Here is a 121,896-nt window from a genome sequence, read left to right as displayed (position 1 = left end):
GGAAGGTTTAAACGATGTTCCTTTGGTTTTGGCAGCAGATTGCGTATCAAATGGTGAGGTGAGGTGGAATGGGGTTAAACATCGCGTCCAAGATTATTGCACTTATATAGCGACGTGCATGCACGTGTGTGTGTGGCTGCTTGTACTAGTCCGGACTGATGCCGATTTATTGTGCTAGCAAACAGAGATACCATGCCGCAGTTTAACATGAATACCTTGGAAGATCAATGCCTTGGAACATTTTTGCAATACCACAGGCATGAAGGTAAACTTGAAGAAAACCAAAGTTATGGTATTCAGAAATGGCGGACCCCTTAGACATTATGAAAAATGGAAATTTAATAGTGTATATATTGAAACCGTGTCGTTTTATAGATATTTGGGTATTGTGTTCACGCCCAAACTTGTTTGGACTAAGGCACTAAATACTCTTGCTGCACAGAGTAACAAGGCCATTATGACATTATATAGATATCAAAAGAAAGTTGGTAATATACCCTGTCAAGATTTATTTAAGATATTTGATGCTATGATTGTGCCTATTGTCTGTTACGGGGCAGAAATATGGGGCATCTCATATTGTAAAATTATTGAAGATGTACAGAACAAAATGTGTAAATGGTTTCTAAATACAGGTAAAACAACAAACAATGCAATGGTTTTAGGAGAGTGCGGAAGAGCCCCTCTCCAACTTGTGTATACCACAAGGGCCATCAAGTATTGGTGCAGGCTATACTGCGTTTGGACGAGCGCAGACTGCCTCGCCAATGTTATTTAATGCTCAAATCACTGGACCATTCTGGTCGCACCACATGGGCTACTCACATTAAGAATATTTTGTTTAAATTAGGTTTTGGATATGTTGGCAATGTGAAGTTATTTATTCATCTTTTTAAGCAAAGACTATTTGATAACCTTCAACAATCATGGTGTAGTTCTATCAATAGTATATCTGATACCTTTTATTATAAACATTTTAAATCCCTGTTGAATGTAGAAAAATATCTTACACTCCCCATACCAGTATATCTGAGAATATGTATGACTCGTTTCAGATGTAGCAAGTTTAACCTTGCAATTGACTTGGGGAGATAGACAAATGTCCCATACACTGAACGATTATGTAAATATTGTATAGAAAATGGTATATCTTTTATTGAAGATGAATTTCATGTTTTACTTGTATGTGAGCGTTATTCAGCCCTAAGAAATATGTATCTTAAACAGTATATCAAGTTTCAAACTGTAACATCTTTTACTGAAATTATTTCATCAGAAAACTTTGATGTTGTATATAACACATGTTTATATCTATATAAAGTCCAACGGCTAAGAGAAACTTAAATCGACTACTTCCTTGGCATGCATAGTTCATGCAATCAACCATTGTCTGTATTATGGGCCTATGACCTTCTTACTGAATAAACTGTCTGTCTGTCTGTCTGTCTGTCTGTTTAACATGAATACCCCACTCAGACACAGTATACTGACTCTGAGCCGACCAATCCTTGTTTTAGCCCCTTAATGCCGACCGCCAGACAGGGTAAGTACCATCTTTTAACGTCTTTTGGTATGACGCGGCCTAGGATCAAACCTCGCACCTTTCTCTCTCCGGGCGGACGCTCTACCGCTAGACCACGGAGGCGATCACGTATCATTCCATCAATTATTATTTAAAACGTTAACGGTTACTGTTCGTTTGGATAGGGGCTAGTAATTCCATCTTTGTAATTTGTTTTAATCATTCAATGATTGAGATTCTCGGCAATTATTTATTAACTTATGCTATTTATATTTTATTTTTTAATGGTGGTTTAATCTCCTGTCAGTTAGTAAAATATATAAAAAATACGAAAGTATATGTGTGACCTAATACATACTACCTGTGCAGGTAATCTGTTAATGGCTAAACAACTGAATGTGATCCGTGAAGATCCGGGGTAGAAAAGGTCTTCAGCAACCCATGCTTACCGTAAAAGGCGACTAACCGGTGGTCAGGCTCGCTGGCTTGGTTGATGCCTGTCGTCGTATCCCGATTGCGTGGATCGATGATCATGATGTCAATCAGTGGATTGTCTGGTCCACACTCGATTATTTACAGACCGCCGTCATATAGCTGGAATATTGCTGAGTGCGGCGTTAAACAACAAACAGACACAATGCAGTCTAACACTCTTATGCCAGGCAGTCATAGACTCACATATGTGTGTGTAATTCACACTGAATGGTTATTTGTCCAGATCTGTTGTCAAGGCGTAGTTAACTTTTTTTCGACAAGGAGGGCAAATATTAGCACAAGTATCACTTGTCCCCAACTTGTATTTTCATGATTCAATTAAAACCGGCAACCGCCAGGTGCAATATTTTGATAACGTTTGGTATGACGCGGCCAGGGATTCGAACAACCAACCACCCGTTCTCCGGGGAGACTTGTACTGAAAACTCAATAATGATTTGAAATTCAAAACATTAACCCCTGTTGAAGCTGCTTCGAGTGCCAACATGGCAGATCCATTCTTGGAGATACTGCAGAAATAATGGTAAAAACGGCTAGAATTCTATTCACGTATTCGTCCTTTGGTGTGTGTGTGTGTTTTGTGCGTGCGTGCGTGCGTGTGTTTGTGCGTGCGTGCGTGTGTGTGTGTGTGTGTGTGTTTGATGACGACCACCACGAAATCACCACAGGCTTCGATGAAAAGTGTCTATAATACAAGGATGTTCAAGTAGTTGTTCAGGGTCGGATATATCCGCTGACATCTTGGAATACAAGCAGCATATACAGGACGTAGAAATAACACAAGGAAAGTTATGTTCACTTTTTATTTTGTTAGAAAATATATTATTTGCAAACTATTAAAAAGACAATTGCATTAATACTTAAAGTGATCACATTCTATATATACCCTGCAAGACCTTGCACGTCCGCCCCCATAGCATACACCAACACAATAGGTTCAGTCATTGTTTAAAACTATGAATACCATAGAGATCAGTGAAACTATGACAGTCATTTTATACATTTTAATGTCGAAACCATCTTGCTAATTGCAAGACGCCATTAAAACACTTTTCTGAGGACTCCAGGCACACAGATATGTGGTGATAAGAAATGTACATGTGCATGTACTTTATAGTGAGGATTGTTGCTTCAGAAAGGCAAGACATAAGATCGTACACCAGATATATCAATAGTTAAAAAAAATACGGTACCCAAGTTCTCTATGCAAATGGGACTCGTGAAACAAAAACCTTGTGTGCGTGACTAACAAATTCGCACCTGATCATACAAGAATGTAATTGTTAGTTGAAATTAAGATACTTTCAACAAGCCATAGAAGAATTCGTGTTTTGTGATGTGGAAAATAAATGCCATAAAGCCTTGTGTTTGTAAATTCATGTTTTGAACAATCTGTATATTTGTCCGAAGTGAGTGAATTGGGTTTAACGCCGCTTTTAACAGTATTCCAGTTATATCGCGGCGTCCAATCGGGTGACATTTTGTTCAACATCTTAACATTGGTGGGCATCCACAAGTGTTCAATGGAACATATTTGGAACCTATTCGAACTCTCATAAATGACATTGTTTGCTTTTTTGATTGATAATTTCATATTATCACTATTTCATAATAAACCAAAATAAAACCAATATAATATACAACTTGTTACTTGACAATTAAAACTCATTATTCACTCTTTAACAAGGTAACATCATCTCATGAAGCGTTGGTATGTAGTGACCGTATCGTCGTCTCATCTAACAACGAATTCAAGGCAATCGTGAATCAGATCCGACGCTTCTTCCAAGGGAGGCAACTCTACAAGCCCATGTTGTCCATCTCGCGGGACATTTGGCATACAATGCATGGCCCGCAGCAAGCAACGGCGACGCAATCTTTACAGATTGAACCCTGGAAAAAGAGAATGTGGCTTAGATTTTAAATACTTTTATTTGAATATGTATTGGATTCATCTATTTTGGGTTTAAACCCAGCGGCGCATCCGGGATTTTGAAAAAAGGGTGCACTCAGTTCCCGAGGGTACAGTTAACATGAAAGTGTCCGATAAAGGGATCCACCAGTGGCCCCCCTGGTGTAGTGGATAGAGCGCCTGCCCGGAGAGCGGAAGGTTTGAGGTTCGATTCCCAATCCACCACTTACCACTTTACCGCACTGAAGAAGTTAACGCGCGAAACTTTATAACCCGGTCGAACCAACACGACAAGCGAATCCTGGCACGGCCAAGGGACACAAATCACCACTGCATCATGAGGGATTATCGTTGCTACTTACCGTTATCCCACCCATGGTTCTGACTTTGGTTCTCATGGCAACGAGAGATCCCTGCACACAGAACGGCATCATGCAGCATTCATCCATTCTCTCTGCTAGGCGGCACAACATGCACGGCAGACAGCACCATGTGCAGATACCTGGACAGCAGCAACATGGATACAAACAGTAGTAAATAATCTTATTGGATAGAAACAAGATCTACTTGACTAGGTGACATGTCTTCAGTCGAGCAGAACTGCTTACCCAGTGTACAATACCGGTATTGTTTGCTCCAACTATTATCTCCCAAAAGGGGAACCTTAATATCTGGCATTTTGTCAACACGCATACCTTCAGTTCGTGCAGTATATATAATCAGTGTTCGAATTACCTGCCTGCTTGACCGTCCGAGACGGGTTGATTTCAACTCGGGCTGCCAGATTTTCAAATCCCCCTGCCCGACGGTCGGGTTATATTTCATATGTAAAAATACTCTAAATATTTCCGGATGATAAGCATTATTTACATGATGTATTCTAGGATATTAAATACAAATCTCACCTAAAAAGTGTTTGCTATTTCTTTTCTTGCATTACTTCATGTTCAATGAATTCGATTTAAAGTTTTAATTGAATTATCCTGAGAAACATGATTATAGTGGGCAGGCAGGTTTTGGTCAGGGCTGGCAAGTATTTCAGCTAGCCAGTCCTGTGGTCTGGCTTAAATTTTCATACCTAGAGTTTCATACCCTGATAATATATAGTATTACATATTCTCATGAAAACAAGGTAAGAGAGACAAACAGCTCACATTACGGGGATCTATGTATGACGTTTAACAATCACGAAAACCATTGTAAACCGCTTTTAAAAAATAAAAAATAAAAAAAGAATGCCATGATCCTTAAATGCGACGATCTCAAGTCATGTAACCTTCACCGCCTTCGCTTTAAACAACAGAATTAGAATAACTTAATACTCAATGATAGGAATTCCCACGGCTATAACGAACATGTATGTTTTCAGTCGGACATTCGCTATGTCAAGAAACCGGTTCGGAACTCTCAGTTGAGCGTAGAAAGAAACGTACACTTTTTGTTCTCTTTTCTTCAAAATTAATCATAATATGGTTCCGTCCTATCTGACATATATTCTACCAAAACCCTTGCTGCCAAAATCCAAATAGTCTCTGAATCTCTGAAAATATCAGTGTTTCTCTCGCAAGACTAAAACATACGAATGAGTCTACCTATTAACTGCCCGATTGTGGAACGCTATTCCGTTTTCAGGTCGAAATTCTACAATTTCTTGTTTAATTTTTTTCAGAGACCATATATGGTCTCTGTTTTTTTGTGCTTCTTTTGGGTGAAAATGTTTAAATGATAAACATGTTTTGAGTGACGTCAGCGATTTTTTTCCGAGGCACGTGTATGAGGTGCACTCACATAAGTTCGCCTAAAGCATTAGAAAGGTGTTTGACCACCTAGGTGACTTACACGAGCCACAGTCCGAGGCGCAGCCGAACATGCCTGTTGACCAGTCTCGGTGACCTTCCGGTCTGACCAGTAGGTTGGGGTTTCCGGTGGGCTGAGTGACGACCGCCATTGTTGTGGACGCGAGGAGAGGGATGAACGTCTACTGGAACTAAACATGAGATGCTTGAAGGTGTTTCTGATTTTTTGAAAAAACAGCTATTTGTCATTGTCTTGAGTTGTGTAAAAGAAACAGAAATGAAACATAATGTGGTTGCATAAACGAATTTTTTCCCCATCCCATATAGAACGTGATCTTTTTTAACCTCCTGAAAGTTGTTTTTTTCAGAACCGCCGTTATATTGCTGGAATATTGCTAAAGCGGCGTAAAACCATACTCACTCACTTCTTTTCAGAAAAAGTGAGCACACAATTGTCATTTCACGAAGTGACTAAATTATAACAAATAAACATATGTATCATTGTAGTAGAAAATCTCTGAAATATCATAATAATATATTCAAAATACTTTAGACAGATGAAGCAATCGATACCCTGATACCCCACCCACCCCACCCCTTCTGGTGCTGGGATTTAAAAGAATGCTGCGAATCTGAAAGAAACTATTACCCGTGTGTCAGGATTTAGTAAAGACGTAGCTGATAGGACAATGCTTGTTAAACAAACGTAAACATTAAAACTAACAATAACGATTGGTGTACCCCTTCCTTGGATACAAATGATATATGTTCGAATAACATCATGAGTTTGGAATAGGTGATCATGTTGAATTCAACTCAAATATATGTTTTTTTTCAAACATTTGAAACACAACATTACATGTCCGTTACATGTCCATTACATGTCCGTATGTTCATTAAACAAAGGTATTCTCCGTCACTTTAAAATGTGAATCGCCCTTACTTGGTTAAGTCCACACATGAACACTCACCTCAGTAGTGCTGTCACAGAGACGCCGATACTGTCTGTAGGGGAATATACAGGTATAGCTACTTATGATATGTAAATATCCTCACGAGAAACAATTTCGAAATAAAATGACGTCATTGTTATTCACAGAGCCATCCGCAATGTTTTCCTTTTCCTCAGATAAGGTTGCTAGGCAGGACCATGTATTATGTTTGAAAACCCACTAACGGTAAACATGGAGTAGGCCTACACGTGACGTGTACAATCACGCGTTCGTTAAGACAGGGATTGCTCGTCTGGGGGCAGGGGGGTCACTAGGTGATCATACCGGGTTTGTTTTGTAACTGATGCATGAGTTACACACATTTACACGAGTTGATTTTGGACATAAAAGACGTGTGTTTGAATAGTCTACCTAATTTGATCAAGTGTTGATTTACCAGTACTCATAATGTGGGGTGAAGACCAGTCCAGTTGGGGTAGTAGAGCCCCATTACGTCTTGAAATGAACGTGTGTATCTGGAGGTGAGGTGAGGTGAAATGGGGTTTAACGTCGCGTCCAAGATTATTGCACTTTGTAGCGACGTGCATGCACGTGTGTTTGTGTGTCTGCTTGTACTAGCCCGGACACAGACACAGTATACTGACTCCGAGCCGATCTGTCCTTGTTTTAGCCCCTTAATGCCGAGTGCCAGACAGGGTAAAAACAAGTACCATCTTTTAACGTCTTTTGGTATGACGCGGCCGGGGATCGAACCTCGGACCTTCCGCTCTTCGGGCGGACGCTCTAGCACTAGACCACGGAGGCGGTCTTGTGTATCCGGAAGGTGTATATTCATATACCCATCGCGTAACTAGGTAGCACGTTTCTAGATAAAACCCATCCCATAGAGTGCAATGTATGAGTTACTGCACTCAACAATCAGTTTAACATCAGTAGTTTGTTTGTTTGTTTGTTGTTTAACGCCGTACTCAGCAATATTCCAGTTATATGACGTCGGTCTGTAAATAATCGAGTCTGGACTGCACAATCCAGTGATTGGCATCATATGCGTCGATCTACGCAATTTGGATACGATGACATAAATCAACCAAGTCAGCGAGCCTGACCACCCGATCCCGCTAGTCGCCTCTTACGACAAGCGTAGTCGACTTTTACGGCAAGCATTGGTTGCTGAAGACCTATTCCACCCCGGATCTTCACGGGTCTAACATCAGTAGTACTCAGTCCAGATGTTGTAATTATTACAAAGAAAGTGATACATTGTCTCTGTGTAATTGCGATAACCACTGCACTATGAAGTGCATAATCATGTATATAATCAAATATGAGTTCCGGAACTTGACGTAGACTGCTATTAAGTGTGCGCGTGTGCGTGCGTGCGTGCGTGCGTGCGTGCGTGCGTGCGTGCGTGCGTGCGTGTGTCGTTTAGCGCTTCACTTAGCAGTTTTACAGTTATATGATAATGGTCTGTCAATCTCCTACACGGCATATCCAGATAACGTACACACACAGGATATATCTCTATAGACCTATCCCTCTCCGAAAATACGTTAGTGGGGCTGTGGGTATGTGAAGGTAATATGTAAGAGACCGTTGTTTAACGCACTGCTGTAATCAATATTCAAGCTACATATTACAGCGGTCTGTGGATAATCAAGTCTGGATACGACGATTCCCGCCACCAGGATACGCGTACAACGCCATCAACCACGGCACGGCACCTTGTCTGACAACTCGATACATTTCTGTCGCCTCTCACAAGCTAGGTTGCTAGGAGCTTTTATTGAGTAAAAGATGAGTGAATTGTTATGTACAAACGAGTACAGCATCACATTGCGATTTATTGTAACTTTATTTATTGTTTTTTTTACAATATTGAATACCACAGGTATGGTAGCTCACCTTTATTTAAAGGTAAACTGAATAAATTAGTTTGGTTTTACGCTTCTTTAGCAATAGTCCAGTTATTCCGCCGTGACTCAAAACTATTCTGCGAGCATTTTGACCAATTGGGGATCGAACCCCAGATGTTTCCCCCACTGGAGTTATTGCTCAGTGGAGGGGCGGTCGGGTAGCCTAGTGGTCAACGCGTTCGCTCGTCACGCCGAAGACCCGGGTTCGATTCCCGACATGGGTACAATGTGTGAAGCCCTTTTCTGGTGTCCCCCGCCGTGATATTGCTGGAATATTGCTAAAAGCGGCGTAAAACCATACTCATTCACTCACTCACTCACTCACTCACTCACTATTGCTCAGCTGTCGCTACAAGGAAATTGTACCACTGTGCTTTGCAGATCATTGTTACGCAAGCGTCCTTGCGCCTAGTTTATAAAAGTTCAGGGCAAACTATACTTTATTACACGACACATGAGGATAGAGCAAACTTCATTTGCTAAATATAAAAACACTAGTCGATAGAAGTATTAATCTCAACGGCCAGCCTAAGATTTTTAAAAATTCACCGACCCGTGTCGATATATATGATACCAAAAGACTCTCGAGTGAGATGCTCTATTTAACAACTGATTTTTTCAAACTGTACTCGGGTCGGTCGGGTAGCCAAGTAGTTAAAGCGTTCGCTCGTCACGCCGAAGACGCGGGTTCGATTCCCGACATGGGTACAATGTGTGAAGCCCATTTCTGGTGTCCCCCGCCGTGATATTAATATTGTTAAAAGCGGCGCAAAACCATACTCATTCACTCAAACTGTACTCGGGAACGAGACAAGTTGAATATGCCCTAATTTGAGATAAGCATGACATTCCGCCTGACGCAGGAATATCCTCTTAAAATAAGCCATACCAAATCGTCTAAGGAAAGATGACCGATGTGAAGGGTTACGGCAAGGGTGCTGGGAACGAGGTCAGCCCGCCCACCCTGTAGCGCACCAAGCAGCACACCGACGTATCACTGCTTAAACAAATACAAGCAGATCACGGATGTTGGTGGGGTTGGGTAGGGGGACACGCGAGGACAATGGTGGCGTCACTGACAAGATAACATTGCTTCAAAGTTCTTAATCGTGAAGAGAAACAGGAAGCAAAGACAACAGGGACCAGGAAGGTATCAAACCCACAAGGGCCAAGTCTGCAGAGCAGCGTGCAATCTCAGTTTGTTTTGTGCATAAATATAGCTCCCTGTTTGTACATCCTATTCAAAACTGAAGAAAATAAAGTATCGATTTCATGAGTGAGTTGTGTTTTACGCCGCTTTTAACAGTATCCCAGTTATATCGCGGCGTGTCAGCTTAATGTGGGAGGAAAGCCCGAAGTGATGCAGGTGTCAGATGTTTACCACCTCGGTATGGTGCTGACAAACCTAGAACGCAATCGGGGCGAACCGGGATTCGAACCCACAATCATAGGTTTCTGGCGTGCCCAAGGGACGCAGCTCTGTACAGCGAATCGCGGCGCCTTAGACGACTGGACCACCCGTGCCCCCTCGATTTCAGAAACGGTTATGTGTGTCTCACGACGTGATTGGTGTATAGGTTACAGGTCAGCAGGAAGTAAGCGTCACAAGAATGGGGCGTTGGTTGGGGATGAGAGGTGAGGGGTAGGGGTATGATTACACCGGTAACATTAGATTTGAGCTGACAAAACTGATTAGTAAGACAACCGGACTAAAACATAACGTACCCATTGTTAATCTCATTACAACCGGGTTGGTGGCGTGACCAGTAATCGTATTTAAGATTCACCTCAACAATGACGTGAACAGATGAGTGAGTGAGTGAGTGTGGTTTTACGCCGCTTTTAGCAATATTTCAGTTATATCACGGTGGGGGATACCAGAAATGGGCTTCACACGTTGTACCCATGCTGGAATCGAAGCCGGGCCATCGGCGTGTCGAGCGAACGCTTTAACTACTAGGCTACCCAACCGCCCCGTGAACAGGTGACAATAAATGCATTTGTTACGAACATATCCTTCCACTTGTTAAATCTGAAGCACCTGACAGTGACTTGACGGCCGGAATGAAGCATCATGGGCATATGCATAACGATGCTTTCAGCAGTAGTGGGGACACAGGTTGCCCAACCGGCGTCACAATGCGCTGTGCAGAGTTGCGTCCCTTAGGCGACCTAGGTGGTTTAGAATCCCGGTTCGCCCTCGTTATGATGTTTGGGTTCTTAGTACTCTACACGTGCTCGAGTAAGCTGTAAACTTTCCTCCGACATGGAAAACTGAGACATTAAACCCAATTCACTCACTCACACTCACCCCGTGAAGATCCAGGGTAGAATAGGTCTTCAGCAACCCATGCTTGACGTAAAAGGCGATCATGCTTGTCGTACGAGGGACTAAAGGGGTCGGGTGATCAGGCCTGCTGACTTGGTTGATGCATGTCATCGTATCCCAGTTGTAGTTTAGGCGCATTAGGAATACAGACGGTCTATATAACAATTAGACACTACTTCAAACGAGTAACGTAACTATTAACTCCTGACATCGCTCACTAAATGTACCAAAATGTCCCTTCCGTACCAAGTGTCATTTCTATGAATTTCCAAGCGAAAAGGCCCATTTAGCGAGGTGCAAAGTTTGCAATGAACACTTAGATCATACGACAAATTTAATGCCGAGATCATATGACGGAATGAACGCTGAGATCATACGACAAATTGAACGCTGAGATCATTTGACGGACTGAACACTGAGATCCTACGACAAATTTAATGCTTAGATCATATGACGGAATGAACACTGAGATCATACGACAAACTGAACGCTGAGATCATATGACGGAATGAACACTGAGATCATATGACAAATTGAACGCTGAGATCATTTGACGGACTGAACACTGAGATCATACGACAAATTGAACGCTTGGATCATATGACGGAACGATTGCTGCGTGGGATCATGATAAATGACCGGTGAGACACCTATATAAGCAAACACGTCATTAAATCTCGCAATGTGCATGCCATTTTAACGGACAGAATAGCAATTCTACATTTCGGGCGTGTTCCTGAAATGGGAAGTATTATGTTGTTATCATCTGGACCCTGGTATGTAGTTTGGCTGTTTACCAGAGATTTACTGGCTATAGTGACTGTAACCACCAACACAGCCAAGAACCACCCAGGCCACACATAGGTCAGTAGAAACGTACATAGCAGGGCATACTAACTGTTATCTGTTATCAGAACAAACAACCTTATAAATACCGGGTAGTTGTTTGGTAGCATGGAGGTCCCCGGGAAAGGTCAACGCCTTTTAACATGCGGTGTCGAAACTATTTGATCAATAGACATTTCAGCAGTCACAGCAAGATTAGGGGCGGGGTCGTCTTCCGGCCTGCACCCATCACTCCTAATGATCAGTCTCACTTTAGACCTGACACAACGAATATGATACTGTTTTGGACTAACGCTTAGTCTCTGAAAATATACAATGTTGATCCAAACAAACAACTCCATATAAATTGTAAAGGAGCCCCAGAGGGAATCTGAACCTGTGAAAAAACCTACATTTGCTATATGTAGGGCAACAGCTTTATAGTATAGTAGATTTAGAGGAACCATGTGGGAATCGATAGTCTTAGTGTATTCACACCCGTATCTCAGGCACATGAGTCAAATACTTAGGGTGTTCGCACAAGTATCTCAGTCACATGAGTCAAATACTTAGGGTGTTCGCACAAGTATCTCAGTCACATGAGTCAAATACTTAGGGTGTTTGCACCAGTATGTCAATCACATGAGTCAAATACTTAGGGTGTTCGCACCAGTATCTCAGGCACATGAGTCAAATACTTAGGGTGTTCGCACAAGTATGTCAATCACATGAGTCGAATACTTAGGGTGTTCGCACCAGTATCTAAATCACATGAGTCAAATACTTAGGGTGTTCGCACCAGTATCTCAGGCACATGAGTAAAATACTTAGGGTGTTCGCACAAGTATCTCAGTCACATGAGTCAAATACTTAGGGTGTTTGCACAAGTATCTCAGGCACACGAGTCAAATACTTAGGGTGTTCGCACCAGTATGTCAATCACATGAGTCAAATACTTAGGGTGTTCGCACCAGTATGTCAAACACATGAGTCAAGGTCTTAGTGTATTCACTTTCGTATCTGTCAAATGCGTCAAGGTCTTAGTGTATTCACATTCGTATCTTTCAAATGCGTCAGGGTATTAGGGTATTCACATCCGTATCTGTCAAATGCGTCAAGGTCTTAGTGTATTCACATCCATATCTGTCAAATGCGTCAAGGGCTTAGTGTATTCACATCCGTATCTGTCAAATGCGTCAGGGTATTAGGATATTCACATCCGTATCTGTCAAATGCGTCAAGGTCTTAGTGTATTCACATCCGTATCCGTCAAATGCGTCAGGGTATTAGGGTATTCACATCCGTATCTGTCAAATGCGTCAGGGTATTAGGATATTCACATCCGTATCTGTCAAATGCGTCAAGGTCTTAGTGTATTCACATTCGTATCTGTCAAATGCGTCAGGGTATTAGGGTATTCACATCCGTATCTGTCAAATGCGCCAAGGTCTCAGTGTATTCACATCCATATCTGTGAAATGCGTCAAGGGCTTAGTGTATTCTCATTCGTATCTGTCAAATGCGTCAAGGGCTTAGTGTATTCACATCCGTATCTGTCAAATGCGTCAAGGGCTTATAATTAGTGTATTCACTTTCGTATCTGTCCAGCGCGCCAAGGTCTTAGGGTAATCACATCCGTATCTGTCAAATGCGGTAAAGTGTTTGGACATTCAAACTCCGTCTGTCACATGGTTCACAGTGTTATAGGGTTCACCCGCCCAAGTTGACGTCTTTCGGGATTTAAACACCCTTCTGTAGTTTGTACAATCAGTTCATTGTACAAGACATCACTGGGGTCATGATGAAAACGCCAATAACAGTAAAACCCTCGTTTACTGGATGTCGTATATGTCGAGTTTTTCATAGTTCTAGACAAGCGAAGTGTGCTGACGAGGATTCTGATGGGACCACCAACTCATCCTCATTAACGGTATGTCGAATTTGAGTTTACTTATAAAAAACTACCCCACTCTCTATGGCGGACTATAAATAATGGAACCTGAACCCGACATGGTAGTGTTTGATTGATTCACGCCATTGGTATCCAATGACGTCATCAACCTAATTCGCGAGCTTAACCAACAGACCCACAAAGGAAATGCGACATGACACATCAAAAAAAAGTACGGAAATAAAGCACAACTATGAACCAACTCGCTCCATGGCATTAACTCTTCATCTTCTAAAAGACTGAACTCAAAGGAGATCCCAGGCACAACACAGATATCCCCAATAACTCACTCACATGACGCGTGTGGTTACGCCGTGTGACCTGGCTCGATGTCATCGCGCCAACCAGCGCGGATCGCTGCTCATTATGTTAACCACTAGTTTGTTTCGCGGGACTTGATTATTTACGGACCGCTGTGATATATACTTCAAATAGCGGCTTCAAACAACGGCCCCTGACCTATTCTCTTCTTTCAGATATCAAAGCTGCATTGACGTATTTTCTGAGTGGGGTAAGCCTTCAGACATTGGCCCTGCGTCGTGTGTGAACGTTACCCAGCTATGCAGCGGAGGAGACTCGTAGACAGGGGTTGTTGGAGAGTAGGACTATCTTGGTATCTTGGAAATGAAGCCAGTTAAACATTCTTTTTGGACAAACAAACAACTGTTACAGACTGAAGAACACATAACTTTGTATAAATAACAGATGTTAACACAAAATTCCAATTAAAGACGTTATGTTAACTTAATATTAGCTGAATTATTTAGAGGTTAATACAACTTACCACTTTCCTGTATTATCAGTGTCTTGCTTTTATGAAGCGAAACTTTTGTATCTTTTTGCTTGATTACAAAAGCAGGCAAAAGTGTTTCTCTAAATGTGCATTTGATTAGTAAAAAGCACTTAAGTTACATATACTACTCAAATAAAGTTAAGGATCGCCCGATTCTTACATATTACTATAGTTAATCTGTCATGGCATGGCAGATTGACGTTAGTAATATGAAAGGATTTGGGTGGTCCTTAACGTTTCTTGAGAAGTTTATTATTGCATTTAAACTCAACTATTATCAATGTCTTACCTGTAAGAAGTGAAGAAAATGACATTTATCACATGATTAACAAACATTCAGGCATGTGTTACTCTTGGTATGCAAAGTCAGCGCGCTGATGCTTCCGACAGCGCTTGCGCATACATGCAGTAAGAAATTATGCTTCCTCCTAGCCACAGGGTTGACACGGAGGAGTCGCTGTGTCGCTGCAGGGAACCCTACATGTGGTATTATGTCAGTATTACAAAGACTAAAAATCGTCATGTGAGGTCCATAAAATCATTTCTTGTTTTGCATGCGCGATATTCATTAATAAACGTCATCACAGACCATATATTTGATGGTCTCTGGCGTCACCGCTTGACTTTCTTTATTTAAATACACTTTGATCAAACGGATTAGTCTAAGTCTGTAACGTATCGTTTACATTTTTGTTACATGAAACATTGTTATGAACACACGTCGGAAAATGCTTAGCATCGCTTCCTATATATGTACATGTTATATCATTTTAAAACAACCGAAAAAATATTGTTTTTATATTTTATATTTCATCAGCACAGTGCAAATGTTCTGGTTTCTGGAAATCTAGAAATAAAGGAGAGCAGTGAGACCGCCTCATCTGTTTCATATTTAGATCCTTGCATAAAGATTCAGAGTGACACAACACTCTCCACAAGACTGTATGACAAGACTTCAACGTTCCAATAGTCCTCTTTCCCTTTCTGCCGTTTCCTGCGGGTCCAGCCCTTGGGGTCTATATTTCACAACTTTTGAGGTACAATCCAGCAAGCCTCTTTCTACCAAGATTTCAAAGAGCGTCATACGACTCTTGATCAACCATCTGTTTGATCAAGGTTACAACATTCAAGGCCTCAGTAAAGTTTTCAAAAGATTTATGGGAGACACGTGGAGGACATTTCCAAATTTTAGTGACAAGAATGATGTCACTATTCCCTATTTTGACTTGTACCATATGTTCCCATGTTTTTTTTCAGGTGAATGATTGACATGCCTTTGCATGTGTTTGTGACGAGTATCACCGGTGGGACAGGATACGCTCACATTTTCGCGAACACCTGGTATCATCACTCTTTTATAGTGATTCATAAAAAAAACATGTTCATGATATCGTACAATCGAACAATCGACTCTGCTTTCGGCAGAGATTACTTTTGAATGTGGAAAGGGCTTTGTCGCTTCTGTTTAGCAGGGGGCACGGGTGGCCCAGTCGTCTAAGGCGCCGCGATTCGCTGTGCAGAGTTGCGTCCCTTGGGCACGCCAGAAACCCATGATTGTGGGTTCGAATCCCGGTTCGCCCCGATTATGTTTCTAGGTTTGTCAGCACTCTACCCGTGCTCGTGGGTTTCACCGAAGTGGTAAACGTCTGAGACCTGCATCATTTCAGGTTTTCCACCCACATCAAGCTGACACGCCGCGATATAACTGGAAGAATGTTAAAAGCGGCGTTAAACCCAACTCAATCAATCATTCTGTTTAGCATATTATGCAATGAATGTACTATTATATTTTATTTATTGTCACTAGGGGCGTAGCGAAGGTCAATACGGGAAACACAATGGAGACTGCTGTCGGTTATAATTATTTTAGAACGTCAAGCTTGATTACCGCTCCAGATACACAGACAGGGAGCTCTGTGTATAGTTATATTTGTTTACGCTGCAGGTGGTAACGTTGTTTACGTAACTCGTTGCGCAGTATTTCTACAAACTCTACCTCAAGTCAATCAATACACTGTAAAAAATGCGTTTATATTGGAAAGACATACAAGACGTTCAGATGAACACTACCAAAACACAACATCCCCATGATCTCAACATGTTTCGAATTTGTAAACGTTTGAATTCAAAGAATTTAAGATTTTGAACCTGTTTTAGCGTTTAAACATGTTTAAATCATGAATTGCCATACCCGTGAAGATTCGGGTCTTCAGCAACCCATGCTTGTCGTAAGAGGCGACTAACGGGATCGAGTGGTCAGGCGCGTGACTTGGTTCATGCATGCCATCGTATCCCAAATGCGTAGATCGATGCTCATGATAACAAAGACTGGACTGTGCGGTCCAGCCTCGATTATTTACAGACCGCCGTCATATAGCTGGAATATTGCTGAGTGCGACGTTAAACAAAGAAACAAACAAAGAAACAAACAGAGTGAATTGCCAGGAAGCAGAAGCTGACAATGAAAGTACAGTAAACTACGGTTATAACGAACTCAAAGGGACTACTAATCTTAGTTTGTTATAACCGTAGTTCGTTATAAGCATATATACTGCATAACTACAGCAAATAGTCGGGACCAAAAAATAAGTTCGTTATATCCGTCAGTTCGTTATAAGCGTGTTCGTTATAACCGAGGTTTACTGTATATCTGATTACGACGTGAGACCCTTAACATTTTTAGCCTCTGCCCATCCTACAGTAAAGGCTGGGCGGAAGGGAAAATAATAGTGAGACAGGCTTTAGGTTTCACTGAGTGTGTAAAGTTAAAGTCGATATCATTGTGGCATCACTATATAGAATACAGGATATCCTTGACTAGATCTACGAATGCAAAACAAAGGTAAAAGTTTAACACCTAGAAATATGACCACTTACACTAGAAACAAATAGGGATGTGTTGTTGCTTGGTGATGGCTACCCCACCGCCCTTCATTCAGAGAGGAGTGAGTGAGTGATTTGGGTTAGCGCAGCTAATAGTATTCCAGTTATATCACGGCGTGTCAGCTTAATGTGGGAGGAAAGCCCGAAGTGATGCAGGTCTCAGACGTTTACCTGGGTGAAACCAACGAGCACAGTACTGACGAACCTAGAAACATAATTGGGGCGAACTGGGATTCGAAACCACAATCGTAGGGTTCTAGCGTGCCCAAGGGACGCAACTCTGCACAGCGAATCGCGCCTTAGACGACGGGGCCACCCGTGCCCCCAATTCAGTGTGAGTGAGTGTGTACGCCGCATATTCAAACTATTCCAGCAATATCACCGCGGGGGACACCAGAAATGGGCTTCACACATTGTACCAATGTCGGGAATCGAACCCGTGTCTTCGGCGTGACGAGCGAACGCTTTGAGCACTACAACACACACACACACACACACACACACACATTCAGAGAGGAAAGTAAAACAAAAGTGTGAAGTGTGTTTATCTGCAGAAGAATATGTAAACAATATGATATTTACATGATTTAGAATAACACGTAAAATTCAAGCGTCGATCTGTGCATGGGTAATCCAAAGAAACCAAGTACATGTATTGCGAAACATCAATACCAGTTAATCGATAACGATGTCATGGCAGTCTGCACGAGGATACCATTAGCCATGTTTGTTTATGAAGTGGGCAAACAGACACGAGAACAGGTTATGGAAATCACAAAGATATAAATATCTTGATTCAGCGACACTTTGGTCTTCTTCGATAAAATCATTCTGGGAAGGAAGCCATTTCTAGGTAAATCGTGTGACGTCGTACTTCATCGATTAGACATAAGTCGATAACACTCTTTAGAACAGGAAGAATCGTTTTCGTCACTATGGTTTTATAACAGCGCTCTGCATATCCCCAAGTACACATATATTTCGATGCATTTCAATGCTTCCCATGAACTGTTTATGCTATTGTTTGTTCGAATCTGAAGTCGAGACATCGAAAGCGCAAGTTAAAAATATGGCAGATATAGCTAAAATGGTGTTCCTATTGTTTGTATGCGGGATTGTGAGCATGTCCGCATAGGACCTGACTAAATATATAATTGTAATTGTCCCATAAACATCACAGCTAAAACCCTGACACGGCAAACGCCTACACACAAGCGTTCGAAGTTAAGACTAAAAGAACCTATCATGTCCTTTTTTAGAGAAATTATAGATGAAGGGGGTTTCAGAAAATTTAAAACAATAGCTGAATACATCACCCCCTCTTAATTTACAAAGATCTATATGATCAACATGGCAAAAACTGATGTATCAATATGCATTGTTTGTGTAACGCCGCACTCCAGCTATATGACGGAAATTTGGAAATCGTCTTGGCCAGACAACCCAGCGATTGGTTTCATGAGCATCGATCTACGCAACTGGAATACGATGACATGCATCAACCAAATCAGCGAGCCTGACAACCTTATCCTGTTAGCCGCCTCTTACGACAAGCATAGTCGCATGTTACGACAAGCATGGGTTGCTGCAGACATATTCTAGCCCGGGTGTTGACGGGTGTAACATGTATTGTACACACTTGATTGGCAAAGATTCACATCCGTGACACATTTTTTCACAATGAGAAATTGAAAACAAAAGTTTTGAAAGAAATAGTTCCATACAACAATGACGAACATCTGGTTGGGTTAACCAATCCACCATCATGCTATGTTGTGAATTGATACTCTCACGGTTATCTGAGATAGATCCGGTTGAAATGATTTAACTATCACAACTTGGACTTGGACAATTTCTTCGAATAATCGACCATAAAGGAGGGTACCTATGTGTTGTCATATTTACTGCACCCCTGTGCTTTGTTGTAAGAAGTACGGTACATGAGTGTTATAGATAATAGCTATAATGTTACTAGAAATATAATAAACAATTTGTGATTGCAGTGAATAATGATGTCCTTCAATAAACGTATCCACTGCTGTGTATAAATATTTGAATAATTGAAATATCTTTAAAGAAAAAATAAAATGTCTCCGATTAACCTTCATAATTTTGAAAGATTACCCTAAACCGCCCTACGTGACCGTAATGTGGACGCATACAGAATTTGCCACCTGAAATGACCGAGTTATCAGTAAGTTACCTTGGCAACATAATTGTATGCACGTGAGAGTGATAATAAATGAAATGTTAAAAAGAGAGATTCACTTCATCACTTTCAGAATCAAATACCGGTAGACCTCCAGTGTATATTTAACCAAGCCGTGACCACAGGCATCAGTAAGTATTACGTTTTAATTAAACTTTGATATACGGGTGTCTCACCTTGACAGAGTATAATCCTTGTATTCACCGCTCCGAGAAGCCTGTTGGTTGCAGTGCGCTCAACTAAATGGGAAGCACGTTTAATGACGCCGAATCACGTGACTATAGTGTCCCAGGTGATACACACTGTGGGCGCTGATAGTCGACATGGTTTTGATAGATGATGGTTGCAGTAGTTGTGTCGGGGGTATTTGGGACTTAATGATCATATGCTCCCCTCATTATTATGAACCATATATATATACAAAAATCGATAGTGTATATAAACCTGAATTTAATGTAGGGAGATGAGTCAGTAATTGAGTTGCCCTTAACGACACTTTATCAGGGCGTGACAGCTTATTTTAGGAGGGTCTGATACAGATCTTAGATCTTTTGGCCACTTTCGTGCAACCCACACACCAAGCAGGTATACCCGGTACTTGGCATGTTTATTAGTAAAGGGAGTTATCTCCTCTCGTTCAAATTACTGTTTTGTTTGGTTGCGCTTGTTCGGCGTCTGTGTGCCAATACAGTTGATATATAACAATGAGTTATCTCTTGTCCTGTTGAATCACAACTAAACCAGTTCTAGTAACCCAACCTGACGTGATAGCAGCGTTGGCAGCGGTGGGAGCCAATATAACGATCCGGGACGCAACACTACACAGAGCATTGCGGTGAACTGGTTGCATTGTGTGCTCTGCTCGTTGTTAAAAGTCGTAGTCGGTAGTTTATAACATGTGTTATGTTCGTTGTTATCTATGATACATATGTACACTGTATAGTTAATCGTGTAGAACTGGATGTACTGCAGTGAGATGTGTTATGTTCGTTGTTATCTATGATAAATATGTACACTGTATAGTTAATCATGTAGAACTGGATGTACTGCAGTGAGATGTGTTATGTTCGTTGTTATCTATGATACATATGTACACTGTATAGTTAATCATGTAGAACTGGATGTACTGCAGTGAGATGTGTTATGTTCGCTGTTATCTATGATACATATGTACACTGTATAGTTAATCGTGTAGAACTGGATGTACTGCATTGAGATGTTTTATGTTCGCTGTTATCTATGATACATATGTACACTGTATAGTTAATCGTGTAGAACTGGATGTACTGCAGTGAGATGTGTTATGTTCGCTGTTATCTATGATACATATGTACACTGTATAGTTAATCGTGTAGAACTGGATGTACTGCAGTGAGATGTGTTATGTTCGTTGTTATCTATGATACATATGTACACTGTTAAGTTAATCGTGTAGAACTGGATGTACTGCAGGGAGATGTGTTATGTTCGCTGTTATCTATGATACATATGTACACTGTATAGTTAATCGTGTAGAACTGGATGTGCTACAGGGAGATGTGTTATGTTCGCTGTTATCTATGATACATATGTACACTGTATAGTTAATCGTGTAGAACTGGATGTGCTACAGGGAGATGTGTTATGTTCGCTGTTATCTATGATACATATGTACACTGTATAGTTAATCGTGTAGAACTGGATGTACTGCAGTGAGATGTGTTATGTTCGCTGTTATCTATGATACATATGTACACTGTATAGTTAATCGTGTAGAACTGGATGTACTGCAGTGAGATGTGTTATGTTCGCTGTTATCTATGATACATATGTACACTGTATAGTTAATCGTGTAGAACTGGATGTACTGCAGTGAGATGTGTTATGTTTGCTGTTATCTATGATACATATGTACACTGTATAGTTAATCGTGTAGAACTGGATGTACTGCAGGGAGATGTGTTATGTTCGCTGTTATCTATGATACATATGTAGACTGTATAGTTAATCGTGTAGAACTGGATGTACTGCAGTGAGATGTGTTATGTTCGCTGTTATCTATGATACATATGTACACTGTATAGTTAATCGTGTAGAACTGGATGTACTACAGTGAGATGTGTTATGTTCGCTGTTATCTATGATACATATGTACACTGTATAGTTAATCGTGTAGAACTGGATGTACTGTAGGGAGATGTGTTATGTTCGCTGTTATCTATGATACATATGTACACTGTATAGTTAATCGTGTAGAACTGGATGTATTGCAGTGAGATGTGTTATGTTCGCTGTTATCTATGATACATATGTACACTGTATAGTTAATCGTGTAGAACTGGATGTGCTACAGTGAGATGTGTTATGTTCGTTGTTATCTATGATACACATGTACACTGCATAGTTAATCATGTAGAACTGGATGTACTGCAGGGAGATGTGTTATGTTCGCTGTTATCTATGATACATATGTACACTGTATAGTTAATCGTGTAGAACTGGATGTACTACAGTGAGATGTGTTATGTTCGCTGTTATCTATGATACATATGTACACTGTATAGTTAATCGTGTAGAACTGGATGTACTGCAGTGAGATGTGTTATGTTCGTTGTTATCTATGATACATATGTACACTGTATAGTTAATCGTGTAGAACTGGATGTACTGCAGTGAGATGTGTTATGTTCGCTGTTATCTATGATACATATGTACACTGTATAGTTAATCGTGTAGAACTGGATGTACTGCAGTGATATGTGTTATGTTCGTTGTTATCTATGATACATATGTACACTGTATAGTTAATCATGTAGAACTGTAAGTACTACAGGGAGATGTGTTATGTTCGTTCTTATCTATGATACATATGTACACTGTATAGTTAATCATGTAGAACTGGATGTACTGCAGTGAGATGTGTTATGTTCGCTGTTATCTATGATACATGTACAGTGTATAGTTAATCATGTAGAACTGGATGTACTGCAGTGGGATGTGTTATGTTCGCTGTTATCTATGATACATATGTACACTGTATAGTTAATCGTGTAGAACTGGATGTACTACAGTGAGATGTGTTATGTTCGCTGTTATCTATGATACATATGTACACTGTATAGTTAATCGTGTAGAACTGGATGTACTGCAGTGAGATGTGTTATGTTCGCTGTTATCTATGATACATATGTACACTGTATAGTTAATCGTGTAGAACTGGATGTACTACAGTGAGATGTGTTATGTTCGCTGTTATCTATGATACATATGTACACTGTATAGTTAATCGTGTAGAACTGGATGTACTGCAGTGAGATGTGTTATGTTCGCTGCTATCTATGATACATATGTACACTGTATAGTTAATCGTGTAGAACTGGATGTACTGCAGTGAGATGTGTTATGTTCGTTGTTATCTATGATACATATACAGTATATAGTCGATAGTTGCTCTCCCATTCATATATTAAATCATCTTCGAATGGCAAGACAATGGTCTAAGGATGTGGTCGCAAAGATATATCAGTTTTATAAACTACTGACATCTTATGACAATGGTAAAATGAATTGGGCGTCCAATGTCAGATATTAATTATTTTCATGTGGTTTTATTCATTTGTGTGGATTTCCCAAGATGTGGGAGACACAAATTTGTTCTTGTGCTCTTGTAAACAAAGGTCACAGCTATTTATAGTCCAAACTGACATTACAGTATATCTTCTTCGCGTTTCCTGGGCCATTACAGTGATATTAAGTCTGCCGTAGAACCAGAAAAAATATACGTATGTTAGATGATAAATCGTTACACAATTTCAATGTAAAGTTTTGACGTAGATATGAAAAAAAGAGGAATTGGAATGAGTATCCGTAAAAATGTTAATTTGGGGAGATAGAGGATGAATATAATGTCTTATAGAATGTGATAAGTAAGGACATCTTAGAGAAAAGTATATTCCGAAGTTTAACGATGTGCATAAAAAAACAAGATATTAATGATCAGTCTTATAAAATCCAACAACTCTGATGTTATTTTTCACACGCCATATTGTTGAAACATATTCTCTGTCAGATATTTTTTGAATATCGCATGTATTACTTGACTAAAGAAATGGCACTGAAATGACATCTGCACAGTGGGCCACGCGGCCTCAAATACCGAAAAAAATGTACACATCTATGTTAATTGTTTAGTCGGTAGAATAGATAGAACTAGGTGTTCTGCAGGGAGACGTGTTATGTTCGTTGTTATTATAATGATATACATATGCATTTTATATTCGAAAATGCAGCCAAGCACCGCTGTATCGTACTTTGATGTGTCGAACTTATGGCTGTCTTGAAGTAGAAGCTGGGTCCCTGCGTATTCCTCATTTATTGATCATTTTCGGTTGTGTCGAACTTCGAAGTATGTCCGTAGGTCCGACACAACGGTGTTTGACTGTATATGTAGAACTGGATGTACTGCCGGGAAATATGTTATTTTCGTTGTTCTCTATCATATAAGTAAGAAAACATACAACTTTATGAAAACAACGTCTGGTTTATTGCATATAGCGACGTTTCGATGTAGATTCATAACAGGTTCGAATCCCCACATGGGTACAATGTGTGAAACCCATTTTTGGTGTCCCAAGCCGTGATATTGCTGGAATATTGCTAAATGCTAAAACCATTCTCACTCTCTACTTCAACGAAGGCCGGTGGGCGAAGAGATTATCTTTTTTCTTTTCAGGCTTTCACCCCGCCGATAATATACTTGACTTTTTAAAAAAACAAAACCAAAAAATAACATGTTTTCAAAGAAATACTTTTTTTCGATAACCATCCTATCTATTTTTTAAAATCCGCAAGACCCAGTGAAAAGGTAAGTATTTTACGCAGCCTCTACCAATTACAATAACTTTCACCTTAAATTTTGTGGTTGATAGGAATCGACCTTCGAACGTCCGCAGCATCAAGTTTGCAACGAACGTGAGTGTAATCTGAACTGAATAGTCTCCCTTTACGGAAGAAAACCGGATGTTGATATTAAAGGGGAGAGGGTGGACAACCGAGTCATGCCTTGTGGTGTCAGCTCTTGACAGGGTGAATAAATGGATATTCATCAAATCAAACCACTTGAAGGTGATGAACATGTTAACCTCAGTCTCAACTCAGGTGACTTTGGGGTAGGAGATGCATCGAGGACGACCCCCTCTCCTGTGGTGGAACCGCTGCAGGGGAGTAGGGGCGGAGACTCGCCGTCTGAGTCGGTGAGGGGGACAACTTGGTACATCGCACCCAGTCTCACAGAGGTGGACACCGCTGCCAACGAAGTACATGATCAGTTTGCAGGGTTAGGTAAGTCTGTCATAGTTCGCAAGTGAGCCTCTGACTGTGCTGACACTAGCGACAGTATTTAAGAAGCGTCAGCCTCTTAAGGGTGATGATAAAATGTACAAGCTTTGAAAATATTTACCCGTATTTCTAAATTCTGATGACTCCCTCAGTAGAATCCGACCTCATCAATGTCGGACAAATCCATTTTATGCACAGGTGGGTATTTCTCATATATTCTCACAATCATCACGTTGATTAATTACCTTTATTACTTGCCCGTGAAGAGATCACCCGTTTAATAAACATACAGCTTTATTACACATTTTATACACACGCGTGCTTATGTACTCTTGGAACACGTTTCACGAACAAATATTGAAAGCTCTCAACATCCCTTGGCGTATTCAACGACATTGTGTGTGGAGATGATAGATCACTGGGAGGAGCTTATGCACACTCGATGACCCCAGCAACCTTGTTGCTAGGCTGACGTCACATGGCATTGTTTCGCCGATGGAACTTGCAACAAAATTCAACAAATTACGTCATCGGGTATTGTGACGGGATTGTAAACTTTGAGGTGCAAGGCCCCGTTCCACAAGGCGATCGTACTCTAGCGACAGTCGTTAGTCTAAGTTAAATTATGTGAGTTGTGATAGCCTCAGCACTACGATAATTTTGTGGGACGAACGCCTGAATTCTAAAGGTGGACCATTGTATGATATTAAATTCATACGTTTCAACTTTTGACGTGTTTGAAGTATTATTCTGTTAAACTCAATTGGATTATGCCATGGATCGTGTAGGTGTCAGCCTATTTACACTCAACAGTATAATTCTAAAAACATTATAAATGACAAGTAATAAATAAAATACTAAACTCGCTCTCGTGTAAAACCAATTTTATGAAACTCGTGAATAGTTGTGGTATCTGACTCGCTTTTGCTCGTCAGATACCAGAACTATTCACTCGTAAAAATTGGTATTACACGGGAGCTCGTTTAGTATTCTATATTTATCATCCAAAACTGGCTCCCACATGAGATATGGCTTGGATGAGATTAACCGATATCTACACTGTAGTTATCGCTGCAATGAAATTACATCACAATGCTTGGTTACCATGACGTCACAATCAAATGACATCACTAATGGCTCTGCTACTGAAGCTGTTTGCAGTACTTCTTACACTGAAGACACTGCTAATTACTGTCTACAAGTTGAAAAAGTTGAAAGAATGATGTTGGATGATAAATAAAATCTCACCCTCGTGTCTTTTGATATCAAATATATCAACACTCGTTGATAAAAGTGTCAAAAATCCTCGGCAAGCCTCAGAATTTTTCCACTTTTATCAACTCGTGTTGATATATTTGATATCAAAAGACACGGGGGTGAGATTCTCTATGTAATTACTCACTCACTCACTCACTCTAGTGCTCCATGTACAAAAGCAATAACAGCCCATAGTCTAGTAGCAATCAATGATCCATGTCTATAGGGGATTTACTCTGTCTCTCAGAAATGCATGTGCAGCTTGTATTGCTCGTGGCGAGGTTTACAAGATTTATTCCCCCGCTGAGAAATTTATTACCCTCGAAGGGGAGTTAACACAGTATTTTATCAAGATCACATGGACCAATCAGATCACATCATTCTGACATGGAGGTATGCTAAAAGAGCTTGTGTCTGCTCTATTGGTCATGCATATCAGACATAAAGAATGTTTGCCTCTGATCTAACCAAAAGAGTCTCAATAAACATCTTCACTCTGTTGACCATTATAATAAGATATATCTATAGGACTTGTCTCCACTCTGGTGACCAATGTTGTCATTAATATCATGAGAACTCTTCACTCTAGTGACCAATGTTATCATTAATATCATGAGAACTCTTCACTCTAGTGACCAATGTTATCATATATATCATGAGAACACTTCACTCTAGTGACCAATGTTATCATTAATATCATGAGAACTCTTCACTCTAGTGACCAATGTTATCATATATATCAGTAGGACTTGTCTCCACTCTAGTGACCAATGTTATCAGATATATCAATAGGATTTGTCTCCACTCTAGTGACCAGAATTATCATTAGTGACCAATTTTATCAGATATATCAATAGGACTTATCTCTACTCTAGTGACAAGTATTATCATTAATATCATGAGGACTCCTCCGTCTATTGACCAATGTTATCAGATATATGAACAGGATTTATCTCTACTCTAGTGACAAGTATTATCATAATTATCATGTGAACTCTTCACTCTATTGACCAATGTTATCAGATATATGAACAGGACTTATCTGTACTCTAGTGACAAGTATTATCATAATTATCATGTGAACTCTTCACTCTAGTGACCAATGTTATCAGATATATGAACAGGACTTATCTCTACTCTAGTGACAAGTATTATCATAATTATCATGTGAACTCTTCACTCTATTGACCAATGTTATCAATTTTATAAGAACAGGACTTATCTCTACTCTAGTGACAAGTATTGTCATTAATATCATGAGGACTCCTCCGTCTATTGACCAATGTTATCAGATATATGAACAGGACTTATCTCTACTCTAGTGACAAGTATTACCATTAATATCATGAGGACTCCTCAGTCTATTGACCAATGTTATCAGATATATGAGTAGGACTTTTAGCTCTGCTCTATTCACCAGTCACATTGAATATATCATTGGGACCTAACTCCACTCTATTCACCAGTCACATTGAATATATCATAAGGACCTATCTCCACTCTGTTGACCAATCACATTGAATATATCATAAGGACCTATCTCCACTTTATTCACCAATCACATTGAATATATCATAAGGACCTAACTCCACTCTATTCACCAGTCACATTGAATATATCATAAGGACCTATCTCCACTCTGTTGACCAATCACATTGAATATATCATAAGGACCTAACTCCACTCTATTCACCAGTCACATTGAATATATCATAAGGACCTAACTCCACTCTATTCACCAATCACATTGAATATATCATAAGGACCTAACTCCACTCTATTCACCAGTCACATTGAATATATCATAAGGACCTAACTCCACTCTATTCACCAATCACATTGAATATATCATAAGGACCTAACTCCACTCTATTCACCAGTCACATTGAATATATCATAAGGACCTAACTCCTCTCGATGTATGTTTTTTATGTTTACATGTTTGTGTTTACTTTGCAGACCTGGTTACTATTTTACAAGCTGTAGTGTTTATTGAAGATGCTTACAAGGTGGGTACCCTGTATTGTGCAAAGATATCATTGATCATAAACAGAAGGTTATTCCGACATGGCTTCTGGCAAGAAATAGAGTATCTGAATGTTTTGCAATTATCTTTCTCTTTTTAAAGATGATGCAGCTGATATACATTCAGGAACCAATCTAAGACATACTTGCTGGTTATATGGCATATGAAACAATTAAAAGTTGTAGAGAAATCTACAGAATGTGCGAAAATAAAGCTGAACGTTGTGTCATAATATAGAAGTTGACATCCATATATTCTCTTCCTTATGTGAATCACTTCTAAATGCCTTTCAAAGACCCCCCCCCGAAATAAATACAGCTCTTTTTTTATATAATAGCAAAGGACAAGGCTCATCAGCCTACATATCAAAATGTTGGTGATTGATCTAAGTGTTTTAAGGCACTTGGCCTTAACATGACAGTACGGTATGCTACGAGCAGTGATGAACATAATTGCAGCATTTTAGGAGTAATGAACATGTCCGTTATTAATGATTGATTGCAGCAATGGTTTTAGTTTAGCATATCAACTGGTATTAAATGCATGTGAATGGTTGACTGAGACTTGAGAGAGAATAGTGGAAATTATGATGACATCTTGAAGTTTTCCATGTCTCTGATTCCAGTACCGGTCAATATGCCACAAGTTGGAAATTCCTGTTCTCCACCTGTACAGAAGCTATCTCTCCACACCTGTCAAGATGTGAGTATATTGGGGGGGGTCACCCTGAATCTATCTCTCCACACCTGTCGAGATGTGAGTATATTGGGGGGGGTCACCCTGAATCTATCTCTCCACACCTGTCGAGATGTGAGTATAGTTGGGGGAGTCACCCTGAATCTATCTCTCCACACCTGTCGAGATGTGAGTATATTGGGGGGAGTGACCCTGAATCTATCTCTCCACACCTGTCAAGATGTGAGTATATTGGGGGAAGTAACCCTGAATCTATCTCTCCACACCTGTCGAGATGTGAGTATATTGGGGGGAGTGATCCTGAATCTATCTCTCCACACCTGTCGAGATGTGAGTATATTGGGGGGAGTCACCCTGAATCAATCTCTCCACACCTGTCGAGATGTGAGTATATTGGGGGAAGTAACCCTGAATCTATCTCTCCACACCTGTCGAGATGTGAGTATATTGGGGGAAGTAACCCTGAATCTATCTCTCCACACCTGTCGAGATGTGAGTATATTGGGGGGAGTCACCCTGAATCTGTCTCTCCACACCTGTCGAGATGTGAGTATATTGGGGGGAGTCACCCTGAATCTATCTCTCCACACCTGTCGAGATGTGAGTATATTGGGGGGAGTCACCCTGAATCTATCTCTCCACACCTGTCGAGATGTGAGTATATTGGGGGGAGTCACCCTGAATCTATCTCTCCACACCTGTCAAGATGTGAGTATATTGGGGAATACACGGATGTTGCCGGCAAATTTGTGAACAAGTTTGAATTGTTTAGTCACAGACTTGGGTATTGCAGAAATACTTACCGTATTCGACATAATAAGCGCCCAGGGCGCTCTCAAAATTAGATATAGGGTGCTCTTATTAGATTATTATTTTGGTGAAAAAAAACAGAGTTGAAAGATCGTAAATCTCGTGGTTTGTGCTGACAGCCTGAAATGTTTACATGCGTTTACATACGACAGATATATTTTTTCAGAATTTAACTGCCCATGATTAAGCGTGCATATTACACACAAGTGCACATTATACACCAATAAATAAGTCTTGTGTACATTGATCTATCGGAAGGGGTGATACTAATGCTAATTGGGATTGTGCACTAGCCAATATATCAGCAAATATCGCCGTGGGCGCTTATTACGTCGAATACGGTATGCCGAAACAAGACAGTTAATATACATGATAAGTTGAAAAGACTTTGAAGATCTGCAGCTGCATTATATGACAAGGTGTTTGAATTCGTGGTATAATATATGTTTTGCCTTTTGGTTGTTTCAGATTCCGCTATGTTGTGATATTTATACTCCACATTCTGGTGATATTTGAATACCCATCCTCTCTCACTCTCACCTCTGATATACGCTTCCGAGCCAGTCGCCTCATTGTGCCCTGCTGGCTGACGGAGGGCATCGAGATCTTGTGCCTCCTGCTCTTGCTGGCAGACACAGTCATCAGGGTGGGTGGAATCTAGTTTCTTTCCAACCTTAATTTTAATCTGGTTATTCTGAGTATATAATCATCATGATCATAGTTCCTAGAAGTGTGGCTGAGGGTTGTCATCGGTTGTGCTTACATTTACACATTATCAAAGTTTATACATATATATCTCACTGAGAAGTATGGTCAAAGAGTTTTATTAAAGGTATGATATGTTTTTCAGCTTGTGATGGGTTATGAATGTCCATGTTATTCCAGGGCTATGTGATGGGTAATGAATGTCCATGTTATTCCATGGCTATGTGATGGTATGAATGTCCATGTTATTCCATGGCTATGTGATGGTATGAATGTCCATGTTATTCCAGGGCTATGTGATGGTATGAATGTCCATGTTATTCCAGGGCTATGTCATGGTATGAATGTCCATGTTATTCCAGGGCTATGTGATGGGTAATAAATGTCCATGTTATTCCAGGGCTCTGTGATGGTATGAATGTCCATGTTATTCCAGGGCTATGTGATGGGTAATGAATGTCCATGTTATTCCATGGCTATGTGATGGTATGAATGTCCATGTTATTCCATGGCTATGTGATGGTATGAATGTCCATGTTATTCCAGGGCTATGTGATGGTATGAATGTCCATGTTATTCCATGGCTATGTGATGGTATGAATGTCCATGTTATTCCATGGCTATGTGATGGTATGAATGTCAATGTTATTCCAGGGCTCTGTGATGGTATGAATGTCCATGTTATTCCAGGGCTATATGATGAATGTCCATGTTATTCCATGGCTGGGTTATAAATGTCCAAGTTATTCCAGGCCTATGTAATGGGCAATAAATGTCCATGTTATTCCAGGGCTATATGATGAATGTCCATGTTATTCCATGGCTATGTGATGAATGTCCATGTTATTCCAGGGCTATATGATAAATGTCCATGTTATTCCAGGGCTATGTGAAGGGTTATGAATGTCCATGTTATTCCAGGGCTATATGATGAATGTCCATGTTATTCCATGGCTGGGTTATAATTGTCAATGTTATTCCAGGCCTATGTGATGGGTAATAAATGTCCATGTTATTCCAGGGCTATGGTATGAATGTCCATGTTATTCCAGGGCTATGTGATGGGTAATAAATGTCCATGTTATTCCAGGGCTCTGTGATGGTATGAATGTCCATGTTATTCCAGGGCTATGTGATGGGTAATAAATGTCCATGTTATTCCATGGCTATGTGATGGTATGAATGTCCATGTTATTCCATGGCTATGTGATGGTATGAATGTCCATGTTATTCCATGGCTATGTGATGGTATGAATGTCCATGTTATTCCAGGGCTATGTTATGGTATGAATGTCCATGTTATTCCAGGGCTATGTGATGGGTAATAAATGTCCATGTTATTCCAGGGCTATGTCATGGTATGAATGTCCATGTTGTTCCAGGGCTATGTGATGGGTTATAAATGTCCATGTTATTTCAGGGCTATGTGATGGTATGAATGTCCATGTTGTTCCAGGGCTATGTTATGGTATGAATATCCATGTTATTCCAGGGCTATGTGATGGGTAATAAATGTCCATGTTGTTCCAGGGCTATGTTATGGTATGAATGTCCATGATATTCCAGGGCTATGTGATAGTATGAATGTCCATGTAATACTAGGGCTATGTGATGGGTAATAAATGTCCATGTTATTCCAGGGCTATGTGATGGGTAATAAATGTCCATGTTATTCCAGGGCTCTGTGATGGTATGAATGTCCATGTTATTCCAGGGCTATGTGATGGGTAATAAATGTCTAGTTATTTCAGGGCTATGTGATGGTATGAATGTCCATGTTATTCCAGGGCTATGTTATGGTATGAATGTCCATGTTATTCCAGGGCTATGTGATGGGTAATAAATGTCCATGTTATTCCAGGGCTATGTTATGGTATGAATGTCCATGATATTCCAGGGCTATGTGATGGTATGAAAGTCCATGTTATTCTAGGGCTATGTGATGGGTAATAAATGTCCATGTTATTCCAGGGCTATGTGATGGGTTATGAATGTCCATGTTATTCCAGGGCTATATGATGAATGTCCATGTTATTCCATGGCTGGGTTATAAATGTCCAAGTTATTCCAGGCCTATGTAATGGGCAATGAATGTCCATGTTATTCCAGGGCTATATGATGAATGTCCATGTTATTCCAGGGCTATGTGATGAATGTCCATGTTATTCCAGGGCTATATGATAAATGTCCATGTTATTCCAGGGCTATGTGAAGGGTTATGAATGTCCATGTTATTCCAGGGCTATTTGATGAATGTCCATGTTATTCCATGGCTGGGTTATAATTGTCAATGTTATTCCAGGCCTTTGTGATGGGTAATAAATGTCCATGTTATTCCAGGGCTATGTGATGAATGTCCATGTTATTCCAGGGCTATGTGATGTGTTATGAATGTCCATGTTATTCCAGGGCTATATGATGAATGTCCATGTTATTAAAGGCCTATGTGATGAATGTCCATGTTATTCCGGGGCTATATGATGAATGTCCATGTTATTCCAGGGCTATGTGATGAATGTCCATGTTATTCCAGGGCTATGTGATGTGTTATGAATGTCCATGTTATTCCAGGGCTATATGATGAATGTCCATGTTATTCCAGGGCTATGTGATGAATGTCCATGTTATTCCAGGGCTATATGATGAATGTCCATGTTATTCCAGGGCTATGTGATGAACGTCCATGTTATTCCAGGGCTATGTGATGAATGTCCATGTTGTTCCAGGGCTATGTGATGGGCAAGCACTACTTCTGGAGACACAAGTGGCTGGTGGCTGGCTCCATCATCATCGCTGTGTCCCTGCTGGACTGGTCCGTGTCAGTCGGTCTAGGATGTCAGGAGGTATGGGGTGAGGGAAGGAATGAGTGAAGAGGGGAACAAATGATGTGCACAAAACATTATTCAAATTATAAGTAAATGAGTAATGTAAATATACATCTCAACTCTTGATAATCAGATATGTCATTCTACTTGAATATACACAGGACATATAAGAAATCAGTTTTGTCTATCATGGAAAAATAGAAATATCCCTATCAAAGTGGGGGGAATATCCTTTTGGATGGAATATGTTTGGGACCTGACCTTTGACCTCATTGAAGCACCATTGACACTAAACATCTTTGATACTGGTGTCAGACGACTGTGCTTGTCGTAAGAGGCAACTAATGGGATCGGGTGGTCAGGCTCTCTGACTTGGTTGATGCATGTCATAGTATCCCAATTGCGTGGATCGATGCTCATGATGTCAATCACTGGATTGTCTGGTCCAGACTCGATTATTTACAGACCGCCGTCATATAGCTGGAATAATGCTGAGTGCGGCATTAAACAACAAAAAGGCGACTGTGCTTGTCGTAAGAGGCAACTAACGGGATCGGGTGGTCAGGCTTGCTGACTTGGTTGATGCATGTCATAGTATCCCAATTGCGTGGATCGATGCTCATGATGTCAATCACTGGATTGTCTGGTCCAGACTCGATTATATACAGACCGCTGTCATATAGCTGGAATAATGCTGAGTGCGGCATTAAACAACAAACAAACATAATACTGGTGTCATTCTACCCTTCTGTAGTCCTGGTGCTAGGGGTGAAGGTCAGTGTAAGGGGGGTAACTGTGGACACTGATGACTGTAAGAGATACCTAGGATCCTGAACATGCTGAAGGGCATAGTTCACTTAACTGGTATGCAGATATGGTTATGTCTCCGTAAAAGATAGCTATACGATAAATCACAAAGCACAATGAACAACGAAGCATGGTTTATTTCATGATAAAACTAACGGGATCGGGTGGTCAGGCTCACTGACTTGGTTGATGCATATCATTGATCCCAATTGCGTGGATCGATGCTCATGATATCAATCACTGGAATGTCTGGTCCAGACTCGATTATTTACAGACCGCTGTCATATAGCTGGAATATTACTGAGTGCAGCATTAAACAACAAACCAACCAAACCAACAATGATTTAATTCTTAGGGATTCAAATATGCGCTTCATGACGTCATATATTGAATAATGTTATTTTTGAGAGGGAAGTGTCTAGTAAGTTGTACCCCATATGTGTAACTGGGCTACGCAGATAAACACAGTGGCTGAATGATTGCATCCAAAAGTAGATATGACAATTGGTATTGGGACAAAAGGTAAGTTAATGTGAGGATTGTGAGAATACTCGAGAAATACCAATCTTAACCCACCTGTTCTTAAAATGGACTCGTCTGACATTTCCAGGTCGGATTCTGTTTAGGGAGTCTTGCACATTTTATCAACATCCTTAAATAGGATGTACATGATGTTGATATCTCATCTAAATTATAAACGACTCGTGGTCATTGTTTATCGTACAATAAAACACTGGATAGAGAGAATAAATTAATCGGGCCTCGCCCCTCTTGATTTATTCTCCCTGCAGAGTTTTATTATTTATTTCTTAATTACTTAACAGGTAAAGGTGATATAGAAATGTGTTAAAATATTTGTAAATGATTCTCTTTTATTACATTGGAAATTAGTATTTTGTTTTGTTTCAGTACATCCGGTTCCGGAGAATACTGCGACCCTTCTTCATACTACAGAACTCCACCATCATGAAGAAAACCGTCAACTGTCTGAGAAGAACTCTGCCGGAAGTGGCCAGGTGGGATCAGTGGACTGTGTACTGCTGTCAGGAATAACAGCTCAAATGATGGACCTTAGGTGTACACATTGCTGAACTGTCTCTGGTTAACTTCTATCTAGACTTTGTTGAGCAATATCTGGCCTTCTTCTAGCCCCCCTTTGCTGAACATGCTCTGTTTATGTTCTGAGTACCCATTGCTCAACTCATTGCTGAACTATCTCGGGTTATCTTCTAGCCTCCCATTTCTGAGCAATACCTGCTTATGTTGTGGGTACTCATTGCTGAACTATCTCGGGTTATCTTCTGGGTACCAGTTTCTGAACAATGACTGCTTATGTCCTAGGTACTCATCTCTGAACAATTTCTGGTTATTTTCTGGGTACCCATTGCTGAACAATCCCTGGTTGCCTTCAGGGTACCTGTGGCTGAACAATCTCTGGTTATTTTCTGGGTACCCATTGCTGAACAATATCTGGTTATTTTCTGGGTACCCATCGCTGAACAATCTCTGGTTATTTTCTGGGTACCCATTGCTGAACAATATCTGGTTATTTTCTAGGTACCCATTGCTGAACAATATCTGGTTATTTTCTGGGTACCCATTGCTGAACAATATCTGGTTATTTTCTGGGTACCTGGGGCTGAACAATATCTGGTTATTTTCTGGGTACCCATTGCTGAACAATATATGGTTATTTTCTTGGTTCCCATTGCTGAACAATCTCTGGTTATTTTCTGGGTAACCATTGCTGAACAATATCTGGTAATTTTCTGGGTATCCATTGCTGAACAATATTGAATTATTTTCTGGGTACCCAATGCTGAACAATCCCAACAATATCTGGTTATTTTCTGGGTACCCATTGCTGAACAATCTCAACAATATCTGGTTATTTTCTGGGTACCCATTGCTGAACAATCTCGACAATTTCTGGTTATTTTCTGGGTACCCATTGCTGAACAATCTCCACAATATCTGGTTATTTTCTGGGTATCTATTGCTGAACAATCTCCACAATATCTGGTTATTTTCTGGGTACCCATTGCTGAACAATCTCAACAATATCTGGTTATTTTCTCGGTATCTATTGCTGAACAATATCGAATTATTTTCTGGGTACCCATTGCTGAACAATCACAACAATATCTGGTTATTTTCTGGGTACCCATTGCTGAACAATCTCAACAATATCTGGTTATTTTCTTGGTATCTATTGCTGAACAATATCGAATTATTTTCTGGGTACCCATTGCTGAACAATCACAACAATATCTGGTTATTTTCTAGGTGCCCATTTCTGAACAGTCTCTGATTATTTTCCAGGTTCCAATTGCAGAACAATTTCTTTTTATCTTCTTTAGTAACATGCATCAAATTATTTAGTTAAGACAACATTGGTGTATAATAATAACTTTATTGATCATTTATGACAATAATGGCTGTAGTCGTGGCAACTTCCAAACTTTTGGGAAGTTGTAATCTATTGGACCGTCATTCTGTTTCTGTCAGATCACGATCTGAAAAATACTATCATGAAAGTATACATCAAAGTAACTGTGCACAAGAAAAGAGTCCATTGTTACCCATTCATCTAAGACTAAACATGTAGCTACAGCCATTCCTCCGAATATGAAGGAATTGTGTCGTGCACTTGGTAAATAGCAATACCAGTGTCATCCTGTGAGATTAGATTTATTGTACTGTATATACTTAAAGGAGCACCCGACATGGTTGTATGGCAGACCTAGCAAGTTTACTCTTCCAAGGCTGACTTTTTGTATGTATCTGCAAAGTAAGTTTCTAAGCAATCTCATTAAAATCAGATCTTAGTTCTTGTTACCGCTAATCAAAGATCTGAGGACATCCCATTACGGACCACATCAGAGTGACCTTGCGCGAATTTTGAACGACCAATTGAATGACCAATCAGAAGGCAGCTTTCTCGTGCTTTACGGCACTAAATTCAAATTGGCGACTACGCTTCGAAACATATTTTGACAAATTCTCGATTACAAATTTGAAACCTGAACAAAAGAATATCCTGGAATGGCTAATAGATGGTCTAGATTGTATGGATTCAGTCGTTAAACCCGTAACTGTCGTTCGGAGTTAACGTTTTCGAGGTTGCATGATGAGAAATCACATTCCGACTGTCACTTTCATAATCTGGTAAGCAATGCTCTGATTGGTTGGATGAAAGGTCGTTCTGACGTGACCCCTAATGGGATGTCTTCAGATCTTTGTTTAGCCTTAGTGAGAACTGAGGTCTGATTTTAATGAGATTGGTTTCTAAGTGACTGACTGTTATTCTCAGGGGTGGATGGCTGGCATTTTGTATGGAGACTGGATATTTTGTCAGCTGCCGCTGCAAAACCAATTATTTTTTTTATCAAAACTATGAGTTTATTTAATGAAAAACACCTTTCAACAATGTACCCTTTGTAGCAGACAATTCTTTCTTTTTAAACAGTCTGAAGCATAACTATTTTTTCAAAGAATTTTCTGGGACAAAATATTTTTTAGATACAATCCTAGGTCCCCCTCCAGAATATCAAATGGTCGGTCCGTAAGTAGACAATTTGTAAGTAGACAAAAAATATTAACTTGAAACAGGACCCCCATCAGTGGAGCACAGTCCCTCTTTAAGTTGACTGTGTTGTATGATGCGCATGACATGTGTATCTGATTGTCCCTCCCTCCCGACAGTGTGCTGGCTCTGCTTGGTCTCCACATCTATCTCTTCACGCTGTTCGGAATGCTGCTCTTTCCTAAGATCCAGGTGAGCTATCTGCTGGGGACACCCTCCATCCCAACATGCATCTTCCCGAGGCAAGCGAGTTAACTGACTATCAAAGTCCAGTTTTCACCCTTGCCGAACTAGGCTGGTATTATGGTGTTACAGTTTGGCTGGACTAACGAGTCTATACATAGTCCAATCAAAATCGCACAACAAAATCGAAATCCGGTTTGTAAACTGTCGTGCAGATTTCGGTCGATTGCAGGATTTGCAAAGCATAGGTACCACCAACTCGTTGTCAACAGATATTTTTCAAATCTTTTTATGTTTTTAATTGAGGTGCTCAAGTGATTTGATGAACTTCGCGATGTAAGACCCGTTTTATCACAATATACATCTTGATTATCGATCAGATCGTCTTGACTGGGCGCCGCCATTTTGTTTGAAGCAAATGCAAGTGATACGAGAGGTGGAATTTGAATGGTCCATAGGAGAGGCTTAGAAGGGACATAACTTGTAATAACCACTGGTGGCGCTACGGTCGAGCCAAGGAATTCCAGCCTAGTTCGGCAAGGGTGGGAACTTGACTTTTAAAGTCAGTTAACTCTCTTGCCTCGGGAAGATGCCCAATATGTGACGTTCCACACTGCTGATCCTCCGTACAAATTGCGAACCATTGACGTACCACATTCTCCATAATAAGTCCTCTGAGTAAATGGATCTGGTGGTCAGGTGCTTGGTGACTTGGTTGATCGTGTGTCACTGTACCCCGCCAGCATGGATTGATGCTCATAATATCAATCACTAGATTGTCTCGTACAGGCCGCTGTCATAAAGCTGAAATATTGCTGAGTGGAGCGTACAACAACAAACACACACACACACATTCCTGGTATTATAAGTCCTCCACTTCAAAAGAGCAGTGTTTTCATTAGAAACTGGCTTCAGATTTGAATGATGATTCCTAAATGATTCTATATGGTTAGAAAGCCTTATTGTGGATATTTGATATTGAATAATATTGATATCATTTCACTTCAGACCTCTGCAAACAATGGCACCACAAATGTATCCGGTGATGAGCAGAATTCTTCCATCATCACAACCAGTGTAAGTAATCCTGTGTTGGGAACAGATGATTGTTTTACCGACAACCAGCTTGTATTGCTATGAAACACATGTTGCATATAGGACTGACAAATGTTTCTTTATGATGGTGTTTGAATCACTTTGAACTTAAATTTTATTCCCTTTTGTATTTTTTACATTCAATAGTGTGGCAGTCATGAAGTGTACTTTGGTAGCAATGTGGTTGAGGTGAGGTGAAATGGGGTCGCGTCCAAGATTATTGCAATTATATAGCGAAATTCATGCAGGTGTGTGTGTTTGGCTGCGTGTACTGGTGTCGACTGATGCCGATTTTAGAGTGCTAGCCCACTGAGATACCATGCCACAGTTTAACATAAATACCCCACTCAGACACAGTATGCTGACTCCGAGCCGACCAGTCCTTGTTTTATCCCCTTAATGCCGAGCACCAGACAGGATCTCCGGGCGGATGCTCTATCACTAGACCATGGAGGCGGTCTTGGTAACAATATGCACATATTCAATTTGTTTCAGCAAACACAAGAGTCGATGTATTTCCGCACCCTGCTGGACTCCTTCATGAGTTTGCTGGTGCTGCTGACTACTGCCAACAACCCAGACGGTCAGTACATGCACACTTACGTACACACGGCCAACAACCCAGACGCTCAGTACATGCACACTTACGTACACACGGCCAACAACCCAGACGCTCAGTACATGCACACTTACGTACACACGGCCAACAACCCAGACGGTCAGTACATGCACACTTACGTACACACGGCCAACAACCCAGACGGTCAGTACATGCACACTTACGTACACACGGCCAACAACCCAGACTGTCAGTACATGCACACTTACGTACACACGGCCAACAACACAGACGGTCAGTACATGCACACTTACGTATACATGGCCAACAACCCAGACGGTCAGTACATGCGCACTTACTTATACATGGCCAACAACCCAGACGGTCAGTACATGCACACTTACGTACACACGGCCAACAACCCAGACGGTCAGTACATGCACACTTACGTATACACGGCCAACAACACAGACGGTCAGTACATGCACACTTACGTACACACGGCCAACAACACAGACGGTCAGTACATGCACACTTACGTACACACGGCCAACAACCCAGACGGTCAGTACATGCACACTTATGTACACACGGCCAACAACCCAGACGGTCAGTACACTCACACTTATCAAGGCCGGGGGGGGGGCAAATATTTGTACATGTATCACTTGTCCCCAACTTGTATTTTCATGTGTCAAGTATAACTTTTTCCTATAAGAAAATCCAGGGGGGGCAACTGCCTCCCCGGCTGGCTACAGCACTGCTTATGTATACATGGCAACACAACTGTTTTGACCTGTGCGAGATTGAAACTTTTAGTCTTCAATTCGGGAACTAGGAAATGTTTGGGAGTGTCAGCCATGAATATAGTGGGGTCAGATGGCTATGATATCACTAACCAACAATGAATAAAGTACTTGTGAATCTTTATACTTATTACAGATGGGATTTCCTTGTGTTAAGGGATGCAAATATTGCATCCCATACACAAACAAATTGAGAATGGTCACAAATAGTTAACATTGCAAGTGTTGGGAGGATCCTAAATATAAATAGGTGTGTGTTCCCTGGATACAACAGATTCCTGGACCCGGGATAATCTGTTATTGTAGGATTGAGGCTAGAAAACCTTAAATGGACACTCTTGATTTTATTTCTGATCTTACATCTAATGTGCACAGTGTTTGAAATTGCTCTCTGTCCACAACCCTGGCAAAATTTTGGTGCAAAAATTCGGAAATGTTCCAAGCCAGACTGGAAAGTTTAATGGTGAACTTACACTGCCATTATTGGAACAATGTACTAAATCCATGATTCTGTGTTGTCATAGTGACGATGCCTGCCTACCAGACCAACCGACTGTATGCGCTGTTCTTCATCCTGTTCCTCGTCATAGGTAAGCAAGTGTTCCTACTTCAGCGTTCCAAGAAGTTGTTATAATAATGGGTCATAAATGTATCTCAGTACCGTAAAACAGGAAGACAAATTCAACATTGTTATGAAATAGAGGATTTCAAATGGTTTTTATTATGATCAAATGGGTTGATTTTTAACCCTGGCTATACACTTTTTTGCACTTGTATACAGATCCTTTAATTGTTGGTATGAGATCTTTTCTGCCTGACCAGTCATGTTTCAGTCAGGTTGAAGCTGTTACTTTCCATTTTTTCCATACATTTTAAGTACCTTATTTTCTTGAGTATAGTGCGCACTTTTTTTCGAAAAAACACAGCTGTGTAGAAGGGGGTGCGCATTATACATGAATTATGAGTTTGGATGTTTTTTTCCCCAATGGAAAGACATTACTGTGAGCACGAAACACCGGAAATACCATGTCAACAAATCCATACTGAAGTACGCAAAATAATCATGTAATTACACTGTCTGGCTATAAAAAGTGTTCTTTGTATATCTGGACTTATGTTTGTAACTTATTTCATTAATTTTATTCAAAATTCCTTATAATATTGTTTTTATTAATTTCGGCATACCGTGTGTGAAGCGATCGGAAGATCGCACAACTCACCATTATTAACAGCAACCCCGGTCAGAATACTGCTATTGATGCCTTGAAACGAACTTTAGTTGACAGAGAATGGATACATATATCATAAATGACATACTTTGACTCGTTAAAAGTCATAATTGTTTTTGTTTGACGATTCTATGTCAACAAGAAATTCTCGCGATCATGTGCGCGTGAGCCTTGACGGTGACTGGTCAGACTGGTTCCATGTAAAAAATAATACCCGGCAATAGCGATCAGCTGCTTCGCTTAGGGTGATTATTATTTTAAATATGTTTAGTAAAGGCTGCATATAATTAAGAAAATAAAGGAATATATTATTCCTAATAAAAAAAATAGTTTCAGATACAATTGTTGCCGATCCTTGCATTAAAAATCCTATAAAGTTATATCATTGGGTGTGTCTTGACCGAATCACCGGTCGATTCCAAGAAAACGTGTGTACAGCTGATTGCTGTTTCCGGCTTAGTTTACGAGAAAATACACAAGGTAATCTTAATCCCTAGATATAAAACAATGCCTAGCAGAACAATAAATACTATTTAAACGGTAAATAACCATGTCTGGTGATTTTTTATCTCAAATTTCGAATTTGTACTGACGAAGTTTCTCAGCACCCGTTCATTTGCCGGACTTCGCTGAAAGGGTACGGTGTAAAAAAATTCTGCGCATAATATTCAAATTTCTTTTTTCCAAAATATTGAACCCGCTAGAGGGGGGTGCGCATTATACATGGGTGCGCACTATACTCAAGAAAATACGGTAAATATTTGATTGACGTTAGGATCAGTTATTTTTTGGATCTCCTGAAATCGTAATTCTATCGGCCATATTCCATGATTTTCATTGAATGAAGACTTCATAATAAGTTTTCTGGATCACTTTGATAGGCTGCCTTCAATGTGCTTTGAAGTATGGATTGTTTTTATACCACCCGTGTGTATGACGGACAGAATATGACGTACCTTGGGTATGACCCCAAATAGGTATGACTGAGTATGACTGACCTTTCTTGGTGTTCCCAGGCCTCTACTGCTTCATGAACATGTTGACAGCTGTGATCTACAACCAGTTCCGGGGCTACTTCCTGGTAAGAACGTCTTTTACTTCTCTCCAAACACACACTCACTCACCTACACATGCACCACCCAATTAGCCAGTCAGCGCGAAGCAAATACTGCTATGCTTATTGAGACTTGTTTAAAAGGTGAGGTGATGTGAACATGGGTTTTACATTGCTTTAAAGATTATTGCACTTTTATATCGGTGTGCGTGCGGTGAGATACTGTGATTGAGTATTGACATTGATACCCCACTCACACACAGTATTCTGACTGAGCCAACCGTTCCTTGTCTTAGCCCCATGATGAGTATCAGGCAGAGAAACAACAAGTACCATCTTATAACGTTTTTTAGTATGGTATCGAACTACCAATCTTTTGCTCTCCTGGTGGACACTCTATCCACAAGTGAGTGAGTGAGTGAGTGAGTTGTGTTTAACGCCGCTTTTAACAGTATTACATTTATATCATGGCGTGTCAGCTTAATGTGGGAGGAATGCCCGAAGTGATGCAGGTCACAGACGTTTACCACTTCGGTGAAACCCACGAGCATGGATATGGTGCTGACAAACCTAGAAACATAATCGGGGCGAACTGGGATTCGAACCCACAATCCTATGTTTCTGGCGTGCCCAAGGGACGCAACTCTGCACAGCGAATCGCGGCGCCTTAGACGACTGGGCCACCCGTTCCCCCCTCTATCCACAAGACCACCAAGACCAGGGTGGTGTCCCTCCTGCTTAAACTAATTGCAAAGATGTCAATATCCCATGTGTAATTTAACCATATTTTCACTTTTCAGTTCTATGTTCTTCACCTCCATGATTGGACATATTAAGAGCAGAGCTCCAGATAAGCTTTTGGTGTTTTGGGTATTTTACCCATGCATTTTAAAATCATTGGGTACAGTAATTCTATCTGGGTATTCAAATTTCTGTTACCCACTAGTTTTTACACATGTGGGTATTTAAGTTAAATATTTAAAAACACTATTCATCTAGTCCCTGTAAACTGGTGTGGGTTCGAGAGCTTTATAGGACTCAAAAATACCACGATACTTCCACAAGAAAGTGTGATGGCAAATGATCATAATGTAACTGTCATCATGGAGTTTGGCAAGGTTGACGGAATGCCCGTTTATAATTTCAAAATAAGTTGCTGATTTGCTATTCGAATACGCAGGGTTACTTCACAATATTTTGATGATACGCACAAGTTTTATTTTTGTAGCGTATGTGTAATGTTCGTTGCGTATTTGATACGCTTGGATTTTATTTTACGGCGTATTTCTGCATTTCTGATGCGTATTTTACGCAGATACGCAGCTTATCTGGAGCTCTGTTAAGAGCACAGTATATTTTTGATGCTTTTCTTGCAAACATTGTTTTTCTTCTCTTCAGAATTCCATGCAAGCAAGTTTTTTTCGGCGACGTCTTGGTGTGAGAGCTGCATTTGAAGTCTTGAGACGGCGTAAACTGAGTTTCCGGCACAATTCCTGTCTCCCATCTGTAAGGTGAGAATCAACTCACACGGGAAACGTTTCATTCTTTCTGGAAAAGTGATTTCAATGCCATAAGGTTGTTTTGGAATATTTGTCTTAAAGATACCAATCTGTATTACGGATTATGGTTTCCCAAAACAAAAGCAGCCATTTTATTGTATCTGAGAACAGCATTTGAACAGCTTGGACCAGGTTTAATATCCTTAAGTTATACCAATCAATGATATGAGGCATGTTGCATGTGCGATAGAGCCAATATAGAGAGTCATATCACAGGGGGTGCAATTAGTTAATAATCAGAACCATATTTCTACCCCTGCCGGGCTGATATGGCTTGTCAGTGCATTTTAAATGAGCGATCGCCAAAGCACTCGGTTCAAAATTAAATTAAAGCGGTATCTATTCTACAGTGGGACTACATCAAATTTCAAAACACAGGGGGTTTATCTCCTAATTGGAGTTGCGTCCCTTCGTGTGTCATGTGATAGTCTGCTCGGCTAGCTTTCCCATGACAATGTCTTCCAAACAAGGTGAAAATGTATTGCATTCACTTGCAAATAGATACATTTTACAATTTTATGTTATAGTATATGATGAAAAGGTTATGATATGGCAGTTTACATATCATTCTTCATATCAGTGAGTGAGTGAGTGAGTGAGTGAGTGGTTTAACGCTGCTTTTAGCAATATTCCAGTAATACCACGGCAGGGGACACCAGAAAATGGGCTTCACACATTGTACCCATGTGGGGAATCAAACCCAGGACTTCAGTGTGACGAGCGAACGCTTTAACCACAAGGCTATCCCACCACCCAATTCTTCATATCATATATGGAGGTCTCAGGTTGAGGTGGGATATGATATGAAGACTGCCATACAATAATCTCTAAATAGTGTATGCATATAATTCCCCTGACTGTTTGAATATATCACTATGTGTTTGTGACAGCACGGAGGTGGGGGCACCCGTTGTGAAAGCTGTCGTGCAGAGAGCCTTTCTGTCCAAGCCTGTCAAGCATGCTCTCCTGCAGGTAAGGTGGTGTTCACTTTCTGGGAGCTTCCATGCATAGTTTGAGCTTCCTAAGCCAAGAGGTTTCAGGGAGGATCTTGTTCCACTTTTTGAATACACAAAAACACAACAAATTTGAAACACAGACATGACATCACAGAAACATTATCCAGACTGGACCGCCTCCGTGGTCTAATGGTAGAGCGTCCGCCCGGATAGCAGAAGGTCCGGGGTTCGATCCCCAGCCGCGTCATACCAAAAGACGTTAAAAGATGGTACTTGTTGTTACCCTGTCTGGCGCTCAGCATTAAGGGGCTAAAACAAGGACTGGTCGGCTCTGAGTCAGTATACTGTGTCTGAGTGGGGTATTCATGTTAAACTGCGGCATGGTATCTCAGTGTGCTAGCACTATAAATCGGCATCAGTCCGGACTAGTACAAGCAGCCACACACACACACATACACGTACATGCACGTCGCTATATAAGTGCAATAATCTTGGACGCGACGTTTAACCCCATTTCACCTCACCTTATCCAGACTGAATGAATTCCATGTTCATGTTGCCATGCTGTGTCTCACGCCCGACATAAGTACAGGTAAATGAAACAGACATAAAATATTTACAAAAACACATTATCACAGTTTGTTTCCATGTCCATTTTTTATGTCAGAGGCTTGATAATCAGAAGGTTCATATTGTCCTCTACATATATTGTGGACACAGGCCCTTGTCTAATCTGTCACTTTGTTCAAGCTAATCAAAGATCAGCATTCTGTGCATCAACCAGCACTCTGTCTCAATGGGCATTTCTTCCCAATATACCATGTGATGCTGGTTTGGAGTCTTCTGTATACTGTTTGAAACAAACAAACCAGAAAAAAAAGCATGGCGAAACACAACTGGAAGGAGGGTATAAACCACTTTTCTGCCTTGCCTGGACGGCCCCTACAGCATCATGTATACGTGACCCACGGCATCAATGTGTGAGGGCTGGCTGAAAAGTTCTAAGCCTAAGTGGGATATCTCAATCGGATTGAAACAAACTTTTGCCACCAACAAATACAATCATTTAATGAATCGTAGACATAAGAACTTCAACTGTAGTGTTATTATTGTCTTTGTACCAGACCATCTTGTGAACCTACCCATTGAAATCACCAGAAATGGACAAAACTGGCTATAGGGCAGTCATCAAGTACCTGCAACTTAAAGAGCTAACTCAAACACAGATACATGCTGACATGGTCTCCACTTTAGGGGATGATGCCCCTTCCTTTTCCACTGTAAAGAAGTGGGCTGCGGAATTCAAGCATGGCAGAGAGAGCCTTGACGATGACCCGCGTCCAGGAAGGCCTGCAACAGCAACCATTCAGGAAAAAATTACCCGGGTGCATGACATGGTGATGGCTGATCGACGATTGACCACTCGACATATTGCCAGTGTTGTGGGAATCTCTCATGAGAGGGTTGAGCACATTATCACCAACGAGTTGGGAATGACAAAAGTTTCTGCAAGATGGGGGCCAATGCTCTTGACAGCGGATCAGATCCCGTGACAATTTATGCCGTTTTGAAGCAGATCCCGGTGATTTTTTGGCCAGATTTGTAACCATGGATGCGACCTGGATTAATCACTTTCAACCAGAAACTAAAAGTCAGTCTAAACAATGGAAGCATCCGGAATCACCAGCCCCCCCAAAAGACAAGTCGGTTCCTTCTGCTGGAAAGGTGATGGCTTCAGTCTTTTGGGATTCCAAGGGTATTTGTCTGATTGACTATCTTGAAAAAGGCCAGACTATCAATGGAAGATATTATGCTGACCTACTGAGACAGTTGCGTGAAGCTAAGCGACGGGGAATGCTCACTAAAGGAGTCCTGTTCCACCAAGACAATGCTCCTGTTCACAAATTGGTGGTTACCATGTCAGCGATCCATGATTGTGGCTTCAAACTCATTGACCATCCCCCTTATTCACCCGATTTGGCCCCGTCAGACTTCCACCTGTTTCACAAAATGAAAAAGAAACTAGCCGGTCGCCATTTTCCTAGTAATGATGACATCATTTCTGCCGCGAAGGACTTTTTTAGGGTGGCTGAAGAAAATTTCTTCTTGACCGACAGCCAGGCCTTGCAGCATCGCTGGCAAAAGTGTGTAAACCTGGAAGGGGACTATGTGAAAACCATCGACTTGGTACGGGTCTTTCACAGTAAGGCTTAGAACTTTTCAGCCAGCCCTCATATGTGACTTACAGCATCACATATGTTGCAGGAACTGATGCAGGATCCCCAGGGGTCGTACTCTGCCACTGAATTCCAGACACTGTTTGAGGAGCTGGAGAGAGAACATGCAAAGAATCAGGTAACATGACATCTTGTTCCATGCTCACCGACTCTGACTGAACGTGTATGTGTTGGGATAGGTAAGGGAAGAGCATTCTCTCTCCAGAAGGTTATGCATGAAGAGAGACCAGAAGGATCCATTGTAATGTTATGTTAGATGGACTTACTTTAAGACTTGACGTATGGTCTGTTGGTAGACTGGACATAGGGTGTACTGGACATAGGGTGTACTGGACATAGGGTGTACTGGACATAGGGTTTACTGGACATAGGGTTTACTGGACATAGGGTTTACTGAACATAGGGTTTACTGGACATAGGGTTTACTGAACATAGGGTTTACTGAACATAGGGTGTACTGGACATAGGGTCTACTGGACATGGGGTTTACTGGACATAGGGTTTACTGGACATAGGGTCTACTGGACATAGGGTTTACTGGACATGGGGTCTACTGGACATGGGGTTTACTGGACATAGGGTTTACTGGACATAGGGTCTACTGGACATAGGGTCTACTGGACATAGGGTCTACTGGACATGGGGTTTACTGGACATTGGGTTTACTGGACATAGGGTCTACTGGACATTGGGTTTACTGGACATAGGGTTTACTGGACATGGGGTTTACTGGACATAGGGTTTACTGGATATAGGGTCTACTGGACATAGGGTCTACTGGGCATTTGGTTTACTGGACATAGGGTCTACTGGACATAGGGTTTACTGGACATAGGGTCTACTGGACATAGGGTTTACTGGACATAGGGTCTACTGGACATAGGGTTTACTGGACATAGGGTTTACTGGACATTGGGTTTACTGGACATAGGGTCTACTGGACATAGGGTTTACTGGACATAGGGTCTACTGGACATAGGGTTTACTGGACATAGGGTTTACTGGACATGGGGTTTACTGGACATAGGGTTTACTGGACATAGGGTCTACTGGACATAGGGTTTACTGAACATAGGGTGTACTGGACATAGGGTCTACTGGACATAGGGTCTACTGGACATAGGGTCTACTGGACATAGGGTCTACTGGACATGGGGTTTACTGGACATAGGGTTTACTGGACATGGGGTTTACTGGACATAGGGTTTACTGGACATGGGGTTTACTGGACATAGGGTCTACTGGACATAGGGTCTACTGGACATAGGGTCTACTGGACATTGGGTTTACTGGACATAGGGTTTACTGGACATAGGGTCTACTGGACATAGGGTTTACTGGACATTTGGTTTACTGGACATAGGGTTTACTGGACATAGGGTCTACTGGACATTGGGTTTACTGGACATTGGGTTTACTGGACATAGGGTTTACTGGACATAGGGTGTACTGGACATAGGGTCTACTGGGCATTTGGTTTACTGGACATAGGGTTTACTGGACATAGGGTCTACTGGACATAGGGTTTACTGGACATAGGGTTTACTGGACATAGGGTTTACTGGACATAGGGTTTACTGGACATAGGGTCTACTGGACATTTGGTTTACTGGACATAGGGTCTACTGGACATAGGGTTTACTGGACATAGGGTCTGTTGGTAGACTGGACATAATTTTGTTGGAATCTATCAAACAAACAACATTTATGGTAATCTGTTATTATGAATATAACAACATGTTACTACGTGTTGCATGGTTATGTCATTGATATTGAAAATGACAATAGGGTTGTTATCATAAATATATGATATTGAGAGTTGATCATGTCTCTAATACGAGTATATGTCTCACAGAGGCCGGACGTGCGGTGGTTTGAAAATCCAATATTGAGAAGGATACAGAGGGTGTTCGTCCACAATTACTTCTCCTACTTCGGTAGTTTCATCGCCGTCGCTAACGTCATTGTCATCTCTGTGAGTAGAGTTATCATCACCTCCAGCATCGCATGCAAATGTCATGGATATTCCATATTGTTACATAGATACATGTACTTCTTGTAATAGTGTCAGGAGCTAGTCATACCAAATCACATATTTGTTATGACCTGTCTGGTTTGTTTCCATGCTTTATTTCATAGTTTTTTATTTCCTTTATGGGGTCAAGGGTGACCACGTCTGTGCAGGTTTGCATCCCTTGGCCCTGCCAGGATCCGGTGATCATGGGTTAGAATTCCTGATTCACCCTGATTGTGATCCTAGGTTTGCTGCCTGTGTTTGTGGGTTTGCCCTGAAGTTGTTAATGTCTGTAAACCTGTTTCACATAGGTCCCCTACCCCCTTGTAAAGCTGATGGTCTAGATAACCACCTCCGTGGTCTGGTGGATGGACCATCTGTCTGGAGAGTGGAGGGGGCACGGGTGGCCCAGTTGTCTAAGGCACCGCGATTCGCTGTGCAGAGTTGCGTCCCTTGGGCATGCCAGAAACCTGTGAATGTGGGTTCGAATCCCGGTTCACCCCGATTATGTTTCTAGGTTTGTTAGCACCATACCCGTGCTCGTAGGTTTCACCGAAGTGGTAAACATCTGAGACCTTAATCACTTCGGGTTTTCCTCCCACATCAAGCTGACACGCCGCGATATAACTGGAATGATGTTAAAAGCGGCGTTAAACCCAACTCACTCACTCACTCACTGGAGAGTGGAAGGTCGGTGGTTCAATCCCTGCCATGTATTTGTTGTTACCCTGCCTGGTGCTCCGGGGATAAAACAAGGACTGGTAGGCTCGGGGTCAAGCTACTGATACTGAGTGTCCATGTTAAACTGTGGTATGGTATCTTATTAAAACCGGCATTAGTATGGACTTACTGGTGATACACAGACACACATGCCTGCATACACATTACTATATAAGTGCCATAATCTTGAACACGACATTAGACCCCATTCGACCTCCTGATAACACACCGACGTCCTCCGTGACTGTAATGACCTTCACCTTCTGTGTTTGCAGGTGCAGCTTGATACTCGCTACGACGAGTCAATCAGTTCCAGTAATTCTTTGTTGAGGGTTAGTAGCAGTGTTTTTTTCAAATCTCTATAAGACTGATTCAGATACATCTAATTATATCTGATACCTGTGTTGAGAATGCAGTTTGTTAAATGCTTGATAGTTTTGCACAGTACAGTATAAAAGTATTATTTTTCAAATTGGGTTTTCCATATTCAACTCAACTGATAAAATATGGATACCGCTACTCAGATAGTGATAAGCGGCTATTCATAGAATTACTGTGATACTTCTGAAATAGAGAGGTCACACATTGTGTTACAGAGACAGTGAATAACACATGTTGTGTTTATCCATGCAGGTGACCAACTTCACGTTTGTCATCTACTACTTTGTGGAACAGACACTCAAAGTGTGGGCCATGGGTCCGCGGCGCTACATCTGGTACTACACCAACATCTTTGATGCTCTCATCACCATGGCATTAGTGGTAGGTTGTTCTGTCATCATTTGGGTGTCAGTCATTCTTAGACGAGTATTATATTACCCACAGCTGTACTCATTTTATGTAAGAAAAATTAAAAAGATGGCTGTGACACCATTATATTTAGAAACTGTTTTGGCATGAGCAATCAGTGACATCATCTTGGAGGTAATACACTAATATGATGTCACATTACTAAGGGACGGACCATATGATATTCTGGTTATTCTGGTGGGAGGCCTTAGGATTTTATCAACAACAAAAACATTGTCCAAAAGAATGCTTGGAAAAATAATTTGCTTCAGAGTATTGAAAGAAAGGAAGTTGTCTGTGCCATATTTGCAAAATTTAGTGACATCAACACAGCTTTACTATTTGCACAACTCTGTCAGCCTTACTGTGTACTATCACTGGAAGAAACCAGAGCTTATGCAATCTCATTAAAATCCTAGTTCTCGCTACCGCTAAACAAAGATCTTAGGACATCCCATTAGGGGTCACGTCAGAACAACCTTTCATCCGACCAATCAGAGTGTCGCTTACCAGATCATGAAAGTGACAGTCGGAATGTGATTTCTCATCATGCAGCCTCAAAAACTTTAAAACGGGGTATTCCGAACGATAGTTACGGGCTTAACGACTGAATCTATACAATCTAGACCATATATTAGCCATTGGAGAATGTTCTTTTGTTCAGGTTTCAAATTTTTAAGCGAGAATTTGTCATAATATGTTTCAAAGCGTAGTCGCCAATTTTAAATTAGTGCCGTTAAGCACGAGAAAGCTGCCTTCTGATTGGCTAATATCGACTTCTTGTCAGTAATTCCATTGATTGGTTAGAGTTTGCGAAAAGTCGGTCTGACGTGACCTGTAATGGGATATCCTAGAGATCTTTGTTTAATGGCAGCGAGAACTAAGATCTGATTCTAATGAGATTGGAGCTTACGTCCCAGTATTGTGACCTGACATTTGCGTGGTAGTGCTTCTGTTTCAAACCCACCTTCACTTTCCAATAATAAATTATTGAATAAAATACACAAGAGGAATCTCAGCACACATGGGTTTATTCACATACCACCATATGGAACTAAACATTGCAAAGGTCGCTTCATTTCCCCAAGGGTGGGCCTCATGATCTGTCTGTGTACAGAATAATGTCCCAGCTATCCATGAACTATGAAATAATATATAGATTTATGACAGAATGGGATGTTAATATGTATGAGTTAGTAGTGAGACATTTGAACAGTGACTGTATGTGATTTTCATTTGTCACTTTAATATTTCAGGTAGGAGAGATATTCACAGCAGTCCAGTATGGAATCCCCTACTCTTCAAGGTGAGCCCTAGAGAAACTGTCAGAGTACTGGACTGTATAGCATGACTCTATCATTGCAGGCTCTATATTATCGCAGTATCGATAAATCTCGTAATCCACAACCCTTGTTTTACTTCTGCAAGTCTAAGCACGATGTTTCATTGCATGATCGAATACAGGACTCATTGCAGTATGTCATGGCTACTCGTAAGTATACATGTTAACTATTTTATGATATTTTATGATAGTCATAATCCACACGTATCACACCACAAAATAGCCATACTGTGATAATATAGAGTTGCCCGCCCTTGAGTCACTAATGACAGGTACTTTGTTTACCGAACTCGATGAAGAAAATCAGCATCGATCAATCCTAATTGATGTGTCATAAAAGTTGAATAAAGAACAAGAAACATTTTGCATATGAAATATCTAATAGGTTAGTAAGTGTTCACCTTATTCCATTATTAATTAACTACCACCATAATATAGCTACATGGTAAAAATAATGTTTTATGTTCCAAAATTATTGAATAAAATACACAAGAGGAATCTCAGCACACATGGGTTTATTCACATACGACCATATGGAACTAAACATTGCAAAGGGGGGCACGGGTGGCCCAGTTGTCTAAGGTGCCGCGATTCGCTGTGCAGAGTTGCGTCCCTCGGGCACGCCAGAAACCTATGATTGTGGGTTCGAATCCTGGTTCGCCCTGATTATGTTTCTAGGTTTGTCAGCACCATACCCGTGCTCGTGGGTTCCACCGAAGTGGTAAACGTCTGAGACCTGCATCACTTCGGGCTTTCCTCCCACATGAAATATCTAATAGGTTAGTAAGTGTTCACCTTACGATCCATTATTAATTAACTACCACCATAATATAGCTACATAGTAAAAGTAATGTTTAATGTTAACGTATCAGTAGGGAGTAGACATGCTTACCTTGTGATCTTGCTGACAGGGTTATTTTAAACCTCTCATGTGGACAAGATTTTTTACCTCTGATCAGAAGGTATTTTTTGAATCTCATCACAAGACTGGAAAATTTAATGGCCGCTACATTACGATAAATATAAATGGGTGTGTGTTCTGCTAGCTGAAGCACGGAGTCTCCTGGACATTTTCTCTGCATACAAATGCATACTTTTATTCAGTTCTGACATACAATGTGGTATCACACATGTTATTTTTTCATATGTTGAGTTTGAGTCTAATTTTTCATAACAACTTTGCTTTGGATCACTGTTGATTCAGTGTGATTTTAACATTTGCACCTCCATTATGTTAGTTTGAAGTGAAACATTGGAACATCAAGTACTGTACTACAATAGGTAATATGAAAAAAACTCTTGTATTCCTGAAAAACTGAAAACCAGTGGCTGATAGCAGAATTAAATTTGACAGAAGCCTCTCATCAAATAGTAATTGCACCTATATAGCACATCTTCCACACATTCAGTGCTTTGCGCGCTTACTCAGATGCTGTGCTGGAGAGCATGGTTTGCTATGAACATCACTTATCCAGCAGACTGCGGACTGGCATGTACATTAATTAATAAGCATACCTGCAGCTGAGCAAAATCAAACAGTATTTCATTGTCGTCGTCTGTCTATATATATATATATACACCTGTTCATGTTACTAATGGCGTGAGAATACTGCCACGATTGACAGGTAGATGTGTTTTGTTGCAGCCACACACATGCCACCACCTCCAAGTTGTGGAACGTCGTGCGCTTCATCAACATCCTCATCATGGTCAGGCTCTTCCGCATCATCCCCCACATCAAGGTATGTGGAGTGAGTGAGTGAGTGAGTGAGAGTGAGTGAGTGAGTGTGTGAGTGAGAGAGAGTGGGTGGGTGGGTGGGTGAGTGAGTGAGAGAGAGTGGGTGGGTGGGTGGGTGGGTGAGTGAGTGAGTGAGTGAGTGAGTGAGTGAGTGAGTGAGTGGGTGGGTGGGTGGGTGAGTGAGTGAGTGAGTGAGTGAGTGAGTGAGTGGGTGGGTGGGTTGATGGGTTGATGGGTGAGTGAGTGAGTGAGTGAGTGAGAGAGAGTGGGTTGATGGGTGGGTGGGTGAGTAAATGTGAGTGGGTGGGTGGGTGGGTGAGTGAGTGAGTGAGTGAGTGAGTGAGTGAGTGAGTGAGTGGGTGGGTTGATGGGTGAGTGAGTGAGTGAGTGAGTGAGTGAGTGAGTGAGAGTGGGTGGGTGGGTGGGTGGGTGGGTGGGTGGGTGAGTGAGTGAGTGAGTGAGTGAGTGAATGGCAGTATTCCATCAATATCACGGTGGGTGACAGAAAGGGCTTCACACTTTGTACCCATGTGGGGAATGAAACCGAGGCCTTTGGCGGGATTAGCGAACACTTTAACCACTAGGCTACCCTACTGCTGACATGTGTCAGTAGCAGTGTATACCTACAGGGTATCTGTGTGTGTGTGTGTCCACAGCATGTGACATAGCCTTCATGCGTGGGACACTTGTGTGCCTTAGTATTCTGCTTGTGTGAGCCTGTATCTCCTTGACTGTCCTGCAGTGACACTTGTGTGCCTTAGTATTCCGCTTGTGTGAGCCTGTATCTCCTTGACTGTCCTGCAGTGACACTTGTGTGCCTTAGTATTCCGCTTGTGTGAGCCTGTATCTCCTTGACTGTCCTGCAGTGACACTTGTGTGCCTTAGTATTCCGCTTGTGTGAGCCTGTATCTCCTTGACTGTCCTGCAGTGACACTTGTGTGCCTTAGTATTCCGCTTGTGTGAGCCTGTATCTCCTTGACTGTCCTGCAGTGACACTTGTGTGCCTTAGTATTCCGCTTGTGTGAGCCTGTATCTCCTTGACTGTCCTGCAGGCCACCTCTGTGATAGCAAGCACCCTCATTGACCTGGTGAAGAACCTGAAAGCCTTTGCAGGTATCCTTGTGGTAAGTACTGGCACTTACATACATGTATATACATTTACATACTTATTATATCCTCGTTGTGATGAGACATTCGTGTAGTAATGATATTTTCCTTGTAATTCTTTGCTCAACTGTGACAATGTCATTTTTGCCAATTACACTGCCATTTCAGCCTTTTTTATTACGAAATTTGATGTGCAGCAAGTATTCAGAATAACATATAGTGTGATGTGTTTTCAGCAAATTTGGATTACCGTATTCGACGTACTAAGCGCCCCGCTCTAATAAGTGCCACAGCGATATTTGCTAATATATTGGCTAGTGAACAATCCCAATCAGCACCCCTTCCGATTGATCAATGTACACAAGACTTATTTATTCGCGTATAATACACACTTGTGTGTTATATGCACCCTTAATTATGGGCAATTAAATTCTGGAAAAATATATCTGTCGTATGTCAACATTTCAGGCTGTCAGCATAAACCACGAAATTTACGATCTTTCAGCTCTGTTTTTTTACCAAAATAATATTCTAATAAGAGCCCCCTATTTCTAATTTTGAGAGCGCCCTGGGCGCTTATTACGTCGAATACGGTATATAACTTCTTTATTGCAATGAATGCAATTTTTTTTAGTGCAGATACTAACACCATTATCAAGCAAGTGATGTACAGAAATGTGAAGTCAAAAACCATATCAAAGTGAAATTTATCCCAAGTTTCCCTTAGCTAACCTGGGTGATACACTGTCCAGTTTATTTGTTTGTTGTTAACTCAGCAATGTTCCAGCTGTATGAAGGTGGTCTGTAAATAATCAAGTCTGGTCCAGACATGATTGACATGAGCATCGATCCATGTATTTGAGATACAATGACATGCATCAACCAAGTCAGCGAGCCTGACCACCCAATCCAGTTAGACGCCTCTTATGACAAGCGTACATTGTGCTGTAATATGTATGTCTGTTGTGTCCAGGTGATCTACTACTCCTTCGCTATAGTGGGGATGGAGCTGTTCCATGACGTCATCAAGTACCAGGCACCGATCTCCAAGAATGAAACCAACAGGTGAGTATGCCAGTATGGTGATATTTATACTGACTGAGAAACAATACTATGTCTGGGTTTCTTTATGATACATACAAAATTTAACAAACTATTGTTTAACCATTCTCTAATTTCATTCCATTATTTAGTATATTGAGGAGAGTGTTATAAGATGAAATATTCAACAAAACAATGAATATGAGGCCAAATGTATACCCTCAGTATTGTGAGTGAGTGAGTATGGTTTTATGCTGCTTTTCTGCCGTAGTCCTGTTGTAGTCCTGATGTAGTCCTCTTCTTGTAGTCCTGCTAAAGTCCTGCTGTAGTCCTCCTGTTGTAGTCCTCCTGTTGTAGTTCTCCTGTTGTAGTCCTGCTGTAGTCCTGCCGTAGTCCTGCTGTAGTCCTGCTGTAGTCCTGCCGTAGTCCTGCTGTAGTCCTGTTGTAGTCCTGATGTTGTCCTGTTGTAGTCCTGATGTTGTCCTGCTGTAGTCCTGATGTAGTCCTGCCGTAGTCCTGCCGTAGTCCTGCTGTAGTCCTGCCGTAGTCCTGCTGTAGTCCTGTTGTAGTCCTGATGTTGTCCTGTTGTAGTCCTGATGTTGTCCTGCTGTAGTCCTGATGTAGTCCTGCCGTAGTCCTGCTGTAGTCCTGTTGTAGTCCTGTTGTAGTCCTGATGTTGTCCTGCTGTAGTCCTGATGTAGTCCTGCCATAGTCCTGCTGTAGTCCTGTTGTAGTCCTGATGTTGTCCTGCTGTAGTCCTGATGTAGTCCTGCCGTAGTCCTGCTGTAGTCCTGTTGTAGTCCTGTTGTAGTCCTGATGTTGTCCTGCTGTAGTCCTGCCGTAGTCCTGCTGTAGTCCTGTTGTAGTCCTGTTGTAGTCCTGTTGTAGTCCTGATGTTGTCCTGCTGTAGTCCTGATGTAGTCCTGCAGTAGTCCTGCTGAAGTCCTGCTGTAGTCCTGATGTAGTCCTGTTGTAGTCCTGTTGTGGTCCTGCTGTAGTCCTGTTGTAGTCCTGCTGTAGTCCTGCTGAAGTTCTGCTGTAGTCCTGCTGTAGTCCTGCTGAAGTTCTGCTGTAGTCCTGCTGTAGTCCTGCTGTAGTCCTGCTGTAGTCCTGCTGAAGTTCTGCTGTAGTCCTGCTGTAGTCCTGCTGAAGTTCTGCTGTAGTCCTGCTGTAGTCCTGCTGTAGTCCTGCTGTAGTCCTGCTGAAGTTCTGCTGTAGTCCTGCTGAAGTTCTGCTGTAGTCCTGCTGTAGTCCTGCTGAAGTTCTGCTGTAGTCCTGCTGAAGTTCTGCTGTAGTCCTGCTGTAGTCCTGCTGAAGTTCTGCTGTAGTCCTGCTGTAGTCCTGCTGTAGTCCTGCTGTAGTCCTGTTGTAGTCCTGCTGTAGTCCTGATGTAGTCCTCCTCTTGTAGTCCTGCTGTAGTCCTGTTGTAGTCCTGTTGTGGTCCTGCTGTATTCGAGAGCACTATTCTCTGTGCTTCTTCTGTTCCAGCTCCAGCTTCCAGTGTGGCTCCTACCAGCAGCTGGAGTACTGGGCCAACAACTTCGATGACTTTGCTGTAAGTTTTGTACATGACTGACTCATGCCACACATTTATCATTCAGAGTTCACAAGCTACAAACATGGAACATTTTTGTTTGAAAATTAGATCTGTCATGGTCTCCAAGCCACACTCTAAGTCAAGTCAGAGATATCATATCAACGTCATCACTTATTTTGGAATCATCAGAGTTTGGTCTGTTGAATATCAGATAGATACTGGTAGACACTTCTGGATCAATCCCTTGAATTACCACATAACAAGAGTGAACATTATCTACATCCACGTGATTACAAATTCACTTGGGAGAGATAATCCTCAGGTCCTCACAGCTTCTAGGCTCTTCTATAACTAATGACCAAACAGGCTAGCCAACAGTTGTACTGAGTGAGTAAGTGAGTATGTTTTTACGCCGCTTTTAGCAATATTCCAGCACTATCATGGCTGGGACACCAGAAAGGACTTCCACACCTTGTACCAATGTCGGGAATCAAACCCAGGTCTTCAGCGTGACAAGCGAACGCTTTGTCCACTAGGCTACCCAACCGCCCCAACAGTTGTACTGGTTTATACTCCCCATTTTGGTGGCTGGTCAAGCAGCTTTGTGTTAGGATGAGGAGTGATAAGAAGTCAAAGATGTTACTACTCCTGTTTCAGTCATTAATGATTTAGCTCAGCCTAATACCATGTGTTTGTGTGCTTGTTTGTTTGTTTGTTTGTTGTTTAATGCCACACTCAGCAATATTCTAGCTATATAACGGCGGTCTGTAAATAATCGAGACAATCGAGTGATTGATATTATGAGCATTGATCCACATATTTGGGATAAGAAGACATGCATCGACCAAGTCAGCGAGTCTGACCACTCGATCCTGTTAGTCACCTCCTATGACAAGCTATAGTTGCCTTTTGCGGCAAGCATGGGTTGCTGAAGCCCTATTCTACCCCGGATCTTCACGAATCTGTGTTTCTGTGAGTGGTGGGTGCTACAGGTAGTGCAGGACAAGCCTACCCATTTTGCAAACACCTGTCATCACGGATTTTCAGTGATCAATTCATATAATTTTCACTTCTATTTCTTCTTTTACGCCCAATGGAATCCTGTTTTGGTAGATAATCGAGACTGATTATTCTCTGGCGTTGACATTTTATATTTGTTTGTTGACATGAATGTATTGTGGTTTGAGCATTAGACATTGTAATATCAACACCAGTCTGTGTTTTGGAATATTTTCGTGATGACATGTGCTTTGACTGGAGTGCTGACATGTTGAGACTGGTGATGTGATGTTGCAGGCATCTGTGGTGGTGTTGTGGGACATCATGGTGGTGAATAACTGGATGGTCTTCCTTGCTGCCTTCAGACAGGCAACATCTCCGTAAGTAGCTTACTGGCTCACAGTTGATCAACAAATTGAGGACTGGGATTTAACTGAAATCTGATTTGAAAACAAATGTATTTATTGCAGCATTTGCTTTTGGGACTTTTACATAACACATATGGATCCACATAAGTTAGTTTTTGCAATATGGGAGGTTGGTTGGTAATGAAAATTTTGGAATCATCATTGTTTGGTTTGTTGAATATTAGATACTGGTAGACATGCTTCTGGCTCAGTCCCTTGTATTATCACATAACAAGAGTGAACATTATTTGAAGTTGATCACAGTGCTGACCACTGACAGATGAAAAATGCAATACTGCACAGTAGTAAACATATTCATTCCACCAGGGCACTGTTCCACAAAATGTTTGTAGTGCTACGACTGCCATCAGTCTATGGTAAAGTATTGGAGTTATGATTGTCTTAGCACCATGATTGCTTTGTGGAACATTGCACACTGGTAAACATATTTGTGTCACGTTTATAACACTGCTGATTGGTATGCAGGTATGGTTCAGACTTCTCTCTGACTTTTCAGACAGATAACTGATAGTGACTGTAGATATTCGATGATGATGGTTGGACAGGGTGTCTTTAATGATCTCTGTGTTTCAGGTGGGCGTACCTGTTCTTTATAGCCTGGTGGCTGCTGACCGTTGTCATCGTTCTCAATCTGTTCACGGCTCTCATCCTGGAGGTGAGTCACAGTGTCAGTGTCTGTATGAGGTCATGCAGGAAGTGATGTCTGGGGCTGAGTCCTTGATCATGCTGTCAAACAATGGCGTGTCTGTCCCAGGTGTGTCCGTCTCAGGTGTGTCTGTCCCAGGTGTGTCTGTCCCAGGTGTGTCTGTCCCAGGTGTGTCTGTCCTAGGTGTGTCCGTCCCAGGTGTGTCTGTCCCAGGTGTGTCTGTCCCAGGTGTGTCCATCCCAGGTGTGTCTGTCCCAGGTGTGTCTGTCCTAGATGTGTCTGTCTCAGGTGTGTCTGTCTTAGGTGTGTCTGTTCCAGGTGTGTCTGTCCCAGGGGTGTCCATCCCAGGTATGTCTGTCCTAGGTGTGTCCGTCCCAGGTGTGTCTGTCCCAGGTGTATCCATTCCAGGTGTGACTGTCCCAGGTGTGTCTGTCCCAGGTGTATCCATTTCAGGTGTGACTGTCCCAGGTGTGTCCATCCCAGGTGTGTCTGTCCCAGGTGTGTCCGTCCCAGGTGTGTGTGTCCCAGGTGTATCAATCCCAGGTGTGTGTCCCAGGCGTGTCCATACATGTGTGTCCCAGGCGTCCCAAAAATGTTCAGTCCAAGTGTGTCTGTCCCAGGTGTGTTCACTCCAGGTGCGTCTGTCCCAGGTTTGTTCAGTCCAGGTGAGTCTGTCACAGGTGTGTCCAGGTGTGTTCATCCCAGTTGTGTCCAGTGTCATTTACAGGCAGCCATGAAAAGCTGGAATATTGCTGACTACAGCACAAAACATCACTGTCTCACATCTGTTTGGGGGCGTTTGAGTAGCCTTGTGGTTGAGGCATTGCCTTGTCCTGCTAAAGCCGTGGGTTTGATTCTGTATTCGGGCAGACATATGAAGCCCTTTGTTGATGTGGCTAGAATGATGCAAGAATGATGCTCAAAGAAGCATAATACCAAACTTAATAGATAACTTCTGTTTGGTGAGTACCAACTGAGAGTGAGTGAGTTGGGTTTAACACCGCTTTTAACGGTATTCCAGTTATATCAAGGTGTGTCAGCTTAATGTGGGAGGAAAGCCCGAAGTGATGCAGGTCTCAGCGCCTTAGACGACTGGGTCACCCCTGCCCCCGTACCAACTGAGAACAGTGATGACACGTGTGCCCCACCCTGAGTCTCTACGTTGTGTTAGCAGAGGACCTCATTTCACAGAGAAAGATGAAACCTTTTTGAAAGTCTTTTATTGTCGAGGTTTTGAAGTTTAAAAAAAGTAAATATCAAAGATTTATTAAGTTAAAAAATAATGTTTGAAAATGGATACTATTGTGTTAGTGTTGTGGAGAAGGTCAAGTACTGTTTACTGCTGTAGAACTTCATCATGAAATGGGACAAGATCCTGCACACCTCCCGTGATCGCTCTGAATCCGGACAAGTTGAAGAGGCCAATCATCTCATGTCTGTACATGAAATGTTCCGGTGAGTCAGTCTGTACATCAGATGTTCTGGCAGGTCTGTTTGCACATGAAATGTTCCGGTGAGTCAGTCTGTACATCAGATGTTCTGGCGAGTCTGTCTGTACATCAAATGTTCCTGCTAGTTTCTGTACATGAAATGTTTGGTGACTGACTGAACACGAAATGTTCCAATGAGTCTGTAAACGAAATGTTATGTTCCTGTTGTGAATTATACAAGGGCTTTATTCCGCAAAGGGGTGTACGAGGGCTGGTCAAAAAGTTCTAAGACTAGCTAACAATCAAAATCAACAATAGTAAAAGTGCTTTTAATTTTATTTTTCAACATAATCCCCTGCTTTTCAGTGCACTTCTCATATGGATAGTGAAGCTTTTCAATTCCAGTCAGAATTCACGGCAGCTTTGAAGTCATAGTTGTCGTCATAGCGCTTTCCACGAAGGTGTTCTTTCAGTTTAGGGAACAGGTGGAAATCACTTGGTGCCAGGTCTGGCATGGTGGTAAAGCTCTTCGAACCCACATTGTCGCACAGCAGCCTTTGCATGTTCAAGGGTGTGAGAAGAGGCATTGTCATGAAGTAGTAGAACTCCAGCAGTCAGCATAAAATCTTTGATAAAATCTCTCAGGCGATCAAGCAAATCAACATAGTAGAAACCGGTAATCGTCTTTTGACTTCCTAAGTAATCAACAAGGCTCACTCCCTTTGCATCCAAGAATACAGTGGCCAACTTTCTTCACTGATCTTGAAGACTTGAATTTCTTTGGTGCCAGAGAAGAATGCTGCCATTCCATGCATTGCGTTTTGACTCGGGATCATAGTGGTAGACCCATGTTTCACCACCTGTTACTAATCTCTTTTTGAATTTGACGAAATCCTCCTCAATCAGCTCTAAATTAGGTCGGGCAATTTCAGTTCTTTTTTCCTGCAGATCAGAATTTAGAAACTTTGGCATCCAACGAGCAGATATCTTATTCATTTGTAAATGTTCATGAATAATAGTTTCAATGGATCCATGGCTAAGACCTGTTCCTTCCTCAAGTTCAGCAATGGTAATATGTCTGTCTGACAGTATACATTTTTTTATCTCTTTGATTGAATCTTCATTGATGAAAGTTGAGGGATGTCCAGATCTTGGGTTATCATCAAGGCTTGTTCTCTCAGCGTTAAACATAGCTGCCCATTGGTTTAACAGTGGAATAGTGTGGGCACTTATCCCCATACACTTGTGAATTTCTTGGAGAGTACTTTTACTCGAAAGTAAAAAACTTGATGACTGCTCGGGACTTGTTTTTTGTTCCCATTTCTGCATCCATTTGGGACCCCTATCATGTTCAATTGGCTGTCACTAATATACAAATGGCCTCAACAGACCAAATACACTTGCAATGAACTACTGAAACAATGTACTACATTTGTTGAAAGTTGAAAGTTGAAAGTTAGTCAGGCTCAGAACATTTTGACCGGCCCTTTTAAAGATTATGACTATGATCAATATCAAACAATAGGAGTTGTTGTTGTTGTTGTTTGTTGTTTAATGCCACTCTCAGCAACATTCCAGCTATACGACAGCGGCCTGTAAATAATCGAGACTGGACCAGACAATCCAATGATTGTCATCATGAGCATCGATCCACGCAATTTGGATACGATGACATGCATCAACCAAGTCAGCGAGCATGACCACCCGATTTAGTTAGTCGCCTCTTATGACAAGCATGGTCACCTTTTATGGCAAGCATGGGTTGCTGAAGACATATTCTACCCCGGACCTTCACAGGTTAACAACAGGAGTAATGATCATGTAAATGTCTGTATGTGGTCAGAAGTGGAAGAAAAGCCTTGACCTACAAACATCTCCATGGTCTTGTTTTGTTCAGCTACACTATTTTGAAGAGGGATGATGAATGTTTTGATTTATTACAGAGTGTAGGGTTTAATCTCATTGCCTGTGTGTGAATACTGGTTAGAATCTGGGAATGACATGTAGTCTTAGTCTCTGAAATATACAATTTTGGTAGAAACAAACAACTCCATTTTAATTGAAAAGGAGCACCAGTGAGAGGGGAGACTATGGACAAACTAGACTTGCTTCATTTAGGGCTATAGTATGACAGTAAGTGAGTGAGTGAGTGAGTTGGGTTTAACGCAGCTTTTAACATTATTCCAGTTATATCACGGTGTGTCAGCTTAATGTGGGAGGAAAGCCCGAAGTGATGCAGGTCTCAGACGTTTACCACTTCGTTGAAACCCACAAGCATGGGTATGGTGCTGACAAACCTAGAAACATAATTGGGGCGAACCGGGTATGACAGTAAGGGCTTGGCGGAAGGGAAAATAATATGGTTCAGACAAAAGGTATGCTGCTGGTCATCTTCCTGAGGCAAGAGAGTTAACTGACTTTTAAGTCCAGTTTCCATCCTTGCCGAACCAGGCTGGAATTCCTGGGCTTGATCGTAGCGCCACCAGTGGCTTTTACTAGGAAGTCCCTTCTATGTACCATCTATGGACCAATCAGATTCCACTTCTCATATCACTTGCATTGACTTCAAATAAAATGGTGGCGCCCAGTCAAGACGAACTGATCGATAATCAAGATCTATATTGTGATAAAACGGGTTTTACATCGCGAAAATGCATCAAATCATGTGAACACCTTGATTAAAAACATGAAAATATTTGGAAAATATCTGTTGACAATGAATTGGCAGTTCACATGCTTTGTAAATCCTGCAATCAACTGAAATCTGCACAACAGATTACGGATTTTGATTTTGTTGCTTGATTTTGATTGGACTATGCAAAGACTCCTTAGCCCAGCCAAAGAGTAACAGGATAATACCAGTGTAGTTCGGCAAGGGTGGAAACTGGACTTCAATAGTCAGTTAACTCACTTGCCTCGGGAAGATGGGTGCTAGTACACCAATGAAATGGCTGTTATTCCTGAAGGGTAGGGGTCATGCCTTCGGTCAACATGTGGTCATTAAGTGTTTCGTGTTATTCCAGAGGTTTGCTGCAAGAACCAGCTGAGAATGAGCTCCTGGTGGAGTTGACCTCTCACAGATATCTCCAGCTGGACAGATGACAATCAGCAGGTGATGGTTCTACAGGCACGACGGCAGTGTCACCAACGCCCAGACCATCACCGCAACGTCATCCGTCGGAATCACGCCCCATCTGACAATGAGTGGACGACAGTGGACACCCATGCAGATGGCAAAGGGATATCTGTCTTATTTTATTCAGAAACAAATAGGAAATTCTGTAACGTGCAATACTTACTATTTTAGTGATATACATGTGTTTAATACACCTGCATTGTCTTATACTATGTTTTTTTAATTCATAATGTAAAACATTTTATGTTGCCTATGTATTTTATTCCCTTTTATTCTACTTTCTGTCATAATGTGTTTTTCCTTGATTTTAGCCTCTGGCACAATTTCTTCCAACTGTGTCAGTTTATGTGTGAATTACAGTAAATATTTAAGACATGTGAAAATTATTAATGAGCAAAAAATGTATTATCCTTAGAATTTAATCTTTTTAAATTTGTTTCAGTATGAAATGTATTTCTATGTCAAGCTGAGCTGTCAGTGTCCTAAAGGTATCAGTACTTGGGTGTGAGTCCCCTGACAACAGAGCTGAATCATGAAATGTGAAGCACTTGTAACTTATGTGTCATATGGGGAGTGGGTTGCATGTTTGTGTTTCTGGCTTGAAGGGAAGCCTGATAACACAGGCTATTGTTTCAGTTGTTCCACATTTATGTACAAAATAAGACGGGTTATGTGTCAGTTCACCTTAACTTCAGGGTCATGTGAACATCAGGTGACACAGTGTTGAACTTAACACTGACCCTGTCCCTGAGATTGACCCTGACCCGACATTGACAATAACCCTAACCCTAACCCTGACACTGACATTGACCCTGACCCTGACATTGACCCTGACCCTGACCCTGACCCTGACACTGACCCTAACCCTAACCCTGACACTGACATTGACCCTAACCCTGACATTGACCCTGACCCTGACCCTGACCCTGTCTTGAGGCTTGAGTCATTCTCTTTTATGTGTATATAGTTATAAAACCTACATTTTTGTCTATTTGAAGGATAACAGACACCTTTTATCACAACAATATATATCAGGATATTGAAATGGCAGCAGACTTAGTTCTATATTTTTAAGAGTTTTAATTCCTCAGGCAGTTGAAATGAGGAACTAATTTATCTGGTTGTTTTTTTAAGTAATGTCTAAATTAAGACAGTTAAGACAACAAACTTACAACTCATGGTTTTTGAACAGGCTGAAGATGTAATGTTGTCAGAGTAATACCATGCACAATCAACCAGGTCACAGTTTAACCAGTCAATTCCCTGTTAGTTGCCCCTCAGGACAATAGCATACCATTCACTTACCACTCTTTACATTGTACACACAAGATCAATATCAATTTTCTAGTAAGTTAGAGATACAGAATGTATATATCTATTTTATTCTATATCTTACATGACTGAAGATGGTGGGAGAGCTACAGAATCTACTGAGCCTCACTATTTCACAGTGTCACTTTCTTCCTGAAACTCTGCAGGGTGACCCTGCTGTCTCACATGCTTCAATAAGCCGTGCAGTGTGCTAACCCTTAGTCATACCAGAACCTGATCATTGTGTTCCATTCCCAGCTTCCACGAATGCTGTTCATACTGGCATTAAACCAAATTAACATGCTCACCCTACTACTTTACACGAAGGCTATGTGATATTTAATTTGAAAGAAAAGAACCAAAAATATACCTCAGCTTGCTGAATTTGAAAAAAAGAGATTGTGAGCTCAATGATAACTATTATGATAATGATGTGATAATGACTACAAGACCTTCCTAGGTGCAGCATAGTGGGAAGGTGCAGTAGGAAGGTGCAGCATAGTGGATGGGAAGGTGCAGTAGGAAGGTGCAGCATAGTGGGAAGATGCAGCATAGTGGGAAGATGCAGCATAGTGGATGGGAAGATGCAGTAGGAAGGTGCAGCATAGTGGGAAGATGCAGCATAGTGGGAAGATGCAGCATAGTGGGAAGATGCAGCAAAGTGGGAAGGTGCAGCATAGTGCGTGGGAAGGTGCAGTAGGAAGGTGCAGCATAGTGGGAAGATGCAGCATAGTGGGAAGATGCAGCATAGTGGGAAGATGCAGCAAAGTGGGAAGGTGCAGCAAAGTGGGTGGGAAGGTGCAGCATAGTGCGTGGGAAGGTGCAGCATAGTGGGTGGGAAGGTGCAGCATAGTGGGAAGATGCAGCATAGTGGGTGGGAAGGTGCAGCATAGTGGGTGGGAAGGTGCAGCATAGTGGGAAGATGCAGCATAGTGGGTGGGAAGGTGCAGCATAGTGGGTGGGAAGGTGCAGCATAGTGGGTGGGAAGGTGCAGCATAGTGGGAAGATGCAGCATAGTGCGTGGGAAGGTGCAGCATAGTGGGTGGGAAGGTGCAGCATAGTGGGAAGATGCAGCATAGTGGGAAGGTGCAGCATCATGGGTGGGAAGGTGCAGCATAGTGGGAAGATGCAGCATAGTGGGTGGGAAGGTGCAGCATAGTGGGTGGGAAGGTGCAGCATAGTGGGAAGATGCAGCATAGTGGGTGGGAAGGTGCAGCATAGTGCATTGGAAGGTGCAGCATAGTGGTTGGGAAGGTGCAGCATAGTGGGAAGATGCAGCATAGTGGGTGGGAAGGTGCAGCATAGTGCGTGGGAAGGTGCAGCATAGTGGGTGGGAAGGTGCAGCATAGTGGGAAGATGCAGCATAGTGGGAAGATGCAGCATAGTGGGAAGATGCAGCTTAGTGGGTGGGAAGGTGCAGCATAGTGGGAAGGTGCAGCATCATGGGTGGGAAGGTGCAGCATAGTTGGAAGGTGCAGCATAGTGGATGGGAAAATGCAGCATAGTGGGTGGGAAGATGCAGCATAGTGGGTGGGAAGATGCAGCATAGTGAATTGGAAGATGCAGCATAGTGGGTGGGAAGATACAGCATAGTGGGAAGGTGCAGCATAGTGGGAAGATGCAGCATAGTGGGTGGGAAGATGCAGCATAGTGGGTGGGAAGATGCAGCATAGTGGGAAGGTGCAGTATAGTGGGAAGATGCAGCATAGTGGGTGGGAAGGTGCAGCATAGTGGGAAGGTGCAGCATAGTGGGAATATGCAGCATAGTGGGTGGGAAGGTGCAGCATAGTGGGTGGGAAGGTGCAGCATAGTGGATGGGAAGATGCAGCATAGTGGGATGGAAGGTGCAGCATAGTGGGTGGGAAGGTGCAGCATAGTGGATGGGAAGATGCAGCATAGTGGGTGGGAAGGTGCAGCATAGTGGGAAGATGCAGCATAGTGGGAAGATGCAGCATAGTGGGAAGATGCAGCAAAGTGGGAAGGTGCAGCAAAGTGGGTGGGAAGGTGCAGCATAGTGCGTGGGAAGGTGCAGCATAGTGGGTGGGAAGGTGCAGCATAGTGGGAAGATGCAGCATAGTGGGTGGGAAGGTGCAGCATAGTGGGTGGGAAGGTGCAGCATAGTGGGAAGATGCAGCATAGTGGGTGGGAAGATGCAGCATAGTGCGTGGGAAGGTGCAGCATAGTGGGTGGGAAAGTGCAGCATAGTGGGAAGATGCAGCATAGTGGGAAGATGCAGCTTAGTGGGTGGGAAGGTGCAGCATAGTGGGAAGGTGCAGCATCATGGGTGGGAAGGTGTAGCATAGTGCGTGGGAAGGTGCAGCAAAGTGGGTGGGAAGGTGCAGCATAGTGGGTGGGAAGGTGCAGCATAGTGGGTGGGAAGGTGCAGCATAGTGGGAAGATGCAGCATAGTGGGTGGGAAGGTGCAGCATAGTGGGTGGGAAGGTGCAGCATAGTGGGAAGATGCAGCATAGTGGGTGGGAAGGTGCAGCATAGTGCGTTGGAAGGTGCAGCATAGTGGGTGGGAAGGTGCAGCATAGTGGGAAGATGCAGCATAGTGGGTGGGAAGGTGCAGCATAGTGCGTGGGAAGGTGCAGCATACTGGATGGGAAGATGCAGCATAGTGGGATGGAAGGTGCAGCATAGTGGGTGGGAAGGTGCAGCATAGTGGATGGGAAGATGCAGCATAGTGGGTGGGAAGGTGCAGCATAGTGGGTGGGAAGGTGCAGCATAGTGGATGGGAAGGTGCAGCATACTGGGTGGGAAGATGCAGCATAGTGGGTGGGAAGATGCAGCATAGTGGATGGGAAGGTGCAGCATAGTGCGTGGGAAGGTGCAGCATATTGGGTGGGAAGGTGCAGCATAGTGGGAAGGTGCAGCATAGTGGGTGGGAAGATGCAGCAAAGTAGGAAGATGCAGCATAGTGGGTGGGAAGATGCAGCACTGTGTTAAGGGACTGATAAGTAATTGCAAATGTGTTGTGAATGGAAACCTACATCTCTTCAAAGAGGGATATTTTAATTATTTGTCTTTTGTTTAACACCACACTCAGCATTATTCTAGCTATATGGTGGCTGTAAATAATTGAGTCTGGACCAGGCAATCCAGTGATTCAAATCATAAACATCGATCCACGTAATTGGTATACATTGGCATACAGGTGTATAACAATGGTAAAAATCTTGTCTATTGATGTTTTCACTTCTCATTGATGTAGTGTCCCCATTAAACTGTGAGAATGAGATCTTTTACTCCGATATAATACCTCTCTCTATAAAGATCCGAGGATACCTCCATAGAAGGTTGAATCTGAAACCCTTAAAGAACTTTGACTACTACATCTAAATGAATAACGCAATGTATAAATTGTATTCCGGCTCTGATAATGATGTATACTGTGTTTTATTGCTAACTGTTATTGACCTTGCTTCGCTTCCATGATACGCTGTTGTAAATAGTGTGATTATATTTTTGCAGAACAGGAATCTATGGGTCTGTAATTTACGCCATGTCTTTCTGGTAAATTCAAATGAATATGGATGAAGTCCACCATGATATTACACTATTGGTCATTGTATTATACATTGTAAAAGAATCACCAGGCTACATGTCAACAGATAATATTATATGTATTTTTGCTATAATCACTGACTACACAAGTTCGATGATGCCAAACTTACAGTGTACTTACTGCTTCTGGATGAGGAACAGTGGATATTGGAGAAGGTGGAAGAGGAGTCACCTTGAACATAACATATGAACCTCCTTGCAAGTATTGACTTCCTTGTGCGTCTTGTCGAGTAGACCCCCTACCTCCCAAACTGAGGTTGAAATTATTTGTTTGTTTGTTGTTTGATGCCACCCTCAGCAATATTCCAGCTATTTGTAAACAATCAAGTCTAGACAGACAATCCAGGTATTGACGTCATGAGCATTGATCCATGCAATTTGAATATGATGACATGCATCAACCAAGTTGGCGAATCCAATCATGTTAGTCACCTCTTACGGCAAGCATGGGTTGCTGAAGATGTATTCTCTACCCAGATCTTCATGGGTCCCTTATGATGGTAATGACCTCATTGACTCTTTGTAGGTTGGCATTTGGAGGTGATTCACAGTATCCATTGTTCATATGTGTGCTGCCCATTCTACCCTGGATCTTCATGGGTCGGTTGAAATTGAAGATCCCCTCCCTCCACTGATTTAATCATGTGAATCCGCCACAATTCTGGATGCTGATGCAAGTCCTGCAGATAATGCAAGGAAATTGAAACTGATGGTGAAGTGATGGTTCAAGTGTGGATGACACTGTAGGGATCTGAAGAGCATGGAGGTTGTATTTGCAGAATATTTGTTATTGAAGTGAAACATTCATCACAAGGTGGTCAAGTATGATGTTGTCTCCAGGAGATCACCTCGGGGACCAGTCATTTATTACAGGGTTGGGTGGGCCAAAGGTTTTTGATGCACTGACGTACATAAAAAAATAAAAAAATGACCCTCCCCTAATGTTTGTCATATTTTGAATGTCCTTGTTCATCTTTTGTGTGACCCTCCCTGAAGAGACAAAATGCAAAAGCAGATAATTATTTATTAAACTTTCCATTCTTTCATGTCCCTCCCCGAATATGTGTATTATTTTTTTATGACCCTCCAATAGAGACTGATATTTTTTGGTGACCCTCCCCTGATTTCATCTTACTTACCCATCCCTCTAATAAATGACCTGTCCCTAACCGTTGACTTCCTCTAGTGATATGCTGGACACATAACTACCTTTCCATATTTCAAAAGAATTGAAGTGAAATACAACATTGTCAGATGCAGCATGATCAAACCATAGGACAGTGATTTCTGATGCCTTCCTGTACTGCAGTTGGATGTAGGTCAGAGGCAGATCCAGGATTTTGACACAAGTGGCTGCACATAATGCTCAAGTCATGAAGTGAGGGTGCCGTTAATTGGTAAGGTGTCTGAAAACACGGAGAGTGTGCCGCATGCACTTGTGCTGCCAGTGTTGGTTGTTTGTATGATAAAGTAATTTTTGCTTCCATGATAAGGGGTTTTCCTTTAGTCCCCTTCAACATACGGTCTTCATTGTGCAACCAACTTAAAGTTGTACATGCAATGATATGTTTTGTATGTTTATTATGTAAAAGCAAAAATTCAAAATGATATTTTAAACCTTAACTTTGCATAGATATGTGACATGGAACAAAAGTATTCAATCAAACATACTTTGGAAAACATGATTGTGTCAACTTGTTTGATAGGCATTACTTAGAAGTTGGCGGATGACAAGATAGACACAATTTTATGGATAACAACTTCTTTCATACTGTAAAAAGCGACGTTTCGGTATAGATCCTTATACTGTTGTCAAGCAAGACTGAATGAGGGACATAGTGCACTATGTCCCTCATACAGTATGAAAGAAGTTGTTATCCATAAAATTGTGTCTATCTTATGATTGTGTCGTTGAAACCAAGTCATACCATATTAAGTATTCACTGAAACTCCGTCATTAAAAATGAGTAGGTCACATTTGGACCCTCATCTCCTAACTTAAGTGTGAGTCAAGAACTGTATCCAATGGTAAGTGATAGAAAATGTTTAAAAAGCTGTGGAACTGATACCATTATGTGAATAAACATATGAAGTGTGTGAAGTTAGTTTTAACACTAACGCTTTGGACATTCCTTAATCTTCTCAAATTCATAATTTTTATTTAATAGAGATGTGTTTTTACCTGTGAATATGATGCAATTTTTGCACATGATTTTACAAATGTCTCTGTGAACTGTCTCCACAACTATCCATGTAAGAACATGTTTTTTATATGTTTCTCAGTAATGACCAATGCAGCTGAATCCCATATGATGATTACAGTCCAGGGGATCTATAGACACTACATCAGTTATGCTTGTTATGAAATTAGTGTAATGTATTTGTGTAATAGAGCAAACCCTTGTTGACTCCAAGTCCAAAGGACCATCAAATATATTGACAAATAGAGTGCATATGCCAATGTTAGACCATAGCGCCCATAAGGTTTTTTGTCAGATGAGTGCCAATGTGACCATAGCGCCCATAAGATTTTTGTCAGATGAGTGACAATGTGACCATAGCACCCATAAGGTTTTTGTCAGATGAGTGCCAATGAAACCATAGTGCCCATAAGGTTTTTGTCAGATGAGTGCCAATGTGACCATAGCACCCATAAGGTTTTTGTCAGATGAGTGCCAATGTGACCATAGCGCCCATAAGGTTTTTGTCAGATGAGTGCCAATGAAACCATAGTGCCCATAAGGTTTTTGTCAGATGAGTGACAATGTGACCATAGCACCCATAAGGTTTTTGTCAGATGAGTGACAATGTGACCATAGCGCCCATAAGGTTTTGTCAGATGAGTGCCAATGTGACCATAGCGCCCATAAGGTTTTGTCATATAAGTACCAATGTGACCATAGCTCTCAATTATTCAGGACCATAAAGTTCCATCACCTCAGACAATATTTTGGGATGATGGGGTTTGAGTTATCATGGTTTTCCTGCAGACAGTGTTATGTTTGATTTGGTGGAACAGTTTGAGATGCTATGTATTCCTCCATAGAAGAAGGAAATATATCGTAGAAATGACTTCGATTCTTTGATGCTTGTGATACATGTACATACCGTATTCGACGTAACAAGCGACCAGGGCGCTCTCAAAATTAGAAATAGGGGGCTCTTATTAGAATATTATTTTGGTGCAAAAAACAGTGGAAAGATAAATTTCGTGGTTTATGCTGACGGCCTGACTGTTTATATACGACAGATATATTTTTCCAGAATTTAATTGCCCATAATTAAGGGTGCATATAACACACGAGTGCGTATTATACACGAATAAATGTCTTGTGTACATTGATCAATCGGAAGGGGTGCTATTTGGGATTGTTCACTTGCCAATATTTTAACAAATATCGCGTGGGCGCTTATTAGAGCGGGGCGCTTGTTACGTCGAATACGGTTTATGGTGTGCAATGAAACTGTATGTACAGAGTTATATGATGATGGTAATTATTTTTGTATAATCATGAAGGAAGAAGAAATAAAGATTTTTTTCATTTATATTTTGTTGTGAGTGAAGAAAAGTGTAATGTATGTGTGTGTCAATGATAATCCTGATACTTCCCTGAATGTGCTATATCCAAGTCACCGTTTTGTCAAACGAGTGAGCTCAATATGTGTAATTGTCTGACATTCATTGGGACTGCACACAGACGTAACATGTTATAATTTGCAATTCATGTGATAACCAGAATGAAGGCCGATATTATAACTACTGGAGAATTTTGGTCTTTCAGAGTGGCTTAAGTTAGGCCATGATGTTGTCATTGGTAGAATGCACACACTTAAAAAAAAGGGAAACAGAATTGGAATAAACCCACTCTGTCATCCAACGTCTGGACTTTCATTATACGCCATATGATATCCAAGAGTGTCATACGACTCTTACTCAGAAGCTGTTTGACTAACGTTACAACATTTAGGGCCTTAGTAATGCTTTCAAAACGTTTTGTGGTAGACATGTGGAGGACATTTCAGTGACCATAATGTCAGATGCAATCCCTATTTTGACATGTACCATATGTTCCCATGTTTTCATGGGAACAACTGGCTTAGCTTTGCATCTTTTTGTGGCGGGTGCCATGATATAGTTGGAATCGTACAATCGACTCTGCTTTAGGCAGATATTTCTTATATAGATGGAAAGGGTTTTTGTCACTTTTATTCAAAGTCACAGTTATGGATTGTAGCCAAGGCTACCATAGACATGCACATGTGCATTTTCCTGGTGAAATAACAGACATTTGGTGAGTTTAGCCTTCAATTCTCAAGCAGTTGTCTGAGCAGATTAGCATTGTATTGGCTATTAATGGTTTGACCTTTCGGGAGGTTGTCCACCAGTAGCATTCGTTTGGCATCCCAGACAACAGATGCCATGACCTTGCCAGCTCTTTTAACCGACTGTGCCTTCTTCGGAGGAGGAGACGTTAGATGTTTCCCATGCTTTGACTGTTGCTTAGTCTCTGTCTGAAAGTGATGAACCCAAGACTTATACAAGGTTACAAAACGCTGAACAAAATTAGCTTCAAAACGATGAGTGTACATGCTCACGAGAGATAATGAACCTGGAGCGTTTCTGACCAGAAGTCAGAAGCCTTGGAACCAAGCGTGCTGAAACCTTTGTCACGCCAAGTTCTCACGAGAGATGACAACTCTATTGGCTATGTGACATGTGGTGAGTCGTCTATCATCCTTAATCATATGTATTTTATCACCATTTTCCTTGGTTGTGGCATCTTCCCGAGGCAAGAGAGTTAACTGACTTTAAAAGTCCAGTTTCCACGTTGAAACTGGACTTTTATAGTCAGTTAACTCACTTGCCTCGGGAAGATGTGGTAGTGGCAGCTGAAGGCCTTCCTGATCTTGGATCATCTTTGAGACTCTCTCGTCCCCTCTTGAATACCGCTCCCCGCCTTATAGGGGCAAAGGAAAGAGCATCATACCCTAAAGTTGACACCATGACTATACCATTGGATATAAGTGATGACAGTGCTGCAGCTAATGTTTGTTCAATTGTCATCAACAAAGTGTCACTTTGCCTGAAGAAATACGGTGCCTGATTGTGGTTCGGGTTCCACTGCAACCAATAAGCTTGGAAAGTATTGTACTTAATACATGCGAACTGCTAAGGGGGTACTATACATCCCTCGTAGTAAGGCTCAAAACTATCCATCAACACTCGTATTTAGGGTATCTATTTTTGCTATCATAAGCTGTTATTACTTACAGTAAGTAAACTACTTGTAAAATCATTGGCTGTTTCGATCGGTGATAGCTGAAACGAAAATGTTTGTTGATATATATGTAATGGTACTGACATTAAGTATATTAATAAAACTAATTGCATGATGCTTAGGAGGGGGTTGAAGGGGAATGGTATTGGTTGGTATTTGTTGCTGAGAGTTTTCTCTAACCATCGAACTGTGAGGATCATGATGTTTCCTCAAGAAATATGTTGCACATCGAACGGAGAACAGAACGAAAAGAAGTTCCAAATAACCTTTTATCATTTGCATTGCTGAAGACAACGATCAAGTCATTACTTATGAATGAATACTTATAACATTTACACGTATTTGAGTCTATGCGTGTGCGTGTACGTGTTTCTAGGGGTGGTTTGGGCGGGGGTGTATGCGCGCGATTGTGCGTGGGGGGATGGGTGTGTTGGGGTGAGTGAGAATACTATTTAATGCTGAGAGTTTTCTCCAACCATTTAAATGTGAGGAACACGATGATTCCTGAAGAAATATATTCAGATCGAATGAAAACGGACTGCAATATGTCAAGCCTCATCCCTTGTTCCGAAGCCCACAAACACACCATTTGTATTAGTACACTTGGAACACAAGAATCATAATCCTTTTAGATCTTCGACATTCTTGAGACATTCGCCCATAGCGCCATTTTCAAAATGTAATGGGGAAACAGGTATCACAGTCGCCTAAAGCGTAGCAATTCGCTATCCACATGGTGTGTCAGACACCTATGATTGTCCGCCCTGATTGTGTTTCAGAGCTTTTCAGAACCATACCTGTGTTCGTCCGATTCACCTAAGCGGTGCATCTTACTATCTTCAAATCTTACGATTTCTCAAAACCACGTTTCTCTCCTGGTATTTCAGTGTATAACCAGAAACCACAATCCTCTTATTATTGTAGACTAAACAGGAAAGAACGACTTTGTCATTCATATTGTGGATTTCTTCATGTGTAATATAAATGTTGATAAGGTATATAAATATATATTTTCTAGTGCTATGGAATGCTACGATTGTTACAAACCCAGCACTGAGGATGTGATGAGGTAAATGGGGGTCCACTATTTCCATCACTGGGGAATCAACATTATGTAGTAGTTTGTATAGTACGATTTATCCGACATATGTTTAATAAATAGCAATAATTTAATTACAGTTCTCTAGATGATACATCCCCATCACTTAATGGTGTAACGTAAGACATCTTATGTTGAGAACCATGAAGTGCCTTCTCCTTTTGAAGTCCACAGTTATGGAACCCTTTGCCTTTGAATCTGAGAAACTCTGCTTCTAAGGAAACGTTTAAGTCTCTCCTCAAAACCCACTTCTTCACTTCAGCTTTTCAATAGATCTCCTGATTGTTGGCATATGTACATAGACATTACTTTTTAACTTTGTCACAGCGCCAGTGAGCAACTGTCGTTGGATATTAGGCGCTTTACAATTCAATTATTATTAATATTATTATTATTATTATTATTAATATTATTATTATTATTATTATTATTATTAACAATGTGCTGAGGGAGAATGGGTACAAAGTTATCTTCCCATGTCCTACTTTAGAACAAACACACTTTAGTCGTATATATTACAAATGCATTATGTGTTCATCATTAGTCATGTGAGACGTGCCAAACGTGTTTACAATTGTCCGAAACCACGTCGTTACTCCCAAGAGTTTAAACTGGAAGAGCAACTCATGGAGGTTCAATTGGAGATCATGAGGAGGGGGAAGGTCCTCTAGGGTAATGGTAGCGAAGGAGTGACCTCCATATCTAGAGGTTAAAAAAAGCTATGAATCTCCAGAGAGACTGTCAATGGTGAAGGCACCTCGACATGTTTTAGAGCCTTGGTTTCTTTTTTCTTTTGTTGTTTCCTTTCTTCTTTAGTGAGGGTTACATTTCATTTCATAACAAAGACGGGTTCGGGTAGAGTTTCAGGCTCAGGCACAGTTTCATTGTCAGGCAGACGTTTGGGAACCTGATGTAAATGAAGTACTGGTGACTTCAGCATCAATTTGGTATGAAATGGTCTGGACATCTGAAACCCAGTTAATTGCTGTTTGGCATTCTAGATCTACTTTGAGAGGTGAAGAGGAAACTGCAAAAGAGACAGAGTCGAAGTGGAAGAGGATGACTCCTTTTCAACAAATTTCTTTGCATCTGTGAAAGAGATGTCATTAGTCAACATAGTTTTAAGAAGTTTAGTTTGTCTGACAAAAGTGGGGCATAGTTTGGAAAAGGACATGTGTTCACCGTTGCAGTTTGTGCATTTGATGCTATCTGTGCAATCAGTGCAATCATGGTTTTTACCGCAGCGGGAGCAAACTTGTGAGATGCGACAGGATTTTGCTCTATATCCGAACTGTTGACATTTAAAACAGCGGAGTGGGATGTATACATCCACTACGATGTTGAATTATCCGGCTTTGACCGAAGAAGACAATACAAGAAGACAATACAAACGTAAATAGGTAGGTGGTTTAAAAAAATAAATAGCATCCTCATCTTTCAAAGTGAATCTTTTGACAGAAGTTACACCTTCATTTTTGTGTTTGTTTGTCTATGATTGTATCTGAGCGTATGAGTGTGCGTATGTATGAGCGAGCGTGTTTCTCTGTGTGTGTGTGTGTGTGTGTGTGTGTGTGTGTGTGTGTGTGTGTATGTGTGTGTGTGTGTGTGTGTGTGTGTGTGTGTGTGTATGAGTGTGCGTGTTCGTGTGTCTGCGTATGTGCGCGCGCGCGCGCGCGTGCGTGTGTTTTAACACTGTGACTTTAAATATCCTTGATAAATCCCGAGCCGGTTATCTGACTTCGTACATATGCGAAGTATTTTTTAACACTATCAACATCAAATAGTCGTTTAACTTTTAATAACAAATAGTTAAAGAAAATGTACACTGCGTGCAGTTACTGTCAGCATTTAGGGTTGTGCAATATCTTAGCTGTATGACGGCGACCTGTAAATAATGAACAATCCAGTCATTGATGTTATGAGCAACAATCGACGCCGCAAGGATACTTTTAAACACCATCCGCCAAGTCTCCGAGTCACCAGGTTGCTTCTTACGATCCTCATCATAGTTTGCTTTGGACCTATTACCAGACTCAGTGTGAAATAGACCAGTGTCCTTTTTATTGTCGCTGGAATGTAATGTACCTTCATAAAGTTGATGTGATGTTCAAGGGAGCGACAGTCAATATAGTTAGAATTCATGGAATTTATCTGTGGCCTTGACACTACCGTTCTAAAAATGTCTGTAAATGATAGGGGCATTTTATGTACAAGTTATGTCACGGTAGCCAAGAAGTGCAAGTCTCTGTAGACCAACTAGTTGTTCATTCTTTAACATTTTTCATCCTTAGAGAATATTTACTACTTTTTCGGGCAAGTCTAAACTAACATTTAAAAATACCATTACTGACGATATTTGTCTTGTTCAAACAGCCCTTAGTGTTATTCTGAGATCCATTGTGTTCCTGATGCTCCAAACGCTTGCTTAAGGAACAAATAGAGCCACAAAGCTCTGTACCTCACCCGAATTATGAAACAATAATTTGATTTTGTTTCCACCTTTTTTTTGTGACACAGATCTGTAGTGCGTAAAAGTAACGTTAGACAGTTGGTTCCAGGGAAAGATATTGGCAACATTTTTTATGACATCGATGCTGAGTGCAAATCTGCCTTGAAGAAGGTTTAATAAACGTATAGTCATTATCTGTCATACACATGTTCAGCATTCTGAGCCTTGTGGTTCTTTAGAAAGAAAACCTGGATCTATTCAAGTATTATGAACAACCTTTTGGTTATAAAGCTGCAATGATTTGAAATATAAGATGTCCACAAGACCACGCGAAGCGGCTGTCAAGTCCACGAGGTTGACCACCCGATCCATCAAGTTGCATCCTACAATCAGCATAGGATGGCCTACATTTATTATCGATGTCCATTTCATTGTCGCTGGAAAGTGATCTTTATAGTTACAGTTCTTGGTACTTATCTGTGTCCTTGACACTACTGTTCTAAAAATGTCTGTAAATGATAAAGGCATGTTATGTACATGTTACATGTTACATGTGGTGCGGTCTCACGGTAGCCAAGAAGTGCAAGTCACTGTAGATCAACCAGTTGTACATATGTTCACAATTTGTTACGCACATGCCTCAGAGAATAGTTTCTATTTTTTCGGGCAAGTCTAAACTAATATTTCAAAGTACCTATGCTGACGCGTTGTATTCCTTGCTAAAGGAATATATGTCACAAAGCTGAAGTATGAAGCAATAGTTTTATGAAGTTTCAACCTTATTTTGGTGTTTATAGCGTGAAAAATATCAATTTGTGCAATAGGTTCAAAGAAAAGGAAAACAATTTTTTTTGCAAAATTTTTAATGGCATCGTTGCAGAGTGAAAAATCAAGTTATTCATGCAATTGTTCAGCATTTTGAGCCTTTTGTTTTTAATATTTTTGTTGTTGTGATTTGAAATATAAGATGTCTTTATTACAAGGAACGTGCATGACAAATGTCATCTTCATTTCTCAAGCAGTATCAGGGGAGATCCCTTGCTCTTGTCCCGACGGCTGAAGGAGTGCGTATAAAGGCCTTGACCAAGGGGCAGCTGACGTGTGCGAAATACGCTACAGTCGGAAAGCGCACGTTAAATCTTCTATATCAGTGAGTCAGGCAGCTGACACACTTGTCAAATGGGCCAAGAACTAGGGCTCGCCGTCCGTGGACAGATCGGGCCTGCCTGACCTTGTTTTGCTATTTCTCCTTTATCACAAGGTTAACCTGCTGACATGCTGTTGAGTATTCAGCCAACACCCTTTCCTTGTGTTGCAAAAACATTTATCTTTGAAGTCAAGTTGTGTTTCCATGACACCCATATGCAAAACCTCCTTTTTGCTATTGTTTCCCACTGTATGCAGATAATTCGATTACATATGGCTAATTCGCGATGCGGTTTAAGATATACTTAGTAATGGTCATTTATAGGTTCATTAATATGGCTGATGCAGTGCCCTTGTAACAAAATGGATTGAATGAAGTCTTTGAAAGGCATTTAGAAGTGATGGATGTCAACTTCTTTATTATTATGAAACAACGTTTCGGAGTTTATGCTTATTCCTTTATCAGGTGAATGAATGCTACGAGGCAGGGAGCATACATGCAAGGACAACAAAAGTAATAAGATACCAAAAGGTTGAAAGTAACAAGGGGAGACAACTGATAATTGCCGCTGATGGGTGATTAGCAAGAGACAATAGAAGATATCACTTTACAGTAATTGGCGTTAATGGTTATGTGTTTCTTCATAATAAAGAAGTTGACATCCATAAATTCTCTTCCTTGGATTGAATTTGTTTAGAGCATTTGTGAGAGACTATAGCAGGGATCTTTCATGCAAAATTCCAGCTCTCGAAGATTCAGGAACAGTAGAAAATGCGGGACTACGTGAAATTTAAAGGTTGCATACAAGTGGAAATGGCTGAGTGAAATCTTTAGTGTGTGGCCACCATGGTGTCCAAATATATTATTGGATCGAACTTCTGTGATCACTTTGTGGAAACAATATAGCTGGGATCATCCAGGAACAGTTACAGCTTCATAGACCTTCATAGTTTCACAGAAGAGGAACATGTTGCAGCAGGGTTACGTTAAGATTAAAGATCGTACCTTGATCAAACACCAATATATGCCAAAATATATGTTATTTCGCATACCATACAGTTACTGCATATCATATTTCTTAAAGGTACATGCAAAAATGTCCAACTGACTGTCACAAATGCTTATACTTGGATCGGAATTTTGTGAGCGCTTATCATCAGACACCTTAGCATACAAACTGTCAGCTCCATAAAGTTATCTGACTTTGAGACAGGTGAGAAAAAGATTGTGGTACAATGTACGTGAAAGTCAAAGGTCTTACCTGTCTGAAAGATCTAAATATGCCCAAATAACGTATTATATGTTATTCCGCATATCACATGCTTGCTGCATCTAACATTTCTAATAATTAACTAAATTGGGCAGATATCACATTACAAAGTCCGGAGAGCGAAAAATAGGTGGTTCGATCCGCAGACAGCTTCATACAAAACAGTATCGTATGTGTCGTTCCCCTGCGCAGCGCTCGGCATTGAGAGAATAAAACACAGGAGTGGTCGGCCTGGAGTCCGAGGTGTATAATGTGTCAGAGGTGGGGGTCCTTCTAAAACTGCGGGTGGTATCTCAGTAAGCTAGCATTATAAAACCGGCCTAAGTCCTGACTGGTACATGCACGCACGCATGCACGCACACAATCACACGCACTTGCATGCACCTCACTAATTCAGTTGCATAATCTTAAACGCGATGTTAAACATCATTTTACCTCACCTCACCATGCAGAATATTGTGTTGAGTGCGCGTGCGCGCGCTCAAACGGCCCCTTGTAACCCTTTCCAACGACATGCTGGTTACCATAACATTCAAACTCAGGACAACAATCGCTGCTGTTAAAATTGATTTGGTCTAATGACCTGGACATACATTCGCAATAACATGAGGCAAATAGATGGAAATTGTTTAATGATATACATTTGTGTCAGAACTTTTTTCATAATCATGACTTCATATCAGATGGAACAAGCTTGGCTGCGACAAGAGCAATTGAAGAAACGTATCCCGCTGTCATGTTGTTAGAGAAGTGGACCTGTACCTGGTTAGCCCCAGTGACAAACATGGATGTGGGGACTTCAAACTCCCAAACCTCCCAATAGGTGGTGCTGACAAACTTGTCGGAATCAAACAGTTTCAAGAAAGAGTCAAGGGGGTGGAGGTTATAGGTAAGATATGATACACTGTTTGTTTCATTTATCGGCCAACTGGTTGATACTCTCAGTCTTGCACTGTGAAATTGGCTACTTGGTAGATTTATTGTTGTCAAAGTGACGTTGCCCTTGATTGGTATCAGCATATCAGCGCCGTAGAATGTGGTTTCGTTGAGAGTGACTGAAGGCAGTTTGTTGGAAGGGATCTTGAAGCTAAAGTGACATGTTGCTTCAGGAGGAAGTTCAACCACTCCTTCAGATTTCTGGATGTCGATGGGTTTATTGAAGGTGATGACTGGACACCAGTCGTCCTTGAGTGTGATACAAGTAGCTTCTCCAGTGGTTGGTGTGATCCAGTCCTCTTGAAAAACTAGCTTGACCGCCTGTGACTTCTGAGAATAGCTATGCAAGAGAATGACCGTTTCGTTCATCAATGGACTGGACATTGCCAACGGCGACACCGTTCGTTCTGCTCCATCATATTGGCTGGTAGTTCTCATGAAGGAGAAGCCTGACATGAATTTGTACCAAAACTCGTAGACGTCGACAATACGTGTGGCGTTTCCTTGAAGAGTGAAAAGTGAATAATTGAGACTATGACGTCCTGGCCATTCTTCATTTGCTAAAAGAAACACCACTGCTCTGTCAATGTATTCCCTGAGACCTAGTTGGGTAAATCTGTGTGCATTGGCTTGGTATATTGTTGAAAAGTCTACTATCGGTGATGGGGCATATTTGTTAAATCCTTTGACAGCACCGCGACCATATTCACTGATAACAAGGGGGATAATCTTTCCGGTCTTCTGAGAAGCATAGTTTTCAACCAGGTCGACAAATGCTACCAGACGTGCTTCATTTATTCCAGTAAAATTGTGAGATTTGCCCGAAAGAACCAGTGTGTTGTACGCATGAAAAGAAAATACGTCAATATAGCCTAAAGTGACGTCCATGAAATTTGCCACTTTGTGCCAATACAAAAAGTCGTTTATATCTGAATGTCCAGTTTCTTCGGTCAGTGTAGGACCAGCAACTTTGATGTTAAATCTGGCATGGAGTTTCTCTGCAACTAATTTGTGAAAGATGTTGATAGTCGTGAAATTCAGTATACGCCATTTACCATCCGGTTCGTTTATGGGCTCAAAGTAGGGTGGCATCATCTGTCCCTTGGTGTAGTCATACACTCCTTGCACCATCAACATCATGAACTCTGCAGCAGCATCGACATTGTTTGGGAAATGACCATCGTGTTCAGACGTGTCTATCCAACTCGGGTAATAAAGACCTGTCAACAACATAAGAGTGAATATTGATACTAATGACTTTGTTGGTAAAAAATGAGTAGAAGTGAAACAGTTTGAAAACATCTGAGTGAGTGAGTGAGTGAATATGGTTTTACGCCGCTTTTAGCAATATTTCAGATATATCACGGCGGGGGACACCAGAAATGGGCTTCACACATTGTACCCATGTCGGGAATCGAACCCGGGTCTTCGGCGTGACGAGCGAACGCTTTAACCACTAGGCTACCCGACCGCCCCAAAAACATCTGAGAATTAAACTTTAAACATCAAGGCATTTATGATGTAATGAAGAATGAATGATGTAGAAAAGAATTAAACACAATTGTAGTTTATCGGGAAGTACAGTAAAAGCGTCATATCATTTGAGTGTCACATATGTGTTCCATGCAAGTCAGGCCAATAGAAGAGTTTAATAAATTGCTTGTGTTAGTCTGACCTGTTCACAATATCCTTACATAAATAACTTGGTAATTAGTATTGAATTACAAATCTGTGTTTATTGATTTGCATATTGTTTCACGCCCCAGACAATGCAATGATTGATATCATGAGCATCGATCTAAAAAGTATGCATTTGCAATACGATGACATGCATCAAGTAAATCAGCGAGCCCGACCATCCAATCATATTGTGGTGGCTTGCTGAAGACCAGTTTTAACCCGTTATATTATTGGAGCATTATCAATGGTTCATATTGGGAAAGGGAGGTCACTCTAATTTCAATCGGGAGCTATCCCCATTGTTTTCGTATTTGCGAGAAATGGCGTCAGTCACGCTGTACGTTGACGTTGGTCCAGCTATTAATTGGCAATCTAATCCCAAAGGTAAACCGTATTCTTAATTAAATGTTTGAATACATTATATATTTATCTTTCCATCCGTAACTTGCAGAAAATTAAAAACGGTTCATGATAATTAAATTAATAACTCACCTAGTTTTCCCAAAATGTGGGCCCACTTTATTTTATTTGTGTGCCCACATTTCGGAAAGTAGATAGTTGTCATAAGTTGAGTGTCATATGTCATTAGATCTTCTTAGGTAGGTTTAGTGCTGATAACCATTTTTAAATATGTGGGCCCACCTAGCCCCCGTCTTATATAGTGCTCAAAACAAGTGGGCCCACATAGGACTACAGCAAAGCCTCATTAATTGAGACTGGCATAGTGTTGATAATCAATTTCTAAATGTGGGCAGCCTTTGAGAATAGAAGTTCACTACTGGGCTTCTGCTCGGCAAGTGACGATGATCTGATATTGGCTCATGTCGCACGGATTGGCATCAATGGGCAAACATGATGTGGGCCAAAAGATGGTAACCAGCATTGCCCCAGAGGTAACAGAATAACACGGACGTGATTTAAAAAATAGTTTTGGTTTGTTTTGGCCTTATCCTCTCATGTGAGTGAGTTCTGGAATGGCTACAGTGCCATCATATCGACCATTCTTACCTCCAGCCATCATGATCATGTCGTTCTCATAACCACTGTTGATATTCTCAATGTACGCAGAGAACAGTTCCTGCTGTTTGGTGACGTTCTTCAGATAGTTTGGGTCAGGGTAGCCACTACGGCTTGGGTCCTCTGGCCACTACAATTAAAATACCTATTAGATAAGATAACATTCGTCAATGCGTTTTTGCATGGACATTTGCTCTCAAGAGTGAGTGAGTGAGTTATTAATTGACGTCACATTGGCAATATTTCAGCCATATCTGCTCTCAAGAAGTGATATAGTCGTTGTCATTGTCATTGGTAAAAAATAAACCTTATAGTTTTGAAATTAATTACGACCAGTTCAAAATCCAAAATATTCTCATTAAAAATATTTGTTTTCATTTCTGTTGTAACCTGTTGGGCAATATGTGACCTGTTACGTGCACTGCAGCATTCTTGTCAGTTCACTAGACAGATATAGTAACACCTGCCTGAAATACTGATATTGAAACATTCTAAGACTTAAATGAATTTGTTGAATAATATTGATGAATCTGAGTTTAATGCAAACAGCAAATTCGTGAATGGTTGTATTAAATGATTTATACCATTACATTATCCCATCATTGGCTTTTCAATTTGATAATGTCAGATGTTTCTTTGAACAATGCTACTGACAGCTTACATTTGCAAGTTATGGTTAGTAATATTCATTAGTTGATCTCACGTCTTGGAAGAGACGACCGTTATAATCTCTGTTACTCCAGCGCCCACTATCAGTCCCAATGCTCCGACAGTTGGGAATGAGGGATGTTCGATCCAGACCATTGTGTTTGTTCCATCTATTACTGTCATAGTGAGCGCTTCCTCCCTGTGCCAGCCACTGAGGGTGGATGGTGACAGTAGTGTCAGTGTATACACCGCCTACTGTCAGACTCAAAGTGAAAAAGACCAGTGCCCATTCCATATTCTGTAACAAATATCCTATATAATGAAATGATTTATTTACAGTATAGTGACCTGGGTTCATTTCATTGACGACAATTATTTACTATTAACAATCAAAAGGCTCTCAATATTGATAACTGTAAGTGTTTCCGCTGAGCTGTTGACGAAGGACATCGAAGGACAGCATACACAAAATACATTGATTTTTCTCATTTACACCACGTGTAGATGGTGCCATTTGAATATTTCAATTTAGTATTTTTAATTAAAAAAGATGTGGTTACTTTCTTATAGTATACAGTACATGGTGTACTATGTGCATACCGTTCTAAATGTCTTATAACTTACGTGTTATTGTAAGTGTTTCGACTGAGCTGTTTAGTGTATATTCTGTGAACTTAGGACACCGGGACCTAACAGCATATACAATATACATGGTGAGAGGGTGAGTTACATTTTAACGTCACATCGGCAATATTTCAGCGATGTCGTGACCGGAACCTGTACATTGATAATAAATATATTTAGATTGAATCAAAACCTGTCATCGATGGACAGTAAAATAACTAGATTATCACAGTTTCGATTTTAAAACTAGTTGAGAACATTTAAAAAGAAGAAATTATTATTCAACAACGAAATATAAAAATAGACGATAGACAGGTAGACAGTTCGGCCACCATACTATGGACCGTAGGGACTTACAATACCTCTGCTACCGGCATGGTTCCTCAACAGGATGTACACGACCAACCCAGCTGCCGGCGATTGTATGCAAGTTTAGCAATCAATGTAAAATGACAAATATACTACTTTTAAACTTCTGGCAAAATATACAATAACCGTGTGTTGCCGATATCCATACGAAAATAATACCGAATACTGAAAACAATTTGGTGCTGCAGAAATTTGGTGAAAAGATGGAAAAATCGCAAAATCACAACAATGCGAGAACGTAATGTAAGAAGCAAGAGTATGGTCTTCCTTAGCTTCCATGACAAGGAACCAAGGCCAAGTATCCCTACAGGAATACAATCATCAAGTCACTGTTGCATCGTCAGATGAATCAAGATCAGAATGAAGAGTTCGCCACGGAGCACCAACGAGGACGATGTCATATGTAAGTGGCATTCCAGCAAACTAACACCATAGGGGTACAGGGATGTTATAATCTAGCGGATCCAGAGGAGCGGCTAGATTGGCCTATGAACCACGTCCTTTTCGAATATGCTCCGGGCAAGTATCTAAAATAACTTTATAAAAAAGACCATTCAAAAGGTAGGTGTACAGTCAAACCATATAAAAATTCATACATAGGGCTTGCAATAACTATCCGATTAATGGCACTGGACCCATTTTACCACCCGTCTAGGTGACGTCAGGTTCCTGGCTCCAGTGCCATCAACTGACAGAATCCCTCCCTCCACCTTCCTCCGACGACACAGGGGCGCAACCCACGGCAGCCGTTGTACTTCACTCAGGGAATGTACAAAACATGTATAAACTCCCTCTAAAACCCAACCCCATATCCCGCCGAAGTACCTACGATATAATATTGCATTTCCTTTCTGTAAGGGGCGGTCGGGTAGCCCAGTGGTTAAAGCGTTCGCTCGTCACGCCAAAGACCCGGGTTCGATTCCCGACATGGGTACAATGTGTGAAGCCTATTTTTGGTGTCCCTCGCCGTGATATTGCTGGAATATTGCTGAAAGCGGCGTAAAATCAAACTCACTCACTCACTCACTCACTCACTCACTCACTCTGTAAAACCAGTAGTCCTTGACAAACATCATTCACTCTGACATGAATGTAACATACACAAGGCATACTCACAAGTTCGACTCGTCTGTACAGTACGAGCGGGTGTTCATGTAGTTAGATTTCGTGGAAATTATTGGTGACCTTGAACTACCGTTCTATAAATGTTTGCATATGATAAGAACATGCATGCGTAGGTATGTAGGTCAGGTGACAGGATAGCCTTGAGATAAATGCACGTCGCCCTGTCACTCTAGACGTTATGCAAAAGATAAGCATATCCCACGAATACTTTATCATTGTAACGCAAAGTCTTGATTTATAATAATTTTTCTGTCACATGGAAGTCACAGATACTGCAAATACCTACGCGGACCACAGACAACCATTACTGTAATTCTCAGATGTGTTATTTCCTCGATGATCCAAACGCTTGCTAAGGAAAAAAAACTCATAAGGAGGCGACAAATTAAATGTGGTTAACCCATAACCACTCAGGCCATTGTGTTTGTTCAACCTGTCACTGTCACAGCTAACACAACGTCCCTGTGTCCTGCAAAATAAATACTTAAATGTATTATGTTCGGCAGCTCGGTGGCTTGGTTGAAAGCGTGTCGATGATGTATTATCAGCTCAAGGCGAGAAAGACCAGTGTCCATTTCATGTCGCAGCCTGAAATAATCGAGTATGAACAATCCAGTCATTGATATTATGAGCAACGATCCCGCTGCAAGGGTACGTTTACAAGCCATCGGCAAAGTCCCCGAGCCTGACCACCCGATCCATCAAGTTGCCTCTGACCATCAGCATAGGTTGCGAGGTACCTTTCATCAGACTGAAATAGACCAGTGTGCATTTCATTGTCCCTGGAATCTAATGTACCTTCATGAAGAGTCGAAGTGATGTGTCTTTATAGTTAAAATTATTGGAAATTATCTGTGGCCTTGACATTCTATAAATCAACATGATAAAGAATGGCGCCGTTTTGTAAGTGTGGTGATAGCAAATAAAGTAAAACAATTGTACATCCACAAAATGGACGGTTCCTTGTTCATGTCTGGAAAAGCTTATTACTGCATTATTTTGAGGGTTACATTATTTAAGTTTGCCGGTAGGTTCGGTCTCAAGGTTACCTCACCCGTGCTCTTCAGAGACGGAACCCCGTCAGTCTACTAAACTAAATGTTCTCATGATTGTTCAAATGTTTCACATACATTCACACGCCATAGATGTATCACAACAATCTGTATTGGTATCAAATTGCATGTTGTAACAAAGAGTGATTATACGATGTATTATGATTACGAAAAAGTCTAAACGATTCAAATTCAAGATACCTTCACATAGAAATGTTTGCAGGATATATTAAATCATTATGATTATAACATATATATGTATATGTTATGTATTCAACACATTTACCTGTTGCCGAGCTAAACAGTGCAGTAAAACTATCACTTTTCTACGGTCCTATGTAAACTCCAAGTCCTAGCAGTGTCATATTTCTCACTTTACATCAGTTCCGAATCAGTTGTCACAACATTCCTGGTGATTTCTGTCATATGTTGGAGACCCGTTTAGGAGGCTTTGAAACTGAAACACTGATTACATTTTCCCCGATGTATATTGCATTGAACGAAACGTAAAACTGAAGAGCTTATAACTTTCTTACGGAGGTTGCAGCAAAATTGCATTACATTCTTGTACTGCATTTGGCATGTATTTTCCCGAAACCAGAAGTAACGTCATTATAACAAAAGTCCTTATAAGTTAGGGGAATGGGACTTTCTGTTTGAACGTTGTATTGGCCTTACAGTTATATAAACCGGATGTGCATGATGTTAAATTGGAAGTGCCTACAACTTTGTTATCAAGCTATTTAGAAGCAAAGGAAATCTGTTTGAAAGGGGCACTGCATTGGGCATGTGCTTTCCCGAACCGAAAGTGATTTTACTGAACCGGAAGTGATTAAAACTTTGTTTTTAAGCAATCTAAAAGCAAGGGGATTTTTGTTTGAAAGTGCTACTGCATTGGGCATGTGTTTTCCCGAACTGGAAGAGACGTTACTGAACCGGAAGTGCTTGTGACTTTGTTATTAAGATATTTAGAAGCATAGGACTTTCTATTTCAAAGTTATCCTGAATTGGGCATGTGTTTCTGTAAGTGATGTTATTAAAACCAAAGTGTTCATAATTGTGTTAGTGAGGTACGCGTAGCTACAGGCATACCTTATATATGTTTCTGTTTCTAAGTCGTACTTCATTAGGAATGCGTTGTCCGAACCCGGCACTGATGAAGGGAATGCTTATCACTTTAGTATTATGGTAGCTCTCTGGCTAGAGGCAAGGGCGTTTCTGTTTAAAAGTTATACTGCCTTAGGCATGTGCTTTCTTAAACAAGAAGGGATATTATTCAACTTGAAGTGCTTATAGCTTTATTATTAAGGTACATAGAGGCAAAGGACATTAAAAGTTGACCTGTATTGGGCATGTGTGAATTCAACTGGCACCTGTGGAAAGTCACAATGGTTCATGATACTTGTTTCTAATGGGAAGGTTTAGGGGGTATTTCAAGAACAGGTGAGGATGGCACTGCTTCCGTTTTTGCATGCAATGGAAACATCATTCTAGTTTTCCTCTCTATATTTGCATGTTTGAGATTCTAACTAACAATTATGGTAGGAAATGAAATTTAGAAACAAACTCATTTTCGCTAAACATCATGTCTTGTTTAATTCATAATAATGATAATTGGGGATATAATGTTTGAGATTTATAATGGACGAATCCCTGTCTCGATGTTGGAAAAAGTAAACCCGGACGAGGTTATATGTGATGGTAAAGAAATAGGTAGGAACAAGAAAGCTATTACACTTATGCAGAATATCAAATCTGACAGTAACATTAAGTAGCTGTTTATAGCTGTTGATTACATATTAAAGTGAGATGTATTGTGCTGTTCTATATTTTTTGCTAAAACGTTTCGCACACGGTATTTGATAACCAGCAAAAATGATAATCTTTTAATGTTATATTAAGCTTTGTAATCCATTCTGTGATAACACGTTGACAATTTGTGTACGTGAGGTATAAATGTTGATCGTGAAAATGCCCTAATTATAAAGTTATAGAACTACCGACAAACACTACAAACCCCCCACAAGGGAAATGACACTAAGTAGGGTGTATAGAAGGATTAAGCAGATCTGTAATAAATAAATAGCAGCAATTTGAAGTCATTGCGTCTAACTATAGTTCTATGATGGCTGGTGTACCACTCAATAAAACCTATATGCTTAGAGAATGGATGCTAAGGTAATCGTCCCATGTCTTCCTTTAGAACTAACAAAGACATCAACTTGATTACAATTTTCTGAAAACATGTCACTCAAGGAAACACCCTTATTAATTCCAATCAATAGCTAAAAGGTATCAGCACAGGAAGGTAAAAATATAAAGGGAATCTCCATGATCCGTATCAGCCACGGGGTTACCAGGCCTACCCTCAGGTCAACTCCTGGGAACACATAACAAATATTTGATAAAATTCTTAACAGTTTAATCAATGCCAAATTATTAGTCTGTAGTATTATCTTAATCATTTTTTAGTGTCGGATGGGAGGAGCTTGGCTGTGACCAGGGCTACCGAAGTCACGTATCCTTTAGCCTGCTTGTTGGAGAAGTTAACCTGGACCGTGATAGAAGTGGTGTTCAACAAGGTGGAATGGACATCAAACTCCCAAACATCCATGAAGTTGTAGATTTGACTGTTCTGTTTGTCTGAGTCGAACAGCTTGTAAAAGAAATTAAGAGGTTGGTGGTTAATGGTAACAGATGACAGACTGTTTGTTTCATTGATGGGAAGACTTGTTGAAATTCGCAGTCTTGCGCTGTCGAATTCATCTTTTGGAAGTAATATGGTCGTCACAGCAATGCTGTCCTTGATAGGTATAATGATATCACTTCCGTAGTATGTTGTTTCATTGAGAATGACTTTAGGTAATTGGCTTGAAGGGGTCTTGAGTGTAACCATTCCCCGAGTTTAACCGATGTCTAAGGGTTCGTTGAAGGTGATGACTGGATACCAGTTGTCCTTAATTGTGATGCAAGTAGCTTCTCCCGTGGTTGGTGTGATCCAGTCTTCTTGAAAAACTAGCTTGACGTCCTGTGACTGTTGATAATAACTGTGTAAGAGAATGACAGTTTCATTATGCAAGGAACTTGACACTGCTAATGGTGACACGGTTCGTTCTTGTACTTCACATTGGCTGGCGGTTCTGATGAAGGAATACTCTGACGTGAAATTGTACCAGAATTTGAAGACATCGACAATACGTGTGGCGTTTCCTTGGCGGGTGAAAAGTGACCAGTTGAGACTATCATGTCCTGGATATTGTTGATTGGACAATAGAAAAACCACTGTTCTATCAATGTATTCTCTCAAACCAAGGTGGGTGAATCTATGGGCATTAGACTGGTATATTGTTGCAAAGTCGACTATCCCAGATGGAGCTGTTGAGCTAATTCCCGTCACTTTCCCGCGACCATATTCACTGATAATTAGAGGAATAATTCTTCCCGTCTTTTGATGAACATAGTTTTCAAGCAGGTCGACAAAAGCTACTAGGCGTGCTTCATTTATACCAGTAAATCGGTGAGAGTTCCCCGAAACAATAAGTGAGTTGTACGAATGAAAACACGTCTAAATAGTCTAAAGTGATGTCCATGAAATCGACCAGTTTCGTCCAGAACGAAAAGTCGTTCCTGTCTACTACTGTGTTATATCCCGTCATTGTCGGGCCAGTCACTTTGATGTTAAACCTAGAATGGAGTTTCTCGGCAACTGTTTTGTGGAATAAGGCTACAGTGGTCGTGAAATTCATTATTTGCTCTTTAACATCTGGTTCGTTGACGACCTCGAAGTATGGCGGTATGTGACCTTGTGTGTAGTCATAGACTCCTTGTAGCATCAACACGATAAACTCTGCAGCAGCATCGATGTTGTTTGGGAATTGGCCCTCATGTTCGGATTGGTTCATCCAGTCTGGCCAGTGGAGAGCTGAAATATGCAAATAGAACGAAACATGACACTGATTGAAATGCATCTATGCTTCTTCTACAAGAGTATACGCATGTATTTCAGCTTAAAAGACAAAGTTAATCTTCTAAGAGGAGAAACAACACGCCAAACTGATTATCTTATACATAGATTGTGTAATTGCCTTCAATAACTAGCTTTTCAAGACATCTTACATGTCTACATAACTCTCACACCAATCATTTGTACCTTCCCCGCAGAGTACGTCTAGTAGTTTTGGCTTTTCCTACAACCGATTGCCAAAAGATAGAACTTGAAATTTAACCTGATTACTTGCCACATGCATCTGCACATCATCTTCCTCTTTCCTTTCCACAGAAGAATGTCAACCCTTGCGTGATCTTGACATTCACTTACACTGGATGATGGAGGGAGCAGCCGCCGCAATATAGCTGGAATATTGCTAGGTTCGGCGTTAAACAGCATGTGATGGAACAAAAACACACTCTTCTGTCTATGCCTGATTCTCGAATTTATTTCTTACATCGTGTTTGGACTTTTTGCTGCTATTATTGTTGTGGCACGTGATAAAGAAATATAAACACACCCACGGCCGTTTTAATTATGTTAACTATCGCATAACTGGTCGTTTCCGATTATTCTTACCATTCATCACCATGATCATTTCGTTCTTATAGCCACTGTCAATGTCAGCAAGGTAGTTGGAGAATAGTTCCTGTTGCTTGCTGATGTTCTTTAGGTAGTTGGGGTCGGGGTAGCCGCTACGGTGTGCGTCCTCTGGCCACTATACAATGAACAAGTTAATATTATATACAACCCATTTCATGCCAATGACGGTTCACTGAAACAACATGTATCACAGTATTAATACATTTAATTGTGTACAAAATGCAAGAGTTATATTCCAAAGATGCTCATTTGTTACTTAATATCAAACAATAAACATGTAAACAATTTCACTCGTCACGCCGAAGACCGGGTTCGATTCCCGACATGGGCACAATGTGTAAAGCCCATTTCTGGTGTCCCCCGCCGTGCTTTTGCTGGAATATTGCTAAAAGCGACGTAAAACCATACCCACTCACTAATGCTATTGGCCTACATGTAGGTTTCTCCACATCAGTCTTTATTACATCACTTGTCTTGTCTGAGATGAACATGGGACATCTTAGAATTATTGTATATCCCAACGAAATATAGACATTGACTCTTAAACATGGTGTCTTTTGCCTTAGCTGGAGGTTGATCTCAACATTCAATTTTATCCCAACACCATCATGCATCTGAGCAATATCACCATAGCAATATATTTGTCAAGTAATGTCTGTTTGCAATACATGTAACATTACTGTCAAAACGTACTTTTGAAACCATAACTGCGATATTACAGTATGAGCAAATGTAAACCATCAGTTTCTGTCTAATATGTGACGTGTTGGGACAACATACAGAATTGAGTTAGAAAGAAATCTCACTTCTTTAAAGAGACTATAATCTTCGTGTATCCAGCGCCCACTGGTTGTTGCGGACTTACGCTACCCAGAACCTCCACGTGTAGGCTCATGAATGTTTATCCTAATGACATAAAGACATAAAGCACTGTCTAATATATGAAGTACAAGGTAAAAAAATCGAATTGGAAAGAAAATTTCACATCTTGGAAGAGATGATCATTTAGATCTCTGTTCATCCAGCGCCCACTGTCAGTCCGAATGCTCCGACAGTTTGCAATAAGGGACTCCTGTTCCAGGCCATTGTGCTTGTTCCACCTGTCACTCTCATAGCGAACTCTACCTCCCTGTGCCAGCCACTGAGGGTAGATCGTCACCGTCGTGTCACTGTACACACCGCCTGTAATCAGACTCAAAGCGAAATAGGCCTGTGTCCATTTCATTGTCACTGGAATATAATGTATCATCAGACTTGAACAGCTTTAATGGGAAGAATTCACGAGAATTATTTGTGACGTTCCATAAATGTGTGTACATGGTAAGAACATGCGTAGGTATGTAGGTGTGGTGATAATATAGCCTTGAGGTAAGTGAATGCCACGCCAGAAGGGAAGATGTGTATATTACACTAATACAGTAACATTGAAAAGACAGCCCGATTTATACTCATTTCTCCGTCACATGAAAGTCTAAACCGATATTCAAAAATACCTGAGTGGACTATTTTGCTTTCAGAAAGCTCTTGCTGTTCTTTTCATATGTGTTATTTCCCTGATGATCTAAACGCTTGCTTAAGGAAACAAACGCACAAGGCGGTGACTGTTTGGTGTAACAATATTTGTAAAGGCAAGTATGTCAAGCCCTTATCATCCAGGCCATGTGCTTGTTCCACCTGTATCAGTCATAGCGAACACTACGTCCCTGTGCAAAATAGATACAATTTACATGATTTCCAGAATGTTGATTCATCATCATCATGTTTGACAATCACTGGCTAGTCTGGTCCAGACACCATTATTTACCAACCACCTGCTGAGTGTGGCGTGAAACAACAAACAAACACAATGTTTCTCTAAGCCTCCCAGTCAATACACAAAACTGCATATCTCCAGTAATTATTTATTTTCACGTAACAGAGCCAGTTATTGTGTAAGCATATCAGTGCCTTATTGTGGGGTTTCAATGAGAGTGGCACTTTGAAGATTGTCTGAGGGGGCCTTGCCTCATGAGGAAGGTCAACCATTCTTTGTGTTTTCTGTATTTTAAAGGGCCCGTTGAAGGTTACGATAGGATACAGTTGTCCTTGATGGTGACGCAGGTAGCTCATCCAGTGGCTGGTTTGATCCTGTCGTCTTTACAGTCACAGTTTGTGCCAATTTCGTTGTGCTAACCTCGACATGGTTCGTTCCTGTGCATAATACTGGCTGGTAGTTCGAAAAAGGAGTAATCTGACGTGAATTTGTACCAAAACTCGAAGAACGTCCACCATACCTGTGGCATTTCTTTGAAAGTGAAAGTGAATAGTTCAGACTATCACGTCCTGGATATTTTTGCATTGGCTCCATTAAGTATCACTGTTTTATCTGCAGTGTGGGACCAGCCACTTTAATGTTAAATCATGCAATAATTTGTGGAAGTGGCAAAAGTAAAATTTCAGATGTCAGTCTTAGTGTCCGGTTCATTTATGGGATCGAAGTAGGGCGGGTTCTCTCCTTTGGTATTGTCATATACTCCCTGCATATCAGTATCATGAATGCAACTGCAGCATCGAGTTGTTTGGGAATTTACCTCCATGTTCGGACTGCTTCGTCCAACTTGCCCAGTTATGAGCTAAAAGCCAATACATAATGGAATATGAAACTGATCTAAAAAACATTAAAAACACCTATGTGCTTTCCATGTTTGCTGTCTTAACATAATATGCAATCGTTGTTCTTTACGACTGAGTGAGTGAGTTGTCTTTAACGCCGCTTTGAAAAGCATTCCAGTTATATCACAGCGTTTCAGCTTAATGTGGGAGAAAATCCCGACGTGATGCAGGCTTAAGACGTTCACCTCTTTGGTGAAAACTATTTTTGTGATGACAAAACTTGAACCGTAATCGGGGCGGACCAGGATTCGAACCCACGACCAACGGTTTCTGGCGTTCCCAAGAGATGGAACCCTGGACAACGATTTGCCCCTCGCTCTAGGAATATCAATCTGGTTATCACATACGGTGAAATAGATGAACATTAAATTTCTTTTGGACATATGCCTCTAAATATACTACTCCACTTTTGATTGGGTAATTTTATGTTTGGTCAGGATACAGAAAACTGATTCTTATAGTATGTCAAGTGTATGTTTAAATAGAGTGACGTATCTCATTATCCCTAAAATATTTGAGTAAAATATATCCCAAATGTCTCTATGCACCAATCAATGGAACATACAGATACATTATGGCTGGTCGGTATTGACATTCTTTCACGATACATGATAGGACAGGGCACGCCCACCTGTCTATCAAAGGCCTGGCCCCATCATTTCAGTAATTTGTGAGGTGAATTTGTAGATTTCATTTTGTTTGGACTCTTTTTGTGTCATTACACTTGCGACAGAGATACAAATATGGATACAGGTCTTCTTTGTTGTTTGTAACAACGCTTCAGGGCTACGTCTTCCTCCTTCATCAGATGGAAATTTCATTTCGACATGAAGACATGAAACTTTATTGATAACAACTTTTGTATTTTATTTCACTAAACAATAAACCAGTTCTTATCCGGAAAGTTTCAGGTAGTCACGTTCTTCAAACAGCTGAATGCCCATCAAAGACTCAATCAAGTGTCAGCAGCCTTCTCTCTACATATCCAACTACGCTTAAGATGAAAAAGTTACTTCAACAGTAGTAGGGGGGCACGGGTGGCCCAGTCGTGTAAGGCGCCGCGATTCGCTGTGCAGAGTTGCGTCCCTTGGGCACGCCAGAAACCTATGATTGTGGGTTCGAATCCCAGTACACCCCGATTATGTTTCTAGGTTTGTCAGCATCATACCCGTGCTCGCGGGTTTCACCGAAGTGGTTTCTGCATCACTTCGGGCTTTCCTCCCACATTCAGCTGACACGCCGTGTGTGTGTGTGTGTTGTGTGTTGTATGTTGTGTGTGTGCGTGTACGTGTGTGTGTGCGTGTGCGTGTGCGTGTGCGTGTGTGTGTGTGTGTGTGTGTGTGTGGTGTAATAGGCTCCAGGGAAAGGAAAACAAACATTTTGGCAACATTGTTAATGAGTGTATATCATGATTTTCTGAGCAAACTTAAGTAAACGTGAAGTCATTCAGGCATAATTTCAGCATTTTGAATCTTTTGGACCCACCCCAAAAAATAAAAAGGAAGAAAGAAAGAAATTACCAAAAAAAGGATATATTCAAATATTTCAAACATTTTTTATTATAAAGCTGCAATGATTTGGAATATTATATGTCTTCATTACAAGGAACGTGCATGACAAATGTCATTTGTCAAGCAGTATCAATGGAGATGTTTAAGAGCATGCTGAATCTGCGAAGGTCATTGTGGAGAATAATTCGGGGTTAGAGAGTCATGTGCCGTTTATATAGTCCGTTACAGAGAAGAGATCCCCTCGTTGAAGGACTGGGGGTCACTTGCTCTTGTCTCGACGGCCGACGCAGTGCGTGTGAAGGCCTTGACTAAGGGGTAGCTGACACATGTCAAGTTGGCCAAAAGTATAGCTCGCCGTCCGTGAACAGATTGGACCAACAGCCCTTCCTTTTGTTGCACAAACCATTTATCTATGAAGCCAAATTTTGTTTCCATTGCACCTATACATATCAACTTCCGTTTCGCCAATGTTTCCCCAAAGTATGCAGATAATTCGAAGACAAATGTTTTGTAATGGGGTTTAAAATATGCTTTTCCAATTTTGCACCTACTCCGGCTTATGTTTCCCATGAAGTTCAAGGTCGAAGCATAAATTCTGCTCATCAAACTTCATCATGTGGAAATGGCTGAATAAATGTCAAAAGATGAACTCTTCAGTGTGGCCACCATGGCGTCCATGTTTCTAATTGCATCGAAATTCTGTAAACACTTTTTTGAAACAACTGCTGGTATCATTTTGGCACAGTTTCAGGTTCATATACTTTATTTTTGCCTACCATTTACTTCCTTCATATCCAATTCCATAAAGATACATGCAGAAATGTTTAACTGGTTGGCACAGAGGTTTATAATCGGATCGGATTTTGTTTACGCTTTTCAGAGATACCCTAGCTGGGATCGCTCATACAAATTTTCAGCTCCAGATAGTATACTTGACTTTCCGTCAGGTGAGATATAAATGATGGAACGTGAAAGTCAAAGGTCTCAATCTTCAAAAATAATGTATTGTATGTTATTCTTCATACCACGTGGTTGCTGCATATAACATTTCTGGTGGTTAGTTGTTGTTATAAGGTTTGTAACCAAACAGGCCAGAGATCCGGAGAGCAGAAGGTCGGTGGTTCGATCTCCTGGACGCGACATACCAAAAGATGTGACTTGTTGTTTCTTTCTCTGTGGTGCTCGGCATTGAGAGGTTAGAACAAGAAGCGGTCGGATCAGAGTCTGTATATTGTGTCTGAGTTGGGGATACATTTAAAACTGTGTTGTGGTACCACAGTTGGATAGCACTATAAAACCGACTGGTAAATCCTGACCGTTACATGCACGTCATACATACTGATGAACTTTTCGATACTGAATCAAGTACTCAAAAGTGTTTTTTTATACCTGTGCTTCATAAGAACTGCATCTTACCAGGGTTGCTCACACGGTAACTGTGAGTTTGCTCATTTGATAACTGTTTGACTGTTCATCGTAATTCTTATGATTTTGTGTCTGACATAGAACCAAATTATGGTCATGCGTTGCTTATATACTGGGCGGTTTATTTTCGGAGTCAGTTATCAGCTTCACGTATCTTTCAAAGTAAACTTTCTGAAAACATCGTTTGTTGTTAAAAACCAGACTCAGGTATAGTCCACCTACAGGACGGTGTTCTGTATATAGAATGGATCAGACCAGAAACACCAGACCACGTGCGTGCGTGCGTGCGTGCGTGCGTGCGTGCGTGCGTGCTTGCGTGCTTGCGTGTCTGATGACCTGAGAAGAATATATCAAAACTTACATTAGACACATTGGTGGAATATGTTTTTATTATCAAAGTTTGAGAAATTTGTCAGAATTATTATCATTATCATGATTTCAAATCAGATGGGACAAGCTTGGCTGCGACAAGAGCTACTGAAGAAACATATCCCGCTGTCATGTTTTTGGAGAAGTGAACCTGTACCAGGTTAGGCCCGGTGGCAAACAGGGAGGTAGGGACTACAAACTCCCAAACTTGCCAATAGGTGGTGCTGGTAAACTTGTCGGAATCATACAGCTTAAAGAAAGAGTCCAGGGGATGGAGGTTAAAGGTAAGATGTGATACACTGTTTGTTTCTTTGATCGGCCAACTGGTTGAAACTCTCAGTCTTGCACTGTGAAATTGGCTACTTGGTAGATTTATTGCTGTCACAGTGACGTTGCCCTTGATTGGTAAAAGCATATCAACGCCGTAGAATGTGGTTTCGTTGACAGTGACTGAAGGCAGTTTATTTGAAGGGATCTTGAATGTAAACTGACACGTTGCTTCAGGAGGAAGTTCAACCACTCCTTGAGATTTCTGGATGTTGATGGGTTCATTGAAGGTGATGACTGGGAACCAGTCGTCCTTGATGGTGATACAAGTAGCTTCTCCAGTGGTTGGTGTGATCCAGTCCTCTTGAAAAACTAACTTGACCGCCTGTGACATCCGAGAATAGCTATGCAAGAGAATGACGGTTTCGTTAATCAATGGACTGGACATTGCCAACGGCGACACCGTTCGCTCCGCTCCATCATATTGGCTGGTTGTTCTCATGAAGGAGAAGTCTGACGTGAATTTGTACCAAAACTCGTAGACGTCGACAATACGTGTTGCTTTTCCTTGAAGAGTGAAAAGTGAATAATTGAGACTATAACGTCCTGGCCATTCTTCATTAGCTAAAAGAAACACCACTGCTCTGTCAATGTATTCCCTGAGACCTAGTTGGGTAAATCTGTGTGCATTGGCTTGGTATATTGTTGAAAAGTCCACTATAGGCGATGGAGCAAATTTATCACGTCCAATGACGGCGCCGCGACCATATTCACTGATAACAAGGGGGATAATCTTGCCGGTCTTCTGAGAAGCATAATTTTCGACCAGGTCGACAAATGCTACCAGACGTGCTTCATTTATTCCAGTAAAATTGTGAAATTTCCCCGAAACAACGAGATAGTTGTATGCATGAAAAGAAAATACGTCGATGTAGCCTAAAGTGACGTCCATGAAATTTGCCACATTGTGCCAATACAAAAAGTCGTTTATATCTGAATGTCCTGTTTGTCCGGTCAGTGTAGGACCAGCAACTTTGATGTTAAATCTGGCATGGAGTTTCTCTGCAACTAATTTGTGAAAAATGGTAATAGTCGTGAAATTCAGGATATGCCGTTTACCATCCGGTTCATTTATGGGCTCAAAGTAGGGTGGAATCATCTGTCCTTTGGTGTAGTCATACACTCCTTGCACCATCAACATCATGAACTCTGCAGCAGCATCGACATTGTTTGGGAAATGACCATCGTGTTCAGACGTGTCTATCCAACTCGGGTAAAACAGAGCTGTCAACAGCATAAGAGTAAAACTGTTAAACAAATACATGTTCTGGCAAAAATGAATTGAAATGAAACAGTTTGAAAACATATGAATGATTAAAATTTAAATTGAAAATAAAATAATGATGTAATGACTGGTTTAGAAAGGAAATATATGCCATGTTCAAGGTCATGGTCATCTTAGTCTCTATTTTAAAGCAGGTTGGCTTTCATTTTGTTTATCAGGAAACACATTAAACGTATGATATCATTTTTGTGTCACATATAAGTACTTAATGGAAGGTGGCTTCATTAGGCTATTACAATGGTTTGTAAAATTGCTTGTTTTTGTCCAACATTTATCCAATATCCTTACATAAATAACTTGATAATCAATATTGAATTATAACTTTGTGTTTATATATTTTCGTATTGTGTAGCGCCCCAGACAATCCTGTTTGACATCATGAGCAGCGACCTGTGCAATTGGGAAACGATGACATGCATCAACCACGTCAGCAAGCCCGACCACCCGATCCCGTTAGTTGCCCCTTACGACAACATGGTTGCTGAAGAGCAGTTTTAACCTGGATCTTCAAGGAGGAATTGTGAATAGTTGTGGGACACTTATGAGGGACAGGGACAGTATGGGCTTATACGAACTAGGCTGAACCGTAGACAGCTGTGTCAAAGGAACCGTTGGTAATATGATATTTCTTTGACTCTTGACAAGACGTGATATCTGTGACATCCCAGGTTGGGTGACATTTCCTGACATTATTGCACCAGAACCAATGTTTAGTTTTGTTTTTCTGATTTTTCTTAGAGAAATTGGATAAAATGGCTACGGACAAAATCAAACTTTTCAGCGAGTGATTTGTCGATTTTAGAAGATAAAATACATGCTAATTATATATGGATATCGCTTCAGCATAGACAGTTTATATACTAATATTTAGTTTTGTCATATCTAAACAAACAGTTTTATTCTAGTTATAATGTGAATACAATTACTGATAATATTAATTCAAATTATTAGCCTCTGCGTTATCTTCTCTAAAACAGTATATATTTTTCAGTTTAGTTTTGGTGTGAAGCATACCACCACCATTTGTTCTTTGAGCTCCACATATCATATCTATGTCCTCAGTGAACTATTTCCCGAGTTTCCCCCAATACGTTCGTGAGGGCAAGGGACATTTTCTGACGCCAGTTGCTGAAGTTTCACTGAGTTTTATCTCGGGAACTCTGATTAATTTACGCATGAAGTAATAAAGAGACATTATTGTCTCATAAGGAGTAGTAATTGTTTGCTGTTTAATTCGGCACTCGGCGAAATCCCAGGTCCTCGACGGAGACTTTAAGGTTAATGAATCATACTTTTAACTTCAACATAAACATTTTACTATATTGGAGAAGGGTTGCTTTTAAAATTATTTTGAGTCACGAAATGGATAGGGAGACACCAAAAATCAAATACTCAAGGATGTGAGTATTTTATGTGATGGAAAGTGTTATCGATGTGATAGACCAAACCAAATCTACTTGGTATTTGCAACTGAGGTCGCCTAGAAGGAGCGACGTTGGATGAGCTCCATACATCAGATCTACTTCCTCAAGTAACTGTTCCCCAAAGCTCCCCTAAAATGTAGATAAGGATAATCGACGTTCTCTACCAGCAGTTGCTGAAGTTTGAGTCAGTTAAATTACCTCACGAACTCAAGCATGAAGTAATAAAGAGACGTTATTGTCCTCGCGTATCTCCAAATCTCGTATGAGGAGTAATACATGTTCGTTGCTTAACGCGGCACTTAGCGAAATCCCAGGTCCTCGACGGCGACCTGTAACCAAATAAACTAGTGGCTGATATTAAGAGCAGCGATCTACGCCGTCGAGATAGAGTGATACGCAATCAACAGAGCTTGACAAGCTGATCCTTACACAGATTGTTGGGGACCAATCTCCGCAGGATAGAAAGTAGTACTAATGCATCATACATTTTTTATCCTTTTCTTCAATATCTGCGATACGTATAAACTTTCGGCTGATGATATTTATTTACATTGCATTCTGTCTTTAACATTGTATTCCCATATATTGTAGCGATTGTTCACAGACCACTGTCATGTTGCGACGTTAAACAACAGACAAACAGTAAACAAAATCTCTACAATCAGGCAAGTTCTAGTTCGCAGTAAGATATTTTGGTTTAAGGGACGTTGGTTCACTACTGGGCTTCTGCATGCCAAGTGACGATGAACCAACAGTGGGTTCTCGTCGCATTAATGGAAACCAATTGGAATCAATAGACAATCAAGATGTTGGCCCAAATATTGAATCCAGCATTACCCAAGTGATGGCTGCTACCAAAAATCCAGCGAACAAACAGAATAAAACGGTGGTGATGTAAACATTAGATTAGTTTGTTTTGGCCTTATCCACTTATGTTGGGTTCCGCCATGGCTACAGTGCCATCATATCGAACAATCTTACCTTCCGCCATCATGATCATGTCGTTCTCATAACCACTGTTGATGTTCTCAACGTACTTGGAGAACAGTTCCTTCTGTTTGGTGACGTTCTTCAGATAGTTGGGGTCAGGGTAGCCACTACGGTTTGGGTCCTCTGGCCACTACAATATATATGCTTATTAGATTGGTAAAGGTGTTTTCCACTTGGTGCCATTTTGTGAACATTTATCAATGCATATTTGCACGGACATTTACTGTCAGCCTGAATAGCTGCCATAATATGGCGTCAAGAAGTGACATTGTTCGCTGTTATTGTCAATGGTGAAGAATACACTATCAAAGTTTTGAAATTAATTACGAACAATTCGCAATTCAATATTTTCTCATTTTAGATATTTGTTTTCATTTCTGTTAGGCAATATTTGACCTGTTATTCTCCCTACGCAATTCTTGTCAGTTCACTTGACAGATATAGCAACACGTGCATTAAGAACTTAAAATATCTTTTTCGTAACAGGTTTTGGAGAAATCCTAAGACATAAATGAATTTGTTTTTTCTAATATTGAAGAATCTGAGTTTAATCTAAATAGCAGAGTGACTCCAAGTATGTTGAAACTTTGTTTTTATTGAATATATACCATTACGTTATCACCATCACTGGCTTTTCAATTTGATAATGTCAAATAATTCCTTGAACAATACTAAAGCACTGTCGGAAATGCTAGAAAACTGCTTTTTTGTTAAAAAGATATATAATTTTTCACAGACTGTTGTTATTGAAATATGGAATAACTACCGATCGCCACACCTGTGGTTTGAAGTATTTCAGTCACAAGGAGTCCTATCGACAAGTTTACAGGAGACAAATTCGAACGAAAACAGGAAGCTCACATTTATAAGTCCAACGATGGCAGTCTGAAACGGACTATAGAAATATGCGCACGTGACGCCGTTACAATGATAATAATGTCGTCTTCATAAAACATCTGCTCAACACACTAAAATCATTTTGAAAAAAATCTAGATGTGCATCTTCTAAAATGACAAAATGACGCTGCGTTTTTTGTTGTTAACATTGCTCCCATGATGCATGTTACATTACACTTGCATAGCCATAACCAAGGTACATCATAATTATGGAATCTGTACTTGGAAATGCATACAAGTTCTTTACACTTTAGAGAGATAATGGGAAACCATTTATTAATTGAGAGAGGTTGAATTACCGAACTGCCCAAGCTATGGTGTTTTCAATTCATACCATCAAGACTACGGTATGATAAGAATACAAAACAGGTATAGGGCTGGGGCGTAAAAGGATATTAGACAGCTTTGATACAGGGTGATTAGGCGTATAGTGTACAAGCTTTATGAGCAGAAGGTAACCCTGACTTGAAGTAGAATTTGGGAGGAATTAAAGATACAATTAATGTTTCCCGGACTGCACTAACTATTGCTCTCCAAGAGATGGGATTTCGATACACTGCGCGTCGCGATGACCGAGCACTTTTCAGGGGAAAATATTTCATCCTGTCTATGAGGTCACATTATCTCCGAACCATTCATAACAATCACAGTCAAGGTGTCCAGATAATTTACCTTGGTGAATCATTCCACTGACTACATGTGGCTATTGGCAGATGGACAAAAAGCACCCATGGTACCATCAGGTAAAGGTAATCGTGTCATTGTTTTGCACGCTGCAACCCATGGTATTGGGCTAATTGATAGATGTGTGCTAGTTTTCGAGGCGGAAAAGAAAACTGGTGATTTTCATAAGGAAATTATAGGAGGTGATGTGTTCATAGACTGGTTGGAACTTCAGCTATTGTCCATTTTAAACAACGTCAGTGTGATTGTCATGGATAACGCCAGTTAATATAACGTCCGGGAATCAGATACTGTCGCACAAACCATGATTAGTCTGAAGGCGACCATACAGGAATATATGACATTGGTCGACTTCAGATCATAAGGATCATGGAGGAAATTCGGCTGAATGAGAAACCAGTAAAGTACAAGACATATGTGCTGGCGGCACAACACGGTTACGTTGTCTTACGTACGGCAGTCAGACATTGTGAGCTCAACCCCGTTGTGTCTATCTTGGCTAAATGTACAGGGTTCGTGACGGGACATAACACAACATTCAAAAGTACAGATTCATATACGTCATCAGCGGCGATAAATGCTACCCCAAGAAACCATCTGTAGAACAACAAATACTTCTGGATTCCAAAACCTCAACCTTCAATACTCATCCCGTTTCAAAGCTCTTAACTAGTCCATCATGTTTCCAAGCAAATATAATGCAGTACATATCCTTAATTGCTACCTCATCAACGCATGTCATTTAAGTACAATAACAGCAATATTCTGAGACCACCCCCAACTCGGTGACATTTGCACCTGGGAGAATGCACGGGACTGTGTGAGGACTTCACCTCGGGTTAGGTGTTAGGTAATAAATTCAGGTTATAGGCCATTTTATACATGCATGACAACAGACAATATTTTCTAAGTGTATCATCATTTTACCTGTAAAAGTACATTTAAAGGGTAATCACAGTGGCAGTTAGGACAGGCTAGATTAGGGCAATTCGCGTTATTTTGAGATATGCTCTTTTTATAGTTCTATGACTCGTATTTATTAAATAAAGCCACAAAAGCAGTTTTCTAGCATTTCCGACAGTTCTTTAGTGACAGTTTTCATTTGCAAGTAATATTTGGCATTATTCAGAAGTAGGTCTCACATCTAGGAAGAGGCGACCGTTATAATCTCTGTCACCCCAGCGTCCACTATCAGTCCGGAGGCTCCGACATTTTGGAATGAGGAATGCTTGATCCAGGTTATTGTGCTTGTTCCATCTATTACTATCATAGTGAGCGCTTCCTCCCTGTGCCAGCCATTGAGGATTGATGGTGACAGTAGTGTCAGTGTATACACCGCCTACTGTCAGACTCAAAGTGAAAAAGACCTGTGTCCATTTCATTTTCTGTAACATATATTCCATTCAATGAAATTATTTATTTACAATTCAGCTACCTTGTTTCATTTTATTTTCGAAACATATTTACTATTAACAATAAAACGGGCTCTTAACATAGATATATGTGGTATAATATCATTCAAGTCAGCATGATGCATACAGTAAAATATATGTGCATATCAAGTACGTGACACTGTAGTTGTAAATGTTTCCACTGATCTGTTTATTGAGATGAGCTGAGATGTTAATCATTTGATGTTGGACACTGGTCCCTTACAGCATACACAAAATACATTGATTATATCCATTGACACCACGTGTAGTTGGCGCCATTTGAACATTTTGGTATTTTTTAATTAAAAAGAGATGTCGATTCTTTGTTATATTATACAATACCTTACCTCTACAATAATAATGTATTACAAAAATGATGTGAGAGAGACTTGATCGGGACTTCGGACAGGCAGGTTGGATGCCTAACGCTTCGAAGATGCTCCATGGCCATTGCGGTTCGATTATCATTGCACAGCTGTATTTTTTGTATAACGAATGAAAGTGTTTTGGACCCAAAGTTGGACTGCGGTGTTTGAAAGACAGACATCCAAAGCCATTTACATCAGTATTCCTAACCTGCCCAGCCGCTGCATTCTACTTTTTACCCTAAAGCGAATCACTGTCAGACCGGCACGTATCACATTACGTTTCTTGCATCGCCAGCCTGCAGTATCCCGCACCTCATTCACGCCATGGAATTAACGCAGCTGCTGTTATCAAATTTGGAAATATACAAAACCTGTATAAACTCCCTCTTTAACCCAACCCCATATCCCGCCAAAGTACCTGCGATGTAATATTATATTTCCTGTCTGTAAAACCAGTAGTCCATGTATGGACATACATCATTCACTCTGGCATGAATGTAACATACACAAGGCATACTCACAAGACGTTCCAAGTTCGACTGGTCTGCACAGTACGAGCTGGAGTCTATGTGGTAAGATGTGGTTAGATTTCATGGAAATTATTGGTGACCCTGAACTACCGTTCTATAAATGTTTGCTTATGATAAGAACATGCGTTGGTATGTAGGTCAGGTGACAGGATAGCCTTGAGATAAATGCATGTCGCCCTCTCACTCGAGACGTTATGCAAAAGATAACTATATCACCCTAATACATTAACATTGTATCACACAGTCTTTATTTATAATAATTTCCCTGTCACATGGAAGTCACAGATATTGCAAAATACCTACGCGGACCACAAACAACCATTGCTGTAATTCTCAAATGTGTTATTTCAGCGATGATCCAAACGCTTGCTAAGGGAAAACTTGGTTGATTGCATGTCTATTGTGTATTATCAGCTCAAGGCGAGAAAGACCAGTGTCCATTTCAATACAACTTAAGTGTAATGACTTACGGTACTTGTTGATGGCGCCTTATTATTATGCTTGACAGCTCGGTGACTTGCTTAATAGTTATTATGTATTATCAGCTCAGTGCGAAAAAGACCTTCCACCAGCCTGTAAATAATCGAATATGAACAATCCAGTCATTGATGCTATATGCAACGATCCCGCTGCAAGGGTACGTTTACAAGCCATCAGCCAAGTCCCCGAGCCTGACCACCCGATCCATCAAGTTGCCTCTGACCATCATCATAGGTTGCGATCCCTTAGGCACGCCAGAAACCTATAATTGTAGGTTCGAATCCCGGTTCGGCCCGGTTATGCTTCTAGGTTTGTCAGCACCTTACCCGTGCTCGTGGGTTTCACCGAAGTGGTAAATGTCTGAGACCTGCACCACTTCGGGCTTACCTCCCACATTAAGCTGACACGCCGCGATATAACTGGAATACTGTTAAAAAGTGGCGTTAAACCCAACTCACTCACTCACTGTATTGGTATCAATTTGCATGTTGCAACAAACAAGTGATTATAAGATGTATTATGATTACAAAAAAGCTTATACCATTCAAATTCAAAATACCTTCTCACACAATATTTCCAGGATATAATAAATCATTATGATTATTATATATATATATTATGTATTCAACACTTAAACCACTCGAGGAGCTCATGAGTGCATTTAAAGTATCGTTTTCTACAGTTCTATGTAAACTCAGAACTCAAGTCCAAGCAGTGTCGTATCTTCCACTCTACATCAGTTCCGAATAAGTTGTCACAATATTCCTGGTGATTTCCGTCACATATTCGAGACCCGTTTGGGAGACTTTGAAACTGAAACACTGATTACATTTTCCCCCGATGTATATTGCATTAAACGAAACGTAAAACTGAAGAGCTTATAACTTTCTTACGGAGGTTGCAGCAAAATTGCATTACATTCTTGTACTGCATTTGGCATGTATTTTCCCGAAACCGGAAGTAACGTTATTATAACGGAAGTCCTTATAAGTTAGGGGAATGGGACTTTGTTTTTAAGCTATCTGAAAGCAAGGGGATTTTTGTTTGAAAGTGCTACTGCATTGGGCATGTGTTTTCCCGAACTGGAAGATACGTTACTGAACCTGAAGTGCTTGTAACTTTGTTATTAAGATATTTAGAAGCATGGGACTTTCTATTTCAATGTTATCCTGAATAGGGCATGTGTTTCCGTAAGTGATGTTACTAAAACCAAAGTGCTTATAATTGTGTTAGTAAGGTACACGTAGCTACAGGCATACATACATATATGTTTCGGTTTCAAAGTCGTACTTCATTAGGAATGTGTTGTCTCAACCCGGCACTGATGAAGGGAATGATTATCACTTTAGTATTATGGTAACTCTCTGGCTAGAGGCAAGGGCGTTTCTGTTTAAAAGTTATACTGCCTTAGGCATGTGCTTTCTTAAACAAGAATTGATATTATTAAACTTGAAGTGGTTATAGCTTTATTATTAAGGTACATAGAGGTAAAGGACATTCAAAGTTGTACTGTATTGGGCATGTGTGAGTTCAACTGGCACCCGTCAAAAGTCACAATGGTTCATGATACTTGTTTTTTAATGGGAAGGTTTAGGGGGTATTTCAAGAACAGGTGAGGATGGCACTGCTTCTGTTTTTGCATGCAATGGAAACCTCATTCTAGTTTTCCTCTCTATATTTGCATGTTTGAGATTATACCTAACAATTATGGTAAGGAAATGAAATTTAGAAACACTTATTTCGCTAAACATCATGTCTTGTTTAATTCATAATAATGATAATTGTGGATATAATGTTTGAGATTTATAATTCGTCCATGTTGGAGGACACAAGATTGGGTGTGATGAGGCCAAGTGAGAGGACGTATCCTTCTTGGTCGATGTTGGATAAGTAAACCCCGACGAGGTTATAAGTGATGGTTAAGAAATAGGTAGGAACAAGAAACCTATTATATTTACTGAATATCTGACAGTAACATGTAAAAGCTGTTTATTGTTTATAGCTGTTGATAACATATTAAAGTGAGATGTAATGTGCTATTCTATATTCTTTGCTAAAACGTTTCGCACACGGTATTTGATAACCAGCACAAACTATAATCTTTTAATGTTATATTAAGCTTTGTAATCCGTTATGTGATAATACTTTGTGTACGTGAGGTATAAATGTTGATCGTGAAGATGCCCTTATTATAAAGTTATAGAACTACCGACAAAAATTATAAAACCCCCACAAGGGAAATGACACTAAGTAGGGTGTATAGAAGGATTTATCAGATCTGTAATAAATAAATAGCAGCAATTTGAAGTCATTGCGTCTAAGTATAGTTCTCTGGCTGGTGTACCACTCTATAACACCTATAATAGTAATAGCAATAGTCCAATGTCTTCCTTTAGTACTAACAATGGCATCAAGCTTGATTACAATTTTCTGAAAACATGTCACTCAAGGAAACACCCTCATTACTTCCAATCAATAGCTTAAAGGTATCAGCACAGGAAGGTTATAATATAAAGGGAATCTCCATGATCCGTATCACCCACGGGGTTACCAGGCCTACCATCAGATCACCTCCTAGGAACACAATAACAAATATATGATACACTTTAATCAATGCCACCTTATTATTTTGCAGTATTATCCTAATCATTATTTAGTATCGGATGGGAGGAGCTTGGCTGTGACCAGGGCTACCGAAGTCACGTATCCTTTAGCCTGCTTGTTGGAGAAGTTAACCTGGACCGTGATAGAAGTGGTGTTCAACAAGGTGGAATGGACATCAAACTCCCAAACATCCATGAAGTTGTAGATTTGACTGTTCTGTTTGTCTGAGTCGAACAGCTTGTAAAAGAAATAAAGAGGTTGGTGGTTAAAGGTAACAGATGACAGACTGTTTGTTTCATTGATGGGAAGACTTGTTGAAACTCGCAGTCTTGCGCTGTCGAATTCATCTTTTGGAAGTAATATGGTCGTCACAGCAATGCTGTCCTTGATAGGTATAATGATATCACTTCCGTAGTATGTTGTTTCATTGAGAATGACTTTAGGTAATTGGCTTGAGGGGGTCTTGAATGTATAACGACATGTTGCTTCGGGTGGAAGTGTAACCATTCCCCGAGTGTCACCGATGTCTAAGGGTTCGTTGAAGGTGATGACTGGATACCAGTTGTCCTTGAGTGTGATGCAAGTAGCTTCTCCCGTTGTTGGTGTGATCCAGTCTTCTTGGAAAACTAGCTTGACGTCCTGTGATTGTTGAGAATAGCTGTGTAAGAGAATGACAGTTTCATTATGCAAGGAACTTGACATTGCTAATGGTGACACAGTTCGTTCTTGTACGTCACATTGGCTGGCGGTTCTGATGAAGGAATACTCTGACGTGAAATTGTACCAGAATTTGAAGACATCGACAATACGTGTGGCGTTTCCTTGGCGGGTGAAAAGTGACCGGTTGAGACTATCATGTCCTGGATATTGTTGATTGGACAATAGAAACACCACTGTTTTGTCAATGTATTCTCTGAGACCAAGGTGGGTGAATCTATGGGCATTAGACTGGTATATTGTTGCAAAGTCGACTATCCCAGATGGAGCTGTTGAGCTTATTCCCGTCACTTTCCCGCGACCATATTCACTGATAATGAGAGGTATAATCCTTCCCGTCTTTTGATGAACATAGTTTTCAAGCAGGTCGACAAAAGCTACTAGACGCGCTTCATTTATACCAGTAAATCGGTGAGATTTCCCCGAAACAATAAGTGAGTTGTACGAATGAAAAGAAAACACGTCCAAATAGCCTAAAGTTATGTCCATGAAATCGACCAGTTTCGTCCAGAACGAAAAGTCGTTCCTGTCTACCACTGTGTTATATCCCGTCATTGTCGGGCCAGTCACTTTGATGTGAAACCTAGAATGGAGTTTCTCGGCAACTGTTTTGTGGAATAAGGCTACAGTGGTCGTGAAATTCATTATTTGCTCTTTAACATCTGGTTCGTTGACGACCTCGAAGTATGGCGGTATGTGACCTTGTGTGTAGTCATAGACTCCTTGTAGCATCAACACGATAAACTCTGCAGCAGCATCGATGTTGTTTGGGAATTGGCCCTCATGTTCGGATTGGTTCATCCAGTCTGGCCAGTTGAGAGCTGAAATATGCAAATACAACGAAACATGACACTGACTGAAATGCATCTATGCTTCTTCTACAAGAGTATACGCATGTATTTTAGTTTTAAAGGCAAAGTTAATCTTCTTAGAAGAGAAACAACACGCCAAACTGATTATCTTATACATGGATTTTTTAATTGCCTTTAATAACTAGCTTTTCAAGACATCTTACATGTCTAAATGACTCTCACACCAATCATTTGTACCTTCCCCCCAGAGTACGTCTAGTATTTTTGGCTTTTCCTACTACCAATTGCCAAAAGATAGAACTTGAAACCTAACCTCATTACTTGCCACATGCATCTGCACATCATCTTCCTCTTTCCATTCCGGGGGCACGGGTTGCCCAGTCGTCTAAAGCGCCGCGATTCGCTGTACAGAGTTGCGTCCCTTGGGCACGCCAGAAACCTATGATTGGGGGTTGGAATCCCGGTTCGCCCTGATTATATTTCTAGGTTTGTCAGCACTATACCCGTGCTCGTGGGTTTCACCGAACTAATAAACGTCTTAGACCTGCATCACTTCGGGCTTTCCTCCCACATTAAGCTGACACGCCGCGATATAACTTGAATGGTGTTATAAGCGGCGTTAAACCCAACTCACCCGCTCACTCTTTCCTTTCCACAGAAGAATGTAAATGTGTGATCTTGACATTCACTTACGATGGACGATGGAGCTAGCAGCCTCCGCAATATAGCTGGAATATTGCTAGGTTCGGCGTTAAACAGTATGTGATGGAACAAGAACACACTCATCTGTCTATGGGACATCTGACCACTTCATTGCAGAAATTCGCGACTATGTCTCATTCTCGAAATTATTTCTTTCATCGTGTTTGGACTTTTTGCTGCTATTATTGTTGTGGCACGTGATAAAGAAATATAAACACATCCACGGCCGTTTTAATTATGTTAACTATCGCATAACTGGTCGTGCCTTTCTTCATCATGATTATTTCGTTACCAATCAAATAACGCTTTTGTTTCCGATTATTCTTACCATTCATCACCATGATCATTTCGTTCTTATAGCCACTGTCAATGTCAGCAAGGTAGTTGGAGAATAGTTCCTGTTGCTTGCTGATGTTCTTTAGGTAGTTGGGGTCGGGGTAGCCGCTACGGTGTGCGTCCTCTGGCCACTATACAATGAACAAGTTAATATTATATACAACCCATTTCATGCCACTGACGGTTCACGGAAATAACATGTATCACAGTATTAATACATTAAATTGTGTACAAAATGCAAGAGTTATATTCCAAAGATGCTCATTTGTTACTCAATATCAAACAATAAACATGTAAACAATTTCACTCATCACGCCGAAGACCGGGTTCGATTCCCGATATGGGCACAATGTGTAAAGCCCATTTCTGGTGTCCCCCGCCGTGCTTTTGCTGGAATATTGCTAAAAGCGCCGTAAAACCATACCCACTCACTAATGCTCTTGACCTACATGTAGGTTTCTCCACATCAGTCTTAATTACTTCACTTGTCTTGTCTGAGATGAACATGGGACATCTTAGAATTATTGTATATCCCAACGAAATATAGACATTGACTCTTTAACATGGTGTCTTTTGCCTTAGCTTGAGGTTGATCTCAACATTCAATTTCATCCCAACACCATCATGCATCTGAGCAATATCACCATAGCAATATATTTGTCAAGTAATGTCTGTTTGCAATACATGTAACATTACTGTCAAAACGTACTTTTGAAACCATAACTACGACATTACAGTATGAGCAAATGAAAACCATCAGTTTCTGTCTAATATGTGACGTGTTGGGACAACATACAGAATTGAGTTAGAAAGAAATCCCACTTCTTTAAAGAGACTAAAATCTTCGTGTATCCAGCGCCCACTGGTTGTTGCAGACTTACGCTAACCCAGAACCTCCACGTGTAGGCTCATCAAGTCATGAATGTTTATCCTAATGACATAAAGACATAATTATAAAGCACTGTCTAATATATGAAGTACAAGGTAAAAAAATCGAATTGGAAAGAAAATCTCACATCTTGGAAGAGACGATCATTTAGATCTCTGTTCATCCAGCGCCCACTGTCAGTCCGAATGCTCCGACAGTTTGCAATAAGGGACTCCTGTTCCAGGCCGTTATGCTTGTTCCACCTGTCACTCTCATAGCGAACTCTACCTCCCTGTGCCAGCCACTGAGGGTAGATCGTCACCGTCGTGTCACTGTACACACCGTCTGTAATCAGACTCAAAGCGAAATAGGCCTGTGTCCATTTCATTGTCACTGGAATATAATGTATCATCAGACTTGAACAGCTTTAATGATAAGAATTCACGAGAATTATTTGTGACGTTCCATAAATGTGTGTACATGATAAGAACATGCGTAGGTATGTAGGTGTGGTGATACTATGCCTTGAGGTAAGTGAATGCCACGCCAGAAGGGAAGATGTGTATATTACACCAATACACTAACATTGAAAAGACAGCCCGATTTATACGAAAGTCTAAACCGATATTCCAAAATACCTGAGTGGACTATTTTGCTTTCAGAAAGCTCTTGCTGTTCTTTTTATATGTGTTATTTCCCTGATGATCTAAACGCTTGCTTAAGGAAACAAACGCATAAGACGGTGACCGTTTGGTGTAACAATATTTGTAAAGGCAAGTATGTCAAGCCCTTATCATCCAGGCCATGTGCTTGTTCCACCTGTCACAGTCATAGCGAACACTACGTCCCTGTGCAAAATAGATACAATTTACATGATTTCCAGAATGTTGATTCATCATCATCATGTTTGACAATCAGTCTGGCCCAGACTCCATTATTTACCAACCACCGTCATATAGCTCTGATGTTGCCGAATGTGGCGTGAAACAACAAATAAACAAATGTTTCTCTAAGCCTCCCAGTCAACACACAAAACTGCATATCTCCAGTAATTATTTATTTTCACGTAACAGAGCCAGTTATTGGTATAAGCATATCAGTGCCTTATTATGAGGTTTCAATGAGAGTGGCACTTTGTAGTTTGTGTGAGGGGGCCTTGCCTCATGAGGAAGTTCAACCATTCTTTGTGTTTTCTGTATGTTAAAGGGCCCGTTGAAGGTTACGATGAGATACAGTTGTCCTTGATGGTGACGCAGGTAGCTCATCCAGTGGCTGGTTTGATCCTGTCGTCTTTACAGTCACAGTTTGTGCCAATTTCGTTGTGCTAACCTCGACATGGTTCGTTCCTGTGCATAATACTGGCTGGTAGTTCGAAAAAGGAGTAGTCTGACGTGAATTTGTACAAAACTCGAAGAACGTCCACCATACATGTACCTGTGGCATTTCTTTGAAAGTGAAAGTGAATAGTTCAGACTATCACGTCCTGGATATTTTTGCATTGGCTCCATTAAGTATCACTGTTTTATCTGCAGTGTGGGACCAGCCACTTTAATGTTAAATCTGGCAATAATTTGTGGAAGTGGCAAAAGTAAAATTTCAGATGTCAGTCTTAGTGTCCGGTTCATTTATGGGATCGAAGTAGGGCGGGTTCTCTCCTTTGGTATTGTCATATACTCCATATATATATATATATATGTTCGGACTGCTTCGTCCAACTTGCCCAGTTATGAGCTAAAAGCCAATACATAATGGAATATGAAACTGATCTAAAAAACAATAAAAAAACCTATGTGCTTTCCATGTTTGTTGTCTTAACATAATATGCAATCGTTGTTCTTTACGACTGAGTGAGTGAGTTGTCTTTAACGCCGCTTTGAAAAGCATTCCAGTTATATCACAGCGTTTCAGCTTAATGTGGGAGAAAATCCCGACGTGGTGCAGGCTTAAGACGTTCACCTCTTTGGTGAAAATTATTTTTGTGATGACAAAACTTGAAACGTAATCGGGGCGGACCAGGATTCGAACCCCTGACCAACGGTTTCTGGCGTTCCCAAGAGATGGAACCCTGGACAACGAATTGCCCCTCGCTCTAGGAATATCAATCTGGTAATCACATACGGTGAAATAGATGAACATTAAATTTCTTTTGGACATATGCCTCTAAATATAGGGGGGGGGGGGGGGGGGGGGGGGTGTAATAGGCTCCAGGGAAAGGAAAACAAACATTTTGGCAACATTGTTAATGAGTGTATATCATGATTTTCTGAGCAAACTTAAATAAACGTGAAGTCATTCAGGCATAATTTCAGCATTTTGAATCTTTTGCACCTACTCCGGCTTATGTTTCCCATGAAGTTCAAGGTCGAAGCATAAATTCTGCTCATCAAACTTCATCATGTGGAAATGGCTGAATAAATGTCAAAAGATGAACTCTTCAGTGTGGCCACCATGGCGTCCATGTTTCTAATTGCATCGAAATTCTGTAAACACTTTTTTGAAACAACTGCTGGTATCATTTTGGCACAGTTTCAGGTTCATAGACTTTATTTTTGCCTACCATTTACTTCCTTCATATCCAATTCCATAAAGATACGTGCAGAAATGTTTAACTGGTTGGCACAAAGGTTTATAATCGGATCGGATTTTGTTTACGCTTTTCAGAGATACCCTAGCTGGGATCGCTCATACAAATTTTCAGCTCCAGATAGTATACTTGACTTTCCGTCAGGTGAGATATAAATGATGGAACGTGAAAGTCAAAGGTCTCAATCTTCAAAAATAATGTATTGTATGTTATTCTTCATACCACGTGGTTGCTGCATATAACATTTCTGGTGGTTAGTTGTTGTTATAAGGTTTGTAACCAAACAGGCCAGAGATCCGGAGAGCAGAAGGTCGGTGGTTCGATCTCCTGGACGCGACATACCAAAAGACGTTAACAGATGCGACTTGTTGTTTCTCTCTCTGTAGTGCTCGGCATTGAGAGGTTATAACAAGAAGCGGTCGGATCAGAGTCTGTATATTGTGTCTGAGCTCGGGATACATTTAAAACTGTGTTGTGGTACCACAGTTTGATAGCACTATAAAACCGACTGGTAAATCCTGACCGTTACATGCACGTCATACATACTGATGAACTTTTCGATACTGAATCAAGTACTCAAAAGTGTTTTTTTTATACCTGTGCTTCATAAGAACTGCATCTTACCAGGGTTGCTCACACGGTAACTGTGAGTTTGCTCATTTGATAACTGTTTGACTGTTCATCGTAATTCTTATGATTTTGTGTCCGACATAGAACCAAATTATGTTCATGCGTTGCTTATATACTGGGCGGTTTATTTTCGGAGTCAGTTATCAGCTTCACGTATCTTTCAAAACTTTCTGAAAACATCGTTTGTTGTTAAAAACCAGACTCAGATATAGTCCACCTACAGGACGGTGTTCTGTATATAGAATGGATCAGACCAGAAACACCAGACCACGTGCGTGCGTGCGTGCGTGCGTGTGAGCGTGCGTGCGTGCGTGCTTGCGTGTCTGATGACCTGAGAAGAATATATCAAAACTGACATTAGACACATTGGTGGAATATGTTTAATTATCAAAGTTTGAGAAATTTGTCAGAATTATTATCATTATCATGATTTCAAATCAGATGGGACAAGCTTGGCTGCGACAAGAGCTACTGAAGAAACATATCCCGCTGTCATGTTTTTGGAGAAGTGAACCTGTACCAGGTTAGGCCCGGTGGCAAACAGTGAGGTAGGGACTACAAACTCCCAAACTTGCCAATAGGTGGTGCTGGTAAACTTGTCGGAATCATACAGCTTAAAGAAAGAGTCCAGGGGATGGAGGTTAAAGGTAAGATGTGATACACTGTTTGTTTCATTGATCGGCCAACTGGTTGAAACTCTCAGTCTTGCACTGTAAAATTGGCTACTTGGTAGATTTATTGCTGTCACAGTGACGTTGCCCTTGATTGGTAAAAGCATATCAACGCCGTAGAATGTGGTTTCGTTGAGAGTGACTGAAGGCAGTTTGTTGGAAGGGATCTTGAATGTAAACTGACACGTTGCTTCAGGAGGAAGTTCAACCACTCCTTGAGTTTTCTGGATGTTGATGGGTTCATTGAAGGTGATGACTGGGAACCAGTCGTCTTTGAGTGTGATACAAGTAGCTTCTCCAGTGGTTGGTGTGATCCAGTTCTTTTGAAAAACTAACTTGACCGCCTGTGCCATCCGAGAATAGCTATGCAAGAGAATGACGGTTTCGTTAATCAATGGACTGGACATTGCCAACGGCGACACCGTTCGTTCCGCTCCATCATATTGGCTGGTTGTTCTTAAGAAGGAGAAGTCTGACGTGAATTTATACCAAAACTCGTAGACGTCGACAATACGTGTGGCGTTTCCTTGAAGTGTAAAAAGTGAATAGTTGAGACTATAACGTCCTGGCCATTCTTCATTTGCTAAAAGAAACACCACTGCTCTGTCAATATATTCCCTGAGACCTAGTTGGGTAAATCTGTGTGCATTGGCTTGGTATATTGTTGAAAAGTCCACTATAGGCGATGGAGCAAATTTATCACGTCCTATGATGCCGCCGCGACCATATTCACTGATAACAAGGGGGATAATCTTGCCGGTCTTCTGAAAAGCATAGTTTTCAACCAGGTCGACAAATGCTATCAGACGTGCTTCATTTATTCCAGTAAAATTGTGAGATTTCCCCGAAGCAACCAGTGTGTTGTACGCATGAAAAGAAAATACGTCAATATAGCCTAAAGTGACGTCCATGAAATTTGCTACTTTGTGCCAATACAAAAAGTCGTTTACATCTGAATGTCCAGTTTCTTCGGTTAGTGTAGGACCAGCAACTTTGATGTTAAATCTGGCATGGAGTTTCTCTGCAACTAATTTGTGAAAGATGTTGATAGTCGTGAAATTCAGGATATGCCATTTACCATCCGGTTCATTTATGGGCTCAAAGTAGGGTGGAACCATCTGTCCTTTGGTGTAGTCATACACTCCTTGCACCATCAACATCATGAACTCTGCAGCAGCATCGACATTGTTTGGGAAATGACCATCGTGTTCAGACGTGTCTATCCAACTCGGGTAAAACAGAGCTGTCAACAGCATAAGAGTAAAACTGTTAAACAAATACATGTTCTGGCAAAAATGAATTGAAATGAAACAGTTTGAAAACATATGAATGATTAAAATTTAAATTTAAAATAAAATAATGATGTAATAAAAAAATGACTGGTGTAGGAATGAATTAAATACCATGTTCAAGGTCATGGTCATCTTAGTCCTTTTTTTAAAGCAGGTTGGCTTTCATTTTGTTTATCAGGACACACATTAAACCAATGATATCAGTTTTGTGTTATATATAAGTAGGGGGGCACTGGTAGCTCAGTCTTCTGAGGCGCCGCGATTCGCTATGAGGAGTTGCGTCCATTGGGTACGACAGAAACCTATCATTGTGGGTTCGAATCCCGGTTCGCCCCGATTATGTTTCTAGGTTTGCCAGGACCATATCCGTGCTCGTTGGTTTCATCGAAGTGGTAAAAGTCTGAGACCTGCATCACTTCGGGCTTTCCTCCCATATTATGCTGACACGCCGCGATATAGCTGGAATACTGTTAAAAGCGGCGTTAAACCCAGCTCACTCACTTAATGCAAGGTGGCTTCATAAGGCTATAAAAAGGGTTTGTAAAATTGATTGTTTTTGTCCGCTCGTAATATGAATTGTATTTAACTCTTGTAGAGCTGATACCATTAGTGAGTTTCTGCATTAATTTTTTATACAGATGGGTTGATACATGAATGAATGAGACTTGATGTGATATCTGTGACATCCAAGATAGGGTGACATTTCCTGACATTACTGCACCACAACCGATGTTCTGTCATTGTTCCTGAATTCTGTGAGAAAATGAATAAAAAATGTTTCGGACAGAAATATAATTTTGAACAAGTGATTTATCTTTTAAAGAATAACAAAATACATGCTTGGGCATAGAATGTTAATATATTTCGTTTTGTTGTACCTAAACAAATAGTTGTGCAGCGATCTACGCCGTCGAGATAGAGTGACATGCTATCAACAGAGCTTGACAATCTGATCCTTACACAGATTGTTGGGGACCAATTCTTACCCAGAATCTCCGCGGGGCAGAAAGTAATACTTATGCATCTTACACTTTTCTTATCCTAGTCTTCAATATCTGCGATACGTATACACTTTCGGCGAAAGTTTTTTATTTACAGTGCAATTTTTCTTTAACATTGTATTTCCATATATAGTACCTATTGTTTACAGACCACTGTCATGTAGCGACGTTACATAACAAACAAACAGTAAACAAAATGTCTAACATGAGGCAAGTTCTAGTTCGCAGTAGGATATTTCGGTTTAATGGACGTTGGTTCACTACGTGGCTTCTGCATACCAAGTGACGATGAACCAACAATGGGAATCAATAGACAATCAATATGCTGGCCCAAATATGGTATTCACGATTACCCAAGTGATGTCTGCTACCAAATTTCCAGCGAACAAACAGAATAACACGGTGGTGATGTAAACATTATATTGGTTTGTTTTGGCCTTATCCGCTTATGTTGGGTTCCGCCATGGCTACAGTGCCATCATATCGAACAATCTTACCTTCCGCCATCATGATCATGTCGTTCTCATAACCACTGTTGATGTTCTCAATGTACGCGGAGAACAGTTCCTTCTGTTTGGTGACGTTCTTCAGATGGTTGGGGTCAGGGTAGCCACTACGGTTTGGGTCCTCTGGCCACTACAACCAATATGCTTATTATATTAGTAAAAGTGTATTCCACTTTCGTGCCATGTTGTGAACATTTACCAATGCATATTTGCACGGACATTTACTGTCATTCTGAATAGCTGCCATAATATGGCACCAAGAAGTGATATATTCGTTGTTATTGTCAATAGTAAAGAATACACCATCAAAGTTTTGAAATTAATTACGAACAGTTTTAAATTCAATATTTTCTCATTTTAGATATTTTTTTTCATTTCTGTTGTAACCTGTTAGGCAATATTTGACCTGTTATTCTCCCTTCGCCATTCTTGTCAGTTCACTAGACAGATATGGCAACACGTGCCTGAAAAACTTACAATATCTTTTTCATAACAGGTTGTGGAGAAATTCTAAGACTTAAATTAATTTTTTTTCTAATATTGATGAATCTGAGTTTAATCTAAATAGCAGAGCTTCTCAACGTATGTCGAATGTTTGTTTTAATGAATATATACCATTACGTTATCACCATAAATGGTTTTTCAATTTGATGGTGTCAAGTATTTCATTGAACAATACTAGTGACAGTTTTCATTTGGAAGTAATATTTTGCATTATTCATAAGTAGATCTCACATCTAGGAAGAGACGACCGTTATAATCTCTGTCACTCCAGCGTCCACTATCAGTCCGAATGCTCCGACATTTTGGAATGAGGAATGCTTGATCCAGGTTATTGTGCTTGTTCCATCTATTACTATCATAGTGAGCGCTTCCTCCCTGTGCCAGCCATTGAGGGTGGATGGTGACAGTAGTGTCAGTGTATACACCGCCTACTGTCAGACTCAAAGTGAAAAAGACCTGTGTCCATTTCATTTTCTGAAACAAATATCCCATTCAATGATTTCTTTTGTTTACAATTCAGCTACCTGGTTTTATTTTACTTTCGAAACTTATTTACTGTTAACAATAAAACGGGCTCTTAAAATTGAACGCTTAGACCACTAGGCTACCCCACCGCCTCGACTCACTGTCAGATCGCCGCGCTTCATATTACCTTATATATATCGCCAGCTTGCGGTACCTGGTTTCATTTTATTTTCGAAACATATTTACTATTAACAATAAAACGGACTCTTAACATAGATATATGTGGTATAATATCATTCAAGTCAGCATGATGCATACAGTAAAAAATATGTGCATATCAAGTAAGTGACACTGTGGTTGTAAGTGTTTCCACTGATCTGTTTAATATTGAGATGAGCTGAGATGTTAATCATTTGACGTTGGACACTGGTCCCTTACAGCATACACAAAATACATTGATTATATCCATTTATACCACGTGTAGTTGGCGCCATTTGAACATTTTGGTACTTTTTAATTAAAAAGAGATGTCGATTCTTTGTTATATTATACAATACCTTACCTCTACAATAATAATGTATTACACAAATGATGTGAGAGAGACTTGATCGGGGCTTCGGACAGGCAGGTTGGATGACTAACGCTTCGAAGATGCTCCATGGGCATTGCGGTCCGATTATCATTGCGCAGCTGTATTTTTTGTATAACGAATAAAAGTGTTTGGGACCCAAAGTTGGACTGCAGTGTTTGAAAGACAGACATCCAAATCCATTTAAATCAGTATTCCTAACCTGCCCAGCCGCTGCATTCTACTTTTTACTCTAAAGCGAATCACTGTCAGACCGGCACGTGTCACATTACGTTTCTTGCATCGCCAGCCTGCAGTATCCCGCACCTCATTCACAAAGCCAGACACCAGTGACCGACCGGCCATTCTCTGACTAACTAACCTGTGCATGACTTGCTGCTGGTGCCATGGAATTAACGCAGCTGCTGTTATCAAATTTGTGTTGACAGTAATGTGTGTATATATAGGAAACATACAAAAAAAATCCCTCTTCAACCCAACCCCATATCCCGCCAAAGTTTATTAAACCAGTAGTCCTGGACATACATCATTCACTCTGGCATGAATGTAACCTAAAAAGGCATACTCACAAGACGGCCCAAGTTCGACTGGTCTGTACAGAACGAGCTGGACTCCATGCGGTAAGATGTGGTTAGATTTTATGGAAATTATTGGTGACCCTGACACTGCCGTTCTATAAACGTTTGCATATGATAAGAACATGCGTAGTTGGTCATGATCAGGTGACAGGATAGCCTTGAGATAAATGCATGTCGCCCTGTCACTCGAGACGTTATGCAAAGGATAAGTATATCACACTAATACATTAACATTGTATCACAAAGTCTTGATTTATAATAATTTCTCTGTCACATGGAAGTCA

The 121,896-nt window shown here is 40.8% G+C and overlaps 7 protein-coding genes across 12 annotated transcripts; 1 reads left to right on the top strand and 6 right to left on the bottom strand.

Moving 5' to 3' along the window:
• Positions 1–2,806: 2,806 nt before the first annotated feature.
• Positions 2,807–19,905, bottom strand: LOC124137164 (placenta-specific gene 8 protein-like). Of its 3 annotated transcripts, none has more exons than XM_046503361.2 (4): positions 19,758–19,905; positions 5,769–5,916; positions 4,292–4,431; positions 2,807–3,910 (listed from the first exon to the last, which is right to left on the bottom strand). In XM_046503361.2, exons 2-4 carry the CDS (start codon positions 5,875–5,877, stop codon positions 3,818–3,820), a joined length of 342 nt encoding a protein of 113 aa, XP_046359317.1. In that variant the 5' UTR covers positions 5,878–5,916; positions 19,758–19,905; the 3' UTR covers positions 2,807–3,817. The 3 variants fall into 3 exon arrangements, with proteins under 3 accessions (XP_046359317.1, XP_046359318.1, XP_046359320.1); XM_046503362.2 differs by lacking the exon at positions 19,758–19,905 and adding an exon at positions 6,697–6,850; XM_046503364.2 differs by lacking the exon at positions 19,758–19,905 and adding an exon at positions 6,669–6,769.
• Positions 19,906–24,571: 4,666 nt separating this feature from the next.
• LOC124137165 (two pore channel protein 2-like) lies at positions 24,572–68,446 on the top strand. 3 transcript variants are annotated; one of them, XR_007218260.1, is made up of 28 exons: positions 24,572–24,900; positions 28,114–28,163; positions 28,806–28,882; positions 30,155–30,332; positions 33,118–33,234; positions 34,933–35,039; positions 37,729–37,801; positions 38,801–38,869; positions 39,383–39,470; positions 40,777–40,842; positions 42,498–42,562; positions 43,934–44,046; positions 44,985–45,066; positions 47,316–47,405; positions 49,143–49,262; positions 50,297–50,353; positions 50,655–50,783; positions 52,067–52,116; positions 53,798–53,894; positions 54,943–55,014; positions 55,971–56,062; positions 57,527–57,593; positions 58,872–58,954; positions 59,576–59,657; positions 60,997–61,103; positions 64,102–66,841; positions 67,126–68,083; positions 68,432–68,446. XR_007218260.1 is itself a non-coding variant. In XM_048383591.1 (26 exons), exons 1-26 carry the CDS (start codon positions 24,654–24,656, stop codon positions 64,178–64,180), a joined length of 2,457 nt encoding a protein of 818 aa, XP_048239548.1. In that variant the 5' UTR covers positions 24,572–24,653; the 3' UTR covers positions 64,181–67,119. The 3 variants fall into 3 exon arrangements, 1 of the variants encoding a protein (XP_048239548.1); XR_007218261.1 differs by lacking the exons at positions 67,126–68,083; positions 68,432–68,446 and adding an exon at positions 67,042–67,119 and having other exon boundaries at positions 64,102–66,957; XM_048383591.1 differs by lacking the exons at positions 67,126–68,083; positions 68,432–68,446 and having other exon boundaries at positions 64,102–67,119.
• Positions 68,447–80,951: 12,505 nt separating this feature from the next.
• LOC124137166 lies at positions 80,952–86,796 on the bottom strand. 2 transcript variants are annotated; one of them, XM_046503366.2, is made up of 4 exons: positions 86,727–86,796; positions 84,673–84,915; positions 83,961–84,099; positions 80,952–82,492 (listed from the first exon to the last, which is right to left on the bottom strand). In XM_046503366.2, the coding sequence occupies exons 2-4, from the start codon at positions 84,910–84,912 to the stop codon at positions 81,003–81,005; spliced, it is 1,869 nt and encodes a 622-aa protein (XP_046359322.2). In that variant the 5' UTR covers positions 84,913–84,915; positions 86,727–86,796; the 3' UTR covers positions 80,952–81,002. The 2 variants fall into 2 exon arrangements, with proteins under 2 accessions (XP_046359322.2, XP_046359324.2); XM_046503368.2 differs by lacking the exon at positions 86,727–86,796 and adding an exon at positions 85,242–85,347.
• A 3,896-nt stretch (positions 86,797–90,692) lies between these two features.
• LOC124137175 lies at positions 90,693–93,626 on the bottom strand. Its single transcript, XM_048384311.1, has 4 exons — positions 93,364–93,626; positions 92,355–92,493; positions 91,295–91,709; positions 90,693–90,834 (listed from the first exon to the last, which is right to left on the bottom strand). Exons 1-4 carry the CDS (start codon positions 93,601–93,603, stop codon positions 90,693–90,695), a joined length of 936 nt encoding a protein of 311 aa, XP_048240268.1. The 5' UTR covers positions 93,604–93,626.
• Positions 93,627–98,346: 4,720 nt separating this feature from the next.
• Positions 98,347–106,320, bottom strand: LOC124137200 (beta-porphyranase A-like). Its single transcript, XM_046503400.2, has 4 exons — positions 106,265–106,320; positions 105,085–105,327; positions 102,353–102,491; positions 98,347–99,886 (listed from the first exon to the last, which is right to left on the bottom strand). The coding sequence occupies exons 2-4, from the start codon at positions 105,322–105,324 to the stop codon at positions 98,397–98,399; spliced, it is 1,869 nt and encodes a 622-aa protein (XP_046359356.2). The 5' UTR covers positions 105,325–105,327; positions 106,265–106,320; the 3' UTR covers positions 98,347–98,396.
• A 3,057-nt stretch (positions 106,321–109,377) lies between these two features.
• Positions 109,378–113,180, bottom strand: LOC124137177 (beta-porphyranase A-like). The gene is made up of 3 exons (XM_046503378.2): positions 112,941–113,180; positions 111,917–112,055; positions 109,378–110,895 (listed from the first exon to the last, which is right to left on the bottom strand). Exons 1-3 carry the CDS (start codon positions 113,178–113,180, stop codon positions 109,403–109,405), a joined length of 1,872 nt encoding a protein of 623 aa, XP_046359334.2. The 3' UTR covers positions 109,378–109,402.
• Positions 113,181–116,370: 3,190 nt separating this feature from the next.
• LOC124137201 (beta-porphyranase A-like) lies at positions 116,371–121,705 on the bottom strand. Its single transcript, XM_046503401.2, has 4 exons — positions 121,604–121,705; positions 120,212–120,454; positions 119,468–119,606; positions 116,371–117,920 (listed from the first exon to the last, which is right to left on the bottom strand). The coding sequence occupies exons 1-4, from the start codon at positions 121,649–121,651 to the stop codon at positions 116,431–116,433; spliced, it is 1,920 nt and encodes a 639-aa protein (XP_046359357.2). The 5' UTR covers positions 121,652–121,705; the 3' UTR covers positions 116,371–116,430.
• Between the last annotated feature and the right edge of the window lie 191 nt (positions 121,706–121,896).

This window comes from Haliotis rufescens, unplaced genomic scaffold (assembly GCF_023055435.1).
Source record: "Haliotis rufescens isolate VD_foot unplaced genomic scaffold, xgHalRufe1.0.p SCAF_5, whole genome shotgun sequence".
Taxonomy (NCBI): Eukaryota; Metazoa; Mollusca; class Gastropoda; order Lepetellida; family Haliotidae; genus Haliotis; species Haliotis rufescens.
Note: the sequence above shows the minus strand (reverse complement) of the source record. Positions and strands in the feature narration are given on the sequence as shown.

What these genes read in the sequence shown, in the direction of transcription:
- LOC124137201 (XM_046503401.2), bottom strand. Translation starts at nt 121,651, where the DNA reads ATGGAGTCCAGCTCGTTCTGTACAGACCAGTCGAACTTGGGCCGTCTT. An exon ending in AGTCGAACTTGGGCCGTCTT is followed by an intron (nt 120,455 to 121,603) that starts GTGAGTATGCCT and finishes TATTTGTTTCAG; the next exon opens with AAAATGAAATGGACACAGGT. An exon ending in CATGATCATGATGGCGGAAG is followed by an intron (nt 117,921 to 119,467) that starts GTAAGATTGTTC and finishes TGCTGTTGACAG; the next exon opens with CTCTGTTTTACCCGAGTTGG.
- LOC124137164 (XM_046503361.2), bottom strand. Translation starts at nt 5,877, where the DNA reads ATGGCGGTCGTCACTCAGCCCACCGGAAACCCCAACCTACTGGTCAGA. An exon ending in CGCCTCGGACTGTGGCTCGT is followed by an intron (nt 4,432 to 5,768) that starts GTAAGTCACCTA and finishes GCTGCTGTCCAG; the next exon opens with GTATCTGCACATGGTGCTGT. An exon ending in GAACCATGGGTGGGATAACG is followed by an intron (nt 3,911 to 4,291) that starts GTAAGTAGCAAC and finishes CTCTTTTTCCAG; the next exon opens with GGTTCAATCTGTAAAGATTG.
- LOC124137165 (XM_048383591.1), top strand. Translation starts at nt 24,654, where the DNA reads ATGGATATTCATCAAATCAAACCACTTGAAGGTGATGAACATGTTAAC. An exon ending in TCATCACCATGGCATTAGTG is followed by an intron (nt 50,784 to 52,066) that starts GTAGGTTGTTCT and finishes TTAATATTTCAG; the next exon opens with GTAGGAGAGATATTCACAGC. An exon ending in TCCAAGAATGAAACCAACAG is followed by an intron (nt 56,063 to 57,526) that starts GTGAGTATGCCA and finishes CTTCTGTTCCAG; the next exon opens with CTCCAGCTTCCAGTGTGGCT.
- LOC124137175 (XM_048384311.1), bottom strand. Translation starts at nt 93,603, where the DNA reads ATGAAATGGACACAGGCCTATTTCGCTTTGAGTCTGATTACAGGCGGT. An exon ending in ATGATCATCTCTTCCAAGAT is followed by an intron (nt 92,494 to 93,363) that starts GTGAAATTTTCT and finishes TTCATTGTATAG; the next exon opens with TGGCCAGAGGACGCACACCG. An exon ending in GAACTCTCACCGATTTACTG is followed by an intron (nt 90,835 to 91,294) that starts GTATAAATGAAG and finishes TCTCTTACACAG; the next exon opens with TTATTATCAACAGTCACAGG.
- LOC124137166 (XM_046503366.2), bottom strand. Translation starts at nt 84,912, where the DNA reads ATGGAATGGGCACTGGTCTTTTTCACTTTGAGTCTGACAGTAGGCGGT. An exon ending in ACGGTCGTCTCTTCCAAGAC is followed by an intron (nt 84,100 to 84,672) that starts GTGAGATCAACT and finishes TTTTAATTGTAG; the next exon opens with TGGCCAGAGGACCCAAGCCG. An exon ending in CATGATCATGATGGCTGGAG is followed by an intron (nt 82,493 to 83,960) that starts GTAAGAATGGTC and finishes TGTTGTTGACAG; the next exon opens with GTCTTTATTACCCGAGTTGG.
- LOC124137200 (XM_046503400.2), bottom strand. Translation starts at nt 105,324, where the DNA reads ATGAAATGGACACAGGTCTTTTTCACTTTGAGTCTGACAGTAGGCGGT. An exon ending in ACGGTCGCCTCTTCCTAGAT is followed by an intron (nt 102,492 to 105,084) that starts GTGAGACCTACT and finishes TATATATTGTAG; the next exon opens with TGGCCAGAGGACCCAAACCG. An exon ending in CATGATCATGATGGCGGAAG is followed by an intron (nt 99,887 to 102,352) that starts GTAAGATTGTTC and finishes TGCTGTTGACAG; the next exon opens with CTCTGTTTTACCCGAGTTGG.
- LOC124137177 (XM_046503378.2), bottom strand. Translation starts at nt 113,180, where the DNA reads ATGAAATGGACACAGGCCTATTTCGCTTTGAGTCTGATTACAGACGGT. An exon ending in ATGATCGTCTCTTCCAAGAT is followed by an intron (nt 112,056 to 112,940) that starts GTGAGATTTTCT and finishes TTCATTGTATAG; the next exon opens with TGGCCAGAGGACGCACACCG. An exon ending in AATGATCATGGTGATGAATG is followed by an intron (nt 110,896 to 111,916) that starts GTAAGAATAATC and finishes TGCATATTTCAG; the next exon opens with CTCTCAACTGGCCAGACTGG.